Source organism: Sminthopsis crassicaudata, chromosome 5 (assembly GCF_048593235.1).
Source record: "Sminthopsis crassicaudata isolate SCR6 chromosome 5, ASM4859323v1, whole genome shotgun sequence".
Classification (NCBI taxonomy): domain Eukaryota; kingdom Metazoa; phylum Chordata; class Mammalia; order Dasyuromorphia; family Dasyuridae; genus Sminthopsis; species Sminthopsis crassicaudata.
Window position 1 is genome coordinate 290,795,609 of NC_133621.1, and position 120,148 is coordinate 290,915,756.

General features: G+C 38.1%; 4 protein-coding genes across 13 annotated transcripts; 2 read left to right on the top strand and 2 right to left on the bottom strand.

The window, feature by feature from the left end:
- Positions 1-4,190: 4,190 nt before the first annotated feature.
- UQCC6 (ubiquinol-cytochrome c reductase complex assembly factor 6) lies at positions 4,191-5,646 on the bottom strand. 3 transcript variants are annotated; one of them, XM_074271425.1, is made up of 3 exons: positions 5,322-5,646; positions 4,872-5,017; positions 4,191-4,551 (listed from the first exon to the last, which is right to left on the bottom strand). In XM_074271425.1, exons 2-3 carry the CDS (start codon positions 4,977-4,979, stop codon positions 4,453-4,455), a joined length of 207 nt encoding a protein of 68 aa, XP_074127526.1. In that variant the 5' UTR covers positions 4,980-5,017; positions 5,322-5,646; the 3' UTR covers positions 4,191-4,452. The 3 variants fall into 3 exon arrangements, with proteins under 3 accessions (XP_074127526.1, XP_074127528.1, XP_074127527.1); XM_074271427.1 differs by having other exon boundaries at positions 5,562-5,583; XM_074271426.1 differs by lacking the exon at positions 5,322-5,646 and adding an exon at positions 5,155-5,299.
- Positions 5,647-9,140: 3,494 nt separating this feature from the next.
- TDG (thymine DNA glycosylase) lies at positions 9,141-30,599 on the top strand. 5 transcript variants are annotated; one of them, XM_074271430.1, is made up of 11 exons: positions 9,141-9,372; positions 9,789-9,859; positions 16,175-16,317; positions 20,430-20,665; positions 22,160-22,229; positions 24,257-24,392; positions 25,035-25,117; positions 25,204-25,298; positions 26,689-26,860; positions 27,540-27,668; positions 28,347-30,599. In XM_074271430.1, the coding sequence occupies exons 3-11, from the start codon at positions 16,224-16,226 to the stop codon at positions 28,487-28,489; spliced, it is 1,158 nt and encodes a 385-aa protein (XP_074127531.1). In that variant the 5' UTR covers positions 9,141-9,372; positions 9,789-9,859; positions 16,175-16,223; the 3' UTR covers positions 28,490-30,599. The 5 variants fall into 5 exon arrangements, with proteins under 5 accessions (XP_074127531.1, XP_074127529.1, XP_074127532.1 ...); XM_074271431.1 differs by having other exon boundaries at positions 9,156-9,372; positions 20,433-20,665; XM_074271428.1 differs by lacking the exon at positions 9,789-9,859 and having other exon boundaries at positions 9,154-9,372.
- Positions 30,600-30,739: 140 nt separating this feature from the next.
- On the bottom strand, positions 30,740-76,581 carry GLT8D2 (glycosyltransferase 8 domain containing 2). 4 transcript variants are annotated; one of them, XM_074271436.1, is made up of 10 exons: positions 75,939-76,581; positions 62,782-62,826; positions 51,013-51,105; positions 48,302-48,470; positions 45,983-46,100; positions 41,677-41,761; positions 38,562-38,674; positions 33,913-34,079; positions 32,788-32,900; positions 30,740-31,242 (listed from the first exon to the last, which is right to left on the bottom strand). In XM_074271436.1, the coding sequence occupies exons 2-10, from the start codon at positions 62,798-62,800 to the stop codon at positions 31,070-31,072; spliced, it is 1,050 nt and encodes a 349-aa protein (XP_074127537.1). In that variant the 5' UTR covers positions 62,801-62,826; positions 75,939-76,581; the 3' UTR covers positions 30,740-31,069. The 4 variants fall into 4 exon arrangements, with proteins under 4 accessions (XP_074127537.1, XP_074127534.1, XP_074127536.1 ...); XM_074271433.1 differs by having other exon boundaries at positions 48,302-48,473; XM_074271435.1 differs by lacking the exon at positions 75,939-76,581 and adding an exon at positions 75,648-75,667 and having other exon boundaries at positions 48,302-48,473.
- A 10,690-nt stretch (positions 76,582-87,271) lies between these two features.
- HCFC2 (host cell factor C2) lies at positions 87,272-117,457 on the top strand. The gene is made up of 16 exons (XM_074271438.1): positions 87,272-87,520; positions 90,174-90,322; positions 91,235-91,395; positions 94,135-94,343; positions 97,218-97,302; positions 100,285-100,388; positions 100,469-100,657; positions 102,458-102,619; positions 103,077-103,129; positions 104,967-105,180; positions 109,157-109,357; positions 110,062-110,135; positions 112,235-112,372; positions 114,579-114,764; positions 115,355-115,640; positions 116,472-117,457. The coding sequence occupies exons 1-16, from the start codon at positions 87,358-87,360 to the stop codon at positions 116,495-116,497; spliced, it is 2,400 nt and encodes a 799-aa protein (XP_074127539.1). The 5' UTR covers positions 87,272-87,357; the 3' UTR covers positions 116,498-117,457.
- The last annotated feature ends 2,691 nt before the right edge of the window (positions 117,458-120,148 follow it).

A 120,148-nucleotide genomic window follows, 5' to 3' on the forward strand; every position in this document is an offset into this window, starting at 1 on the left:
TCTCTCTCTCTCTTTCTCTCTCTCCCCTTTATTTTTCTTCAGGGTTTTGTTTTTGTTTGTTTGTTTAGAGTGAGAGATTTATCTTTTCTATCGCAACATAAATTTTATGGAAATGTTTTGCATAATTTCACAAGTGATTTCTCAACTGAGGGCTGGGAATAAGGGAGAGAATCTGAAATTTAAAAGTTTTAAAAACAAATGTAAAAATTTATTTTAAATGTAACTGGGAGGAAAATAGTAAATAAATAAATTTAAAATAAATGGGAGTTGCTTGAGGGAATAGTTTTTGTTTCTTTTCTGTATCCCCACCATTTAGCACAGTGCCCGACATATAGTGGGCACTTAATAAGTGCTTATTGAATGATATTGAGTTATAAGACCCAATACTTGTATTATGTCAACAGTAACAACTGTCCCAATTGGGATGAATCTTATTTTCATCCCGAATGAAAAGAATACATATATAAGAATAATAACTGCAGCAACAATATTTATAGAGGACTACTATGCATCAGGTCCTGTGCTAAGCTTACAAATATCTAATTTGACCCTCATAAGAACCCTGTGATGTGGGTGCTGTTACCCTCATTTTACAGATGAGGCCCTTGGATATAAGGTGATTTATAAGTTCTTAGGTTTAAAAGTCTGGCTAGTCCAATTCCTTCCTTTCACTAAAAGGGAAACTGAGGTAATACATGATCCTAGAGACATCTCTAGATCCCTTGCACCATAAAAACCTCCAAGAGCTTTTACTACTTCAAGACAGAGGAGCTAAGTAAGACCTCCCTCCCACTTCCCCACTTGAGGGGTCTCCATCCTCAAGACATGACAGTGCTTCCCCTAAAACAGAAAACCTGTGACATCCTCTGACCAGGGAAATGGGTGAATTAATAAGAATGTTCTGCTCCTATTTATAGGACAATGAAGAAGTTATGGTTGTCCCATCACAAGAGTAGACAATGAGCCCACAGCTCATTAAAGGCTCTCACAGGAATCTGCTATCTAACCACTTCCCCTGTGACCTCAGTATTGTTCTAATGGTCTGATTAAAATAATTCATCCAAGGGGAATTTTAAAATAGCAGCTATTTAACCCAAGAGAATTTCTTCTTGGTAGAATATAGCCCTGAGATATTTCTAAGAAAAATGGCCTTCTGGAGATCCCTATTTATCATTTAAAGTTCAACACTCTTACCTCCCTCCATTATCCATCAGACCACTAAAGTGATTTTCCAATGATGTCACCCCTTACCTCCCTAGTGGCTCCTTGTCACCTCTAGGATCAAATACAAAATTCTCTTTGGGGCATTCAAATCCTTTCACCCTGGAGCTCCTCCTCCCTTTCCAGCCTTCTCACAACTGAATCCCCTACACATTCTTTTGATGGCCTCCTCAAACAAGACACTGCACCTTTAGGTTCCAGGCATTTTCTTTGGTTAGTCCCCCTCTCCCTCTTCATCTTTGCCTTCCTTCAAGTCCCAGCTAAACTCCTGCCTTCTTGAGGTTTACTGGCTAGATTTCTTTCTTAAGGATCATGCCTTATTCTCAAATCACTCTGGCTTTCCTCAATTGGCCAACCATAAATCACAGGCTAAGCCCCAGTTGGTCATTGTTTGGGTCCTGATTGACTAAGAGTAAATGCAAATAGTAACCTGTCTTTCTTGATTACCTCCAACTCATTGTCTATAGCTTTTTTTGTATATAACTGGTTACTTTAAATCTCCCTTATTAAGACTTAAGCTTTTGGGGGCTAAGAATGCCTTTTGCAGTTTTTTTTTTTTTGTATCCCCAGTGCTTCACCCAGAGTAGACATATATTAACATTGACTGACAAATAGCCAACATTTATTTAGCACTTGAAAGTTTACAAAGCACTCCTCTGTATTAATTTTTCACAGAGGTAGAAGCCATTATCATTCCAATTTGGTGGAAACAGTATTTATTTACTCTAGAGTATATGCACTTAGCAGGGACAGTTGGTATTAAAGTGGATGGAGGAGTCAGGAAGACCTGAATCCAAAACTTGCTATACAAAAAAAAGAGGTAAACTTGGGCTTTTCTGACTCAAAGCCTCCCCAATTTACCAGCCAGCTGTTTTTCCAATAGAATTCCATTCTTGTACTGCTGTTCAGCTATGTGAAAAAGGAAAAAAAACAAAAACAAAAACAAACAAAAAAACCTGACACTGTAATACCCCAAGAAAGGAAGGTATGGTGTAAGAAAAGCAAATCTTAGAACCAAATCTTTGTCTCTCTATGCTTGACACTGGTCAGGCCAAGTGGTAATAAGAGTTAAAATAACATACTCTTGGTAATAAGAATTAACATTAACTTTTCAAAAATTAATTTTTTTTTAATAATTAAGTTTTAAAATTGGAAACTGAGTGGATGTCCATCAATTGGAGAATTTCTGAATAAGAACATTCATATATCATAATGATGGGGTACATGAATGTAATAGAATATTATTGTTCTATAAGAAATGATCAACAATGTGATTTCAGAGAGGCCTGGAGAGACTGACATGAACCTGATCTAAAGTGAAATGAGCAGAATCAGGAGATTATACATGGTAATAAGATTATATGATGATCAATTCTGATAGATGTGGCTCTCTTCAACAATGAAATGATTCAGACCAGTTCCAATGATCTTGTGACAAAGGTCATCTACACCAGAGAGGACTATGGGAACTGAATGTGGATCACAACATAGCATTTTCACTTTTTGTTGTTTGTTCAAATTTTGTTTTCTTCCTCATTTTTCCTTTTTTGATTTTTCTTGTGCAGTGTTAGGACTATTAGGTGAGAACTCAGGTTGTCTGGACAATGACAAGGTGAGAATTCAGGTTGTTAGGTAAGAACTCAAGTTGACTTGATTAGAGGAGCAAGTCAATCTGAGTTCTCACCTAACAACCTGAATTCTCACCTTGTCATTGTCCAGACAACCTGAGTTCTCACCTAGTAATCCTAACAGTGCAGCAACATAATTGTCTATTTTGAGCTTAACATATATCTTTACCATGTTTAACATATAATGGATTACTTGATATATAGGGAAGGGAGTGAGGGGAAAGGGGAAAAATTGGAATATAAGGTTTAGCAAGAGTTAATAATGCTGAACAATTATCTGTGCATGTTTTAAAAAGCTTTAATAAAAAGTTCTTAGAAAAATAAGTTGTCATACTTTAACATATTTAACATGTATTGGTCAACCTGCCATCTGGGGGAAGGGGTGGGGAGAAGGAAGGGAAAATTGGAACAAAAGGTTTTGCAATTGTCAATTCTGGGAAAATTATCTATGCATAAAATTTTTGTCAAAATTAAATAAAATTTTAAAAAATAATAAAGTGACATTTTATGTTCAATGCAAAAAAAAAAAAAAAAAAGGAAAAGTGAAAGGACCCATGACCTCCTTTCATGGGCCTCCCCATAATTTCAGTTTTTCAAGTTTTCAACCTCAATTCTTCACACACTCTTATCCCCCACAATCTAACTGGCTGCAAAAAGCCTTGCTGACACTACCTCCTCACCAGCCACCTTTTACTGACTCCTCAAGCCAGAGCAGCTAAAATATCGAAGAGGTCTCTTGGTCGTCAGGCTCCATTCTCTCCCCTCTCCATTGCATCCTCCATTCAGCTGCCAAAGTGATCTTTGTAAAGTCCCTACCTGCCCATGCTGCTGTGCTCCAGAAACTTCAATGTCTTCTCGTTGCTAATGAGATAAAGTACAAATTCCTGTTTGCCAGCCTAAGCTTTTTGCAATCTAACTAGTTAACAGGGGCAGTGCCCTGATATCCAGGAAATATTGAGTCAGAAGGTCTTCTGCCAGTTGCATAAGTGCTCTACACAGAATCCATTAAAAAAACAAAAACAATGAGTAAACAAGAGATTGAATGATGATGGGTTGCAATCTGCACCAATGAAGGGGCTATCTCATCAAAAGTTCATGACTATACTCCTGTACTAAAATAATTTATAAAGGGCTTTCTGAGTTATCTCATTTGTCCCATCACCCAGTGAGGTAAATGCTACTGTCATCTTCACTTTACAGATAAAGAAATTGAGATTGAGAGATTAAGTAATAACTACTCAATACATACATTCCTCTTTTTGTTCTCTGTATATTGAAATGTTTGTTGATTTAAGTTCATAATCAAAAAAGAAATTCTTTTACAAAATCAACACTAAGAAGTCGATACAAGAGTTTTAATTCCAAGTGGTTTACATGTAATTTACAACATACCCAGGACCAAATGAAATAGCTCCCACACTACATTACAAAGCCTGAGGAGAGTTCACTCAAACAATTCTAAGATCACGCTTGTCAAACCATAATTATGGCTGAATTTATTAAGGTTCCTGGAGTATCCCTAGTGCATCTGGACAAGCAAAATGACTGTCTGTAAACATAAAAAGGGAGTAGAAGTCCTCGAGGACAACGCTGACGCTTCAGATCACTGCTGCTGGGAAATCTGATCTTGCTCTTCTTTGGCTTTCAGCCCCAGAAGCTCTGTTTTGAGTTCACCCCGTTTCGGGGGGATTTCGGGGATACTCTGAAAAAAAACCATAGACATCAATGCCGAGCTTCAGATTACAAAGACAATGCTTTGTGCGTATCACGGACACCCAGAGATTAGTACCAGAGATTAGTACAGTGGCTAGCACATAGTAGGGGTTTAATAAAGGTTGGTTGTCTCTCCCTTTAGACTGGGGAGCTCCTTGACAGTTGGGGATTTTTTTGGATCCCCAGTACTGGGCACATAGTAGGTATTTCATAAATGCTTTTTGACAGACTTTTATATACCACCTCATCAGCGCCAAGGGTTTAGAAGGTGATTTTTAAAAATGAATTGGGCAGGGGAGCCTCACTCACCAGATCAGGTAGATAGTACCTGTGCACCACTTCGGCCCCCGCCAGCATGGCCGCCATGCTGGCTGCCACCATTTTCAGGTATGCGGGCCACGATGTGCCAGCGGGCATATCAAGATGGGGGAGCTGGGGCCCTTGAGGGCTGGAACCTGCAGAAATAATAAACAGTAAGATGCAAACCACTGGGGTCTTGACCTGTACTCACTTTCTATCAGTCCAACAATTAATAATCAGGCAGTAAGAGCCTACTAAGTGCTAAGTACAGAGTTAAGTAACGGATGCTTGCCAGAATTACGCGCCCGTTGGTTTTTGGAACGCAGCTGAGGGTGGGGGGGGGGTGGGCTGGAAGGTCAAGGTCAGCCCAACTGCCTTCAGGGCTCGCTTCCACAGCCTTTCCCAGGCCCCCTGCCAGGCTGTCAGTAACGTGTGTTCTAGTTTAAACCCGCAACTCACAAGCAAAACCTCGAGACCAGCTGCGCACCAAGCTGGAGCCAGAGCAGCAGCGCGCGCTCCCTGGGCAGTAGGTCTGGGGCTACGTGCGCACCCCCGAGGCGTCAGTCCTGGCAGGAGGTCCCGGGGCTGCGCGAGCACCTTCACTGGGACTCGGTGCAGCCGGTGCAAGCCCGGGCCGGGGCTGCGCACGCGATCACTTAACTGTCAGCCCCGCGCGCGCCCGGTCTATAGGAGGCGTACCAGGGCAACGAGTAGCCTGCCCCAAGCCAGGGTTCCCCAGGCCCCGAAGAGCGCCAGGCCGCTAGAATCGCAATCAGGGGCGGGCCCAGCGGCTGCTGCTTCCGCTTCCGCCTAGATGGACACACACGTGGACCACACCCCCGCAGGAAAACCGCGGCCTGAGCTGGCGGCTCTGTGGGGGATTTGGACACATCCCCTCCCCCTGGCGCTTTTCTAGTATTCAATCCTTTTCAGTTGTGCCCACCTCTTCGGGACCCCATTTGGGGCTCTGTCGGCAATGTCACTGGGGCGGTTTGCCATTTCTTTGGACAGATAAGTAAACTGAGGCAAATGGGCTTAAGTGACATGCCCAGGGACACACAGTAAGTGTCTTGAGACTAAATCTGAAATGAGACCTTCCTGACTCCAGGCCTGGCGCGCTAATACCCCATCTTATTTATAAATATATATAATATAATAAACTTATAAATATATAAATATAATAAACTTATTTAACCGTCCACCCGTCTTCTTCTGAAGCCCTTCCACAAGAGTGGCGATCCCACAATAATTTAACCCCAAATTGCATTTTTGACACTTCTACCCATGCTCCTTACTCTGCCTTCAGAGGCCACAAGCGTGGCTACGGGGCTGTCCTCCAGGCTAAATATTCCCCCGCCTCCACACACACACACTCCTTCAGCTGACTGTAGAGGTCCTCCACAATCCGCCCTACCCAATTTTTTTTATTGGAGTTAAGTGACTTGCCCAGGGTCACACAGCCAGGAGGTGTTAAGTGTCTGAGGCCAGAGTTGATGGCTTCTGGGATGGTGCTCTATTCACTACACCAACTAGCTGCCCCTGCCCTGCCCATTTCTTGTCACTTTCTGATGTAGCAATAGATCCTTGAGCTGAGCTCCTTAGAACAAAAAGCCTATTTGTTTAATACTCTGGTGCCTAGTGGAAAGTGATTAATCACAGCTCCCAGCAGGATGCAGGAGCAAAACTGGAAACTTTGGGAAAAGACAGAGATCCTGGTCTTCTGGCTCCCAGCTTCCAGAAAAGGACTGTTTGATTCCAGTCTCCTCAGGTCCCCAAAGAAAGAGAACGATCCTTGGAAGAAGACCTAGCTCTTTAATCCCATCCCCGTCTCCAGCTTGCCAGACGGGAGGCTTTTTGGAAATTTCCTGTTGATTTCTATCTCTTGGTTGAGCTAAGATGTCTCATTTCCATTGAGAAGGCTTGTTCACTGTCTATATCGTCGGCTGTGTTCTCACCTGCATAAATCCCATGATTTTTGTTTGTTATTGACTTGAATAAATGGGTTTACTTGCTGTTTGCTACATATGGCTTTTGTGAAATTGGCATTTGGTGGGGAATCAAGCCTTCGATATAGAGTTTGAAACACTCCCCAGTTATGCGATGGTAATTAGGAGGTCAGCTTGAAATTAAACATTTTCTCTGGGGCAACAATATTTAGATGGAGCATGTACATAAAATTCTAGCCTAGACCAACAATATTTAAATGGAGGATATATATATATAATTCTAGCCTAGACCATATTTATTTATTTATTTATTTATTTATTCATTTATATGTAGATATAGATATAAAATTCTAGCCTAGAATTCTTTCTCTGAAGACAACAAATTGGCCAGCCTATGGCCCCAAGAAACTTCCTGCTTTCCTTCTTGGTAGAAATCAAAGTCTCCTTTGATTGTTTTTACCATTCATTAAAAAAAAAAAAAAAATCCAAATTCTCCAGTGTATCAATTACACATATGAAATCATTAGAAAAATGGGGGAAGACTCTAGAGATATCTGTTTACACTTTTCTTGAAGCTATTTTAGACAAATCCATGACTACACATATAACCAATGGGTGTAAACATAACACAAAATTATGTGATAAAATGGTAAACATGAAGAAAACCTTGAGTTCACATCCTATATCAAACATATACTAGCTGTGTGACCCAAGGCACATTACTTAACTTCATTCAGCCTCAATTTCCTTATTTGTAAAATGAGGATTATAAGAGCATCTAATTGCTCTTGTTTGTTGTGAAGATCAAATGAAATAACATGTGAAGTATATTATAAACCTTAAAACATTGTAAAAATGCTATTTTCCCCCACAGATAAACATAGTACTCCAAATGTAGCAAAATGCAGAGTATTACTTTCTTATTCTTGGAATAGATTTTTGGCTGTCACATCTCACTGATGACTCATATTAAACGTACGATTCACTAGAACACTAGACTCTTAAAAAAATACACACACACACACAGACACACACACTGCTCCCTTACAGCATCTTCCCTATCCTGTACTTATGAAATTGATTTTATGCCTTAATTTATCCCTATGAATTCCATTTTAGGAGATTCAGCCCAGATTGCTAGCCTGCCATCATCGGATTCTGACTCTGTTATGCATTCCAGTTCTCTGTAATTTACTAATCTGACGCATCTATCATCTATGTCTTTATGCAAATCATTAAGAAAAAAATGTTAAAACAAGATAAGATCAGGCATAGAATTCTGGAACAAACCTATGCACAAGTAAAGAAAGAACCACTACTCTGAGGCTGGCCATTCAATTAATTCTAAATCCATCAAAATGCATTATTTAATCTACATCTTCCCATCTTCTCCATAGAAACAGTATGAGATACATCATTAAATGTTTTGCTGATTTCGTATATGTAATTGATGCATTGCCTGCCTTTTCAAAGGGTGGGAGAGGGGATGGAGGAAGAGAGGATTTGGAATTAAAAAAAAAAAAAATTAAATGAATGGCAAAAATAAATGAAAAACCCAACAAATTCTTTGTCAAAGACGAGGTAAACTATAGCCGTGCATTGTCTTGCTCAACTGGTCTTGTAAGCTGTCAAAAAGAACATAGTTCAGGCTGGAATGACCTGTTCTGGATGACGCCATGCCTGTGAGAATTCCTCCTTTCTGCAGGACCTTTCTCGTTTCCCCGACAGTGGCACTAATTAACATTTTATTTATTATTGTTGTTAAGCCTCCTCACCAGTAAAATGACCGTTTTGGATTAGACATCCTCTTTAATGACCCTTCCAGCTCTTTCTTCCCATATTCATCTTCTGGGGACCTGTTTCTTCCCTATTAACTGATACGGTACGGTATATAGTGCTTTGCGCGATTTTAATTTAATTTATTTTTAATTTGGCATCGGCGAATTAGAAATTTAGCCGTAATACTTTAGATTATACCACTGCATGATACTAGCGGTTCCAAATACCCCAGTTTGCTCAGACTGCGTAGGCGCGCCCCGGGAGGGCTAGGTAACCAGGGCAACCAATCTCTGCTAGGATCCCACCTCTTGGCCCCGAGCAAACAGGTTCCTCACAGAGCTGCGGAGAGACGCTGACGTCACGCCCTTCCTCCTCTCTCCCCCTCCCTTTCCTTTTTCTCTTTCCCGAAAGCCCTTGAGGCAAAGCTACTGGGCAGACTATTTCAGCCCAGTTAGCCGATTGGCCAGCTCCTCGCACCACGTGCAAGACAAGGCGCTCGCGGATTGGCTGCTGGGTGCCGGAAGGAAGGATTAAAGAGTTTGACGGCGGCGGAGGGGAGGGAAAAAGAGAGGAGGTGGGACTCTCGGAGGCGGAGTAGAAGCTGAGGGTTCTCTGCTGAGCTTGTCGTCTTCTTCAATCCATCCATCCATCCGTCCATCCAGCTCTCCGTCCGTCCCGGCCTGTGACGGTCCCCTCCGGCTCGGCAGGGAAACACCAGCTCTTTGATCGAGAGGGCACCGTCGATCGGAAGGGCGGCGGGGAATGGAAGCCGACGACCCGAGCAGGTACGTCTCACGGCTTGGCGACTGAAGGGCTACTGCCCCCCACTCTCCAGCCCATACTACCCCCCCACCTCTCTCCCTCCCCCTCCCCTTTGTGGGCGCATGCGTATGAGAACTTTAAATGCCCCTCATCCTGGTACAAAGGCGGAGGCCGCGCGCGTGCGCAGACTCCTAGCCTTCCCTCTGGAACGTTGGAGTCTGGTCCCTTCCCCCCACATGCCCGCCCCCGCTTTTTTTTTCTCCTTTGGCCAGTTTTTATTAAAGCACCTATTGGGTGTTAGCCTCCATATTAAGCTCTGGAGAATGCGCAGACGAAATAAAGCTCGTGCAAAGACCTTCCCCACCCCCCTACGCCCCGATGCCTTCCCTCCGTGATTACTTGCAGTATCTCTAATATGTGCGTGTTGTCTCCCCATTAGACTCCAGGCTCTTTGAGGGCAGGTAGCAGTTTTGCGTTTCTTTGTGTCTCCAGCTCTTAGCGCAGTGCCCGGTACGTAGTTTTTCTAAAAAATCAAATTTAAGCCTCTAAATTAAGTTAAGCGTTTATATTCAATCTAAACTTAAATTTTAAAATTTATTTTAGCTTAAGCTTTTAAATTTAACTTTAGCCTTTTAAGTTCAATTTAAGTTTATCCTTAAATTTAACATAAGCTTTAAATATAAGACTCTAAAATTAATTTAATTAATTTTTTTAATATTAAATTTTAATTGAAGACAGCTAGGTGGCTCAGTGGGTCTGCAGGTGGGAAGATCTGGGTTCAGATGTGGTCTCTGACCCTGGGCAAGTCACTTAACCTTACTCACTGGAGAAGAAAATGCCAAACCACTTTGCCAAGAAAATTCCATGGATCGTATGGTCCATAGGGTCTCGAAGAGTCCGACAAGACTAAAACAAGAAGAAAATGTTAAATTTGATTTAATCTTAAAAATGATTATTGACCCAAAATAGTCCTTGCTCACCTATCTCTGGTTGTTCCAGATTTTTAACTAAGGAGAGTGGATAATAGCATCTACTTTATTAGGTGTAACTAGGAGAATCTTGGGAGAAATCAAATAATGGTTGTTCTAAAGGCCTTGGTGCTGCTTTAAATTTTAGTTGCTTAAAGCCTAAAAAGCTTGGAGCTATATTAAGGATTTTGGAACACCTTGAGTGAAAAGCACTTTGCAGACTTTAAAACATACAATTGCTAGCCTGGTAGAGATTAGAAAGGACCTGTGATCTTATTGTTAGTGGATTAGTAAACTGCCACCACCTAAGGCTCCCTGCAGCTTAAATTTCAAGTCTTTAGATAGTTGCCTGAGGATATTTACAACTTAACTGGCTCCCTTGGGACTTGACACCTTTATTGTTTTGAGATTGAATTTGAAACCCACTCTCACTGGAAGCTGGAGCCTTAAGTACTTCATCTTGTGCCTTGTGGGTGGGTATACAAGTAATAGATGAGAATATAGAAGATCCCTGGTTTTAGTTCTTGAGTGGTTTGAGTCTTGGCTGACTCTCTGTGGCCCCATTTGGGTTTTTCTTGACAAAGATACTGGAGTGATTTTCCATCTGTAGTTCATTTTACAGAGGAAACTGAGGTGAACAGGGTTAAATGACTTGTCCAGGGTCTCACATCTAGTAAGTAAATGAGGCTACATTTGAATTGGGGTTTTCCTGATCTAGGCCTGGTACTCTATCCACTTAACCACCTAGCTGCCCCACTCTTGATCTAAATGCCTGCCACTATACAAAGCGTTTGGGATTACAGTTAAGTGGGAGGAGGAGGTATTCAACCCCCTCTATTATTCTGTCCACTTAACACTGGCCTCCTTTCAATTTCCTGAAACTCCAACTTTTGCTTTTTGGCATTTTCCCTGGCTGCCCCTCCTGCATTAAACACTCTCCTTGCTGTGCCTCCCCAAAATGCCAGCCAGTAATTCTCACCTTCCATAGCAAGCCCTTTTAATTCTAGTTCCTTTCCTTTCCTTTGTAAATTATTAATGATTTATCCTGTACATGGCCTGAGTTATATATGAATATATATATAGGCACTTAATGGATGCTTAGTAAATCCTTATTTACTGATCAGGAAAGTACTTCCACAGGTGTCTTCAAAGCTTTTAACAAAGAAAACCACATTAGGACTCTGGGAACACGATGTTTTAGATAAAAGATGGCTCATAAGATGATCCTTGAAGGGAGGGAAGGAGGGAGGGCACCCCAGACAAAGGCCCAGCAGAGTTGGAGTGTTGGATCCAGACTATACTGTAGAGTGGGGAGAAGGGAGTGGTGTTTCATCAACCTGGAAAGATTGGGGCCAGATTGGGAAGGGACTGAAGTGTCCTACAAAGCAGTTTGGGCATGGTCAGTCCTCCTGCTTTACAAATAGCCTAGAATCATTGCTTTATTACAGACAGGAGACATAAAGAATATCACAAGAGAACTCTAGCTCTAGAGATGCAGGGGACTTCAGAAGTCATCCAGTCCAATCCTCTCATTATACAGTTGTATAAACCAAGGCTCAGATACTTTGACTTATTTTGCTTTCATGCAAGTGGTAAATAACAGAGACAGTATTTGAACCTAGTACTAGCATTGTTTCCAGGGTGAGTTGCAGCTCTATTCCTTAATAACTATTTGCCCAGGACAGAACTTCCCCCGACCCATCATTCATTCCTGCCAACTCTGATGGATTATTGTGAGGAAAGGCAACAGAAATTTGAGTGTCTGTAGTAGATGCAAATGTTCTGGGTTGGTTGTACTGGGATTTTTGTGTTAGAGCTGTTTGATAGTAATAACATTCAATGGGTTTTCTCTGATGCTTTAGTTTAGAAACCATCTTCATTTTCTTCTTCAGTGCATACTCATCCTGCATGACTTTTATCTGTTCTACCATCAATCTTTTTTTAAAAATAAGTTTTTATTGAAATTTTCTGTTTCTCATTTCCCCATAGCTATCTTATATTTCTTCTCTCTCCCAGAGATCCATCCCATATGACAAATATTTCAGATATATTGAAAAAGGCCAAAAATGTGTAAAAAAAACCTGTTCTCCTACCTCCATAGAGGGATAGGTTGGAGGGGTGAAGAGAAGTCCTGCTCCGATCTTTAATTTTGTTACATTTAGTTTTGATTTTTTTGACATGCGGTCATCTGTCGAAGTTACTGGGTAGATTGTTTTCTTGGCTCTGCTTATTTCAATCTATATCAGTTCATTAATAATCTTTTCTTGGTTCTCTGCTTGCATCATACACATCATTTCTTGCAACACAGTAATCTTCCATTACATTCACCACAATTTGTTTAGCTCTTCCCAAATTGATGGATATCTGCTTTGTTTCCATTTCTTAGCTTTCACAAAAAGTGCAATAAATATTTTGGAATAGATGGGGATTTTTTTTCTTATGAGTGATTTCTTGGTGTTTAAGCCAATTTAAGGAATTTCAAAAGGTATGGACCTTTTAGTCACTTTATTTGCATAATTCCAAATTGTTTAATTCCCATAATTTCCATAATTCCAAATTGTCAGAACCATTTCACAGCTCCACCAAAAATATATTAAAGTATGGGGTAAAACCTCAGTTATTTTGATGTGCATTTCTCTTATAATTAGTGATTTGGAGCATTCTTTCAGGTAGTTGTGAATACTTTGCAGTTCTCCTTTTGAGGGCTGTTTGGTTATATATTTTTTGACTATTGGGGAATGGACATTAAACTTTTTTATATTCATGCAAGTTAATTATTTTCTGTCTTAGATACCAAGATTCTATCAGAGAAATTTGTCACAAAGAATTTTTCTCATTCAGCCACTTCTGAATGCATTCACGTCTGTGCAGAAGCTTTTCAGTTTCAACTAATCAAAGTTATCTGTTTTATCTTTTGTCATTGCCTCTATCTCTTGTTTGGTTAAGAATACAAATCTTACCCATAACTGTGACAGATCCATAAATGTTTTATAAGGTCTCCGACCAATAGATGATATTTCTCTAGATCTCTAAACATTGTGTGGCGGTCAGTGCTGCTTGTGGCTTGTGAGATGGTGGTCCCTCTCTCTTGCTGAATGATTGGTTCAGGCTCTCCTATTTTCCTGTCCTGCATCTTTCTGGGGACATTTCTGTACCTTACTTCTCTTATCTACTTGATTAGTTGGTGATATTTGACGATCTGCCTATGCCCACTGTTCATTTCTTTGCATTTCCTATTCTCTCTCAGAGATGCTACCCAATGATGTAGAAATTGTGCCTAAAGAACACAGATAGGAGAAGCAGTTGGAGTAAATGAAGTGGACATTGAGGAATTCTTAAGAAAAAGTTTAAGATTAATTCTTATATCTGGAAGAGAAGTGGCTGTCAAAGTTTGGGGGGTGTAGGTGTCTCTTATTGCCAAAAGGTGATCTAGAGAATTTAATAACTAGTGACCCATCTGCCTTTCAGTATTCTCCACAAAGAGAAAACCTCTTCCTGGTGGGATTTCCTACCTGGTTTACCAGCAGTCCTGAGTTTGCTGACATCTACTGAATATTTATATCCTATTCCTTACCACAGATGATTGAAGCAGTGTGATGCAGTGGGGAAAGGACTGTATTTGGAGTTATAGTATCTGATTTCAATCCACCTCCAATATTTATTAGCTTTTTGATCATGGGCAAATTACTTACTGTCGCTGAGCCTCAGTTTTCTAATCTGTAAATTGAAAGGATTGGAGTAGGTGATTTCTAAAAAGCTTGGAAGCCTATCTAGGGTCAAATAAAATAGCACCATCATCTTATTGTCCATCTTCCATTAATGTTGTACTCAGCTGCCTCATTTTGGCCTAGACATAATCCCCAGTTCTCTGAAACTGAACCTTTGGATTATGAGTTGTAGGGGATCCTGTGAAGTTGGAAAGAATTTTGAGTATGATCTAGTAATATACTTTGTGTAAGTACCTTAGGAAATCCAGAGTTTAGATGAGAAAGTTAAGATTTAGAGATAGGTGGTAATAAGGAGCAGATCCAAGGACTGAATGAAGAAATGTACTTATATGCATCTCATATAGAACTATAAAATATTAGTGCTGGAAAAGCTTTTGGAGCCTGGCTATTCCAAACCTTTTTATTTCATCAATAAGTCAGCAGAGATCTCCTGTTAAGTGATGTGCCACAACCAGATAGTGATAGAACTGGAACAAAATCCATCTTTCCTTACTCCTATCCAATTGCGTTTTTCCAATACACTGAGATTTACTGTTCAGGATGTTGTCATGGAAGTCAAAGAATATTCAATTATATTTGGTATACTTGCTCAGCTCTTAAAATTTTAACTCTTTCACTTAAAGTTTAAACTTTTAGAGAATTTTTCAAAATTGGTTTTGAAAGCAAGGCTTGTAATGCTAAGAACTTAATCTATAATTTATAGAAAACTGAATTCAGGACTTCATTGCTAGGTATGGGTTAAATCATATAGCTTTGTTAACTTAGAATTTCAGGAATTCTTCTCTTAATTATTGAAGTTCAGTTAACAGTAGTATCTGCTTATTTCCTCCAAATGAAAACTATACAGTGCTTATATTGAAGCACTTGCACTGGTATATATAAAAATATCATTTATGATATATATATGACATAATGACTAATTGAAAAAGGAGTAATGTAACCCAGACAGTAGTCAGTTATGGCCCCTTTCATGTCAGAGAGAGGGTAGGGGAACTACTACAACAGAAGGTTGTATTCACTGTCAGATGAAGTCACTATTGTATAACGCTTTATAATGTTTTTTCTTTGTCACAAATTAGGATTCAATCTGAAGGTGAGAATAAAATAACTGATATAAAGACCAAAAGGCCTAAATAAAATATATTTAAAATAAAATAATGAATGAGAAATATATTGGAAACTAACGGTAATATTTAAAATTTTTATCTTTAAATTTCTTGAACCCAGCCTTTTTGTTTAATGTCATATAGTTAATAGAAGTTAGGAAGGCATCAGTTGAAAATAATTTTGTAGTGAATTCTTTTGCAAAAATTAATAATTTAATAATATGAATAATTACTTCTTATTAAATCATTCTTAAGTTTGAATTTTCATTTTTCAGGTTGTCCTAAATGGGGCATACCTGTGCCAGTAACCTGCAAGAACAAATTGGGATGTTTTGAGGGAACAATGGTAATTCCTTTCCAAGGTTTTACCCTCAGTGATTATAAATACATTTTAAACATCTCTTGTTTAATAAACATCAGTTCACTGTCAGGTTTTTTTCTTTTTTTTTCTTCAGATTCAGCCTTCAAAAGTCTTAGCCACTAGAAAACCAGTCTTGAAGTTTAGGTGTGCTATTGTCACCACACAGTTGAACAGCTAAGCCTAGGAGAGCTAGCAGCAATTCTTAAATATTTCCTTTTTTTTTTTTTTTTAAACAGGGCTTTTTAATCACTTATACAGAACATATTGATAATAAAAAAAGTTAATGTTTGTGTAGAGACTAACCTATAACAGTGTTACATCACTTATCAGAACTTTTTTTCTGCTAGTATGATTAAATATTGAAATTGATTGAATGTTGCGGTTATAGATATCTTTAACATTATGGTAGTTACTCAGATCTGCCTTGAAATGTAAATGTCTCTTTCTTTGAAGTCTGTGGCTATTGTTAACTTTTTGGGTCTTTCTAGCTGTGGGATTCTGTGATATTTCTAGACCATCTCCATATTCCTCAAGTATTCTTATTGAAACATATGTAAATTCTGGATATGAAATGGCATGCTAAGGTCTCATTTTACAACTTCATATTTAATGAAACAGTTTGTAACATTATAATGAAAGCATATTCTCTTACTCTCTTTAAGATATTATTTTGAGCAATTTCAAGCATTTTACCAGTTTCCGTATTATCCAATGATGGCTGCACCTCCCACCATGGAGTTTATGAATGAACAACCAGCTCTGCCAGAAATCCCACTCCCAACCTTTGAGCCGGAACCTATTCAAGGTAATTTTGGAATTAATTAAGTAAGATTTTAATTAATCAGTCTTTTTTATTTCTAGAAAACATGTAATTAATTGCTCTTTATAGGTGTTCTTCACTCTGTCTATCTTTCCTTTAGACTTCACCCTTCAATTTTTCATGCAAGTCTTTCCATGTTTTTTCTAAAATAGCTAGCCATCATTTTTTATAGCACAATAATATTCCATCACAATTATATGTGACAACTTGTTCAATCATTCAAGCATTCCTTCATTTTCCAGCTCTTTGCCATCAGGGAGAGCTGCTATAGATATATTTTTTTTCCTTTTTCCCTAATCTCCTTGGGAAACAGACCTAATTAGTGGTATTGCTGGGTCAGTCCATATAGATTTATAACTCTTTGGGCATAATTGCAGATTGTTCTCCAAAATGGTCAGATCTGTTTAGAGTTTCACTAACAATAAAATTAGTGTCTCAATTTTTCCAAATCCCCTCCAACATTTTATTTTATCCAATCTGAAAGATGTAAGATAATGTCTAAAAGTTGTTTTCATTTGCATTTCTCTAATCAGTAGTGCTTTAGGATATTTGTTAATATGACTAACTATAGTTTAAATTTTTTCATTGAAAAACTGCCTCTTCATCTACATTGATCATTTATCAACTGAGGAATGACTCATATTCTTATAAATTTGATAAAGTTCTTTATCCAAGAAACTATCCATATATTTTCTGTTTTCCCTCTAATGTTGCTTTTGTTGGGTTTATTGTACAAACACTTTCTAATTTAATGTAATTAAAATTAACCATTTTACACCTCACAATCTTCCAGAATTTACTTTTAAATTGAAAAACATTTTAAATTTCATAAAAGAATCAGAGGAGGATCTACAGTGAGCTATATGGATATGCTTTGTAGTGCATTTATGGGGAAACTTAGACAAAAATCATATATGATAGAGGTGTGTGTATGTGTGTGTGTTTTGTTAGCAGTATCAATGAAAGTAAAAATCAAAATATCAAGATGACTATATACATTGATAATATAATTTATCTTAAAACTTTTTAAAATTAAATTTTAGTACAGAAGTGAAAGTGTTTTGCTTTATTTTTTTAAATACAAAAGCCACTAATCCTTAGAAGAAAAATCAGTCAACAGCCACATGGATTCAAAACAAAACAAAATCAACAATACACACTTGAAATTGATTTAGATATGCCTATTTTGTGGTTTTTTTCCCTTTTAATTTTTGGAGAGACATATTGTTCTTTCCTTTTGCTACTTAGGTTAAAAATGGAACTTAGAACTCTCTTCAGTAACTACATCAGGTAGTACAATCCTGCTTCTAAAAGGACAAATATATTTTAAAGAAGATGCTGATAAGCTGGAGGATGTACAGAAAATGACAAGCAGAGTGGTGGAGGGTCTCAACTTTGTGCTCAAGGAGCTGCTAGTGCTTAATGTGAAGCAGAAAGCTTGATGCTCCCATTGAAAAGCTTAAATGTGTCAGTAGTTCTAAAGAACTGATGTGACATAAGTATAAACTGTCTGTCAATGATAGTACTTCAAAAATGGGATGGGCAGCAGGATCCTGCTCTCCTGAGACCTCTAACAGAAATGGGGAGCCACTACTGAAGTCTTTGGCAGAGAAGATTTTTGTAGAAGAATAAATTAAATTTAACTCAGTACTAGCTGTGTGACTCTGGGCAAGTCACTTAATCCTAATTGCCTCATACTCACCCTCCCAAAAAAAAGAATGAATTGATATTCTTTTGAGAATATTGCCTTGGCTCTGATACTCACTAGTTATGTAATAATGGGTAAGTTTCTTAGCTTCTCCAAAGATTCCAAGTTTCTCATCTATAAAAAAATTGTTGAATTTTGATAGCTGCTAATGTCTTTTCTAATTCTAAATCTATGATCCTCTGAGTCTTTCCAAACCTGACATTATATAACAATAATTTAGCCCAAAACATTATATACAATTTTATTTTACATCATATGTAATCTTATATGCAAGGATTTTTTTTAATGGTTATTGAAAGTTAAGAAAGAAGTGTTTTTGAAATACTTTCTTTTTCTCAATTCTTAGTGAGAGAAAACGTTTATACTTTCTGCTCTGGAAAGTAAGAGGTATCCAGTTTTATCTACTAGAGGGGGAAAAAAATTCAGCACAATATCTCCACCCTGTGGCCTTTTAGAATATGGTGGCTATTTAAGGTTAATGTATTTTGAAATTGTGTTTCAAATGCAGTTACCTCTTGCTTGCTTTGCAGACTTATCCAATTAAGCCAAGGGCAGGAGTATTGCTATCCTTAATGTAATGGCTATAAGCATAGCAATTAAGCATTTAAAAAAAAAAAAAAAAAAAAAAAACACTGGAAAATTAGAGTATGTAACAATGGTTATTGAGCTGGCCTCATGGTCAGAAAAATCTAAATTCAAGTCCTGCTTCTGACACATGGAAAGAGTGACCCTGAGTATACTAGGCAACTTTCTAAGACTACAAGATGGCAGAACATTTGCTGATCTGTATTGTTAGGAGGAATTTTTACACTAAGAATATCCTATATTTATGAAACCATAGGTTTAGAACAAAAGAAATGTATCAGACATGTTATTTATAAATTCCTGAACTGGATATATTCTTATTTGAACTGGATAAAAGAAGCCTCGTTTAGGATTCAATTATTTCAAGCAAAATAAGCCATAGGAAGCTAACCCCAATTTAAAAAAAAAAAAAGTCACCACAGAATTTAGAAATATCAATTAAAAAGCAAACTGGTAGGATTTTGCAGAGCTTGAGCTCTAGGCACTAGAAGAAAACTTTAGTAAAGATCTGAATGTTGGATTTCTAGTCTTAGGCAATATGGTACAGTAAAAAGAACAGTGGACTTAGAGTTGAGGAACCTGAGACCAAAGCCCAGGTATGAAGTTTATTACTGGGGTTACCATGAGCAAGTCATTTAATCCCATTTGGTGTCAATCTCCTCATATATGAAATGAGAAAGTGTCTTCCAACTCGATTTATAATTTCACATATTGTTTAACTTTAGGATGTTAGTGGGTTAAATTCACCCATAAAAGGAAGCATGCTAGATGAATGAAAAAACAGAATCCAACAATTTGCTGCATATGAGAATATACATAAGACATAAAGACAAAAGTACAGAATTTTTCAAAATTGGCGCTAAAACAAAATCGATTTATGTCAAGAATTGCAGTCATGATTTAAGTTAAAACAACAGTAAAAATAAATGATAGATGAATTTAGAAGAATCACATAGGATAAGATGGCATGAGATTACAATTCTATTAAGGTAATATGTTTTTAAATGTTGACATGGGAAAATTCTTTCAAGTTTTCAGTAGATCATCCAGTAATTTACTTGCCTTTTGTAGTATCATATTTTCCTGGAATTATCAGGAAAGGAGATCATGTTCTAAAGAAGTGAATTAGCCTACTAACTTAAGTTTACTTGCTTACTACTCATGACAAAAAAAATTAACTTTCTGATGGGAAATCTTTCTTTAAAATAAGTTTTAACTTTTCTATCAAGTTTGTTGGATCAAAATATTTCTTGAGGATTCAGGCTTATTACTATGAACCAAGCAAATACCTGTTGTTTCCAGATGCTATTATGCTGCTAGGCTCTGGGGGTGGAGGTACAGAAATGAGATATTCCTAACCTTCCAGGAGCTTGTGTTTTGTTGGCCAGATATATCATGATCACAGAGAAGAGAATTCAATGTATATCCTCAGTAGACATGGAGATTTGTAAGGAATGGGGCCCCCTGACAACAGAGAGTTGCCTCCAGATGCTAAATGTATTGTGTTCCTTGCTCAGATCACCATTTCATGAGGGGACCAGGCCATACTCACTTTACTCTTGCCTTACTTTCTGGCCTTCTCTAATCTTGTACATAAGTGGTATAAGGTGATTGTGCTAAATCTTCAATATATTGGCTCTTAGGGCTTTTGATGGATTCCTGTTATTAGGCCTCTAGCCTAAGTTATTGCTATTTTAAAGTATGTAAGGACTTAATGAAGAGCCTATATATGGTGAGCACTGAATACTGTACATCTGTGATAAAAAGCCAGTTAGCTACAACCTAAGTAATTCCAATGTTTCAGAAGAAAAAGGAAGAAAAAGAAGAACCAGATCATCGGATCCAAAAAAGCCAGAGCCGAAAAAACCTGCTGCATCCCCCAGAGCACCCAGGGCAGCCAAATCCAAGGGGAAACAAGAAAAAATTACTGATACTTTCAAAGTGAAAAGGAAAGTGGATCGTTTTAATGGGGTTTCAGAAGCTGAACTTCTGACCAAGACTCTGCCTGATATTTTGGCCTTCAACCTGGACATTGTCATTGTAAGTTAGCATCATCATAAAACTTTTCATAGCAGACTGAGTTTTGTCAGTGGATTATTTGTGATTTACAGGTCTTTTTTTAAGAGGCTATGGTACTTCAATGGAAAGATTCATTTCTGAGTGTCCTTTCTGGGAATTCTAAGTATCTGGGCTGCTGAAAGTTACATTGCAAAAGGCCACTCATCTCTTAATGTCCAATTTTCTTTTTGAGAAAAAGTTTCACTACCAAAAGAGTTAAAAGATAAGAGAACAAAACATAAATATTGACCAAAGTGATCCAAGCAGTTCCCTTTCAGCCTCATTCCCCTTCTGATTTTGCTTTCTCACCCTGATTTACCACCTTTTGACCACATTTCCTAATATATTCCTGATGTCTCACTTCTTGCCTTTGAGGGTAAGTTGATCAAAATGTAACAGCACAAAGTGGGATGAGCATTGAGCAGTCAAGTAAGGGCTGCTCATTGAAGCTGATGTTAAATTTAAGTTCATGGCCCCATTTCTTCATTTTTTTCCTATCATTTGATTTTGGGATTTGTTACGGCATTTATGTTGGGATTTTGTAAACCTTTAGAAAATATTTTATGAAATATGATACACTGGTGAAAAGTAGTTTTCCTTCTATAGTATTTTGTGGTCAACAAAGCCTTTTCCTCTCAAGAAGCCCTGTGAAGGTTTTTTTGTTTTGTTTTTTTTTAATTTCTATTTTACTGACAAGAACTTGAACAGGATTTGATGGGGGTCTTCTAATGCCACATCCAGTGCTCTTTCCCAACAAATGATGCTGTATTCTAAAAAGCAGTTAGGGTTAAGGGACTTGTCTAGGGTCATACAGCTAGTATATGTCAGTTATTTGAGGTTAGATTTGAATTCAAGTCCTCCTGACTCCAGGACCAGTGCTCTATCCACGGTACCACCTAATTACCTCTGAGTTCTTTTTTGATCATCATTTCTTTGAACTTTTCTGGGCCACATTGTACAGAAATTTGTATCTTTTATGCATTTTTATTTAAATACCTTGAATTTTTTTTTAAAGGTCGCTAGGGGTTAGCCATTAACTCAGAGTGTCAGACAGTTGTCCCACAACATTCATAATGTACTCTTACCAGGTTAAAATAATAATTGGGAAACATTTAACAAAATCTATATAGTAGATTACATTACATTTTAAAAACTAAGACATTATGCAGCCCATATGCTTTCTTACATATGATTCCCATTTCTATTTGCATTTAACCTCATGTTTAGCTGAAATATGGTGCAATTGACCCAAATTAAAAAAAAAAAAAAATTAAGACAAATGTTTTTTTTTTCTAAAATGAAATTAAGATTAGGAAATTATTTAAAAGCATATATTATTAATCAAATTTACTTACATTTGTCTTTTAACTAGATAATTGTACAAATGAAGAATCAGAAATTGATTGTTATTCCACCTATCCCACCCAGATCACATCTTGGTATCTCTTAAAATTTTGAACTGTCTTGCTTTTCTAGATTGGCATAAACCCAGGACTAATGGCAGCTTACAAAGGACATCATTACCCAGGACCTGGAAACCATTTTTGTGAGTTTTCTTAGTTTATCGTTATTGTTGATTGTCATTAATTTTTTAGTTAGATGATTCTTTCTTTGTCTCAGACTGGCATGGTGTGGGCACTGAGGTTTGTAAGAGTATAGTAGGCCAGTTTTGCCAGGCTAGAAAGAATCAGCTCTCTGAGGGATTGTGTCTGCTGTGCCAGAGCAGCTGGATTAATATAAAGGGACTCATCACTAGTGGAAAGGAGGTAAGGGAAGTTCCACTAGGCAATAGCCTAGGAGGGGGAACTTTGATAAGCCATAAAATTGGTAAAAATACCAACCAGCCCCTCCCTCTGCTTCTAGAGCAAAAGTAGTGAGTAGTGAAGGTAGGGCAAAGGGCTCTAAAGCCATAGGGCCTGGGAATGTCTACAGAGAGCTATTTCTGCTGGATATTTAGGCTTAATGTGTTATTTCTGTCAGTAACCAGAGAGTTAATTATAGGACATAAGTGCTAACCCATATCCATATTGACATTGTGAGTCAAAACAAAATACATGACCGAGTTTTGCGGAACATAGTTATTTCCTAGAGGCAGATATAGGTCGGGGTCAAAATGGCAGCCTAGCAGGAAGAAATACAGCCAAGTTCCTCTATCAAAATTCCTCCACAGAGATCTTGGACTTGTCATTTCATAGGGTTAGGGGACTCTCCATGTGAAAACTTCCTCCACTGATTCTTGTCTGCAGCTCAGAGCCTTCTGGAGTACACACGTCATCACCTACTTCTTAGGTATTAAAGGCAGGATTTAAACCTCGAGACCTGTGACACCTCACCTCTAAAGTAATAAAATTACAGTTCACATCCAAGGACTACACATAGATCCCATGTGATCCAACTTGTCTTTATCTTTGGTATTTGGAGGGGACGTGCTGGTATATCTATTAGCATGAAGGCAAACTAATAGATGGATTAGGCCATCACGTTTCCAAACATAATTATTTAATGCTGGAGTAGTTACAAAAACCCTCATGATGTTCCAATCACAAGTGCCTTACAAGGGCCAGATTCGGTTCACACTGTGGTTACAGGGCCTTACAAGCATTAGCTCTATAATATCCACTAAGAAGTATGAAGCCACAAAGGATAAATGCACTGGTGTCTGTCTCCTCACCCAGTTGACTAAATGTACAGATATACCTGAGGCCATTCTAAAAACCTCATTTGTGAAGAATTCTGGTCATCTTATTCTGGAATATAAAGGAACTTTAACACCTTCTAGTCTAGTTTTCAGTTATAACATAACAGACTTCTTTTTGTTAGACTAGGGTTACAGGTTGATTGAATGAGTAATAAATAACATTTATTCAGTATTTGCTGTGGGTAAAGCACCATCCTCAGGATTGGGGACACAAATAAAGCCAAGTAGTTCCTGCTTGTCAGGAGCTCGCTTTATAAATTGGGAGACAGGTGGAAGATTTCAGCTGTAAGGCCTATACTCCTTAGGGTACAGTGGGACAAGTAAATGGACCTCTTCTCTAATATCATTTCTCCTGATACTATGATATCCATAGCTGATGTAGAACCCAGGACTTTGGTGGTGAAAATTTCCTTTTCTCCCTCTGCTGGCTGTGACTGGCTAAAGCCCCAGGAGAAGTGGTCCTCAGACTGCATCTTCATAGGATGGTTCATGACTGAGGGCACTGGGCTGGGAGTCTTGATATTCCCAAGGCTACTGGGGTCAGGGTCCTCTGGGCTGTCACCACCAAGGTCTGAAAGGTCATGGTGATGCTGGTGATGGCTCAATCTGCCTAGCACTTGTTGCCTCAGTTAGCTTGTATATTCTCTGTGTAGCAGGCAGTTAATGAAAAAAGGCTGCTCTTATTGCCCTGTAAAAATCTGCTAGTAGTAGTCTACTTATGAGTGAGAAGATGTTTAATGATGTTTTTGTTTTCTTGCTATCTCTTCTAAAGAATGGAATGTGGAAGGGAGAATATAAATTCTCCATACCAGAAAACCTTTCATCTTAAAGTTAAAAATCACACGTTATTCCCCCCCCCTACTCTTTTGTTATAGGGAAATGTCTCTTTATGTCTGGACTGAGTGAGGTCCAGTTAAATCATATGGATGACCATACTTTGCCAGGAAAGTATGGTATCGGCTTTACAAATATGGTGGAGAGGACTACTCCGGGCAGCAAGGATCTTTCAAGGTAGAGTAGTGGGTAGTAAGCAATGATTTTTATTCTGTAAAATAACCTGGTCGGTTATAATTATCTTCTCCTTGTCCTCCACTTTCTACTTGCTTATGTTATCTCTATTGTTTTTGTTTGTTTTAATAACAATAGCTTCCAAATAGATGCAAAGATAATTTTCAGTATTTGCTCTCATAAAACCTTGTGTTCCAAATTTTTCTCTTTTCTTTCCCCCCCATCCTTCTAGTAATCCAATATAGGCTAAACATATGAGATTCTTCTAAACATATTTCTATATTTATCATGCTGCACAAGAAAAATCATATCAAAAAGGAAAAAAATAAGAAAAAAAACAAGCAAGCAAATAACAATAACAAAAAGGTGAAAATATTAGGTTGTGATCCACATTCAATCCCCAGAATTCTCTTTCTGGATGCAGGTGGCTCTCTCCATCACAAGTCTATTGGAAGTGGCCTGAATCACCACATTGTTGAAAAGAACCAAATTAATCAGTTGATTCATTATGTTGTTTTAAAATTATAATGTTGTTACTGTTTTTTTTATTTTTTTGTTTTTGTTTTTTTTGGTTATAAAGATTGGTTAAGATAACATTATTGTATTATATTGTCATCTCTTGATGGTTTTGTTATTTCTTTTTAGTAAAGAGTTTCGAGAAGGAGGGCGTATTTTGGTGCAGAAATTACAGAAATACCAACCTCGAATAGCGGTTTTCAATGGAAAATGTAAGCTTTTTCTATGCACTTGAGCTAACCTTCTGTTGATGTTGTTTCTACAGTTCTATATTTCAGTATGGTTTGTTTCATTTTAGGTATTTATGAAATTTTCAGCAAGGAAGTTTTTGGAGTAAAAGTTAAGAAGTTGGAATTTGGACTTCAGCCTCATAAGGTTCCTGATACAGAAACTGTAAGTTCCCTAAACTGCATTTGTTAGCAAATTAATTATGCATGGAAATGAAAGATGGATGGTCAAGTTAGCCTTTCTCTTTTCTCTAAGTCATGATGATGAGAAGAAAAATAGCACATTGGTCCAGATAAAGGCTACCCTTTTAAGATGTGATCTCTTTGAAAGAAAAAAAAATTAGATGTACTGTAATAACATTAAAAGAGACCCAGTTCTTATTTTATATAATCTGTATTTTAGGGAAGAAATAGTTTGACTGATAATTGGTTGAATATGGTACTTGAGATTATTTTGCTCAATAGTTTATTTGACCTAAGTCTATGAATGTAGACATTTGTTTGATAGAAAGGTTGAAACATATTTGTCAAATTCAAGCATATTATCTTGACAAAGTTTTTTAAAAATAGAGTAAAATTATTTTGATAATAGAAATATATTTTTTCAAATGAAAGGGAAATTAGTAGTCCCAAATAGTTGTATTTTATAAATCCATTTATCCTGCAAATTTTTATCAGGTATATATATACTCTACAATGCTGGAAATATTTGTTGTTCAGTCATTTTCACTTGTATTCGATTCTCTGTGACCCCAGTTGGAGATTTCTCGGCAAAGAGAAATGGTTTGCCATTTCCTTCTCCAGCTTATTTCACAGATGAGGAAACTGAGATAAACAGGGTACCCAGGGGCACACAGCTGGTAATTATCTGAGGCCAGATTTAAATCAGGATGATGAGACGTCTTGATTTCAGGCTCAGCACTCTGCACCTAGCTGCCCCAAGGGAAGATAGAAATACAAATAAACCCTGCTCCCTGTTTGACTATAGAAATTAAGGACTTCTCAGATCAAACAAATACATAATTATATGCCTACCCTGAATAAGTGATTTCACTAATAATGGATTCATTTTTATAGCTGTTAGATAAATTTTGTGATCTATTTGCAGGGAAATGCCTAATTCACGTTATTTCTTTTAACAGTTTCACTCCCAGCTATTTTTTCATTGGGTGTACACACACACACGCCTAATTCACGTTATTTCTTTTAACAGTTTCACTCCCAGCTACTTTTTCATTGGGTGTGCGCGCACACACACACACACACACACACACACACACACACCTCTCTCTCTCCTTCCTGAGGACAAAGGCGTATCTGTAACTCTTCCACATAGTGGGAGCTTAATAAATGCTTGCTTGATCTGACTTGGCTTTATGGCAAGCACCTCTGCTAGGAGCCAGGAGCCCTGAATTCTAGGATCTTTTCCCTCCAGCCTGGTTCAGGGGGGAGATCCCTTGGTCACTCTGGGCCTTGAAGATTGGGGTTGTGAGGGTCTGTGGCTAGGCCAATCCTATTCCTTCTCACTCTAAACATTTCCTTTTTTCTTATTGTAGCTCTGCTATGTCATGCCATCCTCCAGTGCGAGATGTGCTCAGTTCCCACGGGCACAAGATAAAGTTCATTATTATATCAAACTGAGAGACTTGAGAGACCAGTTGAAAGGCATTGTACCTAACTCAGATGTACAGGAGGTGCAGTATTCATTTGATCTGCAGCTTGCCCAAGGTACGTGGTGGCCTTATACATGGAGGTAGTCGTCATGCCAGCTCATGCCCATTTCTGTTAGGAAGGTTTTGTCTCTTTCTGTTGCCCTTACCTCCCTCTTCCCAGGCCTTCAACTCTTTCAGATACTCCTAAAACAGGGGGTCATTACTGCTTTGCCTTTTGGGATCATTGCTATCTCATGAAGCCTAAGGATGCTGCCCTTAAAACAATGGTTCTGGGTTTTTTAAATGCATAAAATAGAATATATAGGGAAACAAAATAAAGCAATTGTAGTAAAACATTATTATTAAAAGGTTTAAAGAACATATTCACAGATTCTAGGTTAAGAATCTCTATCCTAGAGAGGTTGTTGTTGATTTTTGTTTTTTTAATGTAGTGGGAGGGATGGGGTGGGGATGAAGAAATGCTTTAAGAAATGTAATAACCTATTTTTAAAATTACATATAAAGTATCCAGCCGTCTTGGAAGTTATTTTTTTTGCCTGTGCTTATAAAGTACCACATTTGGAATCGGCCTCCAAATAACCATTATAGGCAAAGATGTTTGAGGTTTTCACAAATGTTCTATGGTTATCTACAAAGATGATTTACTGAGTAACCATTTTAACGTCTAACTTGCACCAGTAACCGTTTTCAAAATAATGTTGAGAAGGAGTTTTAATTTGTTTTTCTTCTTACAGAGGATGCCAAGAAGATGGCTGTTAAGGAAGAAAAGTATGATCCGGGCTATGAGGCAGCATATGGAGGTGCTTACTGTGAAAAGGCATGTGATGTCGATCCGCCGTGTGCCTTCTCTTTGGATGGAACAGGTAGTGAGGCTTCCCTTCCCTGCACATGTGTGCACACCCAATGAAAAAAGGTAGCTGGGAGTGAAACTGTTAAAAGAAACAACGTTTAAAAAAAAAAAGAAAACAACAAAGTCCTGTTGTTTTCCCGGCTATGATAACATCATCATCTTTACAATTTTGAGGAGGAAATGGGGCATAGTGCAGAAAATACAGAACTTGGGACCAGGAATCCCTAGTGTACATATACATCCAGCACTGAGTAGCTCTGTGACCCCGGCAGTCTCCCTCTGTGTCTCAAGCAGACTCTTAAATGGGCTGCAGAATTTGTTCTCCAGGAGTCTTCTTGCCCTCTCTTGGACAAATGGCAGTTCTCTTGTGTTACTGTAAATGATTGGGTTAGCAATGGCAGAGACGGACTCATTAATTTAATGTGTAATTGGGGTGGGGGGGGGGAGATTTCTTCTCAATTACCATAATGTAGTATGACATGTTAATAGTTTCTTACCCTGAAGAATTTCAAAAATGATTCTATTTTCAAAGATTTAAAAATGTAATTCCAGCTTATAACAGCAACTCTGGTAAATCCTGTTCCCAGAAAACTCTTGGCCATTTTACCCATTCTCCTTTAAAGACCTTTACCTTTATCATCTCAATCTTTTAGACAATAAACTAACAATAATTTTTTTTTCTTCCTGTTAGGAACAAATAACATAGCCTTATGCGGAGAACCAACTTTCGGGGACATTATAAATGATCAGTGGATGACGCAGTCATTTACAGACCAGATTCTGCCTTCCTTCAGTCCCTTTGGGACCCTAGAGCAAGAAGGCGGCTGTGTGTGAGGACGGCCTCTCGGAGCTCTTGCTACATCCTGCAGTTTTAATGCAGCTGTCTAGAAGGATGCTTCAGTTGACTAACTGAAGCATTTTAGTAGAACTTTACTTCTGTCATTATTTTCTGATAGCCCATTTGTGTGGTAGAATTAATCGTTATGAACTAGATAGTTTGAAAACAAACGTAGATTCTTTTGTATGTGAGTTTTTATATTTAACGTATGTTATTGTTTACAGTTTTTTGACAAACTGTAGTCTCATTTTTGAAGAAATTATTTCTTTTGGGAGTTGCTTGTAGTGTGTGCTTTTTTTTTTTTTTTTTTTTAAATAGCCTGTATATTTATACTTCTTTCTTAAATCTGCATATGGCAAGAAATTCCAGAGTCCTTCTTATGCCTGAAAAGCACATCATGTGCATGATTGTCACGGGTACAGACATAAATGTGTCATAATTCACATGTGAACATGAGATTCCTCACCTGATGTCCGTGGAGCACGTGCTTTGGGATTTGGGCGTTTTCTGGTGTGCTGATGGGGAAATCCTAAATCATTTCTTTCCTCAAAGTGACCCCTTCCCCACGTGACCAGCGGTTGGCTTTTCTTGGTGAGGAAGTCTCCTGGGTCCAGGCTGCAAGTCAGAACCAGCCAGCTTCCCTTCACAGAAGGCTAGCCACTGGCCACCCCCTCAGAACCGGCCCGCACACGTCAGCTCGGAGAATGCAGGCAGGTCGTGGGAAATCATGTTCTCAATGGTTCGTTTGTCACTTGGCAGATTTTTTACTTGTGTGGAAGAGCAGAGATACAAAGTTGGGAGGCAATGACCTTTCTGTCTGGGTGCCTGCCTCTGCTCTCCATGTCGTGAATGGTGGAGTGAAGTGTTACTCAAAACACTGTTTTGAGGAGGTCCATATAGGTGCTTTTCATACTTGAAACGTGCATAAAATGTGGTGTCTAATAGAATATGATTTCCCCTACTGGTCCTATCTAATAAGCCAGTACTTTTCATTCCCTATCTCCACCATAATTCCTTTCTTTTGCAAGAAAGTCTATTGGTTAGGGTCTACGAAAAGGATATTTTGATGCTTTATCTTGTGATTTCCTAGTATGTAGTGTTCATGTTGGTCCATATGACCCATAATTATTTCATCATGTTACACCCATTCATCAGTGCCATTTTATTAAATTCTGACCTGGTCAGAATGCTGAAATCATGGAAAGTCAGAACTGGAAGAGACCTTGGAGAGGTCTACTAGTTCAGCTCCTTAATTTTCTTGTGGGGAAACTGAGACCCAATGAGTTAAAGTGTTAATGGCAAAAGTAGGACAAGATCCTTGTGCCCTTACCCCCAATTCAGTGCTCTTACACACCACGCTTTTATATTCAGATAGTCTCTGTGGCTTTTTAAATATGAAATATTTATGATGGTTTATAGATGTTGTTTTCAGGGAGTCATGTGGCTTAACCCTCTCTTTGTAATAGCTGTTTAAAAATCTTATCTTTGTGAAAAATCCTGTTGCTTTTATTCTTGCTGTGGACTGTGGTGGAAACTTTCTCCTTTTCCCCTTAAACTGTGTGAAAAATCTTTGTTCTTTGTTATTTAAAATGATGTACTGTATTACCGTTTACATGGATATTTTCTTGCAGGTGCTCACAAGTGCCTTGCATCAGGGATTAGTAGGAATCAATTCTATTTTCACAAGAATCATGTAAAGCATGTGATTAGGTACCACTATAGTATGTAACTATTGTAACTTTACAATAGTTTTGTATTTAATTTAAAGGGGAGGGAAATACAGTCTTTGGATTTTGTCATACACCTGCTAGAGAAGTGAGTATTGGAAATATCGAACCACATGATACAACATTTTCATGGAAAACGGGAAATCAGTAGTGGTTGTTAAATTGTCTTATCTATCATGGTCTGGAACTTTTCCATTAAATAGTAATGGAAAAGGTTTTAAATTCTTTTGAAAGTTTGCCAATTTTGACAATAAAAATATAGGTGTTCCATATCTTTGTTATCTTCCTGTTGTGTGGGATTTTAACATTTTATTCCCTTTGTTGTATCTTCGGTTTTAGTCAGAAACTCTCTACTTAATTAAAAATATATTAAATGATACTTTACTGTCCCCTTCTCTTATTGTCCTTCCCCCCCCCCCCCCCGCCATTGAGAAAGTATAGAAATCTTTAAATATTTTAAGCACGATAATTATTTGGAAGACTAGAGACTCATAAATTACAAGGAAAAAAAGCCTCATCTTTGGTGTGAAGAAATCTTTAATTTGTGAATTTTACTAATCTTTGAAGATGTTTGGAAGTCAGGCTAGGCAACTGAATGCTAATAATAATGGATCAATTTCTTTCCAACCAAGCACTTACACAATCTTGATTTTTCCCTAAGGGAGTATTATGGAGGGGAAAAAAAAGTAAATCCATTTCTGCTTCCCATAGTACAAGTCTCAAAGGCCTTTTTTGTCAAATGAAGGTGAAGTACGACTCAAATGTGTTGAAAAACTGCTCATAAAAATTCACTTATTGTGAGTTGCAAGTTTGTGCAGCAAGAGTGAAGATGCTGTGCAAGTCCTGGTATCAGCTACCTCCACGATTAAGTTTGAATTTTCCAGAAGGATCAGGGATAAACCAACTTTCCCAGAGGTCAGGGTGAACACTAGGGAAGTCCCAAGGTTTGTGCCTTCCATTCCAGTGAAGTAATTTAGCCTCCTGGAGAAAGTGCTCCGAATATCTGGCCTCTGCACTCCAGCCTTCCCGGTTTGGTGAGAAAGGAAGAAAAGCATCCTGTTAGCAGACACATTAAAATGCAAACTAGCTGGCAATCATTTGGTAGGGAGGGAAAATAGGGAATGGTGAGATTGCTTAGCTGATAATTGGATACTGTGAGAGTAAAGGAAACTCAGGGAGTTTTGTTTGTACCAAAGATTTGCTTCTGATCTGCTGTGAGGGGAGGAGAATGGCCCCATTTATGCCTGGAAAGGACCTTGGAGACCACCTAGTTCAGCCCCCTCAACTTACAGGAAAAGAAACAGATCATGCAGGTGGAGTAACTGTTGTAACACTGCCTGCTTAGGTAGCAACTGTCAGGGTGACAGCATATTTTTTTACTATATATGTCTTCTCATTTGAGGCTCACAACAACACTGGGAGGAAGGTACTGTTATCCCCATTTTACAGATAAGGAAACTGAGACAAGAAGGTGAGGTGACTTCCCATGGTCACACAGCTCAGGAGGGTCTGAGTCAGACTTCAAACTAGGGTCTTCCCCAACTCCTGGGCCACCCAGATGCCCCTAATCCTGTGTTGGAGGTCTATAAATTACAGAGACCTGCATGCAAGAACATAGTATTTTTGTGTGTTGTGTATTATATTTATCTGCTTTTAAAGTGACTATATACTATGTGTGTGTGTATATATATATATGTGTGTGTGTGTGTGTGTTATATCTGTGCACATGCTGTTAATGTAAATCTATACTATGTATGTGCATATATGTGTATTATATCTATATGTATGTGCCAAGTAATGTGAGTGTGTGTACGTACACATGTGCATGTACCAGGGCAGCTAGGTGGTACCATGGATAGAATGCTACGACTGCAGTAAAGAAGAACCTTGGCAAGTCACTCAAACACTGTCTGTCTCAGTTTCCTCATCTATAAAATGGGAACGATGATAATGTCTACCTTCTAGTGTTAGGAGCATTAAATCTGATAATATATGTAAAGCATTTAGCACAGTGCCTTGCACACAATAATAAATGTTTCCTTTTTCCCTCCATCTCTTTCCTTTCCTCCTTCCTCTACACCCCAGCTTCTTAAATTGTGATTCACAACCCCATATGGAGCCATGAAATTATGATTTATTATCAGTGAATAATTGATTTGTGTATCAATTTTATAATATCTATATATCCAAAGTCACAAAAATTTCTCCAAAAAGGAGTCCCAAGTAGAAAAAGTTTGGGAAGCCTTGCCCTCTCTTTCATTGTTCAAACAAAAAATAGATATGACTCGATTAAATGCTCTTATAATGTTTTTCAGCTGATATTTTTTATTCTACGCAGCCATTATGACAGCTATAGAGTCCTACTTTCTCCTAAGCATCATTTGCCATTAAAGTTAGGAGATTTTGCCAGGTCAAAAATGCATGCAGTTCTTTCACAACCTTGTGCCTACAACTATCAGGGCCCAACTAATGTTCAAGTGTGTTGGTCTGGATGGTTTTAGGGCTCCCCTCCATCCTGTTCCACTGAGGACTTGCCCTTCCCCTCAGTGGTATCGAATCCAGCTTACCCAGGTGCCTGATGTGCCACATTGGATTGATGTGGGAATGCTTCCCATAAAACACAATGAGCATTGGAGAGGTGGCCACTCCTCCGCCCAGGGAACTGCTGTAGAGGTTCTCTCTAGGAGAAAAGAGAATCATTGCATGAAATCTGGGAACTTAACTTGTTTAACCCATACAAAACAAATTTGTCATTCCAAAACTCATGGAAAGACTGGTTTTTAATTCGAACTGTTAAAGGCTTTTTGAAGCAAATGCCATATTAAATGATTTGACAATTAAATATTTTTCTAATGAATGTTCCCAAATTTACAGTATTTCTCAGGCTTTTCTCTCTCTTGTATACTTAAATCACAAATCCTCAATCTTGATATTATAACCCGTGTGTGCTTGCCTATCCTATATAATGTCCTCCCATGAATTTGCCACCCAGTGTAGTGGAGAACACCTCATTTTCTCTTTTATATCATTGACTTTTTAGGGGAGCATTTGGACCGTCCACCTGTCATGCTTGTTTTTAAAAAAGAAAAAAAAAAATAGGGCAATCTTGACATGGAGTTAAGGGCACAGACTGGCTACAGCCAGTATGATATAGCTATAGCCTAATATGGGGACTTGAATCCACATCTTTCTGTCCAGTTCTCTCTTTTTTTAATGTATTTAACTAAAACAAATACAAAGTAGGAAAAAAAAACAGGAAAAAACAAACAAAAAAACCATGGTCATGTGCCAAGTAGAACATAAGAGAGGTTTCAAAATATGTAATAATAAATTTCCAATTCAAGAAAGCATATATATAATAGAACACATTGTGTTCAGAATTGTCCATCTTTGTTTTCTTGTAGGTTTTCTTGTTCTCCACTGGGTACTTTTTACTTTATTCTTTTTTCCCCCTTTATTCCCCCACCTTTCTTAAGCATAGATATATTTGTGTGTGTGTGTGTGTGTGTGTGTGTGTGTGTGTGTGTGTGTGTGTGTGTGTATTTGTATATTTACTTCAGTTCTTTACCCAACTCAGCAGAAAATGTTCAGGAAAAATAATAACCCCTTATTACGTCATATGAAAATTATCTAGTAAATGGATAGAGATCTGAGTAATTTTGCACACTGGGATGAAAGAGCCTCACACGTACTCCACGTTTCTTTGCATCCATTTCTCTAGTTGCTTGGTGATACGCTGGTGCTTCCATTCAGTCATGTTGGCAACAATCACACCAGGATTAAAAGAGCAGGTACCGGGGCTGATGCCCAGGTCTTTGATCGCCTTCTTTCGGTAGTCCAGATATCCCATGTATGTATTCTACAGAGAAATGTGGATTTTGGTTAATGAGAGAGACTGAGCAGATTATTTCTGGAAAATGATCAGCCCCATGAAGTTATTTTTTATTAAAGTTTTTTATTTTAAAAATAAATGTATGAATAATTTTCAACATTCACCTTTGTAAAACCTTATGTTTCAAAATTTTCTCCCTCCCCTCTGCTACCTCCTCCCCCTGGATGGCAAGTAATCCAACATATGTTAAGCATTTGCAGTTCTTCTATACATATTTCCACAATTATCTTGCTGTACAAGAAAAATCAGGTCAAAAAGGAAAAAGAAATGAAAAAAGAAAATAATGTGCAAGCAAATTAAAAAAGAGTGAACTATTATGCTGTGATCCACGCTCAGTTCCCACAGTTTTCTCTCTTCACAAGATCACTGGAGTCCCTTGAAGTTATAATGACACATAAGGCATCACCTCTTATGATCCCATAATTTACCCTCACCCATGTGGTTTTCACTACTGCTGTTATGAAATGGATAGGCTGGGTCTTTTCAATAACTCCTACCTAAGGGTTCTTTTAGTTTAGAAAGGATTTGCTCACTTTGAGAATGGTTCAAAGTGGTATAGCCTGGGCCTTAAGTCTGCACCGGGGCTTGGATCTTTGATCCAAGACCACTATTCTATCCCCTACATTAGGTAGTGTCTTTCAAAATGTTCCAAATATAAGGAATTAGTAACAAATCTGTAGGTTAGATTCCATCCTTAAAAGAGATGTAAGTTAAATACAGTATTTTTATTCTTACAGAAACACCAGTTAGTTGGAAAGGACCTTGAAGATAATCCTATTGGGGGCAGCTAGGTGGCGCAGTGGATAGAGCACCAGCCTTGAATTCAGGAGGACCAGAGTTCAAATCTGGACTCAGACACTTTATACTTTCTAGCTGTGTGACCCTGGGCAAGTCACTTAACTCCAGCCTCAGGGAAAAAAAAAAAGATAATCCTATTGTCCATCCTTTTCATTATACACATAAGGAAAGTGGAGGATTGGCTTGGGGGGATCATGGTCACTATCTTCAAGTATTGGAAGACCACCTTTTGGAAAAGAGTTGATGTATTGGCCCTGGAATTTGGAACAAGAACCAATATATGGAAGCCACAAGAAGATAGATTGCATCCCAGTTTAAGGAATAACTTTCCAAAGTCTGAGAGTGTTCCAAAAAGAAACAGACTCCCCTGGGAAATAGAGAACTCTCCCTCAAGTTCCTGAGCCAAGACTGAATGACCACAGTTAGGACTGGTATTTACAAGATTTTGGGAAAGACAGAATCCTGTTGTAAAGGGGATGCTTTTTGAGGATTGGGTTGGACTAGACATGAGGCTGGCATAGGATGTCCCTTCCAACTCTTTCCTTCATAGTTTAAAAACACTTTCTGAATCTGAAACTCAAAATCTTGGGGAAATGTTAAAATTGTTTTATATGTAACTGGAGCAAAAATAAAATATTAAGTTTAAAAATAAACACTTTAATAATCTGATGAAGTAAATAGTATAAGTAGCATATCCCCATTTTTTATTTTTTATTTTTTAGTGAGGCAATTGGGGTAAATTGACTGCTCCTTGAACTCTGGTCCTCCTGACTCCAGGGTACTATATCAACTGTAGCATCTAGTTACCCCATCTCCTCCACACCTTTTAAAGATAAAGAAACAAAGGTTTACAAAGGATGTGACTTTGGAAGTCCTATCGCTAGTAAATGTCCAATCTGGGACTTTCAATCAGATCTTGGTCAAAATAGGGGCCATTTTCCAGCATATTATGTTACCTCTATTTGAGTAGGGATTAAACTAGCTTGTCTTTCCAACTCTAGACTTTTCAGATTCTATGAAACCGAGCCTTTGAGAAGTTGTAAGTATTCTGTACCTACACGACTAATATGATGGCAAAGCCAGGGCTAGAACCAAGCTAGAGCTTTTGTTTTTCCATTACCCATTTGTTCCAAATCTCTCCTCACTTTTATCCCTCCCACAGCTGCCAAAACCATTTCCCCAAAACTCAGATCTAATTATGTCAGCCTAACTCAATAACCTCCTGTGGCTCCCTATTACCCCTGGATCAGATAAACACCTCGTGTAAAGTTCTTCATGATGTGGATCCTTCCTAGTTTCCCAGTCTCTTTACACTTTACCCCTCTCCACATACTCTGTAGTCAAGCAAAATACCTTTGTTATTCCTCTGTTCTGCTATTCTGTTATTGAGTTTTTTACTAATGGTGACTGAAATGCTCTCTTTCCTCATCGCCTTCTGGCTTCCTTAAGATTTGACTCAAACACTACCTTCCCCAGGGAACCCTTCCTGATTTCCCCCACTGCCAGCATCTTCTTCTCTAAGCTCACTTTGTCTCTGCTCAGTATTTTATAGTCATGTTTCTGTATATGTGTATATGGAGAGAAAGAGAGAGAGAGAGAGAGAGGGAAGGAGACAGGAGAGAAATGTAACTATATTTATATAAGTTTTTCTCTTGTATGTATGTATTGATGTATATTATTATGTATATATGCCCACATACATATATATATACATAAATATATGTATGTATATGAATATGGGCAACTGGGCAGCACAGAATCAGAAGGATTCCTCTTTTTGAGTTCAAATCCAGTCTAAGATACTTAGTAGCTGTGTGACCCAAGGCAAACCACTTTACCCTATTTGCCTCAGTTTCCCTGTCTGTAACTGTACATTTACAGCTTACAGTAAATTTACTGTATATTTACCATCTAAAATGAACTAAAAAAGGAAATGGCAAAACACTCTAGTATCTTTGCCAAGGAAACCCCAAATGGCCTAATGAAGAATCAAAAACAACCAGAACGATTGAATGACAAAAAAATTCATATATGCATGTTTATCTTGTATATGTAATGTACATAGATGTGTATATGCAAACATGTAAGTATACACATATATGAATATATTAATACGTGTGTATGTTGTCTTTCCCCATTAGAATGGAAGTCCCTTGAGAGTAGGAATTCTTTTATTTTTCTTTGTATCTCCTTTGCATTGCACAGAGTAAGAACTTAATAAATTCTTGATTAATTTCTTGTGAGTTACTTATAAATAAAATTTTCCTTGTCCCAAACCAGAGTCAGTAGAGAAAAGAATGCAATTTATAATACGTATAATGGGAAAAGATACCAATATCCTCAAATCAACCCCAAATCAAGGCAGTAACTGTCTTTACCATGGAGAACTTTGATTCAGACATACCACATAGTACTTCTTTGAACTCAGAGAATCACTGAATTTCAGAATAGAAAAAAGCCTAAGCAACCATCTAGTCTGGACAGTCTCTCTACGACATCCCTGACAGGTGTTCATTCAACCTTCCCTTGTAATCCTCCAGTGAAAAGGAAGCCATTTACCTACCAGGCCTGCTTATTATGGTTTTGGACTAGAGTTCCTTCCTTTTCAGACAGCCTCATGCTTCCTTCTGAAAATTCTTCCCATTGCTCCTAGCTCTGCCTGGTAAAGCTAAGCAGAAAATCTCTCTTCCATGACAGCTGTCAAATATTTAATATAAATACACATTTCATAAATATATTTCCATTGAAAACAACAACAAATCTTTAAAGATGGAAATTATGTCCCCTTTATTTTGCCTCTTCTCTGGGTTAAAATATTTACAGTTTCTTCCCTCCTTCTATGGTCCAAGTCCCCTCTCACTCTCACCACCTTCACGGTATCATAAGAGCCCAGATTTAGAACCTGAGAGGCCCAACTCCCTTATTTTACATATGAAGAAACAGAGGCATAGAGAAGTGAATTGCCCAAAGTCAGATTGCCAGTACCTGTCTGGACCCAACTCTTCCTGACTTCCCTCATTTGATCCAGATTGCCTTGCTGGATATACTTACTCCCTTTTGTCAAGTCCTTCTTGAAATGGGGGCCCAAAACTAAAGTGAGAACTTGTGTGTAGTCTGACCAAGAAAAGGCTATATAATAGAACTGTTGTCCCTCCCTACTCTACCTTCCTTCCTTTCTTTTCTTCTTTTCTTTCTTTCTTTCTTTCTTTCTTTCTTTCTTTCTTTCTTTCTTTCTTTCTTTCTTTCTTTCTTTCTTTCTTTCTTTCTTTTCTTTCTTCTTTCCTTCTTTTCTTTCTTCTTTCCTCCCTTCCTTCTTTCCTTTCTTTTCTTCTTCTTTCCTTCCTTCTCCTCCCTCCATTCTTTCTTTCTTTCCAAAATTCTTTTCTCTTTTTCTTCCCTTTCTTCATTCCTCTCTTCATTCCTCCTTCTTCATTCTTTACCCTCTTCATTTCTTTCCTCCCTCACTCCTCCCTTCCTCTTTCTATCTTTTTCTTTCATTTCTTTCTTCCTCCTTCCTTCTTTTCTTTCTCCTATCATTCATCCATCTATTCACGGTTCTAAATTCCTCTGTTCAAACATTAAAGAAAGGAGAAAGGATCCTTCAAAGAGGTCCAGGCTAGGAAGGATGACAGAATGAGGGGAACTACTCACCTGCATACCTGCACTTCTAACCATTTCATGAGTGGAAGGTAAATCACAGTCATCTGAAAAAGCCGCTGCATGGCCCAGCATCAGCTTAGTGTCGTACAACTCTTGGATGTCACCTGAGTTTAAAAACACGGAACTAAAATCTCAAAGACGTAGCCACAGAACCTCAAGTGACTTGAGAAGTAAGTAAATCTAACTCCTTTGGGTGACTAAGACCCAATGAGGCGAATGAAGACACAGTCATGGGGTGTGTGGATAACAAGGAGAATTTTCAGAATCCCAAAAGGGACCTCGAAAGCCAATTCAACTCCTCCTTGTCCAAATGAGGAAGGTGAGGGAAGTGATGGGTCCAAAGCCATGCAGCTGCTCAGTGAATCAGCCAGGATAGAATGGAAGCGTCCCATTTTCTGAGCTTTCTTTCTACCTCCCTTCTTACCCCACTCCCCAATGCTGGCTTGCTTAAAAGCTGCTATGCAGTTGTTCTTGAAATGCTCCCCTGGTTCACTTCATCAGCTGTTATTCACTTTCATCCCCTACCTCCCGTAATTGATTCGAAGTCACTTAAATGCATATAGGCTGCCCTCCCCAACAGAATATAAGCTTCTTGAAAGTCAAGCTTGTTTCATTTTTTGCTTTTGTATGCCCAGCCCCTAGCATAGGTCCTGGTACACAGTAGGAGCTTAATAAATGCTGGTTAATCATTGACTGACTAAGAGATAAAGATCTCTTTGATACTCTTTGCCAGATAATTTGTATGTATATCTCTTTCTTCACAGGTAAGTCCTCCAGACAAGTTTATTATTATTATTATTATTATTATTATTATTATTATTATTATTAATTGTTATAGTAATAATAATAATAAACCATTGGAAATGGATAGAATGTTCAGTACATAAAGGAATCATTTGATAAAACTCCCTCTTCAACAAATCCTAAATATAAACCTAAATGTTCCTATTCAAACTGGTTTTATTTAAAGTACAGTACACCTGGGGCAGCTAGGTAGCACAGTGGGTAGAGCACCAGCCCTGAAGTCAGGAGGACCCGAGTTCAAATCTACCCTCAGACACTTAGCACTTCCTGGGCAAGTCAATTAACCCCAATTGTCTCAATTAACACCCCCCCCCAAAAAGTACAATATATCTGAAAAATTATCTAGGGTCTCTAGCCTGAAAAGAGGCAAGGAAAACCATCATTTTTTCTGAAGGTCAGGGAAAAAAAATAAAAAATTAACAGACATTTTCATTAAAATTGCCATTTAATAGATAATGAGTCCCTTTTCTATGAGAAAGTTTGTTTTAGGTATTATGGGAAAAGAAAGGAAACAAGCATTTATAAGCACCTACTAGGTGTCAGGCACTTACTTTGACTATTTTATTAAGTATCTACTATGTGCTCAGCAGATATTATCTCACTTGATCCTCACAATAATCCTGAGAGGTAGAGGATATGATGTTATTGTTAAAGATACAGAGATGATAGAATCCCATCATTATGGAGTTTAAAAACCTCATTTAAAGCTCTTTACAACCTGACCCCTTCCTACCTTCCTGGATAATTCACTCTCATTTATGCACTTGCTCTTCCCCATACTCCCTGTCTCTCTCTATGCCTTTGCCCTGGCTATTCCAAAGGTTCTCCCTCCTCTTAAAATCTCTGGCTTCCCTTAAGACTCAGCTCAAGAATCCCCTCTTCTAGAAAGCCTTTTCTCCTTCTCTCCCCCACCCAAGTTATTGGTGTCATCCCTTCTAAAATTGTTATTATTGTTCACTCATGTCCTCCTCTTCATGATCCCATTTAGGGTTTTCTTGGGAAATACTAGGACTAAGGACAGGTACTCTCATACTCTACAGATAAAGGGTATTTCCATTTCCTTCTCCAGCTCATTTTACAGATGAGGAAACTGAGGCAAACAAAGTAAACTGACTTGCCCAGGGTCACACAGCTAATAAGTGTCCAAAGTTGGATTGGAACTCAGGAGTGTGAATCTCTGTGCACTAAGGTTCCACCTAGCTGCTCATCTCCTCTAAAGTTACTTTTCATTTTCTCTATATTTTGAATTCTTTGATTTAGATTTGTTATATATCTATATCCTATATTTATATCTTTCTATCTATATCTATCTATGTATCTGTATCTATATCTATACCTAAAGCTAGATAGCTATCTATAGATATGTCTATATCTATCTATACTTATATGTCTATATACCTATTTGTTTACATATATACATCTACATATCTATCTATATATCTAGACCTATATCTAGATATTTATGTATATTTATATGTCGATATGTCTATATTTCTATATGTACATATATCTATATCTATCTCTGTAAGTCCATATATCTATTTATATCTATATAGATATCTATGTGTTTATATATCTCTATAATATCTATTTATATCTATATAGCTTTTGTTTATATACCTATATCCATATATATCTATATCTATGTGTCTATATATCTATATCCATATATATCCCTATATCTATGTTTACATAGTTATATCTATATATATTTATCTGTGTATATATTTTTACATTCCTCCATTAGAACTTAAGCTTCTCTGCCCATTTCTGCTTTTCATTTCTTATTGTGTGTGACCTTTTCCCCCATTAGTGTGCAGCTCCTTCAGGGACAGAGCATCTTTTCTTCCTCCAGAGCAGTCTTTTTTGCTTATGTTTATATCCCCGGAATTTAGCACTTTATTGATGGGGAGATTTTGGCCCTGAGAAAGAAAAAAAAAAAGACTTGCCTCATGGTCACATAGCTAGGAAATATGATGACCAGGACTACAACCAAAATCTTTTGCCTTCCTATCAAGTGTTTTTCCATCTCCTTTGATCTAGAAAAAAAATGCAACTGGGGGCTCAATGCCCATAATGCCTCCGGACTTTTGCTCCCTAATTCCTGTCTCTCATAAATAAAACCTTGCTGCTACATGACTAGGGGGATGGAGAACAGTCCTCACTTTCAGCCCATTTCCAAATTCCATGCAAAGTCAGAATTTCTCCACAAGGGACCCAAACAACTGAGCCCTTTGTGCATCCAGGAAGTCACTTTGCTCATTGGCGGCTCCATTCCAAGGGTTTTTGGCAGGCAGCGTACCTTGTACGATGACATCATCATCCAAGTAGATGACTTTCTCATGTTTGTGGATAAGTAGAGGGAGATAAAACCGCACAAAATTCAGCTGTTAAAAGAAGGAGAGAAAGAAAATAAAAGAAGGAGAAAAACAAATATTCTCGAGAAGGTCTTCTCTTTGAATGTTTTTTAGTTGTACTTGGTGGTTCAAGGACTCAGAAAATCTCATTGTGATCTAAATCTCTCTTTCCCACTTGAGAAACTCCCTATACCAGTACAGAACAGCAAAGTCCTACAACTAATAGTCTTAGAGCCTCTTAATGTCTTGGGCTTGTCAGTAGAGTAGAACTGATAGTTATCTATAGGATAGTCAGAGAATTGTAGATGGAGTTTGTATGTTAGAGGTGTGTTAGAGGCAGCTCATGCTAGTTCTTGGGAGTCAAATATCAAATTTTTAATGTGACTATTTACACCCTGGAAATTGGTGAATGTTATCAATCAGGTTTTTTTGTTGATTGTCTAGACTTAAGAAAGTTATATAGAAAATGTTAATAATGCTATATTAACTACACAATATATCATATATATTCTCCCCAAATCCTCACTGGAACACCAGTTTTTTTCACCATATGAATTGTTTATTGAATAAATACACAGTCATGTAAACCACCTAAGCGAAAAATAATAACCTCTAATAAAAAAAGTCCCTCTTCGTTGATTTTCAATTTTACAGATTCCTGCAGCTCTGAAGTAGAAGGAATTATAACAAAAAGAACAACTTTTATCTATTTCAAATTACAAGTGCTACCCACACTGCATCATATTAGAAATACATTTTCATTGATTTTTTAAAAATTATTTTGTAAAGTCCTTTTTGCTAAAGCAAGAGAAGTTATGTAGAAATTTTTGAAACATTGAAAGCAATATTCATAGACTTTATACTCTGAGGCACAGGATATACAATCCACATGTATATACTATCCAGAATTGCTGCTTCAAATTCATTTAAATTCATTAGATTTTTTTCCTTTTTGCTCAATATAGAAAGTATTAAGTCCTCTTTACTCATTTAACACACATGTTAAAAAATTTTAAATCAATACAAATAGAATTGTTTCCACTACTGAAATATGGTTCTAACCATTTAGTCTTCATGATCATCCCATAAACTAATCTTTCAGGCATTTCAGACTAGATCCTTTGTTCTTAATCTTACCATTGTTTTTATGATGCTATAACATCTACCTTAAATTATCACCATTAAAATTTTTTTTAAATTAATAAAAATTGAATTTTTTCCACTATTGAAAATATGATTCTAACAATCGAGTTTTCATGATCATCCCATAAGCTAATCTTTCAGGTATTTCAGACTAGATCCTTTGTTCCTAATTTTACCACTTTTTTATGATACTATAACATCTACCTTAAGCTATCATTATTTTCTTTTAAAAGACTAAGGACAGGTACTGACATTCTCCTACTCTACAAATAAAGGGTCAATTCTCACACCAAAAACTTCTTGATGATAGCAATAGTAGGGTACTTGACTAACAGCAATAGGAACTATAACTCACAGTATCAGGATCAAGGGCTAGACTCCTAAATATAGCATTGCCAAACTGCAGAAAGCCAATTGTTAAACATTTAAAAGCACGCTCCTGGTTGGAAGGAACCCTTCAGTTTAATTTCTTCATTATATAGATAAGAACATGAAGTATCTAGTTCGAAGTCATAGAGATCATAGATTTAGAGCTAAAAAGAAACTTAGTTTATCCTGTCCAATCCCTTCCTTTTACAGATCAGGAGGTTTAGACCCTAAAACTTTGAGATTTGCCTGTATATAGTCACACAGTTAGCAAAGGGCAGAGCTGGGGAGTATAACCCAAATCCTCTGAGTCTAAATCCAGTGTGCTTCTTCAGTGGCTAGTAGTCAGGAAGACTCAAATTTGAATCCTCTCTCCCACAATTACTAGCTGTATGATCTTGGGCAAATCATTTAACAGACCCTCAGTTTCCTTCCCTTTAAAATGAGGGTACCACTAATACTCACTTTACAGGGTTGTTGTTAGGATTAAATGGGAGGATGTATGTAAATTGTTTTGCAAACTTTAAAGCACCATGAAAATGCTAAGTATTAGAAGCATTGTTCCACAGTACAGAATTGACAGTCAGGGTTTTGTCAGTTCCTTACTAGTCCAAGCCCCCTTAAGGGGAGGGAAGTGGTACAGGTAATAGAGTACTGGATCTAGATTCAGGAAAACCTGAGTTCAAATTCAACCTCAAACATTTCCTAGCAAGACTTGCCCAGGATTTTTTTTAATCCTGGGAATAAAGTCATTTTTCTTGTTTGCCTCAGTTTCCTTATCAGTAAAAGGGGAGATAATTATAGCACCTCCCTTCCAAGGTCATTGTGAGGATCAAATGAGCTAATAACTGCCAAGCACTTAACACATAGTAGGACTTCATAAATTCTTGTTTCTTTCCAAGTATAAAACTTTTTCAGTTGAAGTATAACTTAGAAAAAGATACTACTAATAATAAAGATAAGTGAGTTCTGTCTGAGTGCCATTAAAATCAAGATGAGAAGATTGAGAAAGAACAGCAAAAACAGCAACAATACAAAGAATGAGAATTGGTGGTTATCTGGTAACTTAATTTACAAACCACTCTACAAATATGGTGCAGTGGAATAGAAGCTGGATTCAGAGTCAGAAGACCTGGGTTCATATCTTACTCTGCTGATTTCTAGCTAAATGACCTTGGAATTGGCCTTTGTTTCCTCATCTGAAAAAATGAAATGGTTGGATTACATGGCTTCTGAGATCTTTCTCTAGCTCCATCATATTAATATATAATCTTATGATGCTATCTGCATGACCTCAGGAAAGTAATTTCTTCTCTCTTGGCCTCAGTTTCTCCAGCTGTAAAAATAAGGGTTAGCCTAAGCCATCCCAAGATCCCTTCTAAAGATTCCAAGCACTATCAGCTAGGTCTTAAGAGAAGCAGGAGGCTTCTTTTACCAGATGCAGACTCTTAGTTCTTTGGGTCCAGGTAAGAGAGTGGGCAAAGCGGGAAGGAAATTTTATTTATTTTTTTTTATTTTTTGCAATTGGGGTTAAATGATTTTCTTTACATATTATTAGACCTAAAATTGTAGAGCTATTTGATGCTCACTCAGGTTGGTCCTCTTTGATGATTTATTTAATAATTTCCCCAGTCACATTCAAAATAATTTGTTTACATTTGTTTTAAAGTTTTTTTTGAGTTCTGGATTCTCTTCCTTGTCCCCAGCCACAATTAAAAAACCACATGTGAAGTTAGGCAAAACATGTTGGTCCTTTTTAGAGAAAGAACCTAGTCCAAGGCAGAGCCTGATTTCCAAAAAACTCCTGATGGCTCAAAATAGAAGCAAAAAAATAGAGAATCATAATAGACAAAGTTAGAAAAATCTGGGTTCAAGTCTCTCCCACACCAAAATGGCCGTGTTACCCTGGACAAGTCACAACTCTACTCTAGGATACTCTAAAATGATAAATTTTAGAGAATGGCAGCTAGGTGGCGCCATAGTGGATAAGGCATTGAGCCTGGAATCAGAAAGACTCATGTTCTTGAGTTCAAATTTGATTTCACTTACTTATGACCCTAAAGGAGTCTTCCTTCATCCTGTTTGCCTTAGTTTCCTCATCTGTAAAACGAGTTGGAGAGGGAAACAGCAACCACTCTAATATCTCTGCCAGGAAAACCCCAATGAGGTCATGAAGAGTCAGACACCACTGAACCCCAATTAAATAATAAAGAAAAGGTGCCAGCTTGCTTTGGTGAAGAGATTTTTCTCACTGGGAGTTTCCAATGAAATCATACATCTAAACCAAATAAATTAATGAGAGCTGTTTCCTTTTCTTCCTTTTCTTTCTTTTCTTTTTTCTTTTTGGATACCTTAAGATTTTTTAAATCACTTTTTTAATTTTCCTGGGATTGTAATTCAACTGACATACACTTGTGTGTGGTGTATCCAGAAAAGTTTCTCACATCCCCAAAGTTTAGTTCCACATAGTCGCCCCATAGATGATTCTTTCTCCTTTAAAAAATTAAAGCATTGAGATTTTATTGATGCCTTTTGGTTTTTACATTCACTTTCCCTCATTGAGCTTTTCCTTATATATAAAAAAAAATTGTCAAAACTAATCATCTATACAACATTCTGCTCCTATAAGTCTCTGCTCTGTGCTCATCTGAACCCTCTACCAACAAGAGGAGCCTCATTAATTTCCTGAATGCCTTCCCATTCCATTCATCAGTCTCATAAATGATTTCCCCCCGAACTCACAGGCTGTAGCAACTCGGGGCGTGCTGTGTCTGGTCGGATTTTTCCTTTGAGAACCATGGGGTTGAATTCCACAATTTTAAACTTGATTTCTCTTAGTTTGGACTGTTCAATCCATTTCCTGAAGAGGTGATAAAAGTTAAGTAGCATTATTATTTTAGCAACTGAATACTAGACAGATTGGATAGAAGAGAAAATGGTAGTAAGGAAACAAATTGTGATTATTGTAATAGTTCAAGAGAGAAGGGATGAATGCTTGAACTAGGATGGGGACTGATAATGCAGAGAAGGAATTTTTAGAATTTCAATATATTTTGGAAAGATTTCCTCACAGAACTCTGATCTTGGAGTCAGGAGGACCTGAATTTAAATAATAGATACTTTCTAGTGACCTTGGGCACATCCCTTAGCCCTGATTGCCAGGAAGAAAGGAAGGAAGGAAGGAAGGAAGGAAGGAAGGAAGGAAGGAAGGAAGGAAGGAAGGAAGGAAGGAAGGAAGGAAGGAAGGAAGGAAGGAAGGAAGGAAGGAAGGAAGGAAGGAAGGAAGGAAGGAAGGAAGGAAGGAAGGAAGGAAGGAAGGAAGAAAGGAAGGAAAGAAGGAAGGAAGGAAGGAAAGGAGGGAAGGGAAGGGAAGGGAAGGGAGGGAGGCAAGGGAGGGAAGGAAGGAAGGGAAGGGAAGGGAGGGAGGCAAGGGAGGGAAGGAGGGAAGGAGGGAAGGGAAGGGAAGGGAGGGAGGCAAGGGAGGGAAGGAAGGAAGGGAAGGGGAGGGAGGCAAGGGAGGCAAGGGAGGGAGGGAGGCAAGGGAGGGAGGGAGGGAGGGAGGCAAGGGAGGGAGGGAGGCAAGGGAGGGAGGGAGGGAGGGAGGGAGGCAAAGGAGGGAAGGAGGGAGGGAAGGAAGGAGGGAGGGAGGGAAGGAAGGAGGGAGGGAGGGAGGGAAGGAAGGAGGGAGGAAGGAAAGGAAGGAAGGAGGGAGGGAGGGAAGGAAGGAGGGAGGGAGGGAGGGAAGGAAGGAGGGAGGAAGGGAAGGAAGGAGGGAGGGAGGGAAGGAAGGAGGGAGGGAGGGAGGAAGGGAAGGAAGGAGGGAGGGAGGGAGGGAGGGAAGGAAGGAGGGAGGGAGGGAAGGAGGGAGGGAGGGATGGAAGGAAGGAGGGAAGGAGGGAGGGAGGGAAGGAAGGAGGGAGGGAGGGAGGGAAGGAGGGAGGGAAGGAGGGAGGGAGGGAAGGAAGGAGAGAAGGAAGGAGGGAAGGAAGGAGGGAAGGAGGGAGGGAGGGAAGGGAGGGAAGGAGGGAGGAAGGCAAGGGAGGGAAGGAGGGAGGAAGGAGGGAAGGAAGGAGGGAGGGAGGGAGAGAGAGAAGGAAGGGAGGGAGGGAGGGAGAGAAAGAAGGAAGGGAGGGAAGGGAGGGAGGGAGGGAGAGAAGGAAGGAAGGAAGGAAGGGAGGGAAAAAAAAGAAGATTTTCTATCAAAGATTTAGCATGGCATCATGGATAGAGAGCTTGTTTTGAAGGCCTAAAAATCATGGGTTCACATTTCACTTCCCAGAGTTAGTGGCTGTGTGACTCTGAGCAAGTGATGTTATTTTCCATGTCTATCTAAGCAACTTAAAGAGGGTCTTTTGTGTTAGAGACCTTTCAGTAAAGCCCTTTTACACACACACACACACACACACACACACACACACACACACACACAATGTTTTAAAATAATTTGAAGAAGATGCTAAATTTCAGTTAGGAGTTGCTGAAAAGAAAGTTGTCATTTACTTTTCCTCTCCTAGTTCACAGAATCCATGGAATCCACCCATTAACCCCCTGGTTAAGAACCCCTGATCTAAGACTACAATTTGCAGAGAAGGGGCTAATCTGCTTTGGCAAAGAGAGTTTTCTCATCTAGTGAGTTTCCTATGCCAGTGAAAGCACAAGTCCAGCCCTTATCTTTATCCCCTTCTATTCCAAATGTTTAAAAATAGGGGGGAAGGGAGATTTCTATTGAAGGGATTTATAAATGGCAGTTAATGATAGCATATATACAGAGGCATTACAAGCAGCTATTGCTCATGGGATCAAGATCTAGGGCTGAAACAGAGCTTGAGTCCCTTCATTTTTTTTTAGAAGGTAACAAGGTCTGATCCTATTTTCTCTTGTTTCAATATGGTGCCCAGTAACCACCATACTGCCCTTGCTTCTAGTTATATTCCAGGGCACTTGTCAGCTATGTTATGATTACACAGTCAAACCCCCAAAGGATGGGCAGTGATTCTGAAAGGATCATCATTACTAAATGGAAAGATGCAAGCCAGTCCCTCAGAAACAAGTGTTGGTTACCGGATGTGGGAGAGCGTATTCCTCAGACCGACCACGTAGAATAGGACATTAGCATCTGTGTTGCTGTAGATGCTGTTGATGGCCGCCATGGCGGCACCCATCCTGCCCGCTGCTGCACACACCACCACGGGGATCTCTTCTTCCATTTCTTCAGAATCCTCAGCATCATCTGCTGCCATGGAAATCAGTTTTAGTACAAGGGCAAGTATCCAGAACTTCCAGATGGGGGCAGCAGCACTAATCACAAGGACTGAACAGGAGATTTTTCCCCAAAGGAGACAATTGCTGGGACAAGGAAGGAACTATCAGCACACAGTTTTAAAGAGCCTTTCTTCCTCATCATAGGTGTTTGTGTTTTGTTTGTTTCTTTCCTCAAACATTGAATAAAGCTTTATAAAAAATTTAATCTTGATCTGAACCAATATTCTAGATCTTTTATTGATGTTTGCAACAAATAAGTTTTCATGGCAAATTTTATCTTGGGATCTGAACCCACTTTCTAGATCTTTTGTTTATGTTTACAAAAAAAATAGATTTTTATGGCACATTTGATCTTGGATCTGAACCAACATTCTGGATCTTTTGTTTATGTTTACAAAAAAAAAATAGGTTTTTATGGCAAATTTGATCTTGGATCTGAACCAACATTCTGGATCTTTTGTTTATGTTTACAACAAATAAGTTTTTATGGCACATTTCACCAGGACATAGATTTTGGAATTGGTCAAGATTGCTGTAGCTACTAGTCACTCAGAGCTGACTGAAAATTCCCTCTCTTACCTTTTCCAAGTGGTCATCTAAACTCTGTTTGAACATATACAAGCTGCTAGATTACACAATGGATTGAGCCTGGGGCCTGAGTTCAAATCCAGCCTCAGACACTTTCTAGCTGTGTGACCCTGGGCAAGTCACTTCACCCTGTTTGTCTCAGTTTCCTCATCTGTAGAATGATCTGGAAAAGGAAATGGCAAATCACTCCAGGATCACTGCCAATAAACCCTAAATGGGGTTAAAGAAAGACTTGGACGTGACTGAAAATAACTAAACAAAAGAGCTTAAACTAGAGTGAGGTAAAAAGCTAGATCTTCAAGGTCATCTCATTCAACTCACTCATTTTACAGATGAGGAAATTGAGACTCTGACAGGCTAAGTGACTTGTTACACAGCTAATGCTAGCAGTATTATTTGAACCCAGTTGTTTCCGATTCTGTTCAATATTCTGTTCATTTTGCCACATTTCTTCTAAGATAATGAGGGAGATGGAAAAATTCAAGATGATTCTAACCTTCAGCACCTGAGAGACCTCAAAAAATAGTGCAGCTTTAGACGGAGACATCTAGGTTTAGGAGGGAGCTGGTTTGGAGATTTTATAATTAATTCCGTTCTGAGTTGGAGGGACATTGAACCACAGGAGCCATATAAGTGGAAATTATCCAAGCAGAAATACCTAATTGGTGTTTGGAGATTGACTCTTATTCATGCACTCTGAAAGATTTTCCAGTCCTTGTAAGGGACTTTTCCTGAATCACAATTCTATATAAGCCTCCAAATTGCACCAAAGGTGCTGACCTACTTTATCAAAGGGGAGATTCTTCATCTGAGAGTTCTCAGCACTAATAAAATCACAGACAGAGTCCCACTTCTTATGCTATTCAGACACATTATTTTATTTTTCCTCTCTTAGGACCAGTCAAAAAGCACTCAAAGAAAAATGGTCTTAAAATGATTTTGTTTTAAAATTGCAATTCCATTAGCACAACAGCAGATACTTAACTATATCTAGAATGCTTTTAAAGTTCTTTAAGCTTTCATGTGAGCCCAAGAAATATTTTATTATGATTATTGAGCTCATCTTTTATTTGGTCTGAAAATGTTTTAATGAAATGTTCCTGTTATCTGTTTGGGAAATTCTGTTAACTTTTCATTTGTTATAGCAATTGTACAGTAGGATGAGGGCCCAGGGTTATCCTTATGATAGACCAAAATGCAGGGTCATATATAGTAAGCAGAAAGGGTGCTTGTGCCAGTTCGTCTTAATGAGAGAGATTGTTGAGATTGTTAAGATTGTTTAAAAGGTTAACCTGGGCAGCTAGATGGTGCAGTGAATAGAGTGCTGGCCCTGAAGTTAGAAGGACCTGAGTTAAAATTCAGCCTCAAACACTTAATACTTCCTAACTGTCTGACTCTGGGCACACAAACCCCAAGAACTCCAAATCTCCATATAAGGAGAGAGAACTCCCTTCAGACACCTCCTCATTTCTTCCTGGGCTGCACTATTTGGTGATTTTTCTGGCTGTCCCTGAATGGAGTACCTTCTCCTTTTCTTCCTCCATCCATTCTCCTTCCATCTCTCCATCACTACCACCTTCCCCTCCTCAAGTTTTTCAGGTTCCCTTTCCTAATTAAATTGTCATTTCCTTGAGAATAAAATACTATTTTTCTTTCTTTCCTCTTTTTTTCTTCCTTTTTGTATTTGTCTTCTTAACACATTGTTTGACACATAGTAGGCATTTAATAAATGCTTATTGATTGATTTAGTGAGATAACTGGCAACTGATCATACTATGGTCTACTTCTGAACATAGCTAAATAGGCATAGATTTTGAGCTGGGAGAGAATGTTCAGGTCCTCTGCCTCCGAGTCCAGTGTGACTTCCATGGGTCACATGGATCACATGGGTCAATAACAATGGACATTGGTTTTCAGCTTACCTGTTTCATTCTTGAGTGTAGGCACCTTGTAAGTTTTCTTGTACAGAATCACACAGATAGTCAGAACAAGAAGGAACAGCAAAATCTGATTAACTGAAAATTTAAAAATAAAAAATTAAGACCTAATTTCTCAACTCAAAATCAATTGATAAATTTTTCTTTCATTTTTAATAAAGCTTTTTAAGTTTCTGTACAAACAATACTAATGCAAACAAGATTAGAAGGGAAGTAACTAATTGGGAAAATATTTTTAAAAGGAAAGGTTCTGACAAAGGTCTCATTTCCAAAATATAGGGAGAACTGACCCTGATTTATAGGAAACCAAACCATTCTCCAATTGATAAATGGTCAAGGGATATGAACAGACAATTCTCAGATGATGAAATTGAAACTATTTCCACTCATATGAAAGAGTGTTCCAAATCACTACTGATCAGAGAAATGCAAATTAAGACAACTCTGAGATACCACTACACACCTGTCAGATTGGCTAAGATGACAGGAACAAATAATGATGAATGTTGGAGGGGATGTGGGAAAACTGGGACACTGATACATTGTTGGTGGAGTTGTGAAAGAATCCAGCCATTCTGGAAAGCAATTTGGAACTATGCCCAAAAAGTTGTCAAATGTGCATACCCTTTGACCCAGCATTGCTGTTATTGGGATTATATCCCAAAGAAATACTAAAGAGTGGAAAGGGACCTGTATGTGCCAAAATGTCTGTGGCAGCTCTTTTTGTTGTAGCTAGAAACTGGAAAATGAATGGATGTCCATCAGTTGGAGAATGGTTGGGTAAATTGTGGTATATGAAGGTTATGGAATATTATTGCTCTGTAAGAAATGACCAACAGGAGAAATACAGAGAGGCTTGGAGAGACTTAAATCAACTGTTGCTGAGTGAAATGAGCAGAACCAGAAGATCACTATACACTTCAACAACAATATTGTATGAGGATGTATTCTGATTGAAGTGGATATCTTCAACATAAAGAAGAGCCAACTCACTTCCAGTTGATCAATGATGGACAGAAATAACTACACCCAGAGAAGGAACACTGGGAAGCGAATGTAAATTGTTAGCACTACTGTCTATCTACCCAGGTTACTTATACCTTCAGAAGCTAATAATTAATGTGCAACAAGAAAATGGTATTTACACACATATATTGTATCTAGGTTATATTGTAACACATGTAAAATGTATGGGATTGCCTGTCATTGGGGTGAGGGAGTGGAGGGAGGGAGGGGATAATTTGGAAAAATGAATTTTAAAAATAAATAAATAAATAAATTCATTAGCAAAAAAAAATAAATAAATAAAGCTTTTTATTTTCAAAACATATGCATAGATAATTTTCAACATTCGCCTTTGCAAAACCTTGTCCTCCAAATTTTTTTCTCTCCCTTCCTCCTATACCCTCCTCTAGATGATAAGTAATCTAATACATGCCAAACATGTACAATTCTACACATATTTCCACAATTATCATGCTGCACAAGAAAAATCAGATCAAAAAGGGAAAAAATGAGAAAGAAAACAACAACAACAAAAAGAGTAAAAGTACTGTGTTGTGATCCACAATCAGCTCCCACAGTCCTCTCTCTGGGTGTGGATGGCTCTCTCCATCATAAAACCATTGGAACTGACCTGAATCACCTCACTATTGAAGAGAGCCACATCCTTCACAATTGATCATCGTATAATCTTCTTGTTGCTTTGTACAATGTCTTCCTGATTCTAGTCCCTTCGCTCAGCATCAGCTCATGTAAGTCTTTCCTGGCTTTTCTGAAATCATCTTGCTGATTGTAGATATTACTATTACTGCTATTACTAAAACTATTACAACCATAACAACAACTGCTATTACAATTATCATCACTACCCCCCCCCCACTACTACCATTACTACTATTGCTACTATTACTACCACTCCCATTTTATAGATGAGGAAATTAAGGCAAAGGGATAAGTGAATTAATTACCCAGGGTCAAACATCTAGTAAGTGTTTTAAGCAGGATTTCTGACTCCACGTCCAGTGGTCCATGAACTATACTATCTAGCTGACCTTAGTATCTAGTTAACAAGAATCATTACATAAAACAAGAGGCTAGTAGTTGGAAGTTTTATAGACATATCCCAGATGCGGTCCTTGTTATATTGCACTACCCTAGTCTATAATGTGTTGGTTATCACCATTCTTACCCCAATTGAATTGCCCTGAATAGTAAAATGATTAGTTATAGTTCTGATTCCTTAGTTATAAAATGGTTAGTTATGGCTCTGTTAGGCTGATCTCTTTTGATTAATCATGGATCTCATTGAGAAGATCCAATTGCATTCAGGGATTGATGAAACCATAATCTCCTGCCCACAGGAGCATCTGGAGGACTGCCTGTAGCCCTCTCCTATTGGGCTCTATAATGAAAGCGAACTACTTTAGTGAATATAGATGTATCTGTGGTATATGCCTCCTTTCCATTAATCAGATGCTTCTTACATAAAATTATTTCTGTGGTTACATTTCCAAGGAATCTTAAATGATTTTTATTTAGGCGAGACAGGCTCCTTGTAGGAGGGAGAATGTTTAAGGCTAAGGTTTGCTTTACAATTCAAATAATTTTGTGTGTCAATACTATATATTCTCTTTTATATTAATAATGATAACAATGTATTCCCATAATGCCTTTAGGTTTACAAAGCCCTTAATGCTCCTATGATATACCTAAGTACAAATTATTATTCATCGTATTTTACAGATGAGGAAATAGATTTTTAAAAGTTTCTCTGAGATTTCTCTAAAATCAAGCCCCTAATAAATCTCTTATCAAACAGTACACTTGTAACAGCAAAGTTTAATCTATTAACCCAATTTAATCTATTAATTTTATCATATTTCCAAGAGATACTAAATGGCATGCTGACTTTGGTGAATGGTTAAATGAATATTCAATATTGATATTGAATTCATCCTTAATATATGAATATTATTGTAAGGAAAGAAACAAGTATTTATTAAGTATCGACTATGTATTACCATGCTAAGAACTTTACAAATAGTATCTAATTTGTAATAGTACTCATCTAAGCTTATGCTCAATACTTTCAACACACTATTTTCTATTCTTAATTTTTTTGTTTTTTTCACATATATGAAAATTCATCTCCTGTCTCACATTTTTGCTGACATCTGATACCCTTCCCACCTCCACCTTTTAGAATACTTCGTTTCTGGGGGCAGCTAGGTGGCACAGTGGATAGAGCACCAGCCCTGAAGTCAGGAGGACCTGAGTTGAAATCTAGTCTCTGACACTTAACACTTCCTGGCTGTGTGACCCTAGGCAAGTCACTTAACCCCAATTGCCTCAGCCAAAAAAAAAAACACAAAAAAACCTTTGTTTCCTTCCTAATTCAGCTCATTTGTTGCTTCCTAAAAGAAGCTTACCTGATCTCTTTTACTTGTAACCTTATCCTTAATTATATTGTACTCACTTTGAATGCATTTTATATTTCCTTAAAGTGCCTACCCTGCTCTCCTACTCCCTCCCAATATAAACTTCTTGAAGGCAGGGAACTTTTTTTTTTAAGTCATTGAATCTCCAATGCTTAGTACCAAAGTAGGCTCTTAATTACTGCCTGGCAATTAGACAGCTTTGACCATAACCAATCCTTAATAAATGTTTTTTTTCAATCAAACTGATATTTTGTATTTCCCCCATTCTGGAAATTTCAAATAAGGCTAATTTTTTTTCATGTTGAAGAGGTTCATGATTGGCCACTTGATTTATTTTTCCTGGTAAAATGTTTATTCTTATTTTTGGTTTTTCCATCACTTTCATTTCCAAATATATCCCTCCTTACTTTCCTACTCGGAGAGACAGCTCCTTGTAACAAAGAATAAAAAAGAAAGAGAAAAAAAAGTAGGTTAGCAAAACTAACCAACATATCAACAAGTGTTTCACATTCACAGATGATCATATTTCAAAATATCATGGTCCCTAGAGAAGCTGTAAGAACCAAAGGTGAGCAGCTTTGATTCACAGAGGTTTTTAGAAACAGCACTGACCAGCTAAACCTGAATGACTGGAACCTCCAAACTTTCATCAGAGATTAAGAAAGGCATCTTTGAGGTCCTGGAAAGGAAGAGATCTGATCTTGACCCAAAGAAGTCTGTCTACAGCCAAAATAAAGTAGAGGAGATGGAGGGGGCTGGATTGGGATCTGGTGACAGGGAAGAGGAATTAATTACAGAGAGGCAGATGTCAGCTTGAAGTAAGGAAAAGCTTCCTAACAATTAGAGCTATCTCAATGCAGAATGGATTATCTCATGAAATAGTGAGTTCCCTGTGACTGAAGTCTTCTTGCAGATCCCCGATATTATCAGAGAATATGTTAAAGGAATTCTCATTCTGGTGTAGATTGTACTAAATGGCTTCTAAAGTCTCTTCTACCCCTGAGGTTCTGGGATAAGCTGAGCAGCTCATCTCTAAAACAGGGTTAATACCCCTAATTACAAAGCTAGATCAAAGATCAAATGAGATAATATATGTGAAATACACACACACTTGTGTGTGTGCCAATTATTTTTATTGCAAAATGAATTAAATATTGCAGTAAATTATTGCAGTAAATAGAAAAGTGATGGATATATTGTTTAATAATACTGATTGCATGGCTGTTTCTATGCTATTTAATAAAAGTATTATTTTAATTTTTCTGTTTTTAAAAATCATCATGAAGTAGACAAACATCAACAAACATTCACATTTCCTTACATGAAGAACAAAATAGAGGATTGTATCTAACACCATGAATTAGAGCTTGATTCTCTTGGTGGGTTTCTGGAAGGGATCCTCTGGACTACTCTGTTCTCTTCCCAAGGAGTCTCTGTGATGGGTGAATGGCAAATTATTTTGCTTGGCATCCAGAGAAAACTGCATCTTACTCTTGAGCTATTTGAACAGGTCTGTTAGTGTGCTATAAAAATAAACATTACACGGAACCAGAAAATGAAATAGACACTGAAAGAATCCACTGATTACTTCAGGAAAGAGATCACCAAATAAAAACTGCAAGTAACATTATAACTAAATTTCAGACTACCAAGTTAAGAGAAAACTACTTCAAGTGTTTGAAAGAAACAACTCAAACATTGGAAAGCCACAATCAGAATTACACAAGATTTAGCAGCTGCAACTTTAAAGGATTGGAACATGATATTCTAGAAGACAAGGGAATCAACCTGGTGAAATGAGGTTTCCAAGGGGAAAAATGGTCATTTGATGAAATAGAAGGATTTCAAGCTTTCATGAGGAGGAAACCAGAATTGAACCAAAAAAAAATTGGTCTCCAATATCAAGATCCTAGAGAAACTAAAACATAAGAAAAAAGGAAAAGAAAACATAAGAGATTCAATGGATCTAAATTGTTTATATCCTTACATTCTTTTTTAAAAAAATGTACCACTAATAGTCCAGCTAAAAGGAATATACATAGAGAGAGGGTACAGATATAAGGTGAATTTGAGATAATAACATAAGAAATTAAGGGATGAGAAAGAGAAGTACACTGGGTACAGAGGGAAAGAAGAAGTAAAATGGGAGTAAATTATTTCACATGAAGAAGTGGAAGGAAAGAAGAGAGGATGGATGATGGGAATCTCTTGAACTATATTCTCTTCAATATTAACTCAAAATGGGTAATATACCCAATCAGGTGAATATGGAAATCTATTTTACCCAACCAGAAAGTAGGAGGGGAGAACATTAAAGTAAAGGGAGGCAGGGATAGACTGAAAGGACAAATTAAGGGAAATGCTAGACAGAAACAAAATGGTGTCAGAGAGGGAAGGGGTGAAAGGAGAAAGAGGACAAAAAGGAATAAAAATAAGATAGAGGGAAATGCACAGTAATCATAATTGTGGATGTGAATGGGAAAAATTTTCCCATAAAATGGAAGAAAGGAAACCCAGAATCCTACAATATGTTGTTTACAAGAAACACACTTGAAGCAGAAAGAGACACACAGAGTAAAAATAAGAGGCTGAAGCAGAATCTATTGTGCATCAGCTGAAGTTAAAAAAAAAATTAGGGATCCTGAGCAATGAATACTAAAAATTACCTTGACATGTAATTGGGGGGAGAGAGGAAAGAAAAATCAAAAAATAGACTCAATTAAAAGAGATAAGGAAAGAAATTACATCTTATTAAAAATATACCCTAGACAATTATTTGATATCAAGACTACAGTTATATGCACCAAGGGGTATCAATACCAGATCTCAAACTATATTATAAAGCAGTAATCATCAAAACTATCTGATTAAGAAATAAAGTAGTAAATCAGTAGAATAAATTAGATACGCAAGATATAGTAGCAAATGACAAAGTAACCTACTGTTTGATAAATCCAAAGACCACAGCTTTTGGGATAAGAACTCACTATTTGACAAAAGCTGCAGGGAAAACTGGAAAACAATAGGCCATAAACTAGGTAGAGAACAACATTTTACACTACATATTCCAAACAAACAAAACTTTTTTGCTCAAACAAAACCAATGCAACAAATATTAGAAGTAAAACAGAAAAAAAGCTTGTGGCAGCCCTTTTTGTAGTGGCTAGAATCTGGAAATTGAATGGATGCCCATCAATTGGAGAATGACTGAATAAATTGTGGTATATGAATGTTATGAAATATTATTGTTCTATAAGAAATAACCAGCAGGATGATTTCAGAAAGGCCTGGAGAGACTTACATGAACTGATGCTAAGTGAAATGAGAAGAACTAGGAGATCATTATACACTTCAAGAACAATACTATATGAGGATCAATTCTGATGGACATGGCTCTCTTCAATAAGGAGATGATCCATATCACTTCCAATTGTTAAGTAATGAAGAGAACCAGCTACACTCAGGGAAAGAACTATGGGAAATAAGTGTGAACCACAACATAGCATTTCCATTCTATCTGTTATTGTTTGCTTGCATTTTTATTTTCCTTCTCAGCTTATTTTTATAATCTTTCTAAATCAGATTTTTCTTGTGTAGCAAGACAACTATATAAATATGTATACAAATATTGTATTTAACATCTACTTTAACATCTTTAACATGTATTGGATTGCTTGCTATGTAGGGGAGGGAGTGGGGGGAAGGAGGGAAAAAGTTGGAACAGGTTTCACAAGGATCAATAATGAAAAATTACCCATACATATGTTTTGTAAATAAAAAGCTATTTTTTAAAAAAAGAAATAAAGCTAAAAGCTGAGAAACAATCTTTACAATAAGTATCTATGATAAAGACTTAATTTCTCAAATTTATATAGAATTGAGTCAAATATATAAGAATACAAGTCATCCCCCAATTGATAAATGATCAAAGGATATGAACAGGCAGTTTTCAGATGAAATCAAAGCTATCTATAGGCATACCAAGAAGAGCTCTAAATCACTTTTGACAAAAGAAATGCAAATTAAAACAAGTCTGAGGCACCACCTCACACCTATCAGATTGGCTAATATGACAAAAAAAGAAAGGAAAATGCTAAATATTGGAGATGTGGGAAAGTTGAAACTAATATACTATTATTGTAAGAGTTGTAAACTGATCCAACCATTCTGGAGAGCAATTTGGAACTATGCCCAAAAGCCTATACAACTGTGCATACCTATCGATCCAACAATATTACTATTAGATCCGTGTTCCAAAGAAATCGTAAAAATTGGAAAGGACCCACATGTGCAAAAATATTTATAGCAGCCCTTTTTTGTGGTGCAAAATATTGGAAGTTGAGGGAATACTCATCAATTGAGGAATGACTAAACAAACTGCAGTAATGGAATAATATTGGGCAAAAAGAAATGATGAACAGACAGATTTCAGAAAAACATAGAAAGATTTGTATGAATTGATACAAAGTAAAATGAGCAGAACCTGAAAAACATTGTGCATGGTATCAATGACACTGTTTCATGAGCAACTAGGAATGACCCAGATCTTCTCAATAATACAATGATATAACACAAGTACAAAGAACTTTATGAAGGAAAATGCTATTCAGATCCAGATAAAGAACTGATGGACTGGGGCAGCTAGGTGGCACAGTAGATAGAGCACCAGCCCTGAATTCAGAAGGACGGGAGTTCAAATCTGGTCTCAGACACTTCCTAGCTGTGTGACCCTGGGCAAGTCACTTAACACTTCCTGACTATGTGATCCTGGGCAAGTCACTTAACCTCAGGGTAAAAAAAAACAACAAAAAAACTGATGGACTCAATGCAGAATAAAGCACAATTTATTATTTATTCTTTTTCATGTTTTCCCTTCTGATCTGCTTCTTCTTTCACAACTGTAACTAACATGAAAATATGTTTTACATGATAGCACATGTATAAACTTTTATCAAATTGACTACCATTTTAGGAAGAGGGGAAGGGAGGGAAGGAAGAAGGAAAATTTGGAATTCAAAATCTTGTAAAAAATGAATGCTAAAAATTGCCTTGACTTGTAGTTGGGGAAAAATAATATATCAAAGTTTAAAAAATAATAATAAGCATTGCATACCAATGCATCTGGCCACAAGTAGAGCTTACTAGCTTTTGCCATGGGCAAGAATATTTGGTTTCAAGTATCTTATGGAATAGCATCAAAGCCTGAATATTTGGGTTACCAGACTCTGCCAAAGAAAATTTTATTCTGGACTCAGTCCAGTGCAAAGCAAATTAAGGGAACAGGAGATTGGAGGAGGCAAATGCTATCATTCACCCCATTGGCCAATTGGACATTCAACCAGCATTAACCAGTCTGGGAACCTTGCCAAACATCTATATTTTGCCCATTTAAAGTTTGCTTGATAACATTTGGGATGAATAAATCTCTCATAGGGGTATTTTCTGTAACTGACTCGGTCTAAAAACTTGGAGCCATTTTTGTGGCTATCACCTTAACATTTTAATTATCAACTACTTACCAGGGGTTACTATCCATGAAATGCATTTTGGGAGACAGAAGGGAATCTGAATGTGGGATTTCCTCAGTGTGGATAAAGTTCCAGTATGGAAACCTTTTTCCATTAGCAAGAATTAATTCATATTCAGTTTGGGGTTATAGAGAGCTACCTCGGGCCATGAAAAAGTATGCCTTGCCCAGGGACACGCAATCCCTTGGGTCTTCCTGACTCTGTTGCATCTCTGTGAAATGTAATATATGAAATGTACAGGGATCATAGGTTTGGAGTTAGAAGGGACCATAGAAGCATTAAGTCTAGCTTTTAAAATTTTTACCATTGAGGAAAATGGCCCAGGGCAATGACTAGCCCTTATATAATTGGTAAGTGGAAAAGCCAGGATTTGAACTCAGGTTCTGTGATTCCAAAGCCAGAACCTTTTCCAGTGAACCATATTAGCTCTCTTCAGAATCCCAGAGCCCAAGGGAATATTAGAAAGCATTCTGTTGCACATGTTCAACATACATCATACCGTATCCTGTCCAGGAGAAGGAGAAAAGAGGGAAAGGAGGGAAAAAATTTTGGAATATAAGGTTTTGCAAAGGTGAATGTTGAAAACTATCTTTGCATGGATTTGGAAAAAATAAAAGGTTATTAAAAAAAAAAAAGAAAACATTTATTTAAATACCCACATTTTACTGATGAAAAAACTGAAAGCTAAAGAGAGGAAGGGATTTATTAAAGGTCACATAGCAACTTAGAACAAAGCCAGGCCTGAGACTGGCGTTCTCTCTACCATGTCCCATTAACAATTGGATAAAACCCCATTTTTCATAGGAATATATTGAATAGTTGGCTTGGACATTCTTCCAAGATACTACCTCAATGAGAGGCTGGCTTCCCCACACTTACTCTAGCAAAACTGAACTTTGGGGGCAGCTAGGGTGGTTCAGTGGATAGAGCACCAGCCCTGAAGTCAGGAGGACCGAGTTCAAATCAGGCCTTAGACACTTAACTCTTCCCAGTTGTGTAACCCTGGGCAAGTCACTTAACCGCAATTGTCTCAGCAAAACAAAACAAAACAAAAAAACTAAAGTTTGCACTATACTAGATAATGATCAAGAAATACAAGAAACTATAATAAATAATCCTTCCAGAACTGGCTGTCATAAGAGGTCAGTCAGAAATACATAATCATAGGAAAGGAACTTTTAGTAAAGCAAGAATGCTCTGAGTGCAGAGGCAGTAAGAGAAGAGGGCTCCCTTGAGAAAGACCCAGAATGGTGAGGATGCTTTGAGGTCAGCTACCTTGGAAGCCCCCCAGAATCTCAGTGGGAAGTGGATCAATGCATATCATATTGATTAATGAAGCTCACACCACAGCACTGAGGCCTCAATTCAGGATCTTTGAGTCTCTAAGGCTCTGCCAGCCCTGAAGATCTAGCTTTTCGAACCTCAAAGATCCAGGAGATCCTAACCCTGGGAGGTGGAGACCACTGAAAGAGCCCAGAGGATGACTCACAGCTGACCATCCAACTCTAAAATGAATTAGAAATTCATTGTGGTTGAGTCATTTTTCAATCATGTCCAAATCTTTGTGAACCTATTTGGAATTTTCTTGGCAAAGATGCTAAAATGTTTTGCCATTTCCTTCTCCAGGTCATTTTACAGATGAGGAAACTGAGGCAAATGCAATAAAGTAACTTGCCCAGGGTCACACAGCTAGTGAGTATTTGAAACCCCATTTGAACTCTGGTCTTTCTGCCTCCTAGATTGGCATTCTATCCACTGCTTTACCTAACTACCTAATAACTGGGGATAGAGGAGGGATTAAAACATCAAGGAGAGAATAATCTTGAGCAAAATAAATTTCCTAATCCTGAAGGGAGGAGCTAAAGGGATTTTTAAAAAAGAAAAGGTTAGAACCTTAGTTTTTCTCTTAGAAAATTAGAAAATGGCTTACCAAATTGTGATTTATGAAGGTGATGGAATATTGTGACACAAAAAAATGAAAAATAAAAGATAATTTGAAAGAATTCTGGATAGCATAAACTGATGAGTAAAATGAGAACAGTCTATATATGGATAACTTCATAGTAAGGAAAAAACAAATTTGAAGAATTTCAGTACTCTGATCATTGTAAGATCAAACATGTCTTTTAGAGGGTGTGTTATTGACCTGATGGAGAGTTTATATAAACACAAGTGCAGAAAGAGACATATTTTTGGACATTTCAGAATATGGCTTCATTTTGCTTGACTATGATTATTTATCACAAAATTATTTTTCATTTTTCTCTCTCCCAGTTTTTAATGGGGACTAGAGAAAGGAAATCTGGAAAAAAGGGGACTCGCAATAGTGATGCCCAAAAGGAGAACACTAGTATAATATCTTTTAAATGTACAGGAGAGAACAGAAGAAAACTCAGAACAAAGCATAGACAATCAGGCAGTTTTGAAAGAAGCATGAAGAATTTAATACATACTTATTTTGTTGTTGTTTTGCGCTGAGGCAGTTGGGATTAAGTGACTTGCCCAGGGTCACACAGCTAGGAAGTGTTAAGTTTCTGAGATCAGATTTGAACTCAGGTCCTCCTGACTTTAGGGCTGGTGCTCTATCCACTGCACCAACTAGCTGCCCCCAATCGTACTTTTTAAAAAAAATTAAGCAATACAAAATGGAGATTAATGTTTTCATAAAAAATCTTTTTGTGTTCTGCTGTGTGGGTGGGTTATTTTTTGTTATTTAAGTTTAAAATAACACTTTAAAAAAAAAGAAAGCTTTTAAAATAGAAAAAGGGGTAAAACTACCAACTTACTTCTTCTTAATAGAGCCATGTGTTCATGTGGCTATCGGTTGTCACCTGTGGGTGAAGAAATTTAAAAAAGAAAGAATGAGATCAAAATTAAAATCATAAATATGGCTTTAGAACTTTAGCTGCTTTGGATCAAAATGTTTTTAGTACTTTGATGGGAGAGGTAACTTAACCAATCATTCCTCATCTTTCCTAATCTAAAATTTTGGAAACCAGAACATGGATTTCTAGGACATTATAACTCATTTTAAACCCTATCCTACATCTGAATTTTCTATAGGTATATAGGTTGTATAATTAACTTCTGTAGCTAATTTTTAATGTCATTTTTAATTTATGTTATTTCATATATATATATATATATATATATATATATATATATATATATATATATATGTGTGTGTGTATGTATATGTATGTGTGTGTATACACACATTATATATATATGTATTATATATAATTTTAATGTTAAATTAGTATATAGGAGATTTTTAAGACCTCCATAACAGCTTCTTGAAGTTGCCTTTGCTAACTCATATCGTAAGTGTAAATATACCCCCAAGGCTCTGTTCTGGGCCATCTTTCCTCTCTATACCCTCCCTTGGTGGTTTTATCAGTTCATATATGTTTAAATGTCATCTCTAACCTAGCGACTGCTCCCATGGCATCATCTGAACCACCAAAGACATCATCACTGTCAGCATTGGCACCTCACTACCATCAATATTACCATCTTCATCACCAGTATCACTACCATCAGCACCAAGATAAGGTCATCAGCTCCTAAATCCTCAAACTGACTCAGTTTCTGGCTGTATATTCAGATCTAGATACTGTTAGAACAGGAAAGCAGCTGTTGGAGGTGAGGAAATACAGGATATCACAGTGTACTCTATTTCTTCACACAACAAAAAATTGTGATACACTGTTGGGAAACAATGAACTTGGAGAATGCATGGGCAGAGATTTGACTTATATAATAAGCTACTATAAAAAACAAAACAAAAAAAAGCAAAAAACAATTCCATGTTTCCTTTGCTTCATTGAAAGATACTATTGTGTACCCACAGAACCTATTGGTATTCTTACACTTTACCACTCAGCCAACAAACAACAAACACTACCTACTGTGTGCTTGGCAATATGCTGAAAATTCAAAGACAAACATGTTCCTTCCCTACTTCCCTTTTTTGAATATGTGGGAGGAGCAGGAGAGTCTTCTGAAATAGACCCAAACACACCCTTCACTTGCCACTTTAAAGAGGGTGCAATAGATAAATGTTTATCTAGTACTAATGAGAATTTTTGTGTATTTTATTGCATGTGCATCAAATTCACTGACAAATATGGTTCTGCTCTCTCTGGGATCTTGAATGGGTGCCATGGTGTTGATTGATATCACCATGATCTGAGAACTTGGGACCTCAGAATTGTATAGTTTCTGCCTAGAAATGCAGTCAATATATTATGATAACGAGACAAGATCAATAACCAGAAAGACAGCTCATGAAATTGAAGAACCAGAAATAATAAGTGATGTTCCAAATGGTGCTTGGGTCCAAACAAGAATCACATCTGAGTCCAAATAGATTAGCTAAAAGTGAGGTCTGGGGCCAATTGTAGTGTAGTTCATTGTGTTCTGCCCTAGTTAGAATGAATCTTTTGATCAATAAGCATTTATTAAATACCTATTATATGCCAGATACTATATAAGGTACTGGCTATAAAAAGATCAGAATGATATAATCCCTCCTCTCAAAGAGCTTACATTCAAGGATAAAATTGTGTATATATATATATATATACTCCAAAAGTCTGAGTGCAATTCCCCCCCCCCCCTGAGGCTGGGGTTAAGTGACTTGCCCAGGGTCACACAGCTAGGAAGTTTTAAGTGTCTGAGACCAGATTTGAACTCAGATCCTCCTGAATTCAAGGCTGGTGTTCTATCCACTGCGCCACCTAGCTGTCCCTCTAAGTGCAATTTTAACTGCTAAAATTTAAAGCTGCTCTAAGACTTTTACAACACATGAAATATATCAAATAAATATAAGGTAATTTAGGAAGGAAGAAATTGGAAGTTGGTAAAGGCAGTGAAGGATTTTGGAGAAATTTTTATTATTTGAAATATTAATTGAAGGAAGTAAGGTATTCTATGCAGCACAGGTGAGAAGGCCGAAGAATCAAGGTAATGGGGGATGGACAGTGCAAAGGTGTAATGTCATGGTGAAGAAGAGAAAAAGGGTTTGGCAGGAGGCAGAGCAATGAATAATGAATCTGGGAAGATAGGTTGGGACAGGTTGTGAAGGACTTTAAAAGCCAAACAGAACAGTTTATATTTGATCTTTAAAGCAATAGCATGGTTAATGAGGTGGTACAGTGGGTAGAGCACTGGGCTTGAAATCAGAAAGACTCATCTTCGTGAGTTAAAATCTCTCTTCAGACAATTTACTAGCTGTGTGAGCCTGGGCAAATCACTTAGCCCAATTTGCTCTATTTCATCATGTGTAAAATGAGCTGGAGAAAAAAATGGCAAACCATTCCAGTATCTTTGCCAAGAAAACTCCAAATGAGGTCATGTAGATTCAGACATGACTCGAATGACTCAACGGCAACAGAGGGAAGAGGGAATCACTGGAGTTTATTGAGTAGGGAAGTAACATGATCTGAGTTTAAGGAAAATCACTTTGGCAGCAGTGTGGAAAATGTGCTACAGAATAGAACAGCTTGATGGAGGGGAAACTGATCATCAAAATATTCCACCTTAGAGGGTGGCCTGGATTAAGGTGATGGTTGTAGGGGTAAAGAGGGGGAATAGAATGTGAGTAATGTAATAGAAGTTGGGAAGGAAGGACAGTGCATTTTGTTTTGGATATCTTGAATTTGAGATGTCTCAGGGGTACCAAGTTTGAAACATTCAGTGAGATACTGGGGACCATATTTTAGGAAAGTAGCACTGATAAATTGGGTAACAGGGGTCAGAAATAAGGTGTGAGCTTCACAACAGTATAACGTAAGCTCTCTGAGATCAGGGAAGCTTTTATTTTGGTATGTGTAACCCTTAATACAATGCTTTTCACATAATAGCAAATACCCCAGCACAATGCTTTTGACTTACATAATAAGCTACTATGAAAAAACAACAACAACAACAACAACAACCAACAATTCCATGTTTCCTTTGCTTTATTGAAAGGTCTTGTTACACACCCACAGAACCTATCGGTATTCTTACACCTTACCACTCAGCCAACAAACATTTATTCACCACCTACTGTTAATAGATACAACAAATTCTTGTCAAATTTAACAGAATTGATAATTTGCCTCACCTAGTTATTTGGTGGGTACACTCATGCTTTTTCTGCCTGATGATACCCAGGGAGGGATCTAAGTATCTGTGTCCCCTTGACCTCTATCTTCATAGAAAGATAGAAAAGTAGGATTTTAGATTTAGAAGGAACCTTAGAAGCAAGTTCAATTCCATTTTACAGATGAGGAAACTGAGGCCTAAAGAGGCTTCTTCTGAAATCCTTTCAGATTGGAAAACTTTAATTTCCCATAGCAGGGGTGGCTGACAGGTTTGATTAACCCACAGTTAACTATAATTCTATTCTCCATTATTTGGGCATAAAGCTTATGAGTTTGGGATCATAATGTTTATTTATGGATCACATGAAAGAAGTTTATAAGGAAATGCAAAAAATCACAGTAACTGACATATATGTAATGCTCTGTAAATCTCATTTGAATACAAGCAAACATTAGGGATTATTTTTTTGAAGCAATTTCTAGCATAGGATGGGTCATCACAGATTCAGTCCAAATTTCTATAACTTATAAAACTTTTTTCCCCTGAGGCAATTGGGATTAAGTGACTTGCCCAGGATCACACAGCCAGGAAGTGTTAAGTGTCTGAGGACAGATTTGAACTCAGATCCTCCTGACTTCAGGGCTGGTACTCTATCTACAACACCCACTAGCTGCCCCATTATATAATTCTTTTTAAGAAGTTTCTACCGATGTTTTTTTTTTTATACTACCATCATTTCCTCTCCCCAAAGAGCCATTTTCTATAATAAGTAGTATTTTAAAAAGGCAAAAAGAGAAGAAACCAGCATTATTGATTAATAAATCAAAAAACTATGAGAATATGTGCAGCATCTGTAGCTCTTCCACCTCTGCAAATTGGGGATGGCAGAAGAATGAATGTGAATTGCACCTACTAAATCTATATTTATATCTACAATTCAGCCAGTATTGATGTTCAGATTAATAATTATGAAGCTCCATAAAATCCAAAATCAGCAAGAAAGACTCAGTTGTGTTCTCATACTTACCAGGACAGGAGATTGGACCAATTGTAGTGTAGAGAAAATTTTTCAAAGAATATCAGATTCTCAATTAACCAAAAAAAAATTCAGTTCCCTTTACTACTCCAAGTTCTATGCATCCTGAAAATTGAAGTTTGCTTATGGCTCCTTTGCACTTGCATCAGCTCCTGGTGGAAGGTTGCAGAATCACAGCATCTCAGAATTAGAAAGGATCTCAAAAACTTCTAATCTAATGGTTCTTAACCTAGGGTACATATGTAAATTTCTATGAAGTTTTATGGGAAACATTTTATTTTCACTCATTTCTTCTAATTGTAATTTATAAATCCCTTCAAGTATTAAAAAACATAATTCGTAGAGTCGATAAGCTTCATCAGACTACCAAAAGGTCCTCTTAATGAAGCACAAATTCTAGTTGGCTTTTTGGATATCACATGCCACTGTTGACTCATGTTGTTTACATTTCAATAAATCCCTATATCTTTTTCAGTCAAATGGATACTTATCTCTTCCATTTTCTATTTGTGACACTGATTTTTTGAGCCTAAGCATGAAACTTTATATTTATCTCTATTCGATTTTTATCTTATTTAATTTTATTGAGATTTTTTTTTGGGGGGAATATGGATGTCACTCAATATTTTGGCTATCCCTATTAAATTTGTCTTTTCTTAAAATTTGACAAATTTTGCCATTTATACTTTTATTTAAACAACTGGTGAAATGGTTAATGAGCACAGATCCCATCAAAAATTCTTGAGGCACACCACTAATGATGATAACAGCAAGAACTACTGACATTAATATGGTACTTTACAGTTTGTGGAGTGCTTGCAGACCACAAGAAACTTCCTTCCACGATGACAACAAACCACTAATTTCCACTCATCTTCTTTGTTGTCATGTCAATTTCCATTTTTTTTCTAGTTAGTAGAGTGAAAAGTTTTGCAGAGAAAGAAGTTAATCAGATTGCAGAAAAATAATTTTTAAATTTTGTTTAATGGCCATGGAATGACTTAATTTGTTTGTTTTTCCTTTCTTTATTCAGTTATTTTAGCCATATTGCCAGAAATTGAGAGATAATATCAAAGGATTACTACCTTGATAAAAAAAAAATGATTCACTCTTCATCTCTGGCATTATAATAATAACATAAAAAAGTTTAATACCCTTAAGCAAGTTTCTGTTGATGAAGCCTTGTTAAGTATAACAGGTTTTATGAACATAGTAAGAGCATGCCCAAGTGGGGCAAGAGCAGCATGGCTTAATACAGTGCTATTAAACTCAAATAGAAAAAGGACCATTAATCTATATATAATGATTCCAGAGGGTTATTTTAAATTCTTAGTTTTATTTGAATTGACATTGATTTAGTTTTAAAAATGTAACATCTACATTTTAAATTGTATTTTCATTTACTTGTTAAATATTTCCCAATTACATTTTAATTTGATTTGGGCCAAACTCAGAAATATTGTGGGATACATGCAGCCTGCAGGCTTGTTTGCCACCTCTGGTGGATTGGAGAAAAGCTAGACTTAGACTCAGTAAGAAAAGAATTGGAATCCTCCCTCAGACACTAAAGCTATGTGACTGTGGGTAAATCATTTTATCCTCGTTGAGCCTCAATTTCCACTTCTATAAAATGAAAAATTTGGGTTTGAAAACCTCAGTGGTCCCTTCTAGTTCTAAGTCTACAATTCTATGAGTAAAAGAGTTTTTAAAAGGTATTTCCATGTATGTGTCTGGGTCTGTGTAAAAGAAAAACTTAAATAACTTTGTAGAATCTTGGAACCTCACAGGTGAAAGGAATCTCAAAATTCAATGGGCCCAACTTTTACCAAAAGTCTGAACCTAGTCTACAGCAAACCTCACAAGGGATCACCCAACCTCCAAGAGAAGACCTTCAGTGACAAGGAAATAAGTACTTCCCACTTATACTCACCTATGGATAACTACAATTAGTAGCTTATTTTATTTGATGTCAAATGGAAAGCATAGTAAAAAGCTGTACAGCTTGCCTTCCTTTCCATGCTCCTACACTCCCTCCAGGGAAGAATCCTCATGGTTTGAGACCATATGAAATCTGGCAAATGGATATGACCCATTATAAATTTTTTGGTCATCTGTCTTTTATCCATGTGGTAGTAGATACCTTTTCAGGATTCACTTTTGCAGTGCCAATGTCAAAAGAGATGGCCTGAGTGGTCACTGAATTCCTTATCTAAGCATTTGCAATTATGGGTGTGCCACAAGAAATAAAAACAGATAATGGACTTGCACATTCTTCTAAACATTTTGCACATTTTTCTGTGAAGTATAAGATTTTACACACCACTGGCCTACCTTTTAATCCTCAAGGTCAGGAAATAGTAGAGAGAAGAAACAGAGACATTAAGACACTCCTCCAAAAACAAAAGAAAGGGGGAGCCACAGGTAACCATAGAGAACTTCTAAATTTAGTTCTCTATACCATTAATTTTCTAATTTTTGACAAAGATACACTGGCTCCAGCAGACAAGTTTTATAACCCACCAGAAGGGCAGTGTCCAGTGCGAGCAGCTCCACTGTCCTTAGATAATCGCCAGGTGATGTGGAGAGACCCAGAAAGTGGTGAATGGAAGGGACCAGATAGGTTAACTGCTTGGGGGAAAGGGTTTGCTTGTATTTCTTCAGATGGAGAAGGAATCAGATGGGTGCCAACAAGTCCTATTCACCTTGTCCATCAGAGAGATACAGAAAAAGAGAAAGACCTCAAAACAAAGGAAAAAATCTAAGAAACATCTGACACTGAAAGAGCATGGCTAATAAGAAGACTGTTAAAGAACTTTAAAACCAGCAGGAATCATTGGATTTCCTAACACAAGATGAGACTAATGGACAATGGATTTATGGACATGTATAAATTCTCAATTTATGATTATTTGATCATGTTATTTGTTACATACTTCTAGCATGTGTTATGTTACTATGTATTTATGTAATTTGTGTAATTATGTACAATACCTCCCATATTGATGGATTTATGTTTCAAGGTCATGACCACCCTATGTTCTAAATCAAAAGAAAGAGGGAGATGTTAGGATTACAAGGTAAGAACTCAGGTTGTCTGGGCAATTCTCTAGCTCAGAATTCACACCTTTAGTTCCGGCCTTTAGGGGGAGTTTACACCTTTGAACTTCTGAAGAGGAGTTAACATATTTAAAGGAGTTTATACCTTTAAAAGGAGTTTACACCTTTAAAAGGAGTTCTGAAAAGGAGTTTACACAACCTTTAAGAGGAGCAAGTTCATTGGTTGAAGTATTTCCCCAAACCCCGTTGAGTTCTCACTACAATCTCTGCAAGGATAAAAGAGGGCAGCATTGAGTCTGGAGAGTATTTGAGTCTGGGACAGAGTTGGGACAGTAGGCTGGAAGGAGAGAGTCTGGCTGGGAGATTGAGTTGAGATGGCAGTCCCCAAGGATAACATAGAGATGACTGGACCTTTACAATTTGGCACCCACAATGTGGGGCAAGGACTTTTGCTTATCCTGACAAGGACTTATTCTGAGCCCTTCAGAGGAGTTAGCCAGAACCTTCACAGAAATCTGCCTCTCCACAACTCCTACCCATTGTTTTTAATTCAATACCAAGCAACACAAGTTTAAGTTTTCTTCCATTTGACAGTCTTTCAAATATCCAGACAGTAACTATGACTTCTTGAAGTTTTCTCTGTTCTAAGCAAGCAGATTCCTTCAACCGATCTTTCAATAGCATATTTTTAAGTCCCTATCACCATCTTGATCATCTTCCTCTTGATGCATACCATCCTGTTAATATCCTTCTTCCTTTTTGGAGGGTGGTGGTGAGTAACTGGGATTAAGTGACTTGCCCAAAGTCATGCAACTAGTCTTTCTAGGGTACATCCTTCTTAAGAGAAAGGCATATATAGATGGAGCTAAAAGTACCACTGGTAAGCATTTAGGCTTCCAAGCTCAATTTTGTTTTGAAATATGAAATTATAACAAGGATCTTCATGGATCAATAAGCTGAAAGGTGGGTCTTTGTCAGAGGAGAATTCAGGGTTCACCCCCATTGCTTCCCCCCAAAAGTCAAAGGGGACAGTTTCAGGGTTCATCTCCATCACTAGGACCCAGGAAGTCTGCTATTCCTGGTTCACTCACAATGTCCTCTAATGTAGATGGATCCCCTAAATCAATTAAGCACTTCTTAATGGCAGAAAAGATTAATTACTAGCTCCATGTGGGTGCTAACCAGCTTATCTTGATGAAACCAATCATGTTGTCATCATCCCCATGACGCTATCTAACCTGTAACTAATTGCATTGTCTTCCCCACCTACCCAATTCAGTTCTTTGTTCTCATATTTGTATTTCCTAAAGCTAGTAAGCCCTAGTACTTTTCCTAAAACTTAGTAAGCCCTATCTCATGGTCTTTAGTCATTGAGAGAGCCCATTGACACAATTATTGGTTATTGTCAGCTAAACTGAGGTCTAGAGAAATTTAACTGATTGATCTAAAAATCTCGCAAAGGGGGATCATGGGACTATCTAGGGAAGCAAAGCAATTGTATTTCTAACCCTCCTTTCTATTGAATTAGAAATTGGAACCATGGTGATTTAGGAATGGAGGAGTGAAAACAAAACATAATTCCAGTGATCTAAGGTAGTGTGGTGCAGTGCTGAGTTTGAAATCATGGGCTCAACACCTTTTTGCTAAGGCGATTGGGACTAAGTGACTTGCCCAGGGTCACAATTGGGGTTAAGTGACTTGCCCAGGGTCACACAGCTAGGAAGTACCTGAGACCAGATTTGAACTCAGGTCCTCCTGATTTCAGGGTTGGTGCTCTATCCACTGCGCCACCCAACTGCTCCAAATTCTATATTATCTAGAGGAAATCATTAGATTTTATTGGGCCTCAGTTTCCTCAAGTGTAAAATGAAATGAATGGGCTAAGGTTTCTTCTGGTTATAGAGCTATCATCTGAGGATTCCACAATGATGCCAGGGACAGGGTAGAGCTGGAAAGATCTTTTGAGAAAATGACAAGGAGAATTGGAGATATGAAGAATCCTTAAATGAAAGAACCAGTGGGGCACCTCAGAACAGGGACCAGAGAGAGAAAATAAAAAGGAAGTGAAATTTTTAGGGCCTGAATTTAAGGCCCTAAGTGAAATTGTATGTGGGAGGGTAACCTCCTGGATGGTAATTTTGGAAGCAAAAACAAATAGAGTTGGGCAAACTGGGTTTAGAACTGGAAGACCAGGGTTAAAATTTGGCACTGTCACTAGATGTCACATTTGTGACGTTAAGTAAGACTACTTCTCTGAGCCTGTTTCCTCCACATAGAATGAAGAGTTGAACTAAATGACTTCAAAAGTCTTTTCCAGCTGTAAATCTATGATCCTGCAAAATAAATAAATAAATAAATAAAGTCGAATGCTGGAGGTAATAAGTATGCTTCTGGCTGGCAGATGAAAGTATGGTGGATTATAATATGAAATATGCATAAATTAATTAATTAAATTATTTATTAAATAATTAAATTTATTAAAATTAATAAAGGGGTGAAAGAAGAGAGAGGGATTAATTGAAAAAGCGAGCAGAAAGAAATCTTCCTTTCTGGGTCTTCTAAGGCATAAAACATGAATGAGAAACATTTGGGAGCTCACAGTGTCTGGGTATACAGAAGGTAAAATTTCAACAATATTGTACTTGATGCAGGATCTCTGGCCATCATATTTCTACCATCACAGGCTAGTCTACTAAAGATTTTTTGTAAGTTTTAAAGCAACACAGAAATTGAAGTTATTATTTCATTATGTGAAGCAAAGGAAATATTAGACAGAGGTCCTTCTCGATGTGGAACAATGCCATCTGGATAAAAAAATAATCTGAATCTTGGATCCACACAATGCCAAATATCTAGACAAAGAATTGCTTCTTGGGTCCCTCTTCATCCAGATGTTTTGTGACACATAAACAGAACCAATATGCTTTCTTTCAGTGGTGAGAACTCTGCAATTTGTATCTTATTTAGACAAGACATCATCTAGCATTTATGAAGCACCCACTAAGTGCCAAGAAGTGCACTAAGAGCTGAGGATGCAATAAAGGTGAAAAGAGTCTGCTCTCCAACCCAGCTAGTCTGACCCAAGCTGGAACACAAATTTCCTCTTCCAGGCAAAATATCATTCAGTCCTTACCCAAAGAGTTCATGTATTAATGAACCCATCCTCTGCAGAGGGAGCCCCATTCCACTCTTGGACAGCTCTAATTGTTAGGGAGTTTTTCCTTATAGGCTTAAACTTGCCTCTCAGCAGCTTCCGCCTATTCTCTTGGTTGTGCCTTCAGGGACCAAATAAACAAGTCTAATCATGCTTCCATGTGCCAACTCTCAAATTCATTTAAGCTATTTCTCCCTTCACAGACAATATTTTCTCTTCTCCAATTTTCTTTACCTTAATTTACCTTACATTTATCATATTGATAAACTGAAGATGATAGAGGAAAATTACAACATATTAAAAAGTTTCAAAAAATTACCCTGTGATCACTTCTGGTGAAATGGGATATAAAAATGTATATTAACAGGCCAGAGTTTTTATTGTTATTATTATTAACGAAGTCATATAAGGGCTGTGGTTTGGTTTTTTTGTTTGTTTGTTTGTTTTTTTTTTTTGGGGGGAGAGTAGACTCAATTATTAAATTTTTTTTTCTCCCTGAGGCTGGGGTTAAGTGACTTGCCCAGGATCACACAGCAAGGAAGTGTTAAGTGTCTGAGACCAGATTTGAACTTGGGTCCTCCTGAATTCAAGGCTGGTGCTCTATCCACTGCTCCACCTAGCTGTCCCCTCAATTACTAATTAAAACTAAGTATGCATCTCTGACTTTATCCTTTATGTGTGTGTATAAATGAATATATATGTGTGTGTATATGTATACACATGTATATCTCTATATAAATGATTTGTGTAGGAACATATAAATTATGTTATACTATCTATTATATAATTATGTATTATGTAAAATATAAATCAAATTATAATTTCTATACAAGGAATTCTGGGAACTCTCTATATAAACACTCCTTTCACTGTTGCAGATAGCCAGCTCTTTTGTACCTACAGCTTTAAAGAGCCGCCTGAAGTCTTGAGAGATTAAGGCTTGCTTATCAAACCTAGTTAGTATTTGCTTGAGGAAGAACTATATATGTGTATGTATATATATATATATATATATATATATATATATATATATATATATATATATATATATGCACACACATGTATATCTCTATATAAATGATTTGTGTAGGAACATATAAATTATGTTATACTATCTATTATATAATTATGTATTATGTAAAATATAAATCAAATTATAATTTCTATACAAGGAATTCTGGGAATTCCTTATATAAACACTCCCTTCACTGCTGCAGATAGCCAGCTCTTCCATAATCTGCAGCTTTAAAGAGCTGCCTGAAGTCTTGAAAGAGTAAAGCTTGCTTATCAAACCCAGTTAGTATTTGCCTGAGGAAGATCTCTACATATGTATGCATATATGTGCACACACATATATATCTATATAAATGATATGTATATGGGCATATTATAAAATATGTTATACATAATGACAATAATGTTATATCATAATAACATCATATTATCTATTATATAATAGCTATATATTATATAAAATATATTATAAATCAAATTACAAATTCTATACAGGGAATTCTGGGAATTCCTTATATAAACACTCCCTTCACTATTGCAGATAGCCAGCTCTTCCATAATCTGCAGCTTTAAAGAGCTGCCTAAAGTCTTGAGAGAGCAAGGCTTGCTTATCAAACCCAGTTAGTATTTGCCTGAGGAAGACTTCTACATATGTATGCATATATGTGCAAACATATGTATATTGCTATATAAATGATAGGTGTATGGATATATTATAAAATATGTTATACATAATGACAATATTATATCATGATAATATAATATTATCTATTATATAATTGTTATATATAATATAAAATATATTATAAATCAAATTATAATTTCTATGTAGGAAATTCTGGGAACTCGCTATATAAACACTCCCTTTACTGTTGCGGAGAGCCAGCTCTTCCATAATCTACAACTTTAAAGAGCTGCCTGAAGTCTAGAGAGAGTAAACCTTGCTTATTAAAACCCAGTTAGTATTTGCCTGAGGAAGATCTATCTATAGATATGTACACATACATATATATCTCTATAAATGATATGTATGAACATATAAATTGTATTATAGATAACGATAACACTATTATTTTACATCATCATAATATAATATCTATTATATAATTGTTATGTATAATATAAAATAAATTATAAATCAAATTATAATTTCTATACAGGGAATTCTGGGAACTCGCTATATAAACACTCCCTTTACTGTTGCGGAGAGCCAGCTCTTCCATAATCTACAGCTTTAAAGAGCTGCCTGAAGTTCAGAGAGAGTAAGCTTTGCTTATCAAAACCCAGTTAGTATTTACCTGAGGAAGATCTGATTCCAGATCTAGATTCCAAGGCAGGCCTTTCATCCCCTACAATCTTGTATGCACTCTCCACTAATGCCTCTTTCTGGATTTGTTGTTTTTGCAGAAATGTTTTCTTTGGGGTGTGAGAAAGAGGAATTTAAATTTTGAAGAAAGCTTGATGCTGGGGATCTGACCGTGAGAGATTAACGTCCTGAATCCACTAGCAAAAGGAGAAAGAGGAAAGAAGGCTGCAGGATAGAGTCAAATGAAGAGTGTCCAGAATTTCTGATTAAGAATTATTTTTACCTTAATATGTCGAGGGCAGGACTTAGGGCTCCTCTGTCCTGATCAGCAGCAGAGAGAACACTCAATTTCTGACCACCGCCCTTTTTGCTGTGGCTGCTTCATCCAAAGATCCCATTGGCAATCCCAGGGATCTGGGGGCCCCAAAGGATCAATGTTGCATTTCCCAAAGGGAATTCCTTTTTTCTCTGCCTTGTTTCTAGTTTACTCTGGAGCAACTCTGGCTTCCTCCATGTCACTGCTGTGAGACAGCTCAGAATTCAGACGTGGGACTGGAGGAGCGAGGCAGTGTTCTAAACTACTTCCAGATGTGCTGTGCAGCATGCGGTCCAGCTTCTAACTCAGCTGCCAGGACCTCCTCCCAGATCCCCATCCAACCCCGGGAATGCACATAGCATGTCAACAAGGAGACTGCTCAGAAGGGCTAACCAGGAGAAAAGGCCGATGTCAGCCAGCAGCATGGCTGAGAATGTCCTGGAATTCCATATTGGGACTAAGAGAAGTTGAACAAAAAGAGAATGAGAAATGGCAAAGAATCGTGGAAAGCAAACTCTTAAATCTCTTAGCTTCCCTGAAGTCCCTTGTTGCTAACGTTCTGACATTTTTAATCTCTCTTCCCCTTCTTCACCTAGCTTCCCTCTCTTCCTCTTTTTTCTCCCTCTTTCTCCCTCTCCTTTTCCCCCTCTGTCTCTCTGTCTCCATCTGTTTCTTTCTCTGCCTTTTCTTTTTTTTCTCTCTCCCCCCTTTTTCTCTCCTTTCTCTATCTGCCTATTTTCTTTCTCTTTCCCCCTCTTTCTTCCTCTCCCTTTCCCCCTCTGTCTCTCTGTCTCCATCTGTTTCTTTCTCTGCCTTTTCTTTTTTTCCTCTCTCCGCATTTCTCTCTCCTTTCCCTCCTCTCTCTGTCTCCATCTGTTTCTTTCTCTGTCTGCCTTTTCTTTTTGTTCTCTTTTTCTTCCCCTCTTTCTCTCTTTTCCTTTCCCTGTCTTTCTGTCCCCATCTGTATCTTTCTATCTGCCTTTTCGTTCTTTCTCTCTCTCCCCCTCTTCCTCTCTCTTTCTTTCCCCTCCTTTACTCTCTCCCCCTTTACATTCTCTCCCCCCTTTACTCCTTCCTTTGTCCCCTTCTCTTCCTTCTTTACTTTCTCATCTTTTTCCTTCCCTTTTTCCTTTTTCTCTCCCTCACATACATGCAACATGACAAAGTTATTCCACTGAGACAGTAGTTGTGAAAAGAGTTTTCCAGCTGGCATATTTTAGGGATGACCCACATAGATAGCAGGCAGCCAGGAAACCAACCTTGGCATTAGTCTGAGAGCAGTTCTGTTCTAGGAAGCAGCTAATTCTCAGTTCCTTAGAAGGTGGACAAACAGCACATACCCGAGTCTGAGGCCCTTAACTGGAGACTGGCCAGAGTTTATCTGGCATAATAAAATGGAAAAAAAAAACAGTAAAAAATACTACAGATGGAAAAGGACTTTGGGGTCAGGTATCTAAGACAGAGACAGAGACAGATGGGGGTGGTAGGTGGAAAAGGAACTGAGCTACAAAGTAATAGAAGGAGTGCCAAAGATTTCTGTTCATTTCTACTACTTATCAAGGATATCTCCCAAGGGCCTGCCATGGGATGGGAGACACTTGGCTAACTCTAAATAAACTAGAATATTAAAGATTGGAGGGACTTTATAGATTATATAATCCAAGATTTTTAAACCTTTTTTCATATCCTGGAACCCTTTGTCCAACTGATGAAAATTCCAGACCTTTTCTCAGAATAGTATTTTTTAAATTAAAGCTTTTTATTTCCAAAACATATGCAATGTTAATTTCTCAACATTAACTCTTACAAAACTTGTGTTCTAATCCCCCCTTCCTTTACTCCCTCCCTCAGATGGCAAGCAATCTAATATATGTTATACATGTTAAAATATATGTTAAATCCAATATGTGTAAACATATTTATACAATTATCTTGCCACACAAGAAAAAAATCAAACCAAAAAAGAAAAAAAATGAGAAAGAAACCAAAACAGAATAGTATTTTTAAACACAGAAAATAAGTAGGATTACAGAAGAGGGGAGGAAAGGAAAAAAATTTGGAATACAAGATTTTACAAAGGTGAATGTTAAAAACTATCTTTGCATGTATTTGGAAAAATAAACTATTTTTTTAAAAAAGGGATTACAGAAGAAACCTAATGTTAGTAGAAATAAATATTTTTTCCTACATAGCTTTATGGATTCCTTGAAATCTATCCATTGATTCTTTAGAAGTCTATTAGCCCCAGGTTGAGTCCTTGGTCTACAAAGAAAAGGGGAAAGAATCTATATGTGCAAGAATATTTAAAGCAACTCTTTGTGGTGGCAAAGAATTGGGAAATTGAGGGAAATCCCCATCAATTATGGAATGGCTAAATAGGTCATGATATTTTACTGTGATGGAATTTTGTCATAAACAATGAAGAACAGCTTCTCAGCAATGTGGTCATTCAAGGCAAATAATAGTCTTGAGATGAAAAATGTTTCTAAATGTTGGGTACCTCTGATCCATGTCCTCCCCATAAGAGCCACTGAAAAGTATCTACTCAATGAACAGGCAACCTTCACCAAGATTTTGTCATATGCTATGAGTATCAGAATCATACTCACGTTATCCATCCATTAGCTTTCATTTTCCCTATGTGATTGTCATATCCATTGTTCTCCCTCTTTTTCAATCCTATTTATTTTCTATATTTAAAAATACTATTCTGAGAAGCAATCCAGAATTTTCACCAATTGGATAAAGAGGTCCAGGATGTGAAAAGCATCTCTTTTATACCTTTCACATTACTTTTTGTAGATAAGTTAGCAGTGGAGATGTTATAGTCACTTACACTCATTTATCTTTCCATTGCCTTTTGAAGAGGTATGCTGTACCATGATTTCCAAATATTCAGCATCATGAGGAAAATGTTGATGTGTTCTCTGTTTTGAAAAAAGGGTGGAAAGAGGAGGATTTGGAGGACTTTTATTGATTTTCCTACCTGTTAATAATGCTCTTTACCTTGTCGTATGATCATGAATATACTTGTCTGCTTATATGTTGCATCCACCTAGTAGAAATTCCTTGAGGAAGGTTGCCTGTTCATTGGGTAGATATTTTTTGGTGATCTACGGGGAGGACACAGATCAGAGGTACCCAACATTTAAAAGCATTTTCCATCTCAAGACTATTAAATTGTCTTGAACTGTTGTTTTCTCTTTATGTGTCTAGTGTCTAGCAATGTACATACAATAAATGCTTCTTGGGTTGGAATGGATTGGATTTTTCAAAACTCTAAATGAATAAAAATCAATTTTCTGTCCCTCTTCCTCCCTCTCTCCCACCCAATTGCAAAAAAAGAAAAATAAAAGCAAAATCTTTAAACAAATATGCAGAGTAAAGCAAAATCAATTCCTGCATAGACCATATGATACACACAAACACATACATATACACACATATATGCAATACATATATATACATGTATATAGATATACTCACATATAAATGCATATATACATATACACAACATACACACAACCTTATTCTCCATTCTTTCTTCCATTTACCTTTCTTTCAAGAAATGAGGAATATGCTCTATAATGGTTTTCTTAGACTCATGATCACTAGTCAGAGTTCTCAAATATTTTAAAGGTGGGAATTGTTGGGTTTTTTTTTTTTTTAATATACTGTTGTTGTCATTATACAAATTGCTTTCCCTGTTCTACTTACTTTGATCTGCATCAGTTCATGCAAATCTTCCCAGATATCACTGAAATTGTCCTTTTCATCATTGCTTATGGTACAGAGGTAGAGTAGATTGGATTCAGAAACAAGCAAACTCAAAACCAAAGAGTCTTATTCTAAGGCCCCTTTCAGTTTTATCTCTGTAATCTTATAAACTTCTGAGATCTTCTCTAAAGCCAAGATTTAATGAAGAGTTTCAATGTCAAATTCTTCATACATTTGGTTTTTTCAAATGTATTAGTTGTTGATTTTCTTTTTTGTGGTGTCTAAAAATAAATTATTTAAAGGAATTAGAAGAGATCAAAAGAATTTTAGATTATTTGAACATATATATTCTGACTTTTATTGCAAAGTTGATTTTACTAGTATATCTACACCAATGAAATCATGGGTGCTTGAGGGATAAAGTTAATTAAATTTTAAAAGTTTTTTTTAAAGTTATACAGCCTTTAATTTAGAAAATATTTCTGAAAGTAACTATGTGTAAGACACTGAAAATACAAGGAGAAACTGAAAAATAAAATCTGTTTTTAAAAAAATTATTAAAGCTTTTTATTTTCAAAACATATGCATGAATAATTTTTCAATATTGACCTTGAAAAACCTTGTGTTCCAAACTTTTCCCCTCTTTCCCTCACCCTCTCCCCTAGATGGCAAGTAATCCAATATATGTTAAACATAAGCAATTCTTCTATGCATATTTCCACAATTATGCCACACAAGAAAAATCAGATCAAAAAGGGAAAAAAAGGAGAAAGCCAACAAAATGCAAGCAAACAACAACAACAAAAAAAGTGAAAATACTATGTTGTGATCCATATTCAGTTCCCACAAAACTCTTTCTGGGTATAAATGGTTCTCTTCATCACAAGACCATTGGAACTGGCCTCAATCATCTCCTTGTTGGAAAGAGTTACATCCATCAGAATTGATCACCATATAGTCTTACTGTTGCCGTGTTCAATGATCTTCTGGTTCTGCTCATTTCACTTAGTATCAGTTCCTGTAAGTCTCTCCAGGCCTCTGAATTCATCCTGATCATTTCTAATAGAACAATAATATTCCATAACATTCATATACCATAACTTATTCAGCCATTCTCCAATTGATGGGCAGCCACTCAGTTTCTAGTTTCTTGCCACTACAAAAAGGGCTGTCACAAGCATTTTGCACATGTGGATCCCTTTCCCTCCTTTATGATTGCTTTAGGATATAAGCCCAGTAGAAACACTGCTGCATCAAAAGATATGTGCGGTTTGACAGCCCTTTAAGGCAGAGTAGAACCTGCTTTTAAGGAGCTTAGATTTTATTGAAGAGATATAACTTGTATAGAGACCAACAAATACAAAATAAAACCCAAGTAATAAAACAATAGCTGACATTTATAAAGCTCTTTAAAGTTTTGAAATGTTCTCATAAATATGGCATTTTATTCTCACAACACCTTTGGAAGGAAAATACTATGATCCTCATTTAAAAGATGACAAATATTAAAAAAAAATAGAGCTTGTAATTTGCCCTTAAGTGACTAAAAGAGGATTTGAACTATGATCTACAATTCTAAATTCAGCATGCTACCTAACTGTGGTACCTAATTGTTACTTACATTATCTGTTCAAATGTAGAAAGTTTAAACAGGTGGGAGTTGAAGAAAGGTCTTGTGGGAGATAGTTGAGCTGTACTTTAAAGGAATCTAGGGCTTCTAAAGGCAGAAATGGGCAGAATTCTATGGTTTGCCCTTAGTACTGTCTACTACATGTTTATTACAAATTGAAAAATCAATCATTCACATTTTACAAGTGTCCTTTGTACCTTATATTTGCTGAATTGCATAGATAACAGCTATTTATGGGTGATGTGACAAAGTTATAATAACTGATAAAGTAGAAGAAAAAGAAGTCTTTTGCAAAGAGACAAGAATTGGCACATTGAATCACACTCATGATTTAAGACTCATTGTTATATCTCCCAGAATGCCACTAAGAGATTATTTATTTCATGAATAACATGGTTGTTTCCCTGATATCTCTCAGACAATAAACATCTATTTAGCACTTACTACCTGCCAGGTACTGTGCTAAACAATAGGGAGACAAATAGGAATTCAAAGCCTAATGACGTGAACATCAAAAGAATAGAACTTTTGCCCTCAGATATGTTAATTTCCCTTAATATGGGGGTGGTGGTAGTGAGAAATTATAATTTTACATTTGTTTTAAATTCCTTTATATTTCCAATTATTATTTTTATTTTTCTTCTGTTACAGAATTTCCCCTAGGATTCCATTTTAAAATATGTAAGTTTGCTTTGATATCCCTGATAGATTTATTATCTTTATATTAAATATTTTCAAAAGGAAGTATTTTTGAACATGAGAACATTTCTATATTTTACTTTTCAGTGAACTCCTAAATAGAATTTCTTTATTATACCATGAATCATTTAACAAGCATGAATGGTAATGGTGTGCTAGAGATCATGCTGAGTGCTTAGAAGACATATATATATATTTTTTTTTTAAAGCCCTCAAGGAGCTTACAGTTTAATAAGAACAGAAAACACTAAAAAAGGAAGCTAAAAATGGGGCACGGTTGTAAAGTCCTGAGAATTGTAAGTAGAGTTGCCAGAGGAATGAAAGATGACTTCCTCAAAATGGAGATTTTAAGAGGAACCAACCAGTGGAAGAAAGGAGGTGGAAGGATCGTCACCCATGTGAAAGCAGTTGACATGTGGTATCGAAGTCCAGAGAATTATAAGTGAAGCCAAAAATAGGAAATAGTTTACATTTATATGACATTATGCCCATCTATTAGGGAATGGCCAAATAAATTACAGTATATGAATGTAATGGAATACTATTGTTCTATAAGAAATGATAAGCAGGCTGATTTCAGAAAAGCCTGGAAAGACTTATATGAACTGAAGCTGAGTGAAGTGAACAGAACCAGGAGAACATTGTACACAGCAACAGCAAGATTGTGTGATGATCAATTATGATCAATTTGTAGTATAGTAGTGAGGTGGCCCAAGACAATTCCAATACTTTGGAAGGAAAATGAAATGAGAATATCCACCTTTTTGTTGTATTTCTTGTGATTTTTCCCTTTTTTGATTCTTTTTTACCAACATGACACATATGAAACTCTTATGTTTTTAAACATTTATGTGGCATTTAAATAATTTATCTTAATTCCATATAATATTTTAGTATGTAGCTAAATGTAATATTTTAACTATGGCATTTCCTTTGAAAATAATGAGCTTGTAGGGTATTATTTTTTTAATTTTATAGTTGGTGAAACTCAGGCCTGAAGAGACTAGATAATAATTTATAAGTAGAATGATAAGATTTTACTATTGCTGTTACTTTGGATTAGGTACATAGCTTCCTTGGCCCTCATTTTCCTCAACTCTATAATGGTGGTGCTATTAGTGGTTGATGGGGGGGGGGGGGATTGGTAGTGGTGGTGGATAGCTAGGTGACAGTGGATAAAATGCTAGGCCTAGAGTCAAGGAGACTCATCTTTGTGAGTTTAAATCTGACCTCAGATAACTTATTAGTTTCTGACCCTGGGCAAGTCACTTTAGCCTGTTTGCCTCAGTTTCGTTATTTGTAAAATGAGACAAAGAAATGGCAAACCACTCCAGTGTCTCTGCCAAGAAAACAAATGGGGTTGCAAAGAGTTGGACATGACTAAAAATGACTGAATAACAAATAAATAAAGGGTTGAACTTCTTCACCTTTGAGGTCCCTTCCTGCCCTGAAGCTAAGGCCCCAAGATCTTGGATTCAAGCCTCTGTGTCTTATGTTTACTCTATTAAACTACCTTGCTTCTCTTATCTAAAGTAAAATCAACAAAACTAGTAAAATATATATTTGCAATCTCATTTATTAGGGAACATTTGGTTTTCAGAGTTTTGTTTTATCAGAACTATGCTCATGGTTTATAGGGTGTCCAAGATGTTCTGTTGTTATTGTTGTTGTTTAATGGGGGAGTTTGGAGAGAACATACAATTTTGCTTGTTGAAGAAAATATTAATTAAAAAGTGCTTCTCTGAAATAATGATGTGGTTTTTTTTATCTGGGCTCCTCACACAGAATCTTAATACTGTCTGACTTTGGCCCTCAATGCAAACAATGCTGACAGCTTTTCCGAGGCTGCTGTTAGGACATGAATGGGAAACCCCAAATCCTAGGACAGTCCTAATCTTTTAGGATCCTTCTTTAGCCAAAAGAGGAGGGAAGAGATGGATCAAGGGCTGAGGTTTCTCATCAATTACTTATCAGAGGTTTAGCTTGAATTTTCCATTCTTGCTGGAAACTTTTTGTACTGGCTTCTTGGTTTTGTGTAGGCCTTCAGCCAATCTGAATAATTTTCTCGCAGTATCTAGTTCAGAAATATTTCATTGATTCAAGAACAATAGTGAACAATAGAAATGTGTTCTTTCAGAAAAAAAAAAAAAAACAACCACTCATTATAAACAGAAATAATCAAAGTAGCACCTTAAAAAAGAATAAAGGCAAAATTGGTGCCTTCTGATTGGAATTTGACTGAAAAAATTAAGGCATATGAATGAAATGGAAAAGCATCAAGCACCGTATAAAATGCTGAAAAAGAAATCAGAAAAATAAAACAAAAAACTGGAAAGGGACCGATGCACAGCAAAATAAGGAGAGACAAGAGAGTAGACAGTGTCTGCAACAATGTAAATGAAAAGATCACTAGGAATAAGACAAATTGTATCTGGAAAAGCAGCTGAGGGGAGATCAGTAGGACAGAATACTTTGTTATTATCACATATAGTGAGGTGTCAAATGTTGTTACTTAATTTTTTCATTGTTACATTATTGGGGGTGAGGGGTAGAAAATGATTGCAAACAGATTGCAGGCTAAACATGTACAATTCTTCTAAACATATTTTTACATTTATCATGCTGCACAAGAAAAATCAAATTAAAAGGATAAAAAATGATAAAGAAAAAAAAACACAAGTCAACAGCAACAAAGGTGAAAATACTATTTTGTGATCCACTTTCAGTCCCTATAGAGCTTCTCTGGATGCAGATGACTCTCTTTATCATAATTGAAACTGGCCTGAATTACCTCACTGTTGAAAACAGTTGTTGAAAACAGCTGGGTTTTTTTTTTTTTTAATTCTTTAGTTAAATATAGTTACTCACATTTGTAATCCTTGCCTCTAGGGGAAACCAAGGCTGGAAGATCCTTTGAGCTCAGAAGTTCTGTGCTGCAGTGGGTTAAAGCCAATGAAGTTATTTTATGGAGGGTTTAAAAATTTAAAACTTCAGTGTGGTAGGATACAAAGACCACAGAATAGGAATGCATGGAACCCAAGTTCACATTCTGTCCCTCCCACTTACTACCTGTGTAAACTGGACTTTTCTCATTTGTAAAAATAAGTACGTTGAGCTAAAAGATCCTTACACTTCTGATTCTACGATTTTTATCCTATGAGGAAGAGCCTAGTTTCTTTCTTGAATATGTCATTTGCTAATTATTAGACCAAGCTGGTTTCAATGAGCATTTGGATTGGAAATTTTCATTTCCCTGTTCCAAAAGAACAGGTGCATTCACTCTTTTTTTTTTTTTTTTGAGGCTGGGGTTAAGCGACTTGCCCAGGGTCACACAGCTAGGAGGTGTTAAGTGTCTGAGATCTGATTTGAACTCAGGTCCTCCGGAATTCAGAGCTGGTGCGCTATCTACTGCACCACCTGGCTGACCCCTGGCCCATTCACTCTTAAGGGATGCAGCTAGTTACCAGGAAGGTCCTTCAGTCTTTCCAGGAAAGTTGAGTCTAGTCTATGTAATCAATGGAAATACTAAGCCAAGGGTTCTTCCCTTGATCTTTATACCTATAGCACAAAAAGGGCTTCAGTGGGACAATCAGGGAACTGAGTCAAATTTATTAAAAAAAAAAAAAAAAAAAAAAAGCATGCTCTGATACATGATCAAAAGACATGAATCTGTGCCCAGAGTCATATAAATTCATGCATGTTCTTTGATATAACACCACTACCAGGTATGAATACCAAGAGAGATTGTACCTATATGAACAAAAAAATATTTATTAACACAGCTCTTCTCAGGACAAAAAAAAAAAAAAAAAAAAAAAAAAAGATGGCATTCTCTCTTGGAGGTTGAGAGAGGAAAGTTGTGTGGAGATTACTAGATCTAATCCCCTGACTGCGAGCTCAAGAGACCAAGAATAAAGATTTTTGGTGATCCTGACTCTGGCTGAAGACAGAGTTCCAGCATTTGGCTAGAATTGATAGGGATGCCTATCAATTGCAGAATGGCTCAATAAACTATGGTATGTATTTGTGAAGGAATAGTATTGTTCTATGGGAAATAATGGGCAGGATGCTCTCAGAAGAAAAAAACAAACAAACAAAAAACTACCACCACCACCACCAACCCAGAAAGTCCTATATGAACTCAAGCAAAGTGCAATGTACTGTATACAAATAGCAAGGTTCTGGGATGACCAATTGTAAATCACTTTGCTATTCTTAGTAATATAACCATCCACGACTACTCCTTATGATGAAAAATCCTACCCATACCCAGAGAAGGAACTGATTATGTCTGAATACAGATTGAACCATTCTCTCAATTTTTGAGGGTTCTTATTTTCATTAGGGTGAAAAATTTATGTTTTCTTTCATGACTTGACTTTTATGGAAATATTTTGCTTAATTTCACATGTGGTTTCTTAATTGTGTGTGGGAATAAAGGAGTGAAGCTAGAGATCAAAAAATTTAAAAACAAATGTAAATTTTTTTGTTTATTTTGAATGTAATTGTGGGGAAATATTAAGTAAATAAAAGTTCCTCTTGGTCACATGATTGCCCTCAGGATGGGCCCAGGGTTCTGTGCTGCATCTTTCACAGGCGCACCCTCTCCCCCTCTTTCATGTCCCTCTGTGTCTAAGGGCCTGAGGGTCCTCCTTTGTTCCCATCACTCTTTCCTGGCCTGTTCCTGACCAAGTGCCCACATTTGTTTCTCTTGTGTGTTTCTCCTTTCCCCATTTTCTGCCTCCTCTCCTCTTTCCTCCTCCTCCTCTCCATTATCTTTCCCACTCTCTTCCTCCTCTTCCCCCTCATCTTTCCCATTCTCTGCCTTCCACCCTAGGGTGGGACTCCTCGCTTCTTCCCCATCACCTTTCTTACTTTCTGCCCCCCCCACTAGCGTGGGCTTTTCCCTCCTCCTTCTTCCCTGCCCCCTAAGGCAAGGTCCTTCCTCCCTCCTCCCTATCACCTTACCTACTTTCTGCACCCTCAAGGGTGCTTCTCCTTCCTCCTCCCCCCATCACTCTAGGGTGGGGCTCTTCCCTTCTCCCCCATCGTTTTCCCCACCCTCTGCCCCTCAGGGCGGGGCTCTTCCCCCTTTTTTTCTTCTTCCCTTTTTCTTCCCCCCTTTTTCTTCCCCCCTTTTTATTCCCCCCCTCCTCTCTTCTGTTCCCTCCCTCACACGGCCCCGCCCCTCTACAGCCCTCAGGGGGCGGGGCCTCGACCCTTCTCTTAAGGCACCCCCCCCCCTCCGGTCCGCAGCTCCACCCCCAGGTAAAGAGGTGGAGCGGCGGCGACCGGGGCGCTGTGCATTGTGGGGCCGCCGAGGGGGCGGGGGTGAGCAAGATGGCGGCTCCCTCCCTCCTGAACTGGAGGCGGGTTTCCTCCTTCACGGGGCAGGTTCCCCGCGCCCGGCACGGGCACCGGGCCGTGGCCATTCGGGAGCTCATGATCATCTTCGGTGGAGGCAACGAGGGCATCGCGGACGAGCTGCACGTCTACAACACGGGTAGGCGGCGGTTGGTCCCGCGCGGGCGGGCGGGGGCGCGGGCGGCGGCCCCGGGGGCTGGGGCGCTGACCCCTCCACTGACCCGGCCTTGACCTTGACCCGGGCTTGGACCAGCTGTCACGATGCAGGGCCCGCTCCCCTCCGGCCGCGCCGCGGTCCCTCTTCCCTGAGCTAGCGAGGCCGGGCCGGGCCCCCTGCGCCCCGAGACCTGGGCCGGCTCCCCCTGCGAGCCACGGCTTCTCGATCTGCAAGCGAGGGCCCGGGCTCGCCGAGCTCCGAGAGCCCCCGGGGCTGGGAGCATCCCGAGCCTCAGTTTCCCCATTTGCAAGCGCGCTCTGAGAGCCCACTGTCCTGTGAGGCTCTGTGAGCCCCAGTTTCCCCCTCTGCAAAAGAGGAGTCGCTCTCCGTGAGATGGGGAGACGCTTCCTATTGTGGAGGATAGAGTCCTGGGCTGGGAGCCCGGGAAAACCCGGGCTACAATCGGGGCTGCGACTGGCGACCTAATTGAAAGACCCTTTTCTCTTCAACCCTCGAGACTGAACTCTTAATTATCTCTTAGAACCCCTTCGGCCCTCCCGGGCTCCCCACCCCCACTCACGGGCCACCTGGGGGCCCAGGGAGCGGGACCTGGTGTGTCCAAATTCGCCCATCCTTGCATTTGAACTCGGTCCGGGACTGCACGGCCGGCGTTCTTTGCGTGCATCTAGCGGACTCTCGATTATTCCTGACACTTGGGGGAGGGGGAGGGGGAAGGAGGCAGGCGGGGGGACTGGGGGCCTGCCGCGGGGACCCCGGCGAGCTCTCCTGCTAATCCCGAGGGTCGCCGGGCCGAAGGCCCCGCCTCTGGGAGCCTGGCCCTCCCCGGAGAGGAAGTGAGTGAGGCTTCGAAATTTTTCATCTTTTTGCTCTTGCGAGCGTTGGATGCACTGGGAGGGCAGCTCTTTCTTTCTCCCTGGCGGTTTGTGCAGGAGACTGTATCATCTGCCACCTGTTTCATCCCCGTGGCTTCCTTCGGGCTTGGCTGCGACCAGAAAGCCCGGCCCGGCTCGCTGAAATGAGCGTTATGGGAGAGGCCGTGGGGAGCTGGGGATTGAATGGCGGTCGGCGAGGCCGTCTGAGGTTTTTGACACCAACTCGGCGACTGCCCGATCCATTAGCTTCTGGCTATTTAAATGTGCTCTAAGTATCCACACCTAACCAGAGCGCTGCCTGTAAACGGCTACAAAGAGTTTGGATGGGAAATCTGCATTTTACAGACCTGTGCTTGTGCATTGTTGGGGTGGGAAACGCGGCTTTGTGGATTGAGGACTGGCCGGAGAGCCCGGAAAACCCCCGAAGGATGTCGGGATCTGTTCCGCCTCTGCCTTCTACTATTTATGTCGTCTCTAGGGTCTCGGTTTTCTCGTTTGTGAAAGGAGGTATGGAAATAGGTGATTTCTGATATCCCTCCTGAGCCGCGGCCCTGTGGCACATACCAGCGCCGCGAACGTGGGCAAATCACTTACACTCTCAGGACCCTGGGGGCCGCCTAAGAATATTATACTCCAGTTGCCAAGAGTTTTGAGTAGATGGAAGTGTTTTCCCTCCTTCCCCCTCCCTTCCTTCTTTCCCTCCTTCCCTCCTTCCTTCTTTCCCTCCTTCCCCCCTTCCTCTCTTCCTTCTTTCCCTCCTTCCCCCCTTCCCCCCTTCCTCCCTTCCTCCCTTCCTTCTTTCCCTCCTTCCCCCCTTCCTCCCTTCCTTCTTTCCCTCCTTCCCCCCTTCCTCCCTTCCTTCTTTCCCTCCTTTCCCCCTTCCTCCCTTCCTTCTTTCCCTCCTTCCCCCCTCCCTCCCGTCTTTCCCTCCTTCCCCCCTCCCTCCCTTCTTTCTTTCCCTCCTTCCCCCTCCCTCCCGTCTTTCCCTCCTTCCCCCTCCCTCCCGTCTTTCCCTCCTTCCCCCTCCCTCCCGTCTTTCCCTCCTTCCCCCTTCCCCTCCCTCCCGTCTTTCCCTCCCCCCCCTCCCTCCCGTCTTTCCCTCCCCCCCCTCCCTCCCGTCTTTCCCTCCCCCCCCTCCCTCCCGTCTTTCCCTCCCCCCCCTCCCTCCCGTCTTTCCCTCCCCCCCCTCCCTCCCGTCTTTCCCTCCCCCCCTCCCTCCCTTCTCTCCTTCCTTCCCCTCTCCCTCCCTTCTCTCCTTCCTTCCCCTCTCTCCCTCCTTCCCCATCTCTCCCTCTCTTCTTTTCCCCCTCTCCTTCCTCCTCTCTTCCTCCTCTCCCCCTCTTCTTCCCCCCTCTTCCTCCTCTCCCTCTCTCCTTCCACCTCTCTTCCTCCTCTCCCTCTCTCCTCTCCTTTCTTTCTTCCCTTCCTATTTATATATTTTATCTTTTCATTTTAAGATCTAAGTTTAAAAGCATGTGCTCACTCCTTTCCAACTTCAGTTTCAAAGGAAAAAAAAAATAATCTCTTGTGACAAATATGCAGTCAGGCTAAAGTTCCTCATTGTCGAAGTCAGTCCAGAAATGTGTGACTTGTTCCCCATCTTAGAGTGGAGGGAGATTTCTCACTAAGAGTTCTCTCCCAGTGATGAAATCACAGGTTCAAGACACTTCCAGTTCACTTCAACTCAATTGGTGCCGTGATTTTCATTAGATTTTTTATTTATTTTTTTTTTTTTTGGATAGTTACGAACCAGTGGTTCCTGCCTGCAGTTAGAGGTGATATTCCTCCAGGCTGTGCTGCCCATGGGTTTGTCTGTGATGGCACCAGAATTTTGGTCTTTGGAGGAATGGTTGAATATGGAAGATACAGCAATGAGCTCTATGAATTACAGGTGAGCACCACCTGCTTCTTGTGAGAGTCTCCAATTTTGATAAAGCTTCATAATTGTGAAAACATTGCAAATTCTTTTTATCAATAGCAAGTGTTTCCATTTCATGAAGTAACTATTTGTCTTATATTTAGAAACATTATAAATGTTAATTCTGCATTCAGACTTTAGGTAACTATTTTGTTACTTATTTTGCCTCAGTTAAACCACATCTCTTCTACTCTGCAGTAGCTTCTTTTGTATCTCCTTCTACCTGGAAACTTGGGCAATGTCTGTAAAGTGAGGATGTTTAAGCCCTAGTTGGCAACTTGTCACAAAAGGGCAAAATACACCCATTTATAGGCAGTCCTTTTGAAAGTGGTTTCAGATGTCCCATTTTACTAGGAATTTGGGACAGAAATGGGAGACCAAGAAATTGGAGAAGCTAGCACTCTGGTTAATTATAAGTTTACATTTCACTGCCTCCCACTTGGAGAGAACGATAACAAAAATAATACTTGATACAACTTATATTTAACTTGGTTTAAAAGATGTTACATCTATTTAGAAAAGTTTAGGTGTCCTCAGGATTGCCATTATCAATCAAATGACTTTAAGGTTTACAAAACACTTTACAATGTGTTAAAGTGCTTGTTGTTATTTTGTCATAACTAATATTCTGTGGATAAGATGGGGTTTGAATTATAGAAGCTCTAGGATATGTATCCTGGAAAAGATATGTGTGCATTTAAAATTCCTTGTGTGTTCTTTCTTCCCCCCCCTCAAAATTCAGACCGTGGAGAAGTAAAGGAGAAGGAACCCTAATTATTTTGGATTTGCCTTTAACTTGTATTCTGGAGACCCTTTATTATAATTACTTCTATGCTCTTGGTGATATAAGCACTTCTTGCCATCTTTTCTTTCTTTCTTTTAAAGGCAAGCCGTTGGCTTTGGAAAAAAATCAAACCTCGACCTCCTGCTACCGGTTTACCTCCTTGTCCTCGACTTGGACATAGCTTTTCTTTATATGGTAATAAATGTTATTTATTTGGTGGCCTGGCCAATGAGAGTGAAGATTCAAACAGTAATGTCCCCAGGTATGCTGATCAGTTTCAGACCAAATCTTTTAAAATATAATAAAGTTAGAAATTTCTTTGGTTTCCATCATTCAATTTAATTAAGGGGGCGCTTGACCTAATCTAGTTACACTAATAGAGACTCTCTTGTTATATTTTTTGCTATTGTTAATTTAAAGTTGCCATTGAGAATAGAGCTCTGAATTTCAAATCAAGAAGACCTTAGTTTAAATTTGTCTTTAGATAATTATCGTGCTACTATAGGCAAGCTACTTAATCTGTTTATTTCCATTTTTCTCAACTATAAAACATGAATGATAATAAAACTTACTCTAACTTCCAGGTTGTTTCAAGGAACAAATGAGATAATATTTGTAAAAGTACTTAGCATGGTGCCTGGAACAAGATGAAGTCTATGAGAGTAATATTTTTGAAGTTTTAAAATTTAAGTTAAATTGATGTTATCTGATGGGGTGTCAGTAAATGTTTAACAACTGGCTCTCCAGGGGAAAAAAATTACATATGACACTTTTAAACTTTATCTGGATTATTAACATTTTCTCCATTGCTTTTTAAAGTCCAGATAATGAACAAAACAGTAAATGAAGGCCTGATTTGTAGCATTTGCTTATTTCCAGCATATAAATCTCACACTGAAAATTTAATAATCAGCTTTTGCTAGGGCCAGTTAGCTGGCTCTTGCACACCTCTGTGATATCTATCTTCAAATATTGGTAGACTTTTCTAAATGACTAAGATGATCAATTTGCATATTTTTAGTTAAATTCCTACAGGATTTTTTTTTTTTTTTTTTTTAAAGAATGGAATATCAAATGTAGATGATGCGTATATTCTTAGCTTCAAGATACAGGAAGTTATTGGGAGAGTGTATAGTGAAACCTATCAAGTAGGTTCAATGCAAATTACCCAGGGTAACAGTCGGGTGACCTTGAAATGATTCATCACAAATTTGGTGATATAACCTTTATGGTTTATTCTTTCCTTCAAAATCTCACATCTGTGCATTTGAATTCATTGTATCAAATAACTAGGGGAAGCTAATGTCTATTATATATTAAGACCCCAATATACTGCATATGTTTGTTTTCAATAATAAAAAATAACTGATCAGTAAGCAGAAAACCTTTTCCTCTTTAAAGAGCAAAGTTGCTCTTTAGAATGCTGTATTGACCATTTCAGAGAGACAACTTGGAGTTTTTAATTAATGTAGAGGAAGGGGTGAAATTTCCTAAATCATAACACTTTGAGTTATAAATATATAGTTGGAGAATCACTTAAAATGTTTCAAATGCAAAATTCAAGTGGCTTTTTTTCCCCACTTTTATTGATTGAAATTTTTACAATAAATCCTTAAATTATATAAATGATATGGTTATAATTATGAGTTATATTATTTTTATTATTAATTTTTATTTAAAAGTTTTATATAGCAGAATGAGCTAAAGTATCTTAAATATTTAATAAATGAGGTGCATTATTACCTCAGTTGGTTCTCACAAAAAATCCTGTAAAGTAGGTGCTATTGTTATTCCGATTTTACAGATGAGGAAACTGAGGCTCAAAGAAGTTAAGTGGCTTGCCCAAGGTCACACAGCTAGCAAGTGTCAGAGGCTGGATTTGAACTCAGATCTTCTTGACTCCACATCCAATGCTGTAATTCCGGGCCTCTTTCAAGAATTTGGTTCTCTCATACTTCTGATTTAAGAATATAAGAGGGAGGGGGCAGCTAGGTGGCGCAGTGGATAGAGCACCAACTTCAAATCTGGTCTCAGACACTTAACACTTCCTAGCTGTGTGATCCTGGGCAAGTCACTTAACCCCAGCTTCAGGGGACAAAAAAAAAAAAAAAAAAAAAAAAAGAAATTTAAAATAGGGCAAGTAAAAGCCCGTAAAGTCATGAGGGGCCAAATATATATATATATGGGAGTAATCACCAATCTTTAGGCATTTCTGTAATTGCTCAGAAAACAGGGACCCTTTATATAGGATAAAAGACTTTAAGGTTTGCAAAATCTTTATATAATTCCTGTGAAGAAGACCTCATGTTACCTCTTGAAATGAAGAAAAAAAATGCAGTTAATAAAAAGCAAACGGACAAAAAGAAATAAAGAAAAGGGGCTGAGGTGCTCCCCCTGCCCAGTGCCACAGTTTATTGAGAGGTCCTCTCTGCCAGCCTCTTAGAGTAAATGCCAACATATAAATCTCACACTGAAAAAAAATTTGGCTCTTGATAGTCACTTAGCTGGAAAATTTGGCTCTTGATAGTCACTTAGCTGGCTCTTGGACATCTCTGTGATATCTATTGTCAAATATTGGTAGAGTTCTCTCATTTGGGCAGTGACTTTCTTGCCATGAGGCTTTTCCCTAGAACCCTCCTCGATATGCCCCATTTCCTACATACATGTACATGCACATGCAAACACAAGCACACAGTCAGTATATATACATATAACACCTATCTTTATAAACCCACATATGTGTTCATATACACATGTCCATGTATGCACACACAGGAAACCACATGTACACCTCAGTATATGAACATGTGCTTGTATGCCTGTGTGCAATTACGCTGCTGTGTATACATGTAAACGGGTACATGCTATTTCAGGTGCACACGTGGGCATGTTTGTATTATACGTGTGTTTATGTGTAGCTAGATAGTCAGGGAACAGAGTTAGATATAAAAAAAGTATCACAACCTGATTTTCAAATCTCAATTTGCTTTTTATCCTCTAGGTATTTAAATGACTTCTATGAATTGGAGCTACAGCATGGCTCTGGCGTCGTGGGGTGGAGCATCCTGGTGACCAAAGGCGTCATACCTTCCCCGCGAGAGTCCCACACGGCTGTTATATATTGCAAGAAGGATTCGGGCACCCCCAAAATGTACATTTTTGGAGGAATGTGTGGTTCCCGGCTTGATGACTTATGGCAACTCGATCTAGGTGAGTTTGGGACCCCTTTGACCCAGACTCAGCAGCATTTCAGGAGATTCCTCCGCGTTCTGTCACTGACACCTGGGAGTGGCCCAGATGTGGGTAGCTCTTAGCCAATCCACTCACATTAGTATCGTCTTGTGGGTTCGTGTGCCAGGTCCAAGGGACAAAAGGCGGGGGGAGATGACACAGAGACAGGTGAGTTCCCTACAAGCCAGGGTATGTACATGTGGGTGAGAAGTCTGGAGCTGAGCTTTGAGAGACATCAGGGATGACAAGAAGCAAAGGGAAAGGAGTAGGATGCTAGTCCTGGGGGCACAGCCAATGCAAAGGCATAGGAGGGGAGCAATATGCAGGAGGATGGGAGGAGGGTCCAGAGCTCTGTGGGGACAGTGGATGGGACAAGAGAGAGGCAGGGAGACCAGTTGGGGATTTGTTGGAATAGTTGAGGTGATAAGAGGATGCCTGGTGGTGACAGTGTGAGCAGAGGGGAAGGGGCTGCTGTGGGTCATGAGGGTGCAGCCCTTGTTGGGAACCAAGATGGGGAAAGATGATGAGCACTGCTGAGGTACATGTGTCTGCCAGCTGACCGATTGAAAGTAGCCAAGAAGCAGTTCATGATGCAAGACTAGCCCAAAAGGAGAGATGAAGTCTGGGAGTCACCTGCATAGAGGCCCGTTGGAAACTCATGAAGTCACTGAGGGAGACACAGAGAAAAGGAAGCCCAGGACAGAGCCTTGGGGTGCCCACAGTTTGGTGGATTGAGGAGGAGAAACAGGAAGAAGCTAGAGGGGAGATGCTAGTGTGTTGCAGAAGAGAGGGAGGTCAGGCCTGAAGATGGGAAAGAGATCACTTAATTGGCAACAAATTGGAGTAGTCTGCTGGGAGCAAGCCAAGAAGGGAGGGAGTCAAAGTGCGGGGAGAAGGGCTGCCTTTGGCAAGTACAAGGGTTACCTTTTCATCAGAGAAAATGGGGGGGGCGGTGTGTGACAATAAACAAGAGGCATCTAGATGAAGAACAGGGAAGATGAGGGTACTCGGCAGAGAATCCCCTTTTGTTTGTAGAGGGTTTTTTGTTTTTGTTTTTAAAGGAGGAGATCTTTGCTGGGGATGAGGATGCAGAGATCGGGGTGGGATGCTGTTGGAAGTCTTGAGAGAATTTCAAACAGCCTTTGTGGTGGGTGGGATAAATTGGGAAGGAGAAACAGATGGTCTTGAAACCACAAGGGCTGAGATGAGATAAAATAGGTTTGTAGTGGACCCAGTCAGCTGGGTGGCAAGTCTGCTTTCAGTTCTTTCAAAAACATGAAAATAGGAGCTGAAATGGTGGTTAAGAAATGGGGTGGGGGGTAGTAACTCAGGATTTGGAGCATAGGTTTGCAAAGACTAGAGTGGGATAATATAAGAGAATAAAAGCTTTGAGAGTATGGCTAGCTTAGAGCTGAATTGGGGCTCAATAAGGTGGTGAGATTAGCAAAAAAGAGTCATGGATGTCCTGGCAAAATACCAGGAGGTGGCCAGACTATGGGGCAGAAAGAGGATGAAAGAGAGGTTTGGGGAGAGGGAAGAAGGTAATATTCGGCTGCTTAGTTATGGAAGCAGAGCCTTGTGGGTGATGCTGAGGCAAAGGCCGAGGCAGTCCAGGGATAGCTGAGATGAAGAGTAGGGCCAGGGGAGGTGAGAAAGTCGAGGAACAGGGAGGTTGGGGTGTGGCAGGGGAATGTCTTTGTGGCCCAAGGGAAAAGGGAGACTGTGGGGCAGCCCTTAAATATGCTGGGGGCCCCTGGATCTGGACTGGATGATCACTTTGGGTAGGGTGAAATTCAGAGGAGTAGCCAGAGGCTTTTCTGCCAGAAGGTGTAAGTATGATTAGCATTTAGGGTTAGGCTATAGGGGTTGACTCCTGTGAGGAATTCCTAGGTTGTCCAGAAGTAACCCAGGCTAGGGGACTGGTGAGCTACTTGCCTTGCTCACACCTCTCTCCCTGCCGGTGATATTGGGATGAGTGTTATTAATTGAAGCAGGAAGATGGCATAGCAGAGAGAGCATTGGACGTAACGTCAGGAAGACCTAAGTTCAAATTTTATCTCAGACTCATATTAGCTGTGACAAGTCACTTCACCATTTGCCTTAGTTTCCTCATCAGTAAAATGATATAGAAAAAATGGAAATAGCAAATCCCTGCAAGTACCTCTGCCAAGAAAACCCCCACAGAGGATCCAAAAGAGTCAGACATGACTGGACAGTGACTGAATAGTGGCAGCTAGGTGGCGCAGTGGATAGAACAACAGCCTTGGAGTCAGGAGGTTCAAATCCATTCTTGGACAGTTACTAGCTGTGTGACCCTGGGCAGGGTCACTTAACCTCTATTTGCCTCGGCTCCTCATCTGTAAAAATGGGAACACATACTGGGGAGGGAAAAGGCAAGAAAACCCCATGGACAAAGTTCATGGGTCACATGGAGTCAGACACAACTGACTAAACAGCAAAGTGTTAGCTACTGTTGTTACTAAGCAGCACTTGAAAACTATTATATAGTTTTATAAGTGATTGTAAAATCATAGCATCTAGAATATATAATGCTTGAAGATTTGCAAAAAAAAGTTTTTGCATATATTATTTAATTTTCACAGCAAACTTAGGAGAGACAAGTGCTGTTCCTATTTTACAGATGAGAAAACTGAGACACTGAGATTAAATGTTTTACCTGGGGTCCCACAGCTAGTAAGCATCTAAGGTAGATGCTGGACAACTTTTCTAGACTCCTGGTCCAGCATTCAATAGGAAGTTAGAGTGGTAGGAAATATTTTGTCTTCAAAAGAATCTGCAAAAGCCACAGTCGTTGAAGTCGCTGAAAGAGGTTTGTGTCCCTTTTGCTTTCAGAAACCATGTCATGGTCACAACCAGAAACCAAAGGAACTGTGCCACTCCCAAGGAGCCTTCACACGGCCAATGTTATAGGAAACAAGTAAGTTCTGTTAGGAGCCCGAGCCGGGCCAAGCACCCGTGACTCGGTTGAGTATCCCATCTCACCTTCAAGACTTAGCAGCCTGCCCTCACTGCTTTTGGTTTGACCTGAATGTGAAATCCTCAGCGTGCCCCGTTTTCAGTGGGGCTTCTTCAGAGTCAAGACCCGAATCCTGTAGCGGTGGCTCTGGAGTATTTTTTTCTGAAATCCAGAGCTGCCGCTGTGCTGGCTTCCATACTTAAGAAATAGCATTACTGACAATTAATAGCATTACTGCTCCAGCATTGGATTTGCTTTCACCATCTTTTTCACCTCCAGAATGTAGTTTCTTTAAATGTCATGTATTTCTAGGGTTAGGACTTAGAAGTTTTTTATAGATTAGCAAAATTGTCGTTTTTATTTGGCTATAACCAAATAGATTTATTCCTTTACGAAAAATTTAAAGTAATAAAAAGAACATAGAGGGAATTGGGCTTCTTTCTATAATTTGTTTATCTTGATCTTTGATACAAGCCTGGAGTCTGGAAAACTTGAGTCCAAATCTGTCTTCAAGCACTTAATAGCAATGTGATCCTGAGTAGTAATTTAATTTCTGTCTGACTCAATTTCTCCCACTCTAAAATGGAGATATATGTAACTCCCAGGATCGTTAGGAGATCAAATGAAATTAAATTTGTAAAGCACTTAACAGTGCCTGACACATGGTAAGAGCTTATAAATGCATCCTTCTTTTCTTCCTTCCCTCCTTCCCCTTCTTTCTATGTACACATTCAGTTTGTGTAGAAAGTTTTCATGCTGAAATACGGCAGGTATGAAGATGAACAGAACACTTCTCTTGAAGCTGAGAGATAAGGGTCCAAGCCCTCTGACTCTGGACGAGTCATTTATATTTTCTGAGCTTTAACTTGTATAAGAAATGGGAACAGTATCTGTCTTAGTTGCTTCACAAAGAAGCTAAGACTAACGAAGACTTTTTATTTTTTAAAGTTCATTCCTTTTTTTTTCCCTTCAGTAGTATTTTATTTTTCTAAAAAACATGAAAAGATAGTTTTTGACATTCATTTTTGTAAGATTTTGTGTTCCAAGTTTTTTACTTTTTCTCCACCCTCCTTCATTTACCCCCTCCCCAAAGGGCAGCAAGCAATCTGGTATAGGTTATACATGTACAATCATTTTAAATATATTTCCACATTTGTGATGTTGTGCAAGAAAAATCAGACCAAAAAGGAAAAAAAACAACCAAAAAAGATCAAAATACTATGCTTTGATTCACATTCGGTCTCCATAGTTTTCTCTTGATGCACTTCTCATTTTCCATCCCAACTCTATCAGAATTGCCTGCAATCACTGTATTGTTGAAAAGAGCCAAATCCATTAGAATTGATCATCACAAACTCATTACTGTGTAAATTATTCTTTTGGTTCTGCTCATTTCACTCAGCATCACTTTATGTAAAATTTTCCAGACTTTTCTGAAGTCTATTCATTATTTCTTAGAGAACAATAATATTCTCACATTCATATACCATAACTTTCAGCCATTCCCAAGTTGATGGGCATTCACTCAATTTTCAATTCCTTGCCACCATCGTATTTTTTGCACATGTGGGAACTTCTTCCTCTTTTTATAGATGTTTCTTTTGTAACTTAACTTTGAAAAGCAAAAGCTAATTCAAAGGCTCAGGTTCTGTGAAGCAAAATCTTGTATGTTTACTTTTCTTGCCTTTTGAGAAACACTAGGGTGATGGGAGAGGGAGAGATGGATTTAACAATCAATCAACACATTTATTATGTTGTGCCAGGCACTATACCCTACAGATATAAGTATGAAGAAATGAAAGAATCCCTACTGCAAAAAGCTTCTGTTCTAATGGGAGAGATGAGAACAAGATAGAAGTACAAATAACATAAATATGAAATGAAATGCAAGCTAGTTGAGGATGGAGAGGGAGAGCACTGACAATTGCGGAGTTTTGTGAAGTACTTTGCAAACTTTATCATGCTAAGTAAATGGTACCTATTATTAATTAAATGTAAGATATCTCCATATATGACTTCTTGTGCTATATTTATTTATGTACTATAAATTTGGGGCCTCAGATCCCTGCAGGCCAAATATTGCTCAGAAAACTGCACATCAATATAATGTGTGTTGTAGTTCATGTTTGTTTATCTTTTTTTTTTTTTTCCCCCCTGAGGCTGGGGTTAAATGACTTGCCCAGAGTCACACAGCTAGGAAGTGTTAAGTGTCTGAGATCAGATTTGAACTCGGGTCCTCCTGAATTCAAGGCTGGTGCTCTATCCACTGTGCCACCTAGCTGCCCCATGTTTATTTATCTTGTCAAACATTTCCTAATTACATTTTAATCTTATTCTGGGCTCATTCAGGAGTTTTGCTAGATAGAAGGGTGAGGGGATATAAGTATAAGCAATGCCTCCCTAGACTATTTACTATAAGATACAATATTTTTGTTTGTTGTTCAGTTGTATCCAACTCTTCATGATTCCATCGAAGCTTTCTTGGCAAAGATATTGGAGTGGTTTTGCCATTTTCTTCTCCAACTCATTTTACAGATGAGGAAACTGAGGCAAACAGGGTTAAGTGACTTGCTCAGGGTCACACAGCTAGTAAGTATCTGAGGCCAAATTTGAACTCTGGTCCTCCTGACTCCAGGCCCAACACTCTATCCACTGTGTGTCCTAACATCATGTGCTAACCATTTATTTTGCTTTATTTTTTTTTTTTTTTAATACTCGAAAACTATCATAAAGCAATGGCTTAAGAATGTTTCTTATTTGAAAGTTTTTAATTCTTAAAAGTTCTTCCATGGGCACAATTGAAACACACCTAGGTGGAACCTCCTTGTTGAATCAAGGACAGTGCAGTGAGATCTTAAATATGTAGGATGAGAAATTCTATTTCAGTTCAGAAATGAAAGAAGAACATGTAGAAGTCCTTAGACTGTTGTCTCTCCTTTCCAGGATGTATATTTTTGGTGGATGGGTTCCCCAAACTATGAACAATGTTGAAGCGTCTCAGGACTCTGAATGGCGGTGTACCAGCTCGTTTTCTTACCTAAATTTGGGTGAGTATTTGTCTTTGAATTATTTTTTAACGAAGGGATTAAGAAAATTCTTGTTGAAATTATTTCGTTTTTGTTTTTAGATACAGCAGAATGGACTAGTCTAGTGTCTGATTCTCAAGAGGATAAAAAGAACTTGCGGCCGAGACCGAGAGCCGGGCACTGTGCTGTTGCCATTGGGACACGCCTGTATTTCTGGAGTGGCAGGGATGGCTACAAAAAGTCCATGAACAATCAAGTTTGCTGCAAAGACCTTTGGTACCTTGATACTGGTAGGTAAGAGCGTTCACCAGAAGTAGCTCCATGTGTCTTGATATAGCCCATGCTTTGGTCCCATTAGTGGGAACCACCAAATCAAATAATTCCAAGTGTGTTCAGTAACTTTTTGAAAAAAGCAAAGTCCTTAACGTAAATAGACTTAGTGTCTCATCTGAGACTTGTTTTCCTTTTTAAACGTAGAAATTAAATTTGAATCTAACTGATTTGCTGTGGCATAAAGCATGTAATAACAAGTTTAAAAGGAACTGAAAGCATCCCATAATGACTCTTTTCATTTGGTCTGGTTTGGCATTTTAAAAATTAGATATTAAAATAAAATGGCAAGTTTCTGGTCTCAATTCTGGTTTCTAGATGACTCATCACAGGGGTAACTGTTAGTTTGCATTTTAGCATTGGTCACAGGAGTGTTAATGCCCATGGAAGGAATGTCTTTGCTGGAAACCTTGGGCTTCGCATCCAGTGTCAGAATTTAGATATTTTTGTATCTAGTGCCCAGTTCTAGATCATGGCAACCTAAGCATGGTTCTCCTGGCTCTTTGTGATACTTCTGTATGAATACAAGGAGTCAAAGGTTGGGAATCTAATCACTGAGTGGGTACTGGCTCAATGATGCTTCTTATCTGTTGCTTGATTTATTTCTGAGGTTGTCCTAAACAGGGATCATTTCATTCTTCCTACTCATCCCCTCAGTGCCTACCACGGTGCTAGACATGTATTAGGCTTGCTGGTTGATTATCACCAGATTTGATTACACATAAAGTCTCCTCTTTGTTCCTCCAAATCATCTTTTAAGTATCAATCTTGCACTTTTCTGCTCAAAGCCAGGTGACCATTGGCTTGAACCCTCCAGGGGAGCTCTGCGTTCTTGGGAGATAGAGCAAGCAGGCTTTTCATGACTATACTGTTTGACAGTGGTCAAGGACAGACTTCTCCCTTGTTCAGATGTTTGCTACATAAAATCATGTCAGTGGGGAGGTGGTATGGTTCCAGATGGATTTCCATTTTGGATTTACTTCATAGGTCCATAGTTTAATACATTTGTTCATTCAATCAATGATTATGCTATTATGATTGGACAAGGAGAGACTGGAGCCAGCTTGCACTGGCTCTTGAGAGCTAATTGTTAAATTTTAAGGGTAAACGTTTATATCTCAGACATGAGTAAACACTGCAAATTAAGGTTCCATTTTCTTTTCCATCAGTTGTCTAGAGTTAACCAATTATTTATAAATATTTATATGGATTAAATATAAAATTGTGTTGTGCATTCAATTTTTTTTTTCCTCCAAAGAGATGGATGTTTAACATTTACAGCACACCACAGATTGTAATATGTTTGGCCCATGCTTAAATCCTAACAATTTGAACCTGAAGCATAGAATTGAACCCTTTGCTCAGCATCATGTTTTGTGCTATCGAATGATTTAACATATATATAAAGTGCTTTATGAACCTGCAGCAGGATATAAACTCCAGCTATCATTCCTAATATTAGAAGTTGTTAATAATGCATATTATATTAAAGAAAATGGATTTGTTATGAGGCTTGTTTTGGACTTGGGCTCACTGTTTGTCTATATCACAAAACATCTTTCTCTTATCCTTTGTGGCTTGAAATATTGTGATCCAAGAAATGGAAAAATGGCTTGATGCTCAATTTAAAGCATTTTTAATATCCTGAGACAGTAGACAGTGTCAAGCTACTTACTGATGTCTGGCCTGCTGTGCTGGCAAATCCACTTTTAAGTTACTTTCCAGTCACTCACTAGTTTAACGTGGGCATTTTTCTTTAGAGAAACCACCGGCACCGTCACAAGTCCAAGTGATCAAAGCAACTACTAACTCTTTCCAAGTTAAATGGGATGAAGTTCCTACTGTGGAAGGTTATCTGCTTCAGCTGAACACAGATCTGCCGTATCAAGTGGTCTCCCCAGATGCTCACGCAAACTTGCAAGGTGCTGTGACATGCCCAGACAAACTTTTCTACTTTTCCTGTTATTAGTTATTACCCTTTTACAATGGTTTTTAAAACCAGATTTGGCATAGCAGAAGCACAGCTTTCAGAATACCACCTCTCTTTTATGTAGAAAATATGCTGTTTCTGTGTTTTCCATTAACTAAGCAGGAATACATAGTATGGGGTTTTTCCTTCCCCTTGCTTATTATTTTTATGCAGTTTTTGTTATATCCCATGCTACTGAACTGTAAAATGAAAGCTAATAGCTGTGCTGAGTATTACTCTGGAGTAGACAGGGGGAGGCATCATAAATAGATTAGCAACCCCAAAGAGCTTTTTAATAGGTTTCTGATCATTGACCATTGGTTTTCTTCTATTTTTCCTACTTAATATGTGAGTGATTATTTCACTGATATTATTTCTTCTGCCATTTATCACTGGATTTTCTCTTGTAGGAGTCCAAACAGATTTTTCCAGACAAGCCAGTAATAACACTCCACCCCACAATGTAAGTAAAATTTTGAATTCTTAACTTGAGTTAAGCCAGAGGGTGACATTCCTGGTGACTTGATTTTTTTTCAGATGAGCTGAGTTATCTACCTTTTCTCATTACCCTAGTGTCAAAAAGTGAATCTGTATTAATCCAAATTCACAAAATCCAAATTACACAAAAGTAATTTTAAGATGTACAAAAGCTTAACACTTTAATTACCTATAATGCACCATTATATTTTTAGTTCTTTTTATAGGTTATGTATTATGTCTTGTGGAAGAGTTGTGGTTGACACCTGAGATTGTACATTAAAAACAAATAAACAGCCTAGCACTGGGGACAAGACATCTTTGGAAATAAGTAAATAATAGTTGGGTTGGGGAAGAGGGAACTTTTCTACTTTGCAGAAGATAAGGTCTTATTTGGGAGAAGTGAGGTCTCATCACTTTATGGAGATATGGCTAGCTCCCCCCATCTAGTTTTTACTAGGGAAAAACTAGTCTTTTCCCCTGTCCCTTCCAGCTCCTACTTCCCCAGTTTTCTCTCATCTTCAACCAGAGTAGACCCTGAAAGCAATAGGATGAGATCCATACAGCTGTGCAAAGACCACTCACCTGGAGCCTCTTTGCTATTTGTGGTGGTGGCCGTTCCAATATTTGGCTTTATAGCTTATAACCAATTGGACAAGGACATTATCCACAGTATTGGCAACAAACTCTACTGGTTTTAGAACCCTGGAGTTCTAGTGAGAAATGAAGTTTGGGAGGTCCAAGCAGTTCCTTATGAAACATTTATTTAATGTCCTCCTCCCCAGGCTGAGCCTTGAGATAAGCACCAAAAATACAAATACAAAAAGCACAAGGAAGAAATAGCAACAACATCAAAAAAAGTTCAGATCATTTAAATTTTTAACTTAAAGCAGACCTACAGGAGGGGTGACTTGGGACTGAAGGCAAAAAGCTTTTCCTATAACAACAGTTGTTAAGGATTTATGGGAACAAGCACAGGACCTCAGTGGATTTTGAAACTAATGGACTTGTCCCAATAGGAGATGCTTTATTCCCCAGGTTTGAGCCTTCTGAATGAACATTTGGATATGGAAGGCCATATAAAGTCATAAGTAATTTTTTTGTAGTTAAATATGCATTCAGGTTCTAGGGAAGTAAGATGACTTTGGAAACATTTCCTTCCAAATATGCTAAAAATAAAAATACATCTTTTGCTTAGACAAACCCTTAGCTGATTAGAAAATTCAGCTTTGTAAAATTTTTTCCATAAGATTTTTCTAATTTGTATGTGGTTTGCTTATTTTCTGGCAACAAAATGGACTAGAAAAGTAAATTTGCATCTTTTTACATAGGTTATCTCCGGAAATCTAAAAGTATTGTTTGGGAAACTATTTTTGTCCAATAATTAATGCTTTCTTCCTAAAAGGTGACTACATTCCAATTCAAAATTAGACAGTTGAGGGGGCAGCAAGGTGATACACTAGATAAGAGCACCAGCCCTGAAGTCAGAAGGACCTGGGTTCAAATCTGACTTCAAACACTTAACACTTCCTTGCTGTGTGACCTTGGGCAAGTCACTTGCCTCCAATTGCCTCAGCCAAAAAAAAAAAAAATTGACAGTATTATTTTGAAATGAGTGAAAGCAAATTCCTTTTAAAAATTGATATAAAAGTGAGTCCTAATGGGGGGTTGGGGGGAAGGCTTACTAAGGTAAGCTATGCTTATAAAATAGTTTAGTGATCATCAAATGAATAATCATTTCAAAATAAAAGTAATGACTAATTTTTGTGTTTCTTACTTTTAAAAGACGGCACAGATTTGAGTTCTTACCTTCTTCTTTGTAGATGCCAGTTTCTCTCTTATCTCAAGAATTGTTAAAGCTGGAAGACACAGGAAATAGCACGGAGTCTGACCATAAAGTCAGAAAAGGAATTGTGGTAAAAAGTCAGTCAGATCATAAGGAATTTGAGCGCAACGTCCCTTCGATTCCATCCTTTGCACTGGCAACTCATGTGGCAGATAGCAGCTGTTCAGTGGATGTGCTCAAGAAAAATGAAGGTACAGATGCCAACCTTTCAGTTGAGTGATTAATACCCTCATGATGCTGGCTGTAAACAACATGGGCTTTTGGAAATACACATGGTCTAATAGTGCTAGCTGCAGATTATGTCTTAATAAGTAATAACTTACAAAAAGGAGGAAATTTCCAGGTTGTCAATTGTCACTCTTAAGGTAGTTTTGTTTCATTTGGGCGGTGTGTGTGTCTGTCTTAGGATTTATTAAGCATCTACTATGTGTCAGACACTGCAGTCATACTGGACCTTACAGTAGGGAGACAACATGCAAAGCAAGCAGAGATAGAAAACAATTAATAGGGAAAGCACTGGAATGAAGAGAGGTTCAGTAGGAAGTGGAAAAGGAGGAAGGAGTACATTCCAGACATGGGGGATGGAAGGAGTACATTCCAGGCATGGGGGAAGACCGAGAGAATTCGGGATGGGGAGTGGGTGAGAGGTGGAAAATCTCATTCATGGAATAGCCAGGAGGCTCAAACGTGTTAGGCGTCAAAAGTCTGAAAAGGTAAGGAGCTGAGATGTCAGTGTGTAAGCATTTATTTATTATGTCCCTGTTGTCAGGCACTTGGCTAAGCCCTAGTGGTAGAAAGATTAGAGGGAGACAGTCTTTGCCCTCAAGGAATTTACACAATGAGGTGTATGCGGAGATAGTTTGAGGGAATTATGGGAAAGTAACTATGTCAAATGCAAATTTAAGAAATTAAAGGAGATACCTATTGATGAAAATATTGCAACTTGGTGTGTAGGGGTTTTGTTACTGCCTTTCTTGGTGCTCATTGCATCATATCTTCACTGCACTTGGTTCTGAAATTCAATAATGAAACAGGTTTCACTTTAATAGTTTGGATCAGTTATGAAATTGGAGCACTCATGTTATAGGAGCCATCCATTGAAAGTTTTGCATATGTAAGGGGTTCAGTTCAGACACAGGAAGCTTAAAAATTCCATGAGATTAAGCCTTCTCAATGTAAACTTGGCTACTGCAAGCCTTCAAAGGGGTTATAAATGCTTTTCACATCAAACATTATAGAAGCCACTTTTGTTAGAACTTTTAAAAACATTTTAATTTTATTTTGTCCAGTTAGCAAAATTTGTTCTCTCCCTCCTGATTCTCTTCCATGAAAAGTAATGCAAAAAGGGTAGCTAGATGGGGCAGTGGATAGAATACTGGCCCTGAAATTAGGAATCCCTGAATTCAAATTCGGCCTCAGACACTTAACACTTATTGACTGTGACACCCGGACAAATCACAAATATTCATAATCAAGCAAAAAAAATAATCCTTATTGGCCATGTCCAAAAAAATATGATAACTTTTAAAAAGAAATATTAAGTGAATATTTGTGCATACATATTAGTATAGCCATAATATTTGTGATCATAAAAGAACAGATTTGTCAAATTCTTTTAAAATGATTTTTACACACACACACACACACACACACACCCGTGTGGGCGCTCTCCCTCCTTATCCATCCTGTAGGAGATTGGTACTAAGGTGAATATTTTCATTTTCCTTTGTGAATGTATTCTCTACAAATACCAGAGGAAATGGCTTCCTAGCATTGTCAATGCTTGGTCTCAGAAGAGTGTGTAACTCTATAGTAGATTGTATCAGAAAGGACACAACAAAATACATACAGAATCAGTCCCCCAACCTGGTATTAACTTGAGGCAAGTAGGTTCACATGTCATCACTTTTTGAAAGTCCCACTTGGTAGATGATAATGCTGTTGTAAAGGGCAACATGTAACTTTTACATGTTTCAAAGTCTCATTCCAATGTGACAGCAGGCTGCAGGGGATCCTAGGCTTCTTAAACACTGCCAGTGAGAAATGAACTCTGGGAGGTCCAAGTAGTTCCTTATCAAGCAGGGAGAAAGTATCATATGCTTGGGGTATATGCCAAGTTGGAGTTGCTTCCTGGAGGCCTAGTTGGCCCACTGGTGATGAGCCCATAGCTCAGGAGAGAAGCTCTTGAGGATCTCCAGAATTGTAGCTTTAGAGCAAGATTCCCTCTGGGTCACACAGCTACCAAATACCTGGGACAGGATGTGAGCTCAAGGTCCCGCCCCAACTCCATCCCTCTCTGTGCTAGCCCCGGCTGCCTCTGGGAGCTGGAGTGGTCACCAAGTAAATCTCAAGAAGGACAGAGGCCTGGAGGAAAGAGCTCAGTGAGGGGAGAGTGACCCAGAGGAAGGGGGCCATCAGGGGAGAGAAGTGGTCAGGGAGAGGGAGAGAGGCATGAGAGCCATGGCAAGAAAACTCCAAAGAGATTGTGGGCCCCAAGGTCACTCAGCCATGAGGAATGAGGGAAGGGGGCACTGGGGCTAGATCAGGAAGACCATACCTTTTTTCCCCTTCCTGCTAAGGACACCATCACTCTTCCAGCTCACTCGCCCCATACTCAGTTTGTTGTCCGGCCTTGTTTTTACCTTTACACCATGATGATGTACTTCTTTTCTGCTCAACCACCCCCTTAGTGCAGGTCTTCATCTCGGGCCCGAGCTATGGTAAGAGCTTCCTAACTGGTGCTTCTTAATAAGCTGGTTGTGTGATCCTGTTTGCCTTAGTTTCCTCTTCTGTAAAATAGGGACAACAGGGTTGTTATGAGGGACAAATGAGATAATAATTGTGTCACAGGGCCTGGCACATAGTAGGTATTATATAAGTGTTAGCTATTATTATTAGATGTGGAAATCAAAAGATTCTTCATGTTTAGGCTCATTGAAGGACCTCCATTATTTCAAAACCGCCCTAGCCACATTCAGTGGGCTCGGTTTCCAGAATGTTGGCCACCACGTGGTTTATTTCAACCACAGGAACCCAAAAGGGCTCATGTGCAGGTAGAAGGAGTGCCCACAAAAATTAAAATCACAGCTCTTTTGAAGTATCTTTAAGTTTAACCCATGCTGTGCTTCAATCTGTATAATGAATATTTTGCAGTTTTTCCAGATTCTGGAATCCATTATGTTCAGCCTCTAATACAGGCAAAACTCAGTGGCTTTCAAAAAATGGTCCATCTGGTTTTCATATGCTGTGAGCCACACCCTGCCCAGAGAACTCGAGGTTTCTTTTAGAATGTTGTGCCAAACATGGCTTTTACATTTGTCCCAAGAGACCTCGCTTTTTCTAAACACTTTTAATTTTAGCTGAATCTTTCAAAATATGTATTTGTTGGGGAGGGGAGTTGGTGGTTTGGGATAGGAATGCCCACTTCCACCCCTAGAAAGAGAAGAAAATAAAGGGCAATGAAACATTGACACATGAAAAATGTTGAAACAGAAAAAGATGCAGAACAAAAAAACTTCAGAAGGGCATAAAACCAAGAAGAGTAGTTATGTTATATGGTGTTAAAGTTAATACAAGCTTTAAAAATTTAATACACACTTAAAATTCTATGGAATAGTAATTTTTCTGTTTCTATTTGTGAATGTCAAAATCAATATTTTATAATAAACTTAATATTTTTTTTATTTCGATAACATTTTATTTTTCCAAATAAATGCAGTTAGTTTTCACCGTTGTGAAACTGTGTTCCAAATTTTTCTCCCTCTTTTCCCCCTCCCCCTTCCCCAAGACAGGAAGCAATCTGATATAGGTTAAACACGTGAAGTTCTTCTTAACCTATTTCCACATTTGTCGTGTTGTACCAAAAGAAAAAAAAAAAAAATCGGATCAAAAAGGGGGAAAAAAACACAAGAAAGGAGGGGAGCAAACAATAAAAAAAATAAAAATATGCTTTAATTTATATTTAGTCTCCATAGTTCTCTCTCTGGATATAGATGGTACCTTCTGTCACAAGTATATTGCAATCTCCTTGAATCACCTCATATAAAAAAAACCTCAAACTAAGGAATAGTCATTTGGCCCAGGACCTTGCTGAATCCATCATGGGCCTGAAGTTCTCCTCAGATTAAATTTTTTTAAGTTTATTTTTTTTCTCCCTTTTCACTACAGGTGCTCAAACTTCAAAAAATGTGAGTGAGTCATATGGTCTGGATTTAAGGACAGTAAATCCTGAAGCTGCTGTATCCAGTGCCATTTCTGGTACACATAGCACGGTACCCCAGCGGATCATTAAAATGGAGTCAACCAATACAAATGGGGCAGTTGTTAAAGATGAGACATCACTCACGGCATTCGGTGCAAAATCAGAAGGTTTGAGATATTTCATGGGCTGTATTTTGAATCTTGTGTATCAAACTCATCTTGGAGTGAATCAAACAGAAAGTACTGTAGTTAATACCCAGTAGTTATGACTGGTGCTACTCTAGCTCCCCATTTATTTAAAATTATGTATGTGGGGGAGGGGGACATTCACCTATGTCTATACATGCACACATGTTGCCTGTCATTCCCCTGAAATATTTCGTTTTGGGCCATAAATTAATAGCTTTCCCAGCTCAACCGATTTCTAATTTTCCATATTTTCTTTTAACTTTAAATAGAAATACTTTCTTATGAATTAATTAGTTGTAGTCAAATTGCATACATATCATTTGGTTATTAGAATTTCTGTCCCTGATAACATAATGTGCTATGCATGTTTTAATTATTATTATTGCTATATACATTATGTTAATATACTTACTGTATAGCTAGATATAATCATGTGCCAACCAACACTGATTGTTGCATGATCTTATCACTAATAATTTTTAGTGGGGATTGAAACTATCAGTTCATCTCACCCTCTTCTAAACTTATTGAGAATTTAGTTTCTCTATCGTGGTTAATGTTAACCATTTCTGAAGGAACTATTTGACATGAGGGAGGAGAGTGTTTGCCAGTGATATTTGAGAGATTTATGCCTTTTTAAAAATAAGATATCCTGTAAGTCTCATCTGAACATCTATTTTTAGCCGATGAAACATTTGTGCAGCCGGTAACCAAAGGCAGCTCTGCCGAAACCCAGGACTCTGCTGTTCCGTTATCAGTAAGTGTTGGGCCTCTTGACATCTTAGGGCTTTGGTGTCTTCGATGATCTGATTTCCAGGTTTTGATCATGTTTTGAAACTGACAATATTTTCTGTTAGTAGCCACTTGAATTAATTTTAGACATGACTGAAAGAATAACCAAATATATAAAGTAGAAGGGCTTGTGAGGAAAAGACCATTAGTTAGTACTAAATGGAAATCCAGCAGGCCTAGTGCTTTTTTCCACTGCGCCACCTAGAGGCGTGAAATATAATGTGGCCCTGCTGTGCTGGGCATACAGAGTTCTGCTTTTAAGGAGCTTGTGTTGAAGCCACAGAAAACAATATGTACACGTGTAGTGTGTAAATGCATAATCATTTATAGGGGAGTTACTGAAAATTGCAACAGGGGAAGGGGAGGCAGGAAAGTCCTCATTTAGAAGGTAGATGATGGCCGTCAGAATAACATATCTCTATATATTTAAGAGTAGAGTAATGGAAGTATTCAGTTGGATTTTGACCATATAAACAGTCAAACCCTATAAAATGACCATAGAAACATATAGATTTATTTATTATGGAGCTGGCTTATGTACTGGCAGCAATTCAAGGAGCAGACGTTACAATTCCATTTGTCGTCAGAGGAGGCTTTAAAGTAGGGTGGGCTTTAGTTTTTTTGTTTTTTAGCAGGAAATATTTGGATTTTGCTATATGCAGTTCACTTGCATGGTAGACTACATTCAAAATGTATTTTGGTTTTGACCCCGCTACTAGCTTTTGCAGAATCCCAGGTACTTATTTCAAGCCCAGAGATAACTGTTTATAGTTTGCCCCTCAGCCTAGAAATAAGCCAGTTCATGGGACACTGATACATTGCTGGTGGAGTTGTGAAAGAATCCAGCCATTCTGGAGAGCAATTTGGAACTATGCCCAAAAAGTTATCAAACTGTGCATACCCTTTGACCCAGAAGTGCTACTACTGGGCTTATATCCCAAGGAAATACTAAAGAGCGGAAAGGGACCTGTATGTGCCAAAATGTTTGTGGCAGCTCTTTTTGTTGTAGCTAGAAACTGGAAGTTGAATGGATGTCCATCAATTGGAGAATGGTTGGGTAAATTATGCTATATGAAGGTTATGGAATATTATTGCTCTGTAAGAAATGACCAGCAGGAGGAATACAGAGAGGCTTGGAGAGACTTACATCAACTAATGCTAAGTGAAACGAGCAGAACCAGAAGATCTCTGTACACTTCAATGTTGTATGAAGATGTATTCTGATGGAAGTGGAAATCTTCAACATAAAGAAGATCCAACTCACTTCCAGTTGATCAATGATGGACAGAAACAACCACACCCAGAGAAGGAACACTGGGAAGTGAATGTAAAATATTAGCACTACTTTCTATCTAACCAGGTTACTTATACCTTCGGAATCTAATACTTAATGTGCAACAAGAAAATGGTATTTACACACATATATTGTATCTAGGTTATATTGTAACACATGTAAAATGTATGGGATTGCCTGTCATCTAGGGGAGGGAGTGGAGGGGGGGGGATAATTTGGAAAAATGAATACAAGGGATAATATTATAAATTAAAAAAAAAAAAAGAAATAAGCCATTTCAGAATGATGAACTGTGACATCAAAAAGGTTACTCGTGTTGTGGTTAATTTAAGGCTATAGATGCTCAAATGGGTAGCTAGATGGCACAGTGGATAGAACACCAGGTCTAGAGGTTAAATCCAGCCTCAACCATTTAACTGTGTGACCCTGGACAAGTCACTTAACCCTGTTTGCTCCAGTTCTTCATCTTGTCAAATGAGCTGGAGAAGAAAACAGTAAACTTACTAAGCTGACAGAAACGACTCTAAAAGCATGTGAACTCCCATTAATTGGTAACTCAGAAGCTTCCTAGCTGAGTACAAAGCCTCCCACTTCCTAGGTTTTGAATGAGCATTGCTGGATCATTGTTAAGCTAACAAGAAGACTGTTACTTGTGACCTGTTCTTATGGTATTATTTCCTTATGTCGCTGCATGAATTTATTAGATCTATTTTTTTGTTGTCATAGTACAGTATGACAAAGCTATATAATGCTTCTTTCTCTGATACCAGAAAGATACTACTTCAAAGCCAATGACCCTAGAAAGAAAAGGAGAACGACAGTGGTATGATGTGGGGATCTTCAAAACTAACACTGCTTTGGTCAACCAGTTCTACTTGCTGCCAAAAGAAAAGCAGAATATTTCTAAGGTAGTCATTCATGCATTTTTTTTCCTGTTTGTGTGAATGTATATATGTGCTTTACATATGCGCAAATTAAACTTAAATGCAACCAACATTTTAAAAACATACCCATTATACAAATGCCACTGTGCTAGGTATTGGAATATTTAAGGCTATACAATTTTACTTCTGAAATCTTAAAGCAAGTGATAATCATTAGTTCAAGTATCCTGATCCAGTGACTATTGATGATTATTGGGGTGTCTTGTATTTTCTTCCTAATTCTTTTAAAAAGCAAGTGCTAGCTAAAGAATCCTTTACATTTTTAAAAAGGAAAATCATTGGACTTATCCTGTGAAATTTGTACGGTAACATAACCCATATTTATATAACATTTTCTAGATTACAAACAACTGGCTTAATATCTACCTCAACAGGCAGATGATTGTAGTTAGAGATTTGGGAAATTTTCTCAAGATATCCTTCCCCAGTTAGACAAATCAAATAACTAACTTATAGAAAGAACTCAGAGTTTTGTAAAATGTTTATGGCACCCATAAATGTGGGCCTAGGGATATGAAATATATGTTAGGATAAAGATGGGTCAGGGGAATGTCAGAATAAAACACAGGAAATCTGAAGCATTTTTAAAAACTTAAATTATGTTTAATTTTTATATTTTCTTCCTTAAGTACTGGATATGAAGCTATCACTAGCATAAAATACACTCTTATTTAAAATTCTCATTGTACAAATTACCAATTTTCCATGGGATGCCAATTTTGAAATACTGATAAATATTTCAATTCCCTACTTTTTCAAATAATGATAATTAAAATTCTTTTAAAATCCCATTATAGTATGGAGGGAATCATGGGCTCCTGAAAACAACATAAGTTCTGATAAGCTTTGATAGTTCCTACAAAAGTAGAAAGACCTGGAATAGATTCTTCTACTCTCTGAACATAATCTCTTAAGTTTCAAGAGCATTCTCAAAGAAAAGCTATTGAGGTAATGAGTTTTTCTCAACCACAAGAAATCAGGAAGACTGTCAAGACACAAAGGTTCAAGTATGTTGGAATAAATACTCACAGTGAAGAAACCATGAATCCTTAACTTACTAAATCTAATATGAAACATACATGACCTTAAATATATATATGTATGTGTGTGTGTATACATATATATATTTAAGGTCATATATGTTTCATATATATATATATATATATGAGAGAGAGAGAGAGAAAATATAATTAAAAACTTACTATGTGGGAGATATTTGGTATAAGCAATCGCGATAAACAAAAATGTAGAAACAGTGCAAAAATTTGTTGCCGCCAAGTATTAAAAATGTAACATTGATATTGCAAGCACAGGCATTGTTATTGTTAGCTTAGGATAAAATCCATTTTGCTTTTTTAAAATTACGTACATGTTTCTTCAAATATGGGATTTCTTTGATATAGGAAACTTGGTAAGAAAAATCTCTCGGCCAATGCAGATCTGCAAGTGGTTTATAATTTGTAGTTTTAGAATTGTTTAGGGCACTAAGATTGTGACTTGCTTACTCATGTGTGTCCTGAGGCAGGCTTGGACTCAAATGAACACCCAAACCACTTCTCTATCCACTATATCATGATGCTGTTACAAGAATTAGTTCCAAAGGTCTGAACCACTTTGATGGAGAAAATATTCCCATTTTGTGGTTTTTAAAATGTTGGCTGTGGTGCTCATATTCTGCTTGTCTTTCCCCCCCCCCCTTTTTAAAACAAGCTTAAATTGGATAATAATTCAGTGGTATCCTGCCAGATAAACTCTCTGTATGTGGTTGGATCTCATTCAAATAAAGAAAAATTTCTCATAAATCAAATTTAATGCTCTTAGCCACTGAGATTTTCCCCAGGAATTCATTCATTCCTAACAGTATTACCTGGTAACACAAATACCTGCTTAGTCTGCAGCATCTATTCTTAGGCAACAATTGTAAATTGTTTTATTACTGCATTTCTGTATCATTCTTTATTAGTCATTATGTCTTTTGGCAAAGACTTTTTTTCTTCTTGATAGACTATAATTAACACCGAGTCTCAGGATGAGTAATGAGTGATGGGTATGAAGTGTTTCTCTCCCTTTGATGTTTTAAAATGTAATCACTTAACTGGAAAAGTTATAGCATATTGTTAAAAGATCCTTCCTCCACCCTCAAACGTATGCTTGTTATTTACATTTTTAGGTAGGAAATACAGATGCCCCAGACTACAGTTTACTTAAGACACAAGATCTTGTTCCAGGCACAGTGTACAGATTCAGGATTGCTGCCATCAATGGCTGTGGGATAGGCCCTTTCAGCAAAATAAGTGAATTCAAAACATGTATTCCTGGTTTTCCTGGAGCTCCTTGTGCTGTCAGAATCTCAAAGGTAAGAAGATAGCCGGAGACTTCAGTGTGGACACAGTTGCAGACATTTTAATGCATAGCATTAGAGTAGGATTATGGATATCTTTTCAAATGAAATAGTAATATATGGAAGGGTCGCTTCTGAAAGAGTATATAATATTTGATCATTTACTGAGAGAAATGTATGGGGCAAAATTATAGAGAACTTAAGGCTCAAATCGCAGAAGGATGAGGAAATCATATTTTTCTCTTAGTATGATCATCTTGAGTTTGAGAACCAAAATTTTAAGACAAGTATTAGATTGAATTTAAGTTCATTATCTTCCTGAGATTTTCTCTATAATGAAGTGACGGTGAAAGGGAAGAGAGTGCCATCTTGTGGATTTCCAGGATATGGCCACTAGTTAAGCTGCATGTTTGTAACAAAGTAGAACTCAAGGCATTGTAGATCTAGTTATGGCTGGTTTATGAAAAGCATAACTTAAAAATCTTCCCACTAACTAAAAAAAATCATAGTAGTCTGCATTTTGAATAGCGTGCTTCTAAACAGCACGCCATGCTCATTCAGAGGCTAGAGAACCCAAATCTTCTTGTTCTTTCTTTTCTCTCAAGAATGTTGACTGTATCCATCTTTCCTGGGAACCTCCAGCTTCACCTTCTGGAAATATTTTGGAATACTCAGCCTACTTGGCTATTCGTACAGCACAGGTGCCAGATAATCCAAGTCAGCCCATGTTCATGAGGATTTACTGCGGCCTGAAAACTTCCTGTGTAGTGACTGCGGGGCAGCTCGCCAACGCACATGTCGATTACACCTCTAGGCCCGCCATCGTGTTCAGAATATCAGCCAAGAACGAAAAGGGGTATGGACCAGCTACCCAGGTTCGGTGGCTTCAAGGTAAGGATGGTGCAGGGTCTTCTTAAACACTATTTCTTTGCTTGAAAACTGTTCCTTAATAAATCAGTTGTAGTAATCAGTCTATATTTGGAATTCTCTATTCATTTTTCTAATAGAGTTTGTTGAAACTCAGTGTTTTAGAAATACATAATTAGTTCTAGATCCCGATAATGGCAGAAAAGAAGCAAAGATGTCCTTTGAAAAACTGTCATGAACTGTCATGGGTTCATCCTTGAGGGTCAAACTTTCTTTGAAAAGCTTGCTTTTGAGGGTGGGGGGGAAATGCCCTCTTAATTGGATGTTCCACCCCTCCCAACAACGGAAAAAGGGTTTCCTTAACTTCACTGGATGTGAGCAATGCTCTCTAAAAGTTGTCTTTGGTTGAAGTGTGTAATGCAGATTTCTTAGTGTCCTTTTGCTCCTTTTTTGACTTAAAAGACAGGATAAATATCGGAATCCTTGATTTCCCAACTAAACATTCATTTAACAACTTGGCCAATTATTAGATGAGTGAGAGAATGAATTCCTTGTTATTTGTCCATCCTACCTAGCAATGGCAAAGACATGCTGTTCTCAAGAATGCAGGATTTAGGAGTCTAGAACTTTGGGTCTGAATCCCATCTCTGCTGTTAAGTTAGTCAGATTATCTGACCTTGAACATTTCCCTTCTCTGGATATCAGCCCACTCTTCTTGTGCAAGAAGGGAGGGAATGATGTCTCTCTGAAGAGTTTCACTTCTCTCTTCACTACTTGAATGCTACTAACACATTTGAAACCATCTTCTATAAGCCAGCATTGAAGTGTGTGTATGTATGTGTTATTCTTTTGCAGAAAGGAAGGAATCAAGTTCCAAGTAGAAGAAGCACCTTAACAGGAAAGACATTTTGACAAAGTATTTTACACATTTGTAAGATTTTGTAAATGTCCTAAATGTTTTATTTTTGCATTGTTTTTTAACCTTGAAATTGTACACACTTTTTTTACATCTTAAATCTAAGCATTGGACAGCCTTACTCAGGTGTGATTCCATCCTTCGGTAGGAAGGTGTTATGAATTGGCTCCAGGGCGCTTGTCTATAACCGTTGGTAGTGATTTCATAGCGTCCCTTCCTGTTCCCATCGGAAATCAACACTGAGCAATAATCGCGTACGGATATCCATCCCGAAGAACTGCACAAGACTGTTTGCGTTCTTTTTTATACCACGTAGGGTGAGTAGGGTATGTCTTAACTTAATGCACAGTATCCATTGGAAAGATTGAATGAATTGATGTATGTATGTTCCAACAACTAATTTAAGATGTATAGAATATTTTAATATATAACTTTTGTAAAGAATTGGGAATTTTATACTGCAGTATTTGTAATGAATGTGTCTTACCAAGGTTTTCCTGAAGAAATATGCAAAATCTTAGACTCTTAAACCAAGAGACTCTAAACTCTAAAGGCAAAATAAATGCACTACTCTTGTGTTAGGTTACCTTGGCTATCTTTTTTTTTTTTTTTTTTTTTTTTTTTTATAGGCAAGATGTATGAATTTTTAGATATGTATCTTAAAAACAATGTTTACAATGAGCAGCTCTGGTTTGCCAGCTCTGCCTCTCTTGGAGAGAGCTGCAGCCACATTTATTTAACCTGTATGCATTGCTTTGGGCATACGCTTGCTTTTTGCACTGGTAGAATTTTAACTTACCTCATTATTATGTTCGTAATCATTTTTGTATGGCTTCCATAACGTGTCTGAAATACTTAGACTAAATAAATATTTAACCAAAGTTTGAAATAAATGGTAAGCAATTTTGCACATATAAAATGCCAAGGGATCCTGTATGTGTGTTTTTGTGGCTTTTTTTTTTTTTTTTTTTAATTTTATAAGTCGGGGGATTGGTTATGAAGCCGTAAGCAAGTGTTTTTCAGGCATGGCTGGCTTTAATGGCTTACTTGCATTATTTCAGTAATCCTCAGTTAATACCAACTGTTTAAAAAAAATACCCTTTTAGCCTGCATAATTAGCTGTTAGAATAGTATTCTCACTGACAGGAAAAAATTGATCTTTAGCTTAGAATATTTGTTTGACAGGTATATGTATTTAGTAACTAGCTTATCTGTTCTAGTCCTAGTGGTGAATTTGAACCTTGATTCTAAAAAGGGGACTTGGAGATTGGAGAGTGAGAGGCAGGCCTTCTATGCCAAGAGCACAATGAGTAGAATAAGCCTTTTAAATGAAAAAAAAATCGAGATACTCACACATTCTCTATGATGACCTCAGAGGCGCTATTCTGGTGATGTGATAACTGAGGTGGGGAAACTTCCAGCTTTACCAATTTGTTAATGACTGATCTTAGGGCTCTGTTGGTAAGCAGTGAGGAGAGGGGCAGTACAGTGGAAAGAGCCCTAGGCCTAGAGTCAGGAAGAACAGGATTTAAATTCAGCCTCAGACACTTACTAGCGGGGTGACTCTGGGCAAGTCATTTAACCTCTATATGCCTCAGTTTCCTCAACTGTAAAATGAGGATAACAACAGCCCTACCTCCCAGTATTATTGTGAGGATCAGATGAGATATTTGTAAAAGAGCTTGCACAGGGTCTGGCGCAAAGCAGGTGCTATGTACACATTTATCCTCTTCCTCCTAAGCACCTGTGGCTTCTCCAGTGGAACAGTTGTTTTCAGAATCCCCATGTGCTCCTTTGTGTGGTAACTTGTAGGCAGAATGTTCTATAACCATATCTGCAGTGATTTAAGTGGCTTCTTTCCCCCTTCTTCCTAACTCTGTAAGCAGCTTTAAATTTGAAGAGCAATGTTCCCATCTTCTTACTTTGTAATCTCGGCCTACTGGATTAGGTAGTGATCTCCTGGTGCTACATGCTCTCAAAGTGTGCTTTCAGAATACTGTTATCTTCATGTTTTGTACAATTAATTTTATTGGTAGTTGTGAAGGGGGCAAATAGAAACTGTTTGTTTTTTAAAAAACATAATCCTGTCTGCATGTAGGGAAGTTCTCATTATTCATTCATTAAACCCACCTGGAAGAAGGGGAAAGTAGAAATGTGTTGGGGTTTTTTTCCAGGTATTGTTAAGAATCTTCTCATGAAGTCATAGGCTTAATTGACAAGATTAATTTTAATCATTGCAGAATTTTTAAATTAAAAATTATGCCATTAGAAATTATCTCATTGTTGCTATTGAGAATAGCTCATGCTTCAGTCGTAAACAGTTTTATTTTAAGAGTCTCAATCTGTAACTTAATTGACTAGTGGAATTTCCAAGACTATTTTAGGCCATTCCCATGTAATGTGTACTCATTGATTTGTAAAATAAAGCACTTTTTTAAACTATTAAATATTTTTAAACAAACAGTTGCAATCATTATTATTTTTTTTTTAAACATGTGCAATAAAACAAGATTCTTCCACCTTTCCTCAGGTGATCATCCAATTCCGCTTGAAGACCTCCCTAGTCTTCCCCCTTCTCCCTGAGACCTTAAAGCAATTCTAATCCTTTTTCCCTTCATGACAGGAATTCACATGCTAGTAGAAGGAACATGATTGATCTCAGTCTCCCCGATAAAACTTAGAGTATGATCCTCTCTGTTCGATTTGTCTTCTCATAGATGCTATCCTTCTTAAAATATTGTACTCAAAACCAACCCCACTATTTCATATGCAATAAGACTATTCGGGAGTATAAAGAACCACCATCATCTTCCTCTACTTCTCTCTATGAAGCCTCATTTTCTTCAAGAGCCTATGGAGCTGCCATAAGTGTCTCCGTAACTGTGCAGTCCAATCAGAACTCCATTTCCCCTCAGACTGCTTAGATATCATTTCCCCTAAGACTAAAATTTATATTTATCATATTTAGCTTAATCTTCTCCCCGGCATAATCTCTGGATCCTGACTCATTCACTTAGGTTAGTTAATCCCTTTTTCAGCTTCATGATCTCTGCAAATTTCATAAAACCACCATTTTTTCAAATTTTAGAAATTGCTGGACATAGAAGCAAATAGTTCTTAGAGGTGATCCACTCCATACCTTCTGAGTCAAGATTGAATGATTGATGATTCTTTGGGAACGTGTGTCAACCAGTTTCCACTCCACTTAGCGATATTATGGTATCTATTAGAATGTAAGATCCTTGAAGACAGCACCCATCTTTTTGCCTTCATTTGTATGTCCCGAGTTCATCAGTTCCTGGTACAGTTCCATAATGCTTTTTAAAAAATGCTTGTTAATTGACTATGGTCCTGTTCTTGTCTTTCTTTAATTTGCACGAGACTGGCTTGAGATAACTGTCAAATGCTTTGCTAACTTCTAGGTATCGTATGCCTTTTTTTTTTTTTTTAAATCTCCCTCAGTAAATCTATGATGTTCTCAACCTGGGAATTCCTTCCAGTGGTATGCATTGCCACCCACTCCTCTTTTCATCCTTGACATGTCCACATCCTCATATAAACCACCATCTATCATCCAACTCTGCTTCCCAACAGCTCTTTGATGTGTTGCTCTTGT

Coding starts and splice junctions, on each gene's coding strand:
- UQCC6 (XM_074271425.1), bottom strand. CDS start 4,979: ATGCCCGCTGGCACATCGTGGCCCGCATACCTGAAAATGGTGGCAGCC. Junction 4,552..4,871: donor GGTACTATCTACCTGATCTG/GTGAGTGAGGCT, acceptor GTTTTTTTTCAG/AGTATCCCCGAAATCCCCCC.
- TDG (XM_074271428.1), top strand. CDS start 9,350: ATGGAAGCCGACGACCCGAGCAG. Junction 9,373..16,174: donor GAAGCCGACGACCCGAGCAG/GTACGTCTCACG, acceptor ACTCTCTTTAAG/ATATTATTTTGAGCAATTTC. Junction 24,393..25,034: donor GGCAGCAAGGATCTTTCAAG/GTAGAGTAGTGG, acceptor ATTTCTTTTTAG/TAAAGAGTTTCGAGAAGGAG.
- GLT8D2 (XM_074271433.1), bottom strand. Junction 38,675..41,676: donor TGATGATGTCATCGTACAAG/GTACGCTGCCTG, acceptor TTTTAAACTCAG/GTGACATCCAAGAGTTGTAC. Junction 31,243..32,787: donor GTGGCACATCAGGCACCTGG/GTAAGCTGGATT, acceptor CAAACCGGGAAG/GCTGGAGTGCAGAGGCCAGA.
- HCFC2 (XM_074271438.1), top strand. CDS start 87,358: ATGGCGGCTCCCTCCCTCCTGAACTGGAGGCGGGTTTCCTCCTTCACG. Junction 90,323..91,234: donor ATGAGCTCTATGAATTACAG/GTGAGCACCACC, acceptor TTTCTTTTAAAG/GCAAGCCGTTGGCTTTGGAA. Junction 97,303..100,284: donor GCCAATGTTATAGGAAACAA/GTAAGTTCTGTT, acceptor TCTCCTTTCCAG/GATGTATATTTTTGGTGGAT.